Source organism: Pyrgilauda ruficollis, unplaced genomic scaffold, assembly GCF_017590135.1.
Source record: "Pyrgilauda ruficollis isolate IOZ18807 unplaced genomic scaffold, ASM1759013v1 scaffold10, whole genome shotgun sequence".
NCBI classification, from domain to species: domain Eukaryota; kingdom Metazoa; phylum Chordata; class Aves; order Passeriformes; family Passeridae; genus Pyrgilauda; species Pyrgilauda ruficollis.
Window position 1 is genome coordinate 4,637,359 of NW_024508101.1, and position 121,896 is coordinate 4,759,254.

At 47.3% G+C, this 121,896-nt stretch overlaps 1 protein-coding gene across 3 annotated transcripts; it reads left to right on the forward strand.

The window, feature by feature from the left end:
- Positions 1-41,833: 41,833 nt before the first annotated feature.
- Positions 41,834-121,687, forward strand: FRMD4B (FERM domain containing 4B). 3 transcript variants are annotated; one of them, XM_041464166.1, is made up of 23 exons: positions 41,834-42,463; positions 62,412-62,477; positions 63,145-63,239; positions 64,734-64,826; positions 68,034-68,118; positions 80,977-81,033; positions 81,976-81,998; positions 94,747-94,830; positions 96,027-96,092; positions 97,139-97,196; positions 98,091-98,177; positions 107,414-107,490; positions 107,896-108,034; positions 108,533-108,674; positions 108,803-108,936; positions 109,026-109,145; positions 110,383-110,611; positions 113,242-113,298; positions 114,760-114,907; positions 116,051-116,176; positions 116,976-117,781; positions 118,358-118,490; positions 119,997-121,687. In XM_041464166.1, the coding sequence occupies exons 1-23, from the start codon at positions 42,302-42,304 to the stop codon at positions 120,115-120,117; spliced, it is 3,108 nt and encodes a 1,035-aa protein (XP_041320100.1). In that variant the 5' UTR covers positions 41,834-42,301; the 3' UTR covers positions 120,118-121,687. The 3 variants fall into 3 exon arrangements, with proteins under 3 accessions (XP_041320100.1, XP_041320116.1, XP_041320107.1); XM_041464182.1 differs by lacking the exon at positions 41,834-42,463 and adding an exon at positions 42,617-42,641; XM_041464173.1 differs by lacking the exon at positions 41,834-42,463 and adding an exon at positions 51,249-51,353.
- Positions 121,688-121,896: the final 209 nt, after the last annotated feature.

Here is a 121,896-nt window from a genome sequence, read left to right on the forward strand (position 1 = left end):
GCTCTGAATTAGCACCCTGCAGCCCTGTGTCTTCTGGGACTGGGTACCACGGGCTTGGTGATCCCTGAGTCTTGCACAGCAGTGTGCCCTGGCTGCCACGCAGAGCTGCTCACTCCCAGGGGTCAGAGAAAACTTTTATTTCGATGTGGTGTTGCACAGGCCAACCTGGGAAAACCGGTAGAAGAGGAGCTATAATTTGTGTTAAATGATTTCTGGGTCCTGAGGTTGTCAGGTGGCCTCCCCAAGAGGGTGGCACTGTTTTCTATAAGCCTGGCCTGGCTGTAATATCCAGAGGAGCAAAGCTGAAGGGGATGTTGACTTTCATCTGACTGGAAGTGTCTGACTTAACAATGAGATCGTGCTCAGGCCACTAATTTTTGGACTTTTCTGTGTAGATTTTAATTTCTATTGGGAATATTTTTGAGTTTGTGGTTGGAGCCAGTCCAGTTCCATGGGTGAGAGGGGCTGAGATCCTTCCTGCTCGCTTGGCTCCTGGACAGGGCTGGTGCTGCCCAGTGTCCCCTCCAGTCTGTGCTGGTTTCAGGTGACAGGTCCAGCTCAGGAGCAGCTCGGAGCTGGATGGCACAGCCAGCCCAGAGGAGTGGCACACCAGGACAGGAGCCAGCTTTGGTCACCCCTTCCAAGGGTGCCATGGAGAAGGAAAGGCATTGTGTGTTTTGTTGTGTGGCAATAGAAGTTACAGCTCTTCTTGAGTTCCTTTGCTGTGAGAACCGTGTGGTTAAATCACATTTCAGACCTTTCCTCTTGGATTATATACCAAAACATAAAGAATAAAATAGCAAATTCTCTAAGGGGCTAATACTATGTTTTGACTCCTGTTGTGTTTATTTCGAACTGGATTATCACAGTGAAACAGTTTTTGTGCTTAACATGGGAACTGATTGCAGAGTGACTGTGAAGAGTTGCCTGCAGACAACAGCTTTCCTAAAGCAGCTGTATTTTGATTTAAGGGTTTCTGAGCAGCTGAGGACAGCTGCAGAGCACACCCCACTGCAAGGGAGATAAAGAAAGATCAAGGTTTTCAGACCACCATATCATGACAAGGAGGACTGATGGGAGGCTTGGGTTTGGCACCTTGACATTTGTAATCAGGCTTCAGATAAACCAGCACATGCCATATGCTGCAAGATTGGGCAATACTTAAAACTATTTGCTGAGAATGACTCAGTCAAGTGTCCAGGGCAGGAAATAGGTCGCTGGGCATAATTTACATCCTTATCTTGTGTATGTCACCAGTAGTGACAATGTGTGACAGTGTTTAGTTGTAGGAACAATTCCTTGGCCAGTTTGGAGCGTGCATATCTTATTTTTTGAACAGGCTGAGCAATTTGCTTCCAATGTAATGTTGAAAACCCACGGGGCAAAGCTGCTATTGTTTGGTTGCAGCCATTTCAAAGCATTAAGCTTTCCTCTTGCCCCAAGTCATAATGCATCAGTGCTTTCAGCAATGGTTAACAGTTCTGTGCTTAAATGATATAGGTTAGAGAAGGGAGGGAATTTTGTTTTCTTTTGTTATTTAAAGCAACACAACAAACATTTAAACCATAATTCCTTCAGAATTCCAGTAATTTTTGAAAAACATAGAGTGCACATGGAATACATGCAAACTGTAATTTTGGTCCTTTGTTTTCTGTGTAGACTATTTACAGGGCAGTGTCAGGAAAGGAAATTCTTTCATGTGATGGCCTCTTTGTTTAGAGCCTAAACTCTCAGTGGGTCAGCTGTATGTAGAGCTGACAAGAGCTTCAGATTTTCTGCAGTTGTCAAAACTTCAGTGCAGAAGAAGGGGGATGCTGAAGGGGTAGAAGAAAATACAGTTCTACTGGGGTTATCTGTCAGTTTAACCAACTATTACAAAAACTGTTGTCCCAGAGTGTTTGCCAAGATATCCCAGAACTCAAATGTATGGAACCAGCCAGATCCTTCATTCCTCTGCCAGGACAGGATTGGTCACTGCTGCACTCCTCAAGTTCAAAGCTGAACTTTTCAGACCCTTTAGGTGTGTGTTGAGGTGGTGTGGTGGAGTTATTGAGCAAAAAGAGTCGTTTCAGCTGCTGCTTGTTGGCCTTGGAGAATGGAGGTGATCAATTACTGCAGTTATGGATCAGCAGTGATCAGTTCCAGTGGTCACAGCCTGGGCAGGCTCTGCTGTGTGGCCGTGCCTTTGCAGTGGGAGATGGGCATGTAAAACCCTTTAATATATGTAAGAAATGTAGCCCTACAGTTTTTCTCATGCTAATGTCTGAGTTATCTTTAGTTCCTTTGAAAGAGAGTTCCATAGGCTGGTTAATCTCCCTGTATATAAATCTCTTTTATACAATTAATCCTTTATTTTTTTCAGATCCCAGTGTAGGGGAGAGATGGTTTAGAAACAAATCCATTTACCCTGTGTTGCATTGGAAACAAACCCAAGTGTACTTGAAAGCAGAAACTAAGCACATACACAGACACATTTTTCTGCATGGTCTTGGTTATTATTGCTGTGTGGTGTCAAAATAAAAGATCTCATAGAAGGTTTCTGTCTGCAAAGAACTTCCCAGGAAAGAGATTGCTTTCAAGGCTTTCAGTCCTGAAAATTCTTATGGAAAATCAAGCAACAAAGAATGCAAAATTGACAAAATCTTCACCCTCCTGAAGTGAATGGGAATCCTAAGACCAGAATTTGGCCTGGAGTTTTAAAGAAGTACGTCACTGGAATACTATATTTAATGTGCTTTTAGAGATATGAAATTGCAGTTTTACTGAAATACCAGTTGCTAGGTGTTCCAGCTTTATGAATAAATGATCTGGCTGATTTTTTCCCCTCTTTGAAGGATAAGATTAGGAAACAGATGCCTGGAATATTCAATTATTTTTAAATAGTGTGTTAAACAGATCAGCAGAAGTTGGACATCCTTTCCCTTCTTTCTCAGACAGTCCTAGAAGCACTTGGAGAGGCATTAGAAGTATTTGGGGACAGAGACCACTTTGTCTAGTTTAGAAAGAAACCTGAAAGTAATAAAAATAATCAGTGGGTATTTTGGGGGAGCGTTTTCACTGTAGTCAGCCTGCCCTGAGAACACAGCAGAGGCTGTTGCTTTGTAGTCAGAACCTGTGGAATAATTTTGCCTGGTCATGCTCATTGCGCTCTGTGCTTGGGTTTTATGTAAGGATGATAGCTGTAGTGGGAGGAGGCTTTAGAATAGGAGGAAAACTCAGGTTGGAAAGCTGGAGAAGGGTCTAGAAGAACAGGAGGAAAGGAGAGGAGCTAGGCAGAGTAATTGTTATGGACTGGGCATGGCACAGAAGGAGGCTGCCACCTGAAATGCAGCCTTGGGCTGAGACCACAGCACACTGAGGGGTTTTATGTGACAATTCCTCTGGAGGCATTGCAGTGCTAAATGTGTAGGTTATGGGAACACAGGTCCTGCATCCATTGTTATGGACTGGGCATGGCACAGAGGGAGGTTGCCATCTGAAATGCAGCCTTGGGCTGAGACCACAGCACACTGAGGGGTTTTATGTGGCAGAATTCCTCTGGAGGCATTGCAGTGTAGGTTATGGGAACACAGGTCCTGCATCCATCTTTACAGTCCTGCTTGGATGTTATGGAAAGCAGATGTACACATCTGGTAGCTGTTGTGCAAGGGGCTGAGTCCAACCAGGAAAGAAAGCAGTTCTTGTAAAGGTAAAATGTCTTGTATCTCAAAAGACTGGGGGGAAGTAGGGGTGTGCATGTTTAACATGAAACATTGACGTGGTCTATCGTGGTGTTTGTTTCTGAAGGTGATAATGATGGAAAAATCTGTGTCTGGAGCTTAGGAGGATCTCCAGGCTGTCTCTAGTGCATGGAGAGTGCTTCTTACTTTCTTCTCACACTTTATCCCTACTCTGTCTTAGTTTAGACTTCTGTTCTTCGTTTAGAAAACAAACTGCAAACCCCTCTGGATTGCAGATCCAGCAATTTAAGTATATTTAACTCCCCAGACACTGAGTTCCCTCTTGTGCATAATACCAAGGAAGTGTCTTTGTTTGCAGGAATGCTGCCTGACAGCAGGGCCTGGCTAAAAGCAAATTTTAAATGACCAAAATCTTAACAAACTCTCTCAGTAACATGACTGCACCACGTAGGATAGCTGCACGTGGAGCAGAACTGAGAAGCGTGGGAACTGTACAGGGATGTGCAGTAGGAATCCTTCTAATGGGGACCATATTACTCAATTTTATGGTAAAACAGACCAAGTGTTTCAAATCGCTTGTTTCTCCTCCACTGTCAAAAAAGCTTAGCAGAGAGCTCAGAGAATCTCATATTTTAGCAGCTAAAACACAACTGGCATTGATTGTAAGCATCCTTGTTGGTGGGTTGGAGAGATGTGTATGTATTGTGTAGCTAATGCAGATTTTGAATGCCTGGACTTGGTTCATCCTCCTTGCTTCCAAAAAAATTTTTTTTTTAAATCAAAGCAACAGAATTTCTTCTAACTCTGCTGTTGTCTCAAACACCTTGAAAATCAGTTGCATCTTTTTCTGATTTAATGGTCTGTACTGTTGCATAGAAGAGAAAGTTTGGAGAAGTAACCTTTCCTAAACCCTTCTCCAGCCCCACCTGATTTTGCTCACATGGGAGGCAGAAATGGGAAGCTCCAAGGAGGTGTCTGCTTGGCAGCCTTGGGGCTGATGCATTATCTGGCACAGAGTTATGTGCTTATCTGTCAGTGTTTCCTAGTGCTGACCGTGTGAGCCTGCCTCTCTTGGCAGCAGCAGAGCTCCTTTTCTGTGGCTTTGCCTTCACTGCACTTACAAGAAAATCCCTGTCTGCTGGAAACAAGAGAGGAGTCACCTCATGATGGGTTTCCATGAATCAGGAGGTGAAATGAAGGTGAGATGTGATTATGTTTTGTTAGTTTGGGGCATTCAGGAGACACCAGGAAACTTGGCCCGCTGTTTCTGTAGTAGTGGCATGAACCTGATAAACACACCAGAGTCAGGGCTTGCTCAGTTTATCCCTTAGATGATCCCTGATTATCTCTGGGGAAGGAGAGAACACCATGGGCTTCATCAAGTCAGCCTGAAGTGAAGAGAGGGAAGAGAGGAAGGGTGTGTGCATACTGGGGCTTACTGGGATGATACAAGACCTTGCTTCTCCTGTGCAACCCTTGCTCACCTTTAAGGGTTTTAGTGACCACTGCTTTAGTACTACACACAGGAGTGTTGGTTTTGGATGCACTAGGAGTGGTCTTTAGGGATGGAGATTTGTTTGTCCACCCCTAGTCAAGGGAGGATGTGGGTGTGTGGTGGGTTTGGAAGGGAGGAGAAGGGTCTTTGCTCTGTGTGTATAAATCCATCTTCAACCCTGTCTTGGAATACTTTGAAGGTTTCTTGCTGTCTGGAGTTAACTTGGCTGCTGACTTGGTTCTTTCCATTTTAAACACAGGGGAGCTGGTGTTTAGACTAATTTTAACCTCCTCATTCTCAGCCTGAACCTCTTTTTTTAACCCAGTGTGAGTAGCTTTGATGCTTAATGACAGAAAATTCTGTTAGCAGTGCATTAACATCTTGTCTTTCAGTAGTTACACCCTGTCAGAGCATCACATGCTTGCTGGGGCAAGCTACACCTCTTCTTCCTGAGAAATCCCTTTCCCTGCTCCAAACTCCTCCATAATACTTGAATGGAGCCTGGGCTTTGCAGCAGCTGAGACACAAATGTTTATTCAGCTACATTTGAGTGTGTCATCTTTGCTCTCATCTCCAGCATAGCTGCGTGGGATTTCAGTGGCACCAGGAGTCAGACTCCCAGCTTGCTTTAACAGTTGTTGTCTCCAGCTCTGCTGTGGAGTACGGAGTGGCAGGGTGTGCTGTGTGCCAGACTGTGTGTCTGCCACTTCCTCTGCACAGTTGTACTTGTTTGGTTTTGTTTTCGCATACTGGTGGTGCTCTGTAGTCCTGTCCTCCTAAAATAAAGAGTGGTGTAAGGAAGACAAAAAAAAAAAGAACACAACAAAACCCAATCGAGAGAGCAGAGCCATGGGTGGGACTGAGCTGGGGAGAGCAGGCAGAGGAGGGACCAAAGCAGGCAGTGTTCAGTGGGGAGCAGCAGGGTGGAAATGCTCCAGGGAATGAACTGCCTGGCACTGCACCCTTAGAAACTCTCACCCCGGAGTCCAGGTGAGTGAAAAGTAACCTGAGATTGAGTCTGGCCCTTGTTGTGCAGAGAGGGTGCAGTCCTGCTGCAGGCTTGGGGAGAAGAGAGGTGTTTGCTTTTATGGCTCTTTGTGTCAGCAAAGAAAGATGTGTCATTCCTTGTCCTTACTTGTGCAAAAACAGGAGGATGCACACTTGGGAGATGTGTTCTCTCAGCTGTGGAAGCTGCAGGGAGGGATGTGGCTGCCCAGGGTGGGAGGCTGCAGCCTGGGACTGTCTCCTGGAGTTTACCAACACAACTCCTACATGATGAGTCTTTTAGAGATGTGCCTTATGATGGTTGCAGGCTCAAACCTCTGCTTTGAGGTGCATTTAATTTTCTTCTTTTTTTTTTTTTTTTTTTTAATGTGTCAGTAATTTCTAAGTTGCAGTCCAGCCTTTTAAATCTTGAATGCTTGGAGTCTCTGATAAACTGAGGTGTGTTGGCCTAGCCAGGGGTGTTGTAACAGCTAATCTCAAACCACAGTGGGCATGCTGTACTCAGTGGTGGGGCAGGTAAGTGCCTTCAGTGCACAGCAGGGAGGTGGGAGGAAGCAGAGTAGAGGAGGAAGGTCAGAGACTCAGTCTGACCCAGCTGTGTTGTCCTGCACACCTTCCCAGCTGCAGAGCAGTGGAGTCTGGCCCTCACACCCCCACATTTTAGGTATTTAGAGCTTCCCTTTACCCACATGGGTTTGTATCCTCAGGCTGCAAAGTGGGGCTGTGCAGAATTACAAGAAGTCAAGAGGAAATGGCCAATAAGCTATATGCAAAATGTGGATCCTGGTTCCTTTCTCACAGGGCTAGTGTTGAAATCAGGAGGAGGAGATGGAGCCCAAGGTGTGAACTGCAGTCTTTCTGATTTAGAACACTCTGGTGGGTCTAGCACAGCATCTGCTGGAGGTACCACTGCCCGTGCTGCTGGGATGTTCCTGTTCACCCTACTGAAAGAAACAGTCCAGTAGATTGTTTTACACAATTAACTGGAAAGAATAAGGGGGAAATGGGATTTTTGTTTCCTCTAAGCATCCTACAGGACAGCAGGGCATAGGGTGCTTGTGCAGTACTTGGTACTAAAGGGCTGTCAGTGCTGCTTCACCAGGGTGCCAAGATCATACTGTGGTTAAAATGGATTTTCCTGGCTATTTATCACTGTGTCTGTCCCCTCCCTGTGCAAAGCTTGTCAGGTTAAAAACACCACTCTGGGTACCCTGTGAGAGCAGTGCTGAGCCTCTGGAGGTGCTGGTTTGTGCTGCAGGGGGGTGTGTGAGCTCTGCATGGAGGGGAGGGGGATCTCTGCCTGGCATCATCTGCAGCTGGTCCACCCAGCACCTCCCAGTCCTGTGCCCTGGAGCCAGCAAACCACAGGGCCCCTCCCAAGCCTGGGGAGGGGGTTCAGGGCTCCCAGAGCAGCCAGGAGTGGAAATTCCTGTTGTAGAGAAAAAGATGACTGGTAACACTCTAGGTACCGCTCTGCCCAAAGCAGCTGATAATGCTTTTGGAAAAGAATGAAAGGTTTGGGAAGAGGAGGAGGAGGTGGTGTCTGATGAGGAAGTTTGTAGTAGATGAATGATAACAGCGGTGTGTAGTCTGCTTTCTTCCTCTGGGGCTAAAACAGGTGGAAGATTTGCTTTCAGCAGCAGTGCCCATCACCTCAGGCTGGAGAGACTTCTCATGTTGAATTCAGTCCCTGACAGCACAGGCTCTTTGCAGGTTTTGTCTGGGCTCTGGAGCTCTCAGTGTCAGTCCTGATGCTGCTTATCATGTTGCTTTAGCATCATTCACTCCCCAGAAAAAGCAGGAAAGGCCTTTGGAATTAGCTCATCTTAATTCTGGGATTTTTTTTTTTTTTTTTTTTATCCTGGGAAATTCTGCAAGTTTGCAAGCCTTACCTTCGATTGTGGAATGTGAGAGGTGGTCCCCAAGGCTTGTGACTTTAAATTCAGAGGTTAATTCTGCATGGAATATGGAAGATATTTGTGCGTGGGGAGCAAAATCATGGAAAAATCAAAGCAAAATGTGTTTTTCCTGTGTTTTTGTGGAGTTGAAAGTTCTTGTGTAGTAACTCGGAGTGAATCAGTTTAAGGGCTGCAGTTCTGAGTCGAGGGGCTCTTCACAGCACAGGCTGGGGCTGCAAATGAGCATCAAAGAAAGAGGGGGTGTGCACAGGGCAGGGCAGAAAAGCCATGACAAATGTTGGATGGGGCAAACCTGCAGGCAGGAGAGCTCCTTGGTACGGGCTGAGGAGGAGTGGTAGCACAGAGAGCTGAGGAAGCAGGTCCAACCCAGCTGTGGGGATGCTGTGGAGGGGAATTTGTAGATAAAAATCCATGCCAGGTTCCAGGATGGCCTGAAAAAAACTATGGTTTTGGCTTGAAAAACCAGCAGGGTGTTCAGGGCAGAGCAGAGGCTTTGAGGCAGATTAATCTTGGCCCAGCCTCACTGACATCATCCAGGGGCGTGGATTTTTTTGTAGTTTTAATGCATTCCTCAACATTAGCATCTCTGTCCTAATGACTGTCTTGGGCTGTAAGAAATATATTTGTATTGTTACAGTGTCCATGTGTCACTTAGCTTCTGGGCTATGGTGACTTTCTTTTGCTTAAAACTGGGATTTTTTTGTGCCTAAGCAGGATCTTGGGTAAGGCATAGCACCTTATCCTGGTGGAAGGAAGGATTCCAAGGGATTTATTGATGGTGCTTTGTGCCCTTCTCAAGGACAAAAGGTTTTGAAAGTTTTGTGTTTGCCTTTTCACTGGGCAATTATTTCAAGCCAGCAATTTCTCTGCAGCTGTGACACCCATGTCCAAAGGGAGGATGGGGAAAGACGGGAAGAGAAATTTAATTAAATTCAAATTTGCCACTGTCCAGTAAATTCTCAGTTCTAATATGACACTAATATAACATTAGCAATGGCTTCATTACCACAAACCATTGCTTTTTTTCATGCAGGATACTTTTTTTACCTGTAAGAACCTTCTGGCATGGTTACAACTCCCCTTTTGTCTAAATAATGCAGTTTAGAGCAATCATTTACTGGGATAAATGTGTTCACTGGGGGAGATTAATTATATTGATTAACAGAGCACAAAATCAGTTGTGTCTTTGGTTTTGGTGAAAACCAGCAGCAAGGCCACAGCTGTCCTTTCAGACTGCTCCTGCCATTAGAATCCAAACTGTCTGTGTGAGCTGGGCAGGAATGTGCTGGTATTTACCCCAATTTTGAAGAAGACACTTAGCAGAGGAATGTGCTCTGCATGCTCGCCATTCCACTAGGGAACTCTGCATTTAAAGGAAACCTCAAGCAAATATTTGGAAGTCCAGGAGGACTTCAGAGGAACAGTCCTCCAGATTTTAGGGAGGGCAACTCATCCTCACACATTCAGTTGTGTCTTGCAAGCTCTGTCCCAACTAAAGCTGCTACCTGGGTGGTTACAGTAATCCTCTTTATTTCATTTTAATGTCTGTGTGAGTACCTGATACTCAGAATGGGATTAGGAGAGGTGAATTGCTGCTGAAATTGGTAATAACAGAAAGCAAACCTGTCTGACAGCATCTGCCCTGTGATCTTCAGAGAGCAGGTAAAAGGATCCTTAATTAACTTTTTGCCAGGGTGGGGTAGTGTTTTTAAGAAGCATTCATTTCAGAAAGTTACAGCATGAATTGTTGTTGCCGAGTTAGAACAGCCTAATGAATTGCCATAAATTAGCTCCCAGCCTATAGGGAATGCTGTGTTTAAGGAAAAAAAGCTGTGAGGATTGCTCTAGGCTGAAGGGAGGGAGCTGACTCAGAGAAACTTGCTAAAGGTAAAACAAGAGTGTGGTGGTTCTCAACTGTTGTCACAACATTTCCAGAAGCTCTGTGCCCTGCTCCTGTTTGGCTTTTCTCCTCCTGTCTCCAGGAATCCCCTCCAGGCTGGTCAGAGGCTCTGGTGCAGGCAGGATGTGCCTGTAATGGTTGTACAGGTCCCAGGCCAGTTACTCCACAAATATTTTAAATTACTTGTGTCCTGGATTGCTGCCCATCCCTTACTAACAACAGGTTGGGTGATAGAAAATGGGAAGCCGTTACAAAGTAGTGGATAATTCTTTAGTTTGGGACTAAATGGACATTGCTTCCCAAGATAAAGCCTTGACAGAGCATGCTGTTGGTGCTGGAATAACCCAAATGGGGCTTTCCCTCTGTCAGGGCTGTGCTCTGCTTCAGGACTGCTGATGAATGTGTCCCCTCAGCTGCTGCTCAGGAGGGGTGAGCACATTGCCACCACGGGATGTGTGGTGTGTCCTAATGCATATCATCCAACAGCATGCTGGAAACAGGAGTGGGTGGCTGGAGGGCAAGTGTGGAAGAGCAAAGATCCCTTGTTGAGAAGGGATCTGGGTGGCTTTGCCTGTGGGACAGAACCAGTCAGAGACGCTGCTTCCCAAGAAATTGCTGTCCCAGAGCAAGGTACTCGTCTTCCCAGACAATAAAACCACAGGGGTTATTTGAATGAGAGGCCACGAGCACCTTTAACTCGGTGCAATTGCCTGGGAGGGTTAACAAGTGTGTGATGTTTGTGATTTAGTGCCCCTGTGCTGCTGTTCACTACCATGAAATTCTTGTGTTAAACGCCCTTTCAGCTTTGCCCCTGTGAAGGTGATGAAAGCTTTATACAAAATGTAAAGTCTCGAGTGAAGCCTGCAGAAATTACCTGAATAAATTGGGTAGTTTATTACCCATCTCCTGGCAGCACCAGCTCCTTCATGAGCTGATTTTCAAAAGTTCTCTGTGTGTTGGGATGGTTTTTCCCAAGAAGTTTTTTCTCATCTTGGTTAGAAACTGGCTTGTGTCCAGAAGTATCCAAGTGGCTTTGAGTCCTGGTGAAACTCCAGTTTATTCAGACCTTGCTCTGGAAAAGGCCAGATACTGTCATGCCTTTATGCTTTGGAGGTGCAAGAATTTAATTATCTGTGTTTGGCTTGCTGGAGGAACAATCTGAATTGCTGAATTCAGGGAGGGGAAAAAAATAGCTGTAACATAAACCAAACAGTATTTCTAAAGGCATGATGTCTTGACTGAATGGTTTTAATCAGCATAATTTGAATACTCTGTCATTGCTTAGCAAACAAAGCCCTAGTTGGCTCACAGAGCTATTGAATAACGACAGCAGGCAATATCCCTGCCAGGGCATTCTTATCTTCTAGTTTGATTCCTGTCTGTGCACACAAGTAGGATGAAATAGGTGGTGAAGGGAGCTCTTCTGCATGAGTAGGGGGGGCTCATTTGGGATGCCTGCCCAGAAAGCAGCTGCCTGTCTGTGAAAGGGTTTGAGGCTCCACTCCTGGAAAATAGCCTTGGGTACCTTCTCATTTTGGCTGTGCAGGTTATTTGGGTTTTATGTTGTGAGCAGGGAGGGTCTGGTTTAAAACAACAGCTGGGCAGAAAGGTGGATCTTAAAGATCCATGTCAAGAAGAAAAACTGCTGAAGAAGAAAAACCATCAGGGTGGCTGTGTATTAGGTGCATGCAGAGCCCTGCAGTGTACAGGACTTCTGCCCCTTGTTCTGACAAGGGTGTTTCTGGGTGAAAACCTGTTTGTTTTTTTTTGGTGTAAACCTGTTTCTGTGTCTGGATGAAAGCCTGGGCTGCTCAGGCAGTGCTGCACCTGAGCTCACTCTTCCTGCAGCTCTCCCGCTTGCTGAGAATTAGATGGGAGGTGACAAACCCTGCAGGAGTGGTGTTGCCAGGAGTTTGGGCACTTGACCTCCTCCAGTGGCTCTGACCTGGCAAGCCTTGGCTTGCTTCTCCTGGGGGATCCCAGCACTCTTGAGGAGCTGGCAGCTCTCACCTGGCCCTGGGGACAAGGTGGCCATGGGACGGGTGCAGCTCCCAGACCAGAGTGTGGTTAAGCAGGAGGTTTGGGTGAATTGGTGCTGCATGAAATGAATGCAAATAGAGGAGATGGAGGAGGAGGAATCCCCGTGGCTGTGGGGAGCTGACAGGCAGATACTTGTCCAGTGCTGCTCTGTAGCTGCAGACCTACTGATCCCAGTCCTCTCCTTCCAAAAGGGTGTAAATGTAGGCCCTGAGCCAGGATTAAACCTGAACTTCCTAACAATATCTCTCACTGCCTCATTTTAAAAACAATTTCTCTAATAGGCAAAGACCTGCTGTTGGTGTGTCCCAGGTGAAGGTGCACAGCTCACATGGGTGTTCAGGAGCCCCTCTGTGAGCAGGAATAACTGCACAGCTGCTCTCCAAGAATTCCCATAAATCCAGCTACTTTTGCAGTTGGTTGTGCTGGTGGCACAGCCTTGTGTGTAGGGAGACTGTCATCTTCTGATGTCCCTGTATTTCTGAAAACTGACCACTAAATTCCTGGTAGTGTTAAATGGGGTATTAACTCTCGAGGCTTTCCAGGCACATCGATGCTGTTGTGCAGGGATGTGTGCCAAGGTGTTCTCATTCAAGCTGTTACTGAAATCTGACACTGTTTGGAGCTATCTGGCTTTCAGGGTTGCTCTGAACCCATGAACCTGGGCTGCTATTTAAATAAAAAGGTTGCTTAATCCAGAAATCTCTCTTAAAGAAAAAAAAAAAATCCAAACCAGCACCAAAATAAGCCCAGAACAAGTAATGCTGCTGCTTTGAGGGAGGAGAAATACGACAGAGAAGTGTCTGTGCCTTTGCTAAATTACACAGGGAGCAGGAAAACTGCTGTTTGCTGATGCTTCTCTGAGTTACAACCACATTATTCTGGTGCTGCTGGGCATGGCGAGTGCAGCTCTGGGGATACAGATGCCTTAATGGCTCTGCTGTTCTGCAGTGATCCACTCTCTGGAAATCTTCCATGTATTTCACTTGCTGCGTACAATCTTTGCTCTCAAGCCAACTTTTCCCTCCTTGTTTAAGGCTCTCTGTTTTGGAAACTGTCGCAAGGTATTTTCAGATTAATCTTTCTCTCTTCTCCCCCTGCAGACTCCTCATCCTCATCATCCTCTGGCTCTCTTTGTAGCTGTTTTGCTTCCTACATTACTGAAACAAAGGAAAACCCACCTTCTGTAGGCTGGCTTCAGGCCAAGCCTGCCTTATTTAAATTTAATGTAGGCACTTGCCAGAAAGGAATCCCAAGTCAGAGTGTTTGAATTACCATGGTGCTGGCACTGGCTGTAAAGGGAAGAGTGAGAAGACACACAAAATGAGCTGATATTTTCATGTCGAGCTGTGTATTTACAGGATGTGAAACTTTATAGCCATGCAGTGGGAACCAGCACGGGTGTGTAAGATATATTCTGCTGGCAGGCAAGAGCAGCAAGCGCTGATTTTCCCAAAAGGGTTTTGTTTTATGAGGATGTTTGTGGCATGTGCTCTGCCCATGTCAGTGGATATGAAGAGCAGGTCATCCCTCTGCTGACATCTCCTTGGCCCAGGAGCACAGGAGTCTGTGCATATCGCAGTGCATGTCCAGAAAAGCATTTCATAGCCTGTTCCTTCATTTAGGACAGACTAAGGAATATAAGCAGCAGAGAACTGTTGCAGCTGGGTGTTTTGTTGAATGGCTAGGTGTGGTTTTTGGGGCAGAAAGCTCATTACTGCTGTGATTTGTTGGTAATGGGGTCCTTTGCCTGCACAGGTAGGTAGGTCACTGTGGCAGGAAACGAGGACTGTGATGGTGCTGTAGAAAATACACTTCTTGTTTTTACAAGTGTTTGTTTTTGCAGTGTTTTATGATGTCTGTGGTGCTCTGCCCTGGGGATTTAACATTTCACCCCCTTTTTCCTGGGGGTGAGTGCTTGGCCCTGGTGGATGAGCAACTTGCCAGGCATCAGGTGCTGGCCACTCCTGCTCCCACAGGAGCTCCTGGAACAACAGGAATCCCCCCTGCTTTGGACAGTTCGTGACATTCACTTGCTGCTGCACCTGGTCTCCAGCTCCTTGTGGCAGCTGTGCTTTCCTGCCCCTGATTTCAAAGGGGTGGGTTTTTGTTTTCCCCTCCAAAGAGGACTGGTTTGCCTGGGCTGTCCCTTGAACATCCCTTGTTTAAAGACACTGCTGTGGGTGCCACAACAACAGCTCCAGGCTTTGCACCTCTAGTGAAAACAGTGGGGAACAAGTGCCACTGAGGTGACAGCGTGCCACCAAGGCCAGCAAGTTGCATTTCCTGCAGGATCCCTGCTCCTGGACCCCTGCATGCCTGGGCAGGAGCGTGGGGAGCGAGCGCTGCCGCACTTTGTTCCCGGCTTATTGGACCTGTCTGACAGCAGGGCTGGGATTTGCTCTGCCAGGGTTTCTTCTATTTAATAGGTGCTCGTGGGCATCTAATAATCAAACCCAGAATGAAATGCATGAGAAGGTGAGGCTGCGAGCAGGAGCTGCATGAGCTCTCAGCTGTGTCTGCGGGGGATTCGTGTCCCTGGGGATGTGTGTTCATGAATGCTGGGCTTGTTGATGGCACAACAGAGATGTAATTACAGGTCTGTTCCCTGTCACAGCTGTGTTGTCCTCTTGTGCAGACCAGGCATAAATTTGGGGTTCCCAGGGGAAAATCTGAGTAATTATGTGTGTGTGTATTTTAATGTTACCCATGTAAGCTAAAAGGAAGAAATTCCCACTTTTTGCTACCACATGTCAAGCTTGTCTTTTTTCCCCTGCTCCTTTGCCAGTAGATGTGGATTTTTAATATTTTAATTTAAACTATTCTTTCATCTCTACAATTTAATGTTCTCTATTTCTAAACTTTAAGAGGTTGCCTTTTTCTGAGTCAAACCAGCAGGATTTGTACTTTTTGATCATTGCATCTGCATGTCTCAGAAATCAGTAAATCATCGGATACTTTTTTCCCAAAAATATATTTTTCAGAAAAGGTCATGTAACAAAATTTCCTGCAGTAAAGATGGTTTTAAAAAGAAACCCCACTTGGAGCTACTGAACCTCAAAGCATAATGCTGCCAAAGACTGTAAAATAAGGAGGTGGGGTGGGGTGTAAATCTCCATGTTAAATCACATAAAGCCAGAGTCCTTTGAGTATCTCTAATGCTATGTGATGGATGAGAATTTCCCAAAATAGTCATTTGGATTTTTGAAAGGACTTCGTGTCACCATGCAGTTGCTGACAGTGATGCATAAAAGCAATACAGCGAGCGAGCTCTTCTCTTGGTTCTCTTCCTCTGGCAGAGGACTAGAATAAACACTGTGTTGAATCCATATGCCCAAATTTCTCACTGGGGCAAACATTTAAAACGTTTGGGAGGAAGTGTTGAGCCTGCCTGCAGTTATCTGGCTGTGCAGAGTACCTGGTTTGATTTCTCTGAAGCCATTCAGGACAGAAAACGGAGATTGAGCTCAGAGCATCCCCTTCCCAAAGACTGCTCACAGGAGCATTGTACTGCAGTTCTCTTTGTGTTTCCCTAATTGTGGCATACAGTTAAAAACAAGAAATTAAAGCTACATTTAAATTTCTTTCATGTTCTCTCTTTTTCCTGTGCCTTTACTTCACATGTTTTGCAGAGACTTTGAGCTGAGTTGTTGAAGTGTAGCAGCATCAGGTCATGGCATCCCTGGGGAGCAGGGAATTGCTTTTGGTCACCCAGCAAAGAATGTGTTAAAAATATCAGAATGGGCAGTACAACAGCCAAGGCAAAGCACCATGGCTTGGTGCCTGCTAATGGCAAATAAACAGCTTGAACTCTCATGTCAAGTCCTAGAGAGGTTAAAGTGCCCAGTTTTTTAAACTATTCAACAAAGCCCTACTTCAGACAGTCCCTTGTCACAGTGTGTGCCCTGAATTTTTGTCCCTTGACTGTAAACGGTGTGGGAGTGAAAATCTGAGGACGTTGGCCACCACAGTGTGAATAATTGAAGTCATGGTCACTGACTGGGAAGTGGCCAGACTGGGGAGTGTGGGCCACAGAGCCTGGAGAGCTTCAGATGGAGAGAACCAAAGCTGGCTGTCACGCATCAGACTTAGTTCAGAATCCAGACCCTCATTCCATTGAAATTAAAAGGGAGAAGCTTTTGTTCCTTACAAAAAACAGGGAAAACTTCTTACTGTGGCGAGAGGAGCCTCGTGTGTGTAGGTGTTGTTTACATAATGCACCATATCAGGATATCTGCTGAATCCAAAGTGGCATCCTCAGCTGCAGTCAGCCACCTTCTTTTCTGCTATAAATAATGAATCTATTTTTTGCTGCAAAAGTAGTCCCATTGGGGAAAACGGATCAAGGCCATTTGCAGGGTTTTGGAGCTTTTAATGTGTTTTCCAGCTGGGATGCTTTGTCTGCTGTGCTGGTCCTCAAGCTGAGCTGCTCTCAGTTGCTGTGACACAGCTTCAGTGCAGTGTGGTCACCCTGTAAAGGTTGTGGGGGACTTGGTTTGTGGTACATCTTGGGCTAAGGACTGGAGAAATCCATGAGTAACTTCCCACCCATTGCTTCCATGGGACAGCAGTAATGTGATACACCCTCCCTTTGCCTGTGTCAGGTATGTTTTACTCTTTTAGACTTGAATGCATCATTATCTTGTTGTAGCTTGATCTGTGAGGATTCACTGATTGTTTGTAAAGCAGTCTGTGATCCATTGCTAAGATGAATCAATGTTTTCTTATAGCTGTGAAAATGGAACTCGTGTTGAGTTTAAAAGCAATAAGGCTTCTGTCAGGCAAGCTATTCCTGACTCTGTTCTGAGGATAAATTACTTTTTAGGAGCATTCTGTTACACGGGGTCATGTGGGTGGGAAGACTCACAACTCTGGTGCTGCATCAGTCTGAGAAATTCGAGGTGCAGCAATTTTAAACACTTCTTGCAGGGAAGCAGTGGTGTTAGCTGGTAGCTCTTGCTGAAGGGCAGTTTGGGACCCTTTAGATGTCACTTAAGTGTCTGGTTTCATGTGAAAGGGTAGCAGGGGAGTGGAGGAGGTTGGGGCTGCAGGGATAAGTGCTATAACCTGGCAGTAGCTTTGCTGGAGGCAGCAAAGCATGGCTTGAATGGTCAGAAGCTCAATTAGCAAATTCAAATGGAAGGGAACTGTTTCTGTTGTGTGTTGTGAGCAACCTCAGCCAATAAATAGTGGGGTTGTGGTTATAGAATGGTTTGGGTTGGAAGGGACATTAAAGATCATCTGGTTCCAATGGGCAGGGACACCTTCCACTGTCCCAGGCTGCTCCAAGCCCCATCCAGCCTGGCCTTGGGCACTGCCAGGGATCCAGGGCAGCCACAGCTGCTCTGGGCACCTGTGCCAGGGCCTCAGCACCCTCCCAGGGAAGAATTTCTTCTCAATATCCCATCCAGCCCTGCCCTCTGTAAGTTAGAAGCCATTCCCTCATGTCCTTTGCATCCCCTGCCCTGGGAGGCTGCAGAGCAGTGACGTGCTGTGCTGGCTCATGTTGGTGGGTGCCATCACTTCTGCTGCTTTTCTCCTTTTAATTTGCTCTCCCACTCCAGCTCTGGGCTTTAAATACTTGCAACTGGAATGGGATGGGTTCTGATTAAAATAAACATGATACAGCAGTTAAGCATGTGATTATAGAATTTGTGCTCCCACCATAAGTAGGTGGGTTTAAACAAAAATGGGGGTGGGTAAAAGTGGAACCAATTTGTATTTAAAAAAAAAAAAAGTTCTCTTCAGGGCTGTAAATCAGTTTGTCAGATTTTTAAGTGCTTTGATTCAAGCAGAGGTTTCCTTTTGGTGCCCTAAAATCAAAATGAAGCCAAAAATCACAGAACTGAATTAATTAACTTTGAGTTAAATCTTGCAAGTAATACTGTATAAACACCTCAAATCCAAAGGGGATTACAGGCAAATACTGAGCTGATGGAACCGTGTAGGGATGTTCTGAATTGCAAACCAGGCATTTAGAAAGCATTTCTGGAGCTGCACCTCTGGGCTGGGAGAGCATGGAGGGCAGGGTGAGGCAGCTTAGGGCAAACAGCTGAGAAGAAATTGAGAGAGAGAGAGGCTGAATGAGAGGAAAGAGAATGGCTGAATATCTGTCAGTCAGACAGACTTTACCCCCTGCTCCATCCCATCCATTCTCGGGTGCTGCCAGTGGTGTTTGCAGTGCTCCATTTGCTCTGTGGGGTTTGGGGGGTTTCTGTCAGGGGCTGTGGCTCAGGAGGGTGGCTGGAAGCTCTGCCTGCTCCTGGCACCAGTGATCTTGAGCCAACATCTCTGCATGGTCTGTTTGCTCACCTGGGAAATGAGCATCAGCCAGAGCAGGGAACTCAAATCAACTGATCATCGAGTGCTTGGGGTGGAATTTTACTTTGGATCTTTCTTGAAACAGAGTGGGGTGTGAAATTCTGTGTAACTGTGGTGTGGCACAAATCACCTCATTGTGGCAGCAGGGGAGGGAAAGAGAGCACTTAGGTGTTTTTGTGATAAAGGAGAATAATTAGTGTATTGCATAGTTTTTAATGCTATATCAGGACAGGTATCAAGTGCCAGATTCTTTCTTGTTCAAGACAAATGAGTTCTTTATCCTCTGTCTGTAATAAGACTACACATGATTAAATAATGGTTTCATTTCCCAAAGAATAGTAGATGAATCTAAAGTCTCTATCTTCCCTGTACAGGCACCTACACAGATTTTGTATTTGTTATAGAAATAATCTGAAATGTTACTTTGTTTTCCTAGCATTTTCGAGTTTTTCCTCTGTTGGAAATGCTTTGACTTCTCTGTTCTCATTTTTACCTGCGGTAACTAGTGGTGCAAGCTCCCTGCACATTTCATTTTCGTGGATGATTTATTTACCAGTGACACTGCAGAGCCCTTGACATAGTAATTGCAATGATGTGATCATCCAAACATCAAAGGCAGGAGCCCCTGGTTTCTCATCTCCCTCATGCTGCTGCAGTCCTCCCACCTCTCCCTTTGTGCTCCCTCTTTGTTCCTTTAATCCTTTAGGAGAAGGAAAGAATTATGTCATAATTGGATAAGAACTGGGGAGTGCTGGAGTGGGTTTCTGTACCTGCCTGCCTCCCTGGCTGGCTTTGCCCAGAGGTGCCAAAATGCTCTGCTGCATCACTTGGGCTTTGCTGTCCCCTTGTCCCCTGCCTGGCCCAGCTTTAAGTGGCTGTGTCCCAGCCAGGATGGGCTGTGCTCTGGCTGGGCAGAGAGCAGGGCTGGTGCCTGCTCTGCTCTTCCTGGAGAGGGGGTGGCTGAGTGGGGAGAGCCCTGGTTTTCATCTTCTCCATCTCTTTCTGCATCTTCAGGGGTCAGACAAGTCTTGTGCAAGAGGGGAAGGTGCTCACCCCTTCATGGGCTGAGCAGGACCTGGCTGTGCTCCAGTCCTCCCTCCGCTCCCTGACTCTGATCTCAATCACTGGGGCTGGAAAAGCCCTCTAGGACCATTGACTCCCACCTTGGTGCCAGCACTGCCAGCTCCACCGCTGAACCACATCCCTAAGTACCACACCTGCATGTTTCCTGAACACTTCCAGGGATGAGGACTCCACCAGTTTCTTGGATTTTCTCTCTGCCTGCTGCCCACGGGTCCAGCCTGGGCTCAGCCTCTGCAGGAGGGAGATCTCAGCAAAGCCTTCAGCAGAGGCTCCCTGAGACTGGTGCACAGCTCAGACCTCTGTCCTTGTCACCTCTGCTCTGTGGAGCCTGTCCCAGGCAGAGTGATGCTCTCCCTGGCTGTCACTGACCCTGGCTGGTCAGAGCAGTCCCAGTGCACTCCAGTGTGTGCAGCAGGTACAGTGATTGCTGCAAACCAGAACCTGGGTGTGCTGCATAAACACAACTCTGCAGCTCCTAGAAATGCTTTCTGCTTCCCCAGCCCCCTTCTCTTTGCTCTCTTCCATCATAAAAGAAAATACATCTTGCAAGAGAAGGTGCTGGCAGGATGAAGCAGAATCAGAACAGGTTTCATTCAGCAGGAAGGAATTTTAATTTTAAGCCTGCTTCTGTAGGAGCTTTGGTGTCTCAGAAATGAGGCTCTTTGCTGGTCTGATTGGGGTTGAAGGGCTCATCTCGTGCATGCTCTCCTGTCAGCTCCTGAGCTCAGTGGGAACCTGGGATGCTGCTGTCTTGAGAACAAGCTCCCAAAGAGCTGGGTTTTGGAAGAGGCCCCTCAGCAGGGAGCTAAATGTTAATATAGGGGATTAAAGACCGCTTGGAAGGTGAAAGTCTGGCAGTGTTGAAGTGCTAAATCACTGCTCAAGGCATGCTGGTTTCACCAGTTCAGGCTGAGACCGTTAATTAACTTGTTCTGTGAGTGTGCACATCTCATTTAAGCGGCTTTCTATTATTTGGGAGGAGTACAGAAGGGGAGAAAGTACTAGGAAATATACTGATGTTTCTTCATCTTTCTGAAAAGCAGCTGGAAGCTCCAGTTCCTGCTGAGAGCAGAGTGGGGTGAATTCCCACTCCCAAGATAATGTACTCTGGGATTTGGAGGGACCAGCTGACCCAAGGCAATGCACTTAGCCCTTGGCACAAATTCTCTCTCTTCCCAGACAGCAGGAGCCAAGGCTGCTGCTGCTCCATTACATGCTAATAGTCTGAGAAATAAATACAATTATTAGTTGAATTGTTAAATGGACCTAGAGCCTGAATCAAAAATTGCTTTCCAACAGCAACTGGAGCATACAGTAACAAAACAAAACCAAAACACAAAGGGGCAAAAGAAGGATTACTGCAGGCTTTATTTTTTTTATATGCTTAAGGACAGTGCAGTGGACTGTTTGGTAGAGGGGATGCAGCTCTGGATGAGGCTGGGATGTAGCTGTGCTCCAAGCTCTGGAACTGGCTTTTCGTGTGCAGTCAGGTCTGTGCTTCACTCCTTTTATAATAAAGGAGTGGGGTCCACGAGAAGATGGCAAAATCTATCAAGTTTAATGTGGTCTTTTGCATTGAAGCAGTGAATATCACTGTGTTCAGCCCAATCCATGTCAAGTCCACCATTCCAGCACTGCCATCCTGGAGCAGAATGGATTCTCTTCTTCTGAATCTGGCTGTGGAGTGCTTCAAAACACACAGCGAGTCCTGGGGGTGCATTGGGAGTCTTGTGGGCAAAGCTCCCCTCTCCCAGGGGATGACAGGAAGATGGGATGGGATGGAAGCAGGTCCAACATGGAAAAAGCCTGGGGCTTTGCTAGGTGCTGGTAGCTTTGCTGCCAGTTTTGATGTGGGTGATGTGTCCTTTTGTCTCTTAGTGAAGGTGGTAGGACACAGGGAGCAGCCAGCCTCTACTTGTTCCCCTGCAACAAGAAAGATTCTGTTGGGAGACAACTGCCCCCAGTCTCTTCCAAAAGAAGACAGGCCAGGAGTGTTGAAGCTTGCCTGCAGAGCTGCAGGTCAGCATGGAATCTGCTCTTCCCGGAATGGAATGCACGGTGGGGTGTGGAGAGAGAGGATGTTTGGTTGTGAGGGTTTTGTTTATGCCAGAAGCTTGGCTGGGTGAAGGCAGATGGAAGTAATTTCAAGGGACAGGAGCCAGCTGACAGTTGCATCTTGATTCTGAACAACTGTGGGCCAGCCAGTCCTTGGAGGAAGCTTTTACCCTAACCCCTGTCATTTAGTGGTTGTTCTGTGCCCTAAGAATGAGGTTTTATACTCCCTTACTGTCTGCCCATGGTGTTTTTAGATGCTGCTGCAGCTCCAGCCCTTCCTGGTAATCACAGAATGAGAGATCACAGATGATGGGGAATGATGATTTCCATGATGTTTGCAGCTCTTAAAGGGCTGTGGCCCTTTGCTTTTGATTTCTTTTCTTAAATCTTAAAGTTCAGACTCCTGGAGTGTTGATACTGCAGTAGCTGCTCTCCCTTTGGTCGGTTTGTGAATCTCAGGGCAGCTGAGGAGATCCTGGAAACAGGAACCTCAGAAGGCAGATGGAAAGAAGCCCAGATGATGATAACTGTATAATGCATTTCTCACTGCTTTATGCTGTCTTATCCCAGACAAAGCTTTATCTTTCATCCCATAATTATGTGATTCCCTGTAGGCAGCTTAAAGCGAGCTTTGGAGAGGTCGATAATTTTATCTATTAGATGCCTCCTATGATCTCTAAGTGCAGACATGGGTACTTGAAGGAAGGTTTCGAGGGCAAATTCCTGTAGTTTCAGTGAACTTCACTACAAGATTCAATTGCTTTGAGCCTGTTTAGCAGGATTGTCCACATTTGCATTTGTGATATGGTTGAGTAATTCACTGCTGGAGGGGGTTGCTACCTCTGCCACCTTCCCTTTCAGCTTAAGCTTTGAGTGCATTCCTCCAAGATCCTCTTCTTTTACCATGCCTGTCCCAGAAAATGAGCAGAACCAACAGCTGACTTTTTTTGATATCTTAAAAGGCATTTAAAATGTGTCCGATTTTTTTTTTTTTTTTTTTTTTGCTTGTCATCTGCTTCTAGGCTATGTTACATGTGATGGTTCATTCTAAAGGAAAATAAACTTTCCTAGGTGGTGAAGGGAATAGATGTTTTTGCAGGCTGAATTCAGCTGCAGCTGTGTAGGACAACACTTGCAAAGAGTGGCTCAGCAGTGTGATTCAGGGTGCAGAGCTCACCCAGACCAGTGATTACAGAAGCCACATCCATTCATTCCTCAGTGCTGCCTGAACCCACTGCCCATGCTGGTACGTGGCCTTTCCCTAAGGAAAGGGAAAAAGAGCAAACTAGTGAGCTGCAGGCTAAAGCAAACGGATAAGAAGCTTTGAAAACAGATGGGACTGTTTTGAATCAAATCCTGGAAGGGGAGTGGAAGGCACTGGGGGCTCTCATGCAAGGGGAATGACTCACTGCTGTTGTCAGCAAGGATGACATCCTCTTGTAGGATTAGTGATTGTTGCCCCAGAACATCATTTATCAGAACCCAAACTGGAGACAGAAGTCTCTAACTGGAGACCCCTTAGCACAGGGTCATTACTCCAGCGAGATCCCCCTGACTCTTGCTCCAAGGCTCTGGCAGGGGCACCCTCAGTGCTGCAAAGGGAGCAGGCTGTCAGGGTTGGAGACTCGCCAGCCCTGCTCCTTGGAAAATCACAGGCACGAGGAACCCCGTGGGACTGCATCAAGGAACCCCCTGGGATTGCATCAGGGATGCTTTTGGCTGGTGCAGAGATGAAGTGAAATTGTTGGGTTTGTGTTTGGAGGGGAGAGTGTCTCTAGTCCTGAGGTGCCTGATGCTGTGGGAGCCTGGGTGTGGTGCCAGCTGAACCTCTGTGCTCCTCTCAGAATGTTTCTTTTGCCCTAGTAACTGTGAGTTTGGGTGTGGTACCCTGCAAACTGCCCCATCACTGGGTACATATGGATGTGTGCTGGAGAGGGACCCTGCTGCCTTCTTCTCACAATCCTGCTCCTGGGGCAGGACCCAGCTTTGTCTGATGGGCTTTTAGGAACAGCTTCTCTTGCTGAGTCTTTGCTAGATCTAATCTTGGGTATAGCTTTTATTTAACTATAACAGATGCTAACCAATGCTTTGGTTAGAGTGCTTCTGGATGCAAAAATATCAGAAAATTTCTTAACAAATGCCCCTTCCAGAACCCCAAAAGAAATCACCAAACCCCTACCTCTGGAGATGTCACGGAACAAAAGAAATGAAGAGTTGTGAGCCTCACCATTGCTGCACAGGTGCTGGGTTAGGAGGCATCACCTGGAGGATGTAACACCCCCTGGCACACCGAGCAGAGTCACAGCTCTGCAGGAACAGGGATTCTTCCTCTCCTGGGGTGATATGGCACAGGCTGTGTATCAAAAGAGCCTCTTGAGAAATCGTGCTCAGCAGCTCGAGCCAAGCCCCTCATTGCCTTGTGGGGCACTGCAGGTTAGTGCTGGTGCAAGACTGGGCTCTTACCATGATCTCAGCTGTTTAGTTAAACTAACATGGAACAAAACGGGGAGAATTAGTTAAAAATAACAACTCTCAGAAGTACAGCTTGTCTTTTTATTAGGCTTGGCCTCACTTTCTCTGCTGCTCTGATAAGAAGGATGTTCTCCCTCTGGGATGGAGGGAATAAAGTGGGATGAAACTCATTTGTTGGGGCATTATCTGTTAATTAATTTTGAACACTAATCCTGTCCCCATACAGTTTCTCTCTCCTGGTTTTAGAATGTAGAATACAGTTCTGTACAAGGAGAGGATGGGCAGCTTGTGCTGTGTTGCAGGAGGGGGGACCTTGTGCTGTCCCCTTGTCCCCAGGGCTGGGGGAGGTTTTCCCTAGCCCTGTGCTGCAGCTCACTTTTGGGAAGGTGGGAGCTTTCCCAAGAGCCCACCCAGAACATGGAGAACTTAAAATTCACCTCAAAGGATGCCCTGAGCCTGAGCTGCAGCCTCTCCTGGTGTGAGTCCCCCAGGGCAGGGTGAAGGGGCTGATCCTGTGTATCCCAGTGGAGCTGGCACTGCTGGGAGGGAATTTGCCTCCACAAGGAGCCCCCTGTCAGCCCCAGCAGTGTCTGTGCTCCTGCACTGGGCAGGAAAGCACTGCCAGAAAATCATTTTAGTTGATGAAAAAGAAAATTATATATAATCTTTTTTTTTCTATACATTTCTCTTTTTAGAATAAACCAAAAGAATATTTGAGCCTCTGGACAATATGAGCTGGTTTCCTTTTTGTACCCAGACTTCTGATGGAAGACATTCTGGTTTTAAGTGGTCTCTTTAATCTGATGGGAAGTTTGCCATTCAAATGGGGAATATGTGGGCTCTCTTTAATCTTTTTTGATTAAGTGATATTATTTTTTTTCCTATTCTTTTTAGTCCTTTCCCTGGCTCAGCAGTTACTCCTGGCTGCCCCTGCATCCTGCTCATTTAGCTTTGCCTAGTCTTTCAAAATCAATATGTGCTGCTAAATTACTGGAGTTGGAGAATAAAATAAAAAATAAATCCAATATGAGGTTTTGGCATGTAAGTATGGCTTACAAAGTCCTAGGATGGTCTTTAATACAAGCCATCTTGCTTTCTCATTTCTGGTGTATACATAAGTGGCCATAAGTGAAAATCCCTGTTCAAGGAAAGGAGTAATAAGATTCAGCAATGCTGGAACAGGGTTAATTCTTCATTCTGTCCAAGTTTCTGAGCTGCTGCAGGTGTCTCAGGCAGTGACTTCATGTGCTGCCCTGCAGATTCTTTCCCACAGTGGCTCACTTTCTAGTAACAGAGTGAAGGGTGACCTCTGTCCTGTCATCTTGCTTAGGGGTTCAGGTGGATTAAGAGACAGACTGGAAAAAATGTGTATGAAACAAATTCCAGCTTGCCAATGTGCTCTTAGAATACACAGAGCAGGAAAACATTAATTACATGGTGGCTATGGGCAAGACTGATTTCTCACAGGGGAATTCTTGGATATGGTTTGTTTCACTCCTTAAAGCAAGGAGACATTTGGGATCTGGGTATGGAATTGGGACCATGATGGCCTTGGAGAGCTGAGAGCAACTTGCAAGGAGGAAAATTGTCCTCTTGTTAAAAAACAATGATCTTCTTGGAAGTATATCTTAAATTATGTCCCTTTCTAGTCCGAGACCAATTTTCTTCTAAGAGAGATCAATTTGTGAAGACTTTTATCTGTAATAAAACTGAATTTGGTTGGTTAAAACATGGAGCAGAACTGACTGAAGGGCAGTCCTTGCTGAGATGGGGTCATCCACGGGGCTGTGCTGGGTTCAAGCCCCTCCAGAACCCTCTGTTGGCACCGGAGGGGCTGACCCAGCCTGGAAAGGCTCCAGGAAGTTTTGGCTCAGATTGCTGGTCCCTCACATAAATAATAACACACCATCAGAAAAGGGTCCCCTGGGAATATTTGATCTGTTTAGCTATTGTTCTAAGCAAATCAGTCCCAGTGGAGGTTATTAAATACTGGTGAGAATTTACACTGTCTACCTTAAATCCCTGTTCCCATGATATTTCCTAATAGGATGAGGTATTGTTGCCATACAGAGGCAATTACACCATGGTGAGCATTTACTGTAAATACCTAAAATGCAGAGCAGGTCTCCCAGCCCTGGGGTTTGATCTCACTGTTTCTGGCATGAAGGAATTCAGCTGGTGAGGTCCTGGGTATTCCCATGGGAAAGGGGAACTTCCCTGTGCTGCTGTTTGTTCATTGATTTATATTTGTCTGGTATATAAAACAAAATTAGGACTTGGATTATTTTTTGTTGTTAGTTTGGTTTGGGGTTCTTTTTGTGTTGTTTGTTGTTGTTGTTTGGGGTTTTTTTGTTGTTGTTTTGTTTTTGTGTTGTTTGTTGTCGTTGTTTGGGGTTTTTTTTCAGTTTGGTTTTTTTTTTTTTTTTGGGGGGGGGTGTGAATTGCTGGGATTTTTTATGAATTGCTGTTTTTCCCCTCTGTAGCTAGCCAAATAACTCTGCCTCTTTCTCCTGGGGTTGTGGAGACAAATTTAGAGGTTCTGCTGAAAAACCTGCATTGTTCAGTAAATATTAGCTCTTTCATGGGGAAAACCACCAAAAGCTGGGTTTAATATTGGAGCTGGTGAGGGGATTTGAGCAGCCAGGGCACTGGGAGCAAGGGATACCTGTGTGAGCCACACACAGGCACAAAACAACGTTAATAAAGTGTTTTATTCCTCCCTTCTGAAATGGCTCAGTGCCGTTTGTGCTGAGCTCTCCGAGCTGCGGAGGTTTGGTGCTGGCTGCCCTCTAGTGAGGCACTGCCCGGAGTGAATAAACGAATAAATGCAGAAATCCCTGCCCGGCCATTCCCGCTCTCCATCCCCAAGGTTTTGATCGGAGGAATCCCTTGAACCTCAGCCTGGAGCTGCTCTGCCTTCCCGCTGGGAAGTGCTGTTAAATGAGAGGGGGAAATTCAGGGCAAAATTCCCCTTTCCTCAAGAGCATCACTGCCATAGGAGGTGGGAAGGTGTCTGTGGGGATGTGGTACCCCTGTTCCTCTCAGTGTGCTGGCATCCCTCTGTGCCAGCCACACCACTGGGAAAGGTTTTCCTTCGTGTCCATAGGGCTGAAATACTTCAAAGTGGGCTTTTTAATCCTGTATTTCCCTGACTGCTTGTACACTGTAGTAATGGTGAAGTGGGGAGGGTTGAAACCCAGGTGCAGCTCCTGCCACCATCACCACTGTGATCACTGGGATTAAAAATGCAGTTTTAGAGATGAGTTGGCAGCCCTGGAGTCCTTGGGGGCTGGGGCTGCCCAGGCAGTGTGGGCAGCTCCCCATGGCTTGAGTTTTATGTGTGATGGCCCCAAAACTGTAAGCCATGCATGATGTAGCTGCCGAGGAGAAAAGCCAGGGAGAGCAGGAGAATTTGGCAGCGTTGGATGTTTTTAATGCTGGAGCTGCCCTGTCTAAGAGCAGGTGTGTGGATGCAGGAGGGGAGCCCAGCAGAATTCACCCAGGAGGGGAATTGGACAGATTCCTTGCATAAGGGCAGGCTTGAAACAGTCACCAGTGCCCTGGGCCATGGAAAGACCGGTCCTGCAAAAGTGCTGCTGCTTTTTGGGGATACCCAAGGGCTGGAGGAGGGAGATTGGGTAAACAGGGTTAGAAGAGCTTAGTCAGGATGTGTTTGTTTAAAGGATCTGCTTCAGCCTGAATCTTGTAATTTGGTAACAAGTGTGTTTCTGCTCCTTGGAAGCGTTTCATTCATTAGCCTAATGGAGGGAAGGATTATGCAAAGATGAACTTAAAATATGCTAAGCAAGGAGGGGTTTGCATTGGACTGAACCAAGGCATGCAGCAGGAGTGGCTGCTGGGCTGGGGGACACGGGAATGTCAGCATGGAGCTGTGCTGGGGTTCAGTCTGTGCCAGGGTCTTGGCTGTGTCCTGGTGTTTTCTGTAATCCCTGTCTGCTCTCACAGGCTGGGACATGGAGGTTGCTCTGTGTGACTGTGGGTAAAAATGTGGAAAAATGTTTCCATTTAGGATGCCTGAGATTTTTGCAAGGAAAAATAGATATTCTGCCTTGAAATGTCCCATAAAGACACTGCAAAAATAGTGAAATAATGAAAAGGATTAAATTCATACATGGTGCATAAAACTGAGGATGAGCAGAGGCTGGAGAACTGTGAGGATAAATTGATTAGGTTTCTCCTAGCAGAGCAGTCCAGCAACAGGCCCATGCACAGATGTTTTAAACCCTGAATGTCAGAATCTCCAAGTGGAGCATTCTGGGTGCTGTAGGCAAGGCAGTGGCTCCTTTGGAGGTGCTGATTTCACACACACAGCTCTGGGAAGCACAGTGAAGCAGGTGAATCTCTCCCCAAACAGGTCTCTGCTAGAGGGCTGGAATGCAGCAAAGCACAGGCACTACCAGTGCTGCAGTGATGGAGAATGAGATGGCCAATGACTTCTCCCTCAGAAGTTATTTTATTGGGAGAAATGAGAAAAAGCATCCCAAGATCTGAGCTCGTGGGGGCTCTCTTGGAGAACTGAAGTGAGATTGTCTCTGGTGGGATTGAGGGGGAGTCCCACAGCCACAGGTGGGCCAGTGGCTCCTGTGCCAGGCTGGCTTGGAATCAGCCTTTCCCTTGGCTCTGTGCTGGCTCAGAGCTGGTTGCTGTGTGTTTTGGTGCATTTGTGTGGTGCATCCCTTAGGCAACAAAGCAGCTACTGAAACCTGCAACCATGGGAGTTGAGATATTTAAGGTATAAGAGTATAACAGGTTGTACTTCCAGATCAGCTGGACCTTTTTGAAGCATTGATGGATCTTCTCCTTTCCTTCTGTGAGAGATGAGGGCAGGTTGTTTGTAAAGTGATGCTGTTGTCTTGATTTCTTACAGCCTGTGACATTGATGGGGCTGGAGGGAAGAGAAGTGGAAACAAGACTCCCCGTTCCTGACTGAACAATAAAATTAGGGCTGTACAAGAGGAGGTGCTTATATGCAAAAAATAATCTGGGGGGAGGAAGGATTTGTTTTGCTACAGCTTTGGCATTGAAATTCTAGGTCTTGTTTTGCCCTTATTTCAGTCATCAGATAACCTCCTTCAAGGTAATTAGGTGAAAGTCTTAAATCCTACGAAACCACTTGATTTTTTGGGTTTGTTCTTTTTCTTTTCCAAGCTGGGGCAGGAGCAAACACATGACTTGCACACCTCCCGTGCCGGGCTAGCCCTCAGCAGAGGCAGCAACAGGCTGAACCAGTTTGCTCATTGCTTTCGTCTGCTGACAGGCGCTCTCTTGTCCCGGCTGCCCTGGGAGGTGCTTGGCCCCTTCTCCCAGGAATTCCCCTGCCTGCAGCCAGCCCTGGTGTGTGGCCAGCAGCCTTTGGCCAGCGACAGCCACCCCGGCGAGCTGTGCAGAGGAGCCGAGCCGGGCTGGGGGCACTGAGCACAGGATCCAGATCCAGGAGGGTTTTATGGCGTGGGGCAGAGCGTGAGCAGTGCAAGCAGCTTTCCCTTCCAGGAGGTGCCTCTGCTGAGTCTCAGGTGAGAGGAACTTGGAGTGGATGAGTTGATTGAACCTGGGAGATTGTTACCATTGTAGGAGTTGGGGGATGTCCCTGTGGTTGGTGGAGATGCTCCTGGAGCTTGGGTCAGAGGGGACCAAGCATGAAGGGTGTTCAGAGGGCTCTCCCTCTCCCAGGTTTATTTTTTGCATGGGTGTTGCTCATGGCAGAGCTGCTCCTGGCGTGGTATTGAGTTTGCAGCCTGCTCCGTGGAGGGGAGAGAATGATGTGTTTGACTTCATCTTATCAGAAGGTTAATTAATTACTTTATTATACTGTATTATTCTATATTATATTTAAACTGAATTTGCTAAGCACTTAACTCTGCACATCACTGCACAGAATTTTGTGACTGTCAGTCCCGACACACACACACACTTGGCCCTGACAGGCCAAGGAAACAAATACCATCACTCTGGATAGACAATCTCCACATTGCATTCTACTTTGGCACAACACAGGCACAGCAAATAAGAATTGTGGGGTTTTTCTCTGATGTTCAGAGACTGTGAAACCCAGAAATATTCTTGGGAAGAATTGTGCCTTGCTTGTCTCTGTGAAGAGAAACGTGGTGACAGTGTGGCTCCTGATGCTGGGCTGGCTGGGGGTCAGCTGGCCATTTGGACGTGATGGTGACCGCGGGTGTTGAGGGGACGGAGGCTCACAGCCCCAAAATACTTGCTGCAGCCAGAGCTGCTCCAGCTGCCGAGGGCTCAGCTGCCCTTGCTGAGCACAGAGCCCCACCAGCTGCTCTGCAGGGAGAACAGCAGAATTTGGGTCGAGTTGGGGTGTGGGCTTTGCTCTGTTGCCTGCCAGCCTGCCCAGCAGTGGCTCAGGGGAGCTGCAGGTGGGGCAGCCCTGGGAGGGCTCTGCGCCCCCAGCACTGGGGCTTGGCACCCCCTGAGCTACTCTGGGTTCTGTCACTCTCGGGCTGGCTCTGTGCTGAGCCCCCTGGTGCTTTGGTCGCTGTCTGAGATCTGAAACCATGACACACAAGAGGCTGGGAGCTGCCTGACTGACGTCTGAGGCTTTCTCAAGTGCTTGTGTACAAGTCCCTTGAATTTCAATCTAAAGATGTGGAACTCTTGGCTGCTTTTCTCCTTCTACTTAATCACAGTGGAAAATTTGCAGCAGCCCCCGGAATATTTAGAAGAGAAACTGCTGATCTAAACGTGCTCTGGCACAAGGCACAAACAGCTGGAAAATGTGCCTTCCCCTGCAATATTTTAAGGACGTGTAGCATCATCAAGGGCTATTCACTGGAGCTGGCACTGTGAGCCTGTGCAGAAAATCAATGTTCTGTCCCCACCTTTCAGCAGGTTGTGTCCCAAGCAGGCAGTGGGCAGGTGATAGATCCCTTTCTCTTGTGACAGATGCTCTGCCCAGCAGCTCAGCTCTGCCTTGGAAGGGCTGTGGGAGTAAATCCCTGCAATGGAAGCTGGCAGCGAGCATATTGGGAAACAGATGGTGCTGTGCTACAATTTTACCTGCTGTAAGGCCAGTGCACCACTTAGCAATACAGAAGCAGGAGTTGTAGTCCCGTGGCTGCTGTATTCTTGGCGGGGGGAGGCATTATTTGATTCAATATTCAGCAGCAGAGGAAGGGGGAAAGGAAGTTCAATGTAACTATTTTTATATTTTTTTTAACTCCCTGAGGATTTGAAAATGTAGCACCAGCTACAAGGAGGGAATGAAACTGGGTGCAGCAGGGTCCAGTCAGAAGCAGCTGGAAGTTCTCCTTCCTCCTGGTGTGGAACTGTAGGGAGAGGAGCACCAGGTGCTCTGGTGTCCCTGGGCTGGATGTCCCCTGTCCCCTCCCCAGCCAGTGCCCAGGATGGGAGTTGGGTTCTGGGAGCATCCTCCAGGACCAGCTGGGCAGGACAGAGTGACCTGCTCAAACAGGCAGGCAAAGGGCCTTTTGTGGGACAGTTCTTCCCATTAATGTGAATGAGAACAGCAGGCTTTGAAAAAAAAAAAAAGTCAGTTTGATCCTCTGACCTCCGAAAGGGCCTAATATAAGCACCCCAGCTCTACTTCCAAGCATCCTCTTCCTGCTCCAAATGGCTTCCTTTTTCCCTGGCTAAGGTCTCATGTCCTCTCCAAGGAGGAAGGGAAAAATACATTATAATTCTGCAGTTTTGGCAAGTGAGGCATCACACCCATGAAAACAAATACCCGCTAATTAGGACCATGAAAAGCTGATTGAATCACAGCTCTGATAATGGCAAGGGCAGTTTTCAAATCTGCTTTACAGCCCAAGGGGCAGGGAGAGGGAAGCAATGAGATTCTTCTTTTAGGAAGCCATTTTAGCCCCTCTTATCCATCCATTTAAAAATTTCTCTGCCAGCAGGTACTACTCATTCCTCAGTCTGCATTGTTTCCATTGGAAGTGAGGGGGGAACTGCAGTTATTGCCTGCGATAATTGTGAACAAATGCAGAATCCTCATTTGTGCCCATTATAGCAGGAATAACTTTTAAAGTGTATGAGTGGTTTCAGATTGACCCCCACTGGGGAGTTCATGCTCTTGCAGGATGGCCAGAAGAGAGATTAGCAAACTGTGGGGAGCCTGGCTGGGCTAAAGCCCCACTCTGGACATGTCTGCTCTGCTTCCCTTTTTGCCAGGGTGATGAGGGAAAAGCTAAAAGGAGTTAAAAACCAGAAGAAAACACTGGATCAAGTATATTGAGTTTTAACAGCCTGTTTAATCAACAGTGCTTTGGCAGAATGGGGGAATGGGCTTTACCATTGCCTCTCTCCTTCTGTTGTCCCCACTTAGCTACAAAATGAGTGACTGAGCTGTGGGCTGAGGTGGCACCCCTGCCTCTGCACCCTTGTCCTCACCCTCCACAAGTGCTGGGAGAAGGGCTTGCACATTTTATCCTGTGGATCTGCCCATGTCACCAGCTGTGGGGACAGAAGAGCTGGCAAGGGGGGAGTTGCTGTGCCCCTGTGCCTGGTGGGGCTGTGGGAAGGGGGTGAGGTGTGTGTGAAGCTCACCTGGCAGGGACAGGGCTCCGTGCCCAGCTCCTCTCCCTGTTTCCCACAGGGGTGAGGTCCTGCTGACCTCAACAAGCTGATTCAGCCCCCCTGGCCATCCCAGCTGTCCCCTCTGCCTTTCCCTCCCTCTTCCTCTCTCATTGTTTGTGTTTCTGACATTTGCCAACGTCACTGCTCCCACCCTGCAGCATCTGATAGCGCCGCTGGCGTCAGGCCCTTCTCTTGGGGATTTCTTCAGAAAAAAGGAGGGAAAATTGGATCAGGACTCGTGGCTTTCGAAGGAGGTTTGCTCAGCTTGAACGTGCAAAATGTCTTGTCTTAGCTTGACCTGTCTTGGTGAGAAGAACTTGGAATTTCTGGAGTATCAGTGCAGATTTCTTGTCCAGCTCCTGGGCAAACGTGAGGGTGGCAGCTGGGGGAGGACTGAGCTGTGTGGTGGTTCCAGAAGGAACCTTGTGAAGCACTGAAGCAGAGTTGAGATTTTTGGTGCAGATCTTATGGGCCACAGCTACCTCAGCAATGGATTCAAAACCTGTGTGAGTTCCTGGGGCTGCGCAGGAAAAAAACCCCAAAATTATATAAGTGTATTTAATATAATTTGGGCGGCTTGAATAGCTAATGACTGCAGAATGCCTGCTGGGGCTGAGAACAGAGCAGCAGTGTCAGGAGGAGCTGCAGGAGGTGAAGAGGCCCCACTGGGGTCGGTGTGTTGTTGGGGGGCAGCGCGTGGGGCTCCCCAGGCATGCCCGGCCTCCCCGTGAGCCTATTGAGGGCAGCTGGAGGCTTTCCCCTGGTCTCCATGGGCTTTGGATCCAGCCCATGGCATGCTGCTTGTTTGTTTTGGATGCCTTGTGAGGGTGAAAACATCCTTTCAGTGGCTGCTCTTTCTCTTTGTCCTTTGGGTCAGCTGCTCTTTGCACCCCCACAGCCATGGAGTGACCCTTCTTTGGGGAAATGCCATCAGCTGCTCAGCTTGTTTCCTTCTCCACAGCCAAATTCAGCCCCATTGAAGCTAGGCTCACCTTCAAGAGATGCTTTACACCAGAGCTCATCTGGTCTAAAGACATCCCAACCTGCCTCCTTTCAAATTTTAGATGGTTGTTGCCCATTTATTTGTCCATAGCTGGCAAATGAGCGTCATACAGATACTTTGTTAATAAAATGAAGCACTAATTGTAGCAACAGATGAGACATTGTGAAATGTTGTTTTTGTGTTTCCTAGCTCTGGAAGTGCAATTGCAGCAGACCTGTGTTCGCAGAAAACATCACTCCGTAGCACCAAAAGTGCTGGAAATTTATTATATGGATTTACAGTACCAATTAATTTTTGCCTCTTCTATTAACAAGTGCTATCTCTTTCCACTGCTTAGTGATTCTCCCCTGGCTGGGAAAATGCACAGCTCTGCCTCAAAGGATCCAGACTGACCTCACCTACAGCAGGTGCAACAAGATCTGTTGTCTTCAAGTTGTGCAGGATCAAATCCCAGAGGAAAATGTCCACAGGACCATTCTCCTGGGCAGGCTGGAGTGGTGGGGCTGTGCCCTGGGAGAGGTGGAGTGAGTGCTGGTGGCCCTGGGAGAGCATCAGCTGCTCTGCTGTGCTGCTGCCCTCATCCCTGCCAGTCAGCAGCCGTGGGGATGGGCTACTTTAAATAAGGATTTTGATGGAATGCTTGTGTCAGTATTGGTGCTCTGCTGTGCCAAGTGCTGAACGGCCACAGGAGTGAATTCTGCTCTGCTGGGATTGTGGCCTGGAACTGGGGAGGGGGAGAAGAAGCACAAAGGCATCCAAGATGTTGTCTTGGTTCGTGTTTGATGGAGTGCAGTGATCTGAACTGTGTCATCTGCTACATAGGGAAGGGCAAGTCCTTTCCTAGGTACACCTTTCCTGGGCTAGGCATGGCCCATAAAGTCTGATCAAGGGTAGAGCATTGCTCTGAGTCATTATTTTTCTGGAGGCTACAGCATCCTGAGTTACTCATCCTAAGAGAATGAATGCACTGAGGATATAATTGTAAGAGTTAGATATCACTTATTCTCACTCTTAAAAAGATTCTTGTCAGGAAACTGGTAGGTTTGGGCTCTTATTTTTGTCTCTGTGTCCATATATATATCATGAAAAGTGCTGAAACTTTACTATCTCATTTATGCTTCATCTTACAGAGCTGTAGATCTCTGCCCAGTATTTAGGTTATGCACTAATTCTGCCCCATTTGCCACAGATTAATGAGGCTATAAAATAATCATAAAGCTGGGGCAGCCCTGGTTTTCCACGCTCCTCACGTACTTCTATCTACTGCGAAATACTTCATCCAGAAATAATTACCTGGCTTCTCCAAGCTCCCTTTAATACTCCTTGACGACTGAAAATGAAGGAGACGCTGCCCCATGTTTGTCTGGGACATTAGCAGGGCAGTGGCAGCATCCATGCTGGTGCCTGAGGGGAGCTGGGCAGGTGTGGCACTGTCGGTGTCCACCTGAGTGACCAGAGCTGGGGAGGAAACCCTCCTGCTGCCAGGGACAAACCAGTGAGGCTGGATGTGTCACCTGCCTGGAACCCTTTGGTCCTCCAGGCTTTGAACCTGCCATGTCTCTGATAAGACCCTGAAGCACTTCATGGCTCCAGTAAGGTGATGGGCAGGAGGAGTGTCCAGCCACAGAGAGCGATCTGGCACTGCTCCAGCTGCTGGGAAACTGCTGCAAGCAGGGCTGGGTGGGAGCAGAAGGGACTGGACTGACTCACCTGAATAATTGGGCACAGGAGGTAGAAATTCTGTCAGCATGGTATGTGAGTGCACAGAAGATGTTACAGTTTTGCCTCCTAAACTAGGATGCTGGAAGTATTTTGTGCACTTCATTACTCCCCCCTGCCAGTTTGGGGGAGGTAGAGGTACAAGACCACTGAGATTGGAAGTGCAGAGGGTGTTTGTCTCTTTCTATAATTTATTTTCATGGGGTGTGATAGCTGTTTGCCCTTTGCTCTGCAGGGTCTCAGTCCCTCTTTGGAGGCTCCTGTCCCCTCTCAGGCTTGGGGACCATCTCTGAGGGCTGGTATTGGGGTAGGAGGCACGGCACAGCCTGCATGGGAGTGAGAGTGCTCTGCTCCTGGGCTGGGACCTAGTTAGGAAGCAGTGAGGTGAAATCAGCACCTTCAGGTAGGTGAAATCAGCAGCTTGGAGAGAAATTGCTTTTCCTGCCTCAGCTTGCAAAGGCAGCCACAGTCTCTCCCTGCTGTGCTGCCACTTCCCCTGGATGCTTCCCAGAAGGACGGCCCTGAGCTGGGGGTTGGGGTGTCCTCCCTCTCACAGGGGCTGGTGGGGCTGAATCATTTCCTGTGGCAGCTCTGTCTCAGGGAGGCTCTGGGTGCAGCCCTTGCTCTTGGTGGTGCCAGTCTCTGCAGCTCTGAGGATGCTCCACGTTTCCACCCTGTGCCATTTGACCTCTCGTTTCCTCCAGATGTGACCTGGGAGTAGACCCAAGAGCAGGATGGTTTCCCATGTCACTGGTGGTGACTGCCCCCTCCTGAAGGAGCTTTCCTTGAGAAGGAAGCCCTTCCCACAAAGCAGAGAACAAGAGGGTGGTTCTCCAGGGTCCTGCCCCATCCTGGAGCAGGGAAGGCAGTGTCACATCCTGCCTGCTGTGCTGTGTCCATGGGCAGGTCTCTGTGCCCAGAGAGGTGCAGACAGTGGTGCTGGTGGCTGGCTGGGTGTCAGCCTTCCTGCTGGTCCCCATCCTGCTTTGCTGGCCATCACCATGCAGCTGAGAAAGGTCATAAACCTGTATTTAGACAGGATTCTAGGCTCTGTTGTGTGTGATAGAGACAAATCCTTTTTCAGCTGCAGATCAAACTCTTTTCTCCCATTTCCTCATCCTTCTTTCCCCACAGGTCTGGTGTTTCTCCCTGCTAGGTATCTTTTTGTTACAAACTTGACTTTGAGGCCATAAAGTTCTCCTGCCTTAGAAATACACATTTATAAAAAATTTAAATACAATTTGTGGGTAGGTATATGTTAATAGTGACCTGCTTTAGAAGTCCTGCTGCCAGATGTCACGTAGCCTCCTTGAGCATCCCCACCTGATTGTGTGTTTGGACACGTGAAGTTTCACTGGAGCTGTGCTAAATTACAGCCCTGCTGCCCTGGCCACAGGGCACTGGAGGAGCCAGGTTTGTGATCTGAAAACTGGGTGATGTTGTTCTGAGGGTGATAGCATGGTAGTGCGAGATGATAAACCCTGACTCGTGAAACTGGAGCATCTGCTACTTGTTTTGAACCTGACCTGATTTTGTAGTTCTGGGTATGGCAGGTATGAATTCTGCTGTTTGAGGAATCAGACAGCAGCTGCTTAATCATTTATAAAGTTAAAAGACTGTGGCACTTCATTTCTGATGTGAAGTGCTAATTAGTTTACTATGGAATCCAGACTGCAGGAAATTCGTGTTTCTGGCACTGTGGCTGTTCATCTTTAAAAATGTGTTCATCACGGTGTTATGTTTATCTTATTAGTGTAGAGCAATATAGTACAGCCCAGGCTCTGGGAGAGGAGGGAAGACAGCAGCACCTCATTTAGAAATATGTAAGGCAGCTGTTAAATAAGCTTATTAGAGGCTGTGCCTCATCCAGAGAGGGGAGCATTAGGCATCAGCCTCCCTCTGGAGCTGTGGATCATTTTGGGTGTAGTTGTGGCTTTCAGCTACATCAGGCACTTGACACAGGTGCAGTTCAGTGGGCAAAAGCTGGGAATTGAAATTCCTGGTGTAGAACCTGCTAAATAAATAGCTGCGCTGGATGCTGTTGTTAGCCTTAAAGGAGAATGGCCCTTTCATTCTTCCTAAATTAAATTTTGATAATGTGAATGGCAGTAAATAAATCTTTGTGGAAGAGTAGACTTAATTTGTGAGAGGTCCCCAGATTTGTTCTATGTAGAGGATTAAGTAGGTTAGTTAGAGGCACATTATGATTAATTCCTTTTGATAATCTCAGGGAATCAAATTGGTTTGCAAACACTTTTACCAGAAGTTGAATCTGGTGTCAGAAGCTCTTGATCAGGGCAGGTTGGATTACAGATTTATCCTGTGCACTGGTGCTGCTGCTTAAGCATCTTATGTACTGAGAGGTTAGAACATCAAAGAGAGGGTGCCCAGTGTCTGCCTTTCACTTTATATTCAAGTTGGTAGTTAAGGGCCAGAGTGCAGCAAAACCAATTTTTGAAAAGTCACTTCATCTTTATTTGGGGTTAATTGCATTAATGCCCACAGCTTGACAGGCTTGGTTCATGACAGGAATTTAAAAAATAAAGTTGTAGGGGATATGCAGCCTTCAGCATTGTCTGAAAGTCCTAATTCCCAAGTAATCCTGTTGTTCATGCTTGTGAAACCACCTACAAAACAGCACCTTTGAGCAGGTCTTAAGTTTATTTTTAAAGGCAGTGTAATTGTGTGCTGTTGGCTTCTAACTTGAGCAGAATGAGAAGATTTTCATGCAGATCTGCACGGAGATTTGTACAGAAAGGAGAAACACGTCTGGGTGAAGCAGGATGAAGTGGGACTGCAGCTGGTTCCTGGTGGGAATTCAGAGGACAAGGAGGTTTTTGGGTTCCAGCACAGACATCAGTGATGCTTCTGATTGCCCTGAGCCCACCCAGTGCTTCAGGCTTGGAGCCCTTGGAGTGGAGGTAACAGCAGATGTCAATGGTGGCGTGTGCCATGAAATAGAATTGTCTCTTGTAACTTTGTGAGGGCTCTCTGTGAGTTGGGTTTTATTTTGTGTTCCCTGAACTTTACTGCTCGCTCTTTGAAATGTTACAAATATTGGCTGCAATCAGGGGTAATCAATGTGAGTGCAGATTATGGATTCGAGCATGTTTTAAAGCTCTGCTCAGGACAGACATCTGTGAGCTGCAGAATTAGACATTTTATGCATCTGCACAATAACTCACCTTTTTTTGTGGAAGGTTCAGAGACTGAAAATGATCAAAGCTTTAATTTCATTTGCTATCACCAGGGACTTTGTGTGTGTGTGTCCTTTCCTGTATGCCTAATCAAAAGTCCTATCTAGGAGCAATACTGCATTGTAGATTTAAAAGCAGATTGATGCTCTTGTCCTCTGGCCTCACAGGCAAATGAATTCTTCATTCATGTGAACTTCATATGAGCAACTTTGAAAAGAGGAGCAGCAATTCAGCTAAGCCTCGTTCCATTAATTTTGGCATAGAAGATAACATGCAAGGAAGCCTGAGAATCCACTTGGGATCATCTTTTCCTATTATGTTGGTAGCAAACCTTTGTTCTTTTTATTACTCATTATTCTGGATCTGCAGTCAATAATGTGAGGAGAAGCATGAGTCTGCCACACATCAAGTTTTCTATTGCCTTTTAAAGTGACATTCTCCTTAGATCACTGTTGTGTAGGCTTATTCCTTATCAGCAGTGAATGCTGTGTTGTTCATATGACTGCACATCAAACAGATCTGCAGTAGCTGTCTCTTGTGCTCCCCTGACAGTGGTACATATATCTACAAAGACATTTTCTGAGAGCTCTCTCCCCCTCCTTTTCCTCACAGAATAGAAATCTGGATGGTACAGCCTTTGGAAACCACCTGGGTATTTATCCTGCTGGCTTTCCCTTGCTGAATTTTGTTTTCTGTTCTGACTCTAAGGAGCCTGGGTATTATTTAGGTATTTCAAACTAACCCACATGCAGTCAGGCTCTTAGAGTGGAAGTCAATAAAAGACTAAGACTGATGTGAATGGATAATTCATCAGCTGCATATATCTGCACCAGAATTATCCTAAATTGCATTTAGCTGCTCTTTGCACCACAGACTTCCTTTGCTGTTTTTATTTCTGTGTGTGTTTAATACTATTCAGGTTCAAAGGACAGTGCACTCCTGTACTTGGTCAGCTGGGAAGGTGAACTCCAGATGGGACTTAATTCTTGTTCTGTCAGCAAGGGATGAAGAAAATGGGTGAAGTTTCTGTTCATGAGACTGGACTTGAAGTCCACGTGCCCTGAATCGGAGTGGAGAGAACGTTCTTGCCTTGCTTCAGCCTACCCATGGAGCTGTAACTTTGCTGTAGGAGCATAAAGCCTGCACAAGGTGATGGGAATATTGATGGGAAAAGCAGCTGGGAGCACTGAGGAGGGAAGGCCTGAGTACCTCTGGCTCTGCCTTCTGAGATGGAGCATCTGAGGCCATTGCTCAGGCTCACAGGAGCTTGTGAAGCCTAAAGAATAACTATGCAGAACATGTAAATTCACTGTAAAGATGCCATGGATCATAGAGCTATTGAAACAAACCAAACATGCGAACAAACCCAAAACCGAAAAAACCCAGCACAAATCTTCTGTGCTCTGTTAAAAGAGAAAATTATCATCCTTATTTTTCAATCCAGTTAGGCAATGGGGGAAAAAAGGCAAAACAAAAAGGCACTGAGGGCAGCAGGCACAGCACAAAACCACGTAAACTTTTCCTCGTGGGTTGGTTGGATTTTCCTGGCACAGGACAGTTCCCTGCACTGTTTCTTTAGCTACAAGGGTCCTTTTCTTTTCTTTTAGAAATGGCACTTGAAAACTGGATCTTTTTTTTATCTCTGTGTTTAAATTTGGATATGACTTGAACGGATGCTGCTGGAGATTTTCCTGGCTGATTCCTCTCCAAAGCAGTGTTCTGTGAGGGAATGGCAATTCCCTGCCGCCCAGCCTGGCACTGGGACTGGCTCAGGCTATTGGAGTAACCCCATGGATATTTGTCACCGCTCTCCCTCAGTGGAAGAGGGAAACCTTTTCTCTTTAGTACCTGTGGATTGCTGTCAAAGTCCTCCAAACACAGTGGTGGGCAGCACAGGAGGATTTTTTTGTGGCTACAGGCTCTAAGTAATTCCAGGGGATGATAAAACCCTTGCAGTGGGAATATGGATGCTGGATTTCAATGTAGAACCCAAATCTTTGCTTATCTCTTGTTACAAGAAGCCATATCCTCCTCTGCTTGGTCTCACTTTACAGCAGCTTCTTACCCGTTTGAAATGTGGTCGTTGTTTTCCCAGTGTGAAAGCAAGGCTTGGAGTGACCAGAACCCCCTAGCAACAGCACAGCCAAGGGATACCAGCACCAAGAGGACCAGGGCTGCTTTCACTCTGTCATGCATGAAAGGGAAGAGGGAGATCTTGGAGACACAGGTCCAAAGCCTATCTCAAACAGGCAGGCAGGCATCTGTCTGCAGAATTACATCACCCAGCTGCCACAGCGGCGCTCACTGCGCGCGAGCTCCTGCAGTTCGGAGCAGGTTGATGAATAAGGAATGAAGTGGGGTTTGTGAATGCTTCCACTCTGCTGTGGGCACACAGGTGTCTTCCTTCCGTGGGGACGTTTGGGACAGGCAGGCAGTGCCCTTGCGGAAGCTTGGTGGGATTTAGCTTGCCCACCCAGCCTTGTACACAGATTGTTCCTGCTCCTTTCCATTCACTGCACTGCACAAGAGTTTTCTTACAGGTCAGCCTTGCTGATGATTTTAGCCAAAAATCTGCTCCTTGGATAGTTTCTTCAACAAGGTGCTGATGGTAGCACACAGCTTCTGTCCCAAAAAGCTTAGAAAGTGTCAAATCCTCTGAGGGGGATTTTAAAAAGATTAATGATACTTTGTCTTCCACCCTCCCTTAGCTTATAATAGGGAAGAGCGCTCAAATGGAAGGTTCGGCTTGGGAGCTTTAACACTTCAAGCCCCAGAAGGGCAGGGTGCTGTTTAATTTTAAACTGGCTCAAGGCAAGGCTGGAGTCTCTTGTGGGTTATTATGGCAGTGTTTATTTGCTGCGGGCTGTTGTGAAGAGCTCGCCGACAATGCCCAGCTTTGTTTTCCTCATGCAGCAAGTGCTGTGTTAATGGAGTTAGTTTAAGAGCACAGTTTAATAATCTCTTAAGCATGTTTGGGGTTTTTAACCCATATGATGCAACAACCAAGGGGGAAGTGTTGAACGGAGGGATGGCTCTGTGCTGTCAGAGCTGGAAGAGAAGTTAGTGCATCTATTTTAGTGTGAGGCACTGGCACAAGTTGTGTCCAGAGCCAGGTTGGATGGGGCTCTGAGTGACCTGGTCTAGTGCAAGGTGTCCCTGCCCACAGCAGGGGGTTTGGGACAGTATGAACTTTAAGGTCTCTTCCAAGCTATTCTATTTCTGCAGGACTGATTCGCCACCCTCCCCTCCAACCCCCCCCTGCATTCCTCCTCCACTTGCTGGTTCCCAGAATTGCCTTTTTCAAGTAGGATTTCTACTGTATAATTTGAGCACGGGCTCAGCCGCGAGAAAACGATGACAGCTTTGTTCCCCGTATAGCGGATAATGAGGTGTTGGAGGCAGATAGCTCGGGATTCGTGTGTGCAGCGCCTGCCCAGCTCACTGAAGTGCGGCAGCGCCGAGCGCCGGCGAGCGCCTTCCTCCCCTTCTGCAGCATCTCAGTGGGGCTGTTGTCAGGGCGCATATGGCAAAAGGGTTAACGTTTAATTAGAAAACATAGTGGTAGCTAGTGCAGCTTAACAGAGCTTTATATAAGCCGCTAAGGACAAGGCTGCTGTGTGAGCTGCTGGTAGGGCTGAGCTACTGCAGCCGCTGGCTGGGCGTCAGGAGCCGGGGCATGCCTGGGAATCTGCCCAGGAAGCGCCGTGAAAGAGGAGTTTGTTTCAAGGCTTGACCCCGGCTCTGTGCAGCAGAGTGAAGCCGGGCAGCCTCATGCCAGGCGTCTGAGCGAGGCAGCAGCCAGCCGTGCCCGAGGGATTCGTGTGCCCAGCTCATGGCTTCGGTGCTGATGTGCGGGGTGGAGGATCTGCTGCTGGGCGGCAGCCGCCTGCTCTGGACGGTGACGGTGGCAGCGCTGCGGCGGTGCTACGCGGCCCGGCTGCGGGCGTGCCGGCAGGCGCTGCGAGCCTGGTGTGGCCTCCGCGATGTCTACCAGGTAAAATAAAAACCAGCCCGGCTCAGCGTCCCGGCTTTTCCTTGGAACGGCATCCCGGCACCTGTCCCGGTGCGTGCGCTCGCTCCGGGCCGGTTGCTCCGTGCCGTGGGGTGGAGAGCATCGAGGCGGCGCTGGGAAGGTGCTCAGGGGGTTCCGAGCTGGCTCTGAGCTGGTCCCGGTATTGCTTTCAAAGTGCTTGGATTCAGGGTTTGGGGGAGATGTTTTTCTGTGCCAAATATGTTTTGTCAGTCAATCCACAAGTCGGCTGCTCCCCGTGTAGCACCCCCTGGGAGCCCCTCTTGCTGCTGTCACCATCCTTGCCCTCGGGATTTTGGGGCAGAGCTCTGGGAGCTCCTCTCTGCTCCCATGGGAGAGACTGGCTTTGGCTTTTTCTGCTGTGTTTGTGTCACTGAAGAGTGGCAGCTTGTAACGTGATAGTCCTGTGCATGGCAGAGGGATTGCTGCTTGGGGGGATGCAGTGGGTCCTGGAATGGCAGCTGGGGGCTCCCCTTAAACACAGCCCTGTACTTGCAGTCATTGTGGTATCCACTTGCAGTGAGGGTGGTGTCACTCCTTCTCGAGTCTGTTTTTGCTGGCAGTTATTTATTTCTGTGTGCCTGTATTTCTGTCTCACTGTGAACTTGTGCTGCGTGCCTGCTCTCAGCCTCACTGTGTGTGTTTGCTACATCAGGGTGAATGCTTCAAAGCAGCTTCTCCCCTCTCCCTGGTGTGTTGCAATACAGAGAATGGCACAGCTCGTAGCAAACAGCTCTCCAGAGCCACCAGGATGCAACTTCCATGGGAAAGTCATGCTAAGAGGACATCTGTGCCTGTTTAATCCTAAAGCGATCTCTTGGTATTTAGCTTTAGGGAAGGCTCAGGAGTGGGAGAGCAGCTTTGCAGTGGTAAATGTACCAGTGCTTGAATGTGTCTTGGGCAGATCATGTATGGAAACTCTGTGTGATGGGTCTGGCACAGGTGTCACTGTGGATATGGATCATGACTTGTTAGGGAATGCAGGAGTAAAGGTGTCACTGCTCTTCCTTTGCCCACCTTTACTGACCTGTAGGGATGTGGTGGGATGCAGCCCTGACTCTCTTCTTCCTCTCTAAGTAAAATCCAGCTACACCTGCGCTGTGTGGGTGTTGTTTTCAGGTCCATTCACATAAAGAGCATGCAGCTTAGACTGCCTTCCCTCTCCAGTGCATCCCCATGGAGGTAAAACCCCATCTCTCTGGGGCTGGAATAAAGGCTCAGTGAGGACCAGCTCAGACAACAGCTGTATTCAGCCTGTTCAGCTGCCATTCTCTGATGGCTGGCTTGAGGTGAAAAGAGATTTTTCCGAAACAAAGTGTAGCTGTATCTCTGCCCAAGCTTACTGTGTCCCAGTGGTTGCTTTGTCTTGTCTTTTCTTTATGAAAAGCATCACTGAAATGTGCCTGTGTCTGAAAGTGGGGATGCGAAAATGAATGAAAAGAGGAGATTGGTTCTTCTCTCATCCCACCAGGCAGACCTTGAGCCAGGGAAGTGGACAGGGAATGCCCCTTCCCCTCTGCCCACAACTTGTCCTGCTGAGGACATGCTGGGACCTGTTGCTCCTCACCTGCTGCTCTGAGCCTTCCCTGGGAGGTGAAACCTGGCAGGAGCAAAGCAACTCTCACGTTTTAACATCAGGAATTTGCTAGTGGTAATTTGGGGTGTATTAAAGAGATGGCTGAAGGAATGCCCTGCAGCTCTTCCTTGTTGGGTTGTGTAACACTTTGCTTTTTGTCTTGGCTGAAGTCTTGGCTCTCAGCTGCTCAAGCCTCTGGCTGAGTCCAGTGAGTGCAGGACTGAGCACACAGCGTTAAAGGTCAGCCAGCTGCTCAGATACCACAGCCTTGCAGGAATCAAATTTGTTTTCTTAGTTTTTTAAGCACACCAAGCTATGGAAACAGATGGAGACAGTGGCTGTGTGACCCCTGCATACAGGGAGGAACTCTGAGCCACCCTGGGTTGCATTTCTTCACCTCAGGCTCACTGGAGCAACACAGCAGCAACAGAAGCAGTGCAGAGCACTCCATGGGGTTGTTTCTCTGAGGAAGTGGATTTTGCAGTGTCTGTGGGACAGGACTCTAATCTTGGGTGTGAGATTTTATGTCCCATCATTATCACAGATCCTGCATTGTCTTGAGCAAATTGTTTTCCTCTGTTCCCCTGTTCTTTGTAGAAAGGGTATAGCAGCACTTCTGCCTGCCAGGGATGCTATTTGTCCTCTCAGATTTTCCCCCAGAAGTCCTGTAGTTATTGCAGACACATGAAAACACCTTTTTGCCCTGTGTTCTTATTAAAATTAACTCCTGGACAGGTGCTTAACATTTCCCACCTTGGCTTCATGGAGAACACTCACATTTCTGTAGCTCCTTTGCATTGATATTCCAGATGTGAAAATTACCAAGAGTTTCATACAGAGGTTCTTTTGGCTAAATGTGGGCTTTTCCCCTCTCTGAGGTCTCCCTGGACTGTGCATGCTGTGACAGACCTGCACACCAGGCAGAACTTAGTCCACTGAGCTGCATGCAAGGGACGTGCAGGGCAGGGTGAGGTGACAGGCACTTGTGCTGCTGATCAGCCCTGGAAGCCTCAGTTTGCTTTGATCAGTATTTGGGGGTCACATTTTGTGTGCCAGTGGCTATTTTTGTGTGAGCTGGATGCTGCCAGCAAGTCTCCATTTAATCATCAGTACATTTTTGTGGAGAAAGGAAAGCAAGTAGGATTCCTTCTCCTTGGGGTGCTGCGTGTGTTGTTGTGGTGAGGGGGATTTTTAGTCTTTTTAAAATACAAAATGCTTGGTAGCCTGGTGGGAGAGCTGAGCTCGAGTTGCAGCTCAGAGAAGCCACAAACACCTCTGTGTGTCTGAGCAGGGTCCCCAGCTGTGTTTGGGAGCTGGCAGGTGCAGAGGTGGTCACGGGGCAGCGCCGGCTGGCAGGGCAGGCTCAAATCCTCTCTGCCAGCATAAAGCCCTTACCTGCCTTAGCAGCTTTAAGCACAACTAAAACCCACCCCAACAAGCACAAACCAGCCTTTGTCAGTCACCTTCTCCTTAGCCTTTGTGTTTCTGGCATGTGTATGTGGGAAACCTTTCCCAAGGTTTCACCTGTTGTTTCACCTGGGCACTGGCACAGCGACTTCTCCCCTAGCCCAGGCACTTCCCAAGCTGATCCTTGCTCCAGGATGCTTCCCATCATCTGTCCCACCTGCCAGAAGAGAAGGGATGTCCTGCTTGCCCAAAACCCTTTCATCTGGAGCAGGTTGTGAGCCAAGGCGCTGCTGGGGTTTCCCGTTTCGCTCTGAAATAACCCCAAACCCTCAGGAGGGGAGAGGCTGTACAGAGAGCTGATGCTCTGAGCCCTTGGGGTGTGTGCCTGGGAACATTTAAAGCCTGTCCTAGAAATAACAGATTTGCAGAGACAGCTGATAGAAAAACTGGCACAGGTAGTTTTTCTAACAGCAGCAAGTCAGTATGAATTATTGGGGCTGTTAGGGCTTGGGAAAATTCCTGGATGAGAATTTGGCATAGAAACTTTTACTCAAGGGTTCCCATTTCCTACCAGAGAAAGGACTGAGGGCTGTATTTTGTTGTGGAGCTCTGGCACATAGTGCTGTGGCTTTGGGGGGTGCTTCCCAGAGCCCCTCCTGATGCCTGAGATGGGACAACACGGCATTTCTAGGTGTCCTGATGCTATTCCCAAAGAAAACTTTCTCCAGGACCCTCCACATGCTGGGTTTATAGGCCACCTGTCTTAGATATTATAGGGCAGTAAAACCAAGTGAAATTTTTATGTAAATGAGGTTAATAAGCAGCTGCAAAGCCAAAGACTTCTAGAATCAACATTTATCCTGTATTTAGTTACCTGTATTAGCACTGGCCTGGTTTTCATTGGGGTACTGACACAAAGTTTTCCTCTGAGATATGAATGCCAGTTGCCACCAGTACATCCCACAACACAGTGATTCCTCAGTATGGTTAAGCAGGAATGAGACATGGCATCAAAGTCTTATTTAATGATGCAGCTAACTCTTAAAAATTAAAAACTGGTGACATGAATGGTTTAGAGTTAGGGTTAAATGTGTAACTGTCAGTCTGCTCCATGCAAAGTTTTAAAGAAATTGGGAAAACTGTTCCCAAACTCCCTGCAGAATACAATGGCACATTGTGATTGATCTGGTGGATGTACAGCCAGATATGGGAGAATCTCTGTGATTAAGCAGTTTAGGAGTGACTGAAATTACCAATTGCACTGGTAATTAGCTGATAAATTACAGCATAACAATGTAAACTTTTCATATGGGTCTTTTGGACAAAGTGCTTTTTAACCTCTGAAAGGTCATTTCCTCTGCATGAAGTGAAAAATGTTGCTGATGAAGCACAAGAAATCAGCTTTGTCCGTGTGTCTGGCCCATGGTACCTGGGGTGGGAGAGGAAGTGGCTGACTTCTGTTTCCTCCAGTGCTAACGTAGTTGGTTTGGATAGTGAGCACCATGCTTCCTCTGCTGCCACACCTCAACTTTCCATTATGAAAAATGCTGACAACTGATTGAGATGCCTTTTTCCCTTTTCACAATGATGAAAAGCAGTGCTGGGGTGGTGAGGGAGAGCACAAAGCTGGGGCTGCATTGTCAGGGCAGGACTTTGTGTTCCACACCAGACAGACCCCAGGAGTGATACTCAGCAGAAACATCTCAGGTGTTCTTACAGCTCAAGGCTTTTCAAAGGGACCTTGAAAACCTTTTTAGAGGACACTGAATATGTGCCTGTATTCCTTCAAAGGTTTCAACTTGTGCGTTGGGGATTACTGGTTACCCTGGAAAAGCTTTGCTCTGGCTGCCTTCATCCAGCTGGTTTTTTTTTGAAGGGGTCGATCTAATGCAGTGATGTTGCTCACATGTCACCTGCACAGCTTTGGCACTGCTGAGACTCCCGTGATATCCCAAGCTGGCATGGGGAGGTGTCCCCATGGCTGGGACTTCATGGGAGCCTTCAGGAGGGCTGAGAGCAGGTCCAGCTCTGGGCACTGCCTCCTGACAGCCTAGAGTTAAACTTGGCTCTGCACACTTCCAACAGCAGCTTTCCAGAGCTCTCTGCCAGATACATTTCCATCTGAGCTCATGATACAGCGTTTTCTGTTTGAGAGAGCTGATTCAAACAAAAATATGATTTCTTTTTTTATGGCTTCTCCCTCTTCCCTCACTGACAAACTTCACAACCAGACTGTGAACTTCATCTCATTTCCTTCAGGGTGTCACGGTGCCAGTTTCAAACAGTGCCTTCTATTCACAAACCACTTGGGCCTGTATAAATATTTTTCCTCTTCGATGTGACGCAGCTCACAGAGTACGTTAGATTTCGAATGTCGCTGGCGCCGCTTCTCAGAGGCAGCAAGTCCTGCACAAAGGTATCACTGTATGAGCTTGCCAGGGTAAATCTCCATTCTGGCCTTTGCAGAGAGGCTGGCCAGCTTGCTCTGACTGGACACAGACTGTATGGAAAGGAAAACTAAAAGTGTTTCAGGCACATGCTGTTTTTTCCAAGCTTCGTTTTCATCCTCCTCTGTGGTTGTCTCTCTGTCACCCCTTTTGCTGGCAGCACTTTGTGATCTTGGATGGACTGTCCATGTGCTTAAAATAACACTGTGCTATCTTTGTCCCCTCATTTTCTGAAAATCAGGCCACCCCTTGTACAGTCTGCATTGCTCTTAAAACCTCTGAGTCATAATTAGTGATTAGTAATTCTACTAATCTTCTGTACAGATGGAGGCCAGTTCATTCTCAGAGACTGCAAAGAGGATAAAGCTATCAGTGCTGGAATATATTAGCTTAAATACCCTCCCACACACAAATACACATGTACACATTTCTCCACTAATTGATCTGTCATTCATTTAAACATGCAGCAGTGGTGTGTTGGGGAAGGAGATGGGGAGGACAAGTGTCATCAAAAAGCTGAGAAAAGTTTGCATGTACTGGATTTATCCATTAAAAGTCATCTTTGACAGTCCAAGCAGTGCTAGGATTAAGACTGTGATATTTCTGTTGTTTTTCCAGCTGGTGTGGGGTAGGTGCTGCCCTGGGGATGGGTGCCCCATTGTGCATCTCCCTGCTGGCCCCAGGACTGTGGTGCCAGCAGAGCTGGGAATGGGGCTGGAGAAGTCACTGCACTTCCACATGGCACTGCTGGTGATGTGCTGCCTCCTGAGCATCCTGGCTCCACCTTTGGCTGGGCCAGTGGTTTCTGGGCAGGGAGATGTGGGCTGGGCAGAGGGTGTGAGGTTTGGAGCAGGCTGGTGTTTAAGCCACAGTGAAAGTGGCAGTAATTGCTCTCTTGTATCAAGCTGAGTGCATCTGTTCCTTGCTGGGGGACTAGGGGGTTCTGCATTCCCTGTAGGGTCACCCTTCAGTGAAGGGTGGTGGCACTGCTGTCCCCAAACTCAGCTCATTCGTGCCTCAGAGTTGCAGAATTTCCCTGTGCTCAACTCCAACAGCTTCCTACCTCTTACAGGTGTGCTGTATTTCTTTTAAACTCTAATTTTTCTCACTTAAAAAAAGTTTTCTGTACAGCTGAATTATGCAGCCCTGGTCTGTGTTTGTCTGGAAGCCATGGATCCTCTGAGGAGCTGTGCTCTCCCTCCTCCAGCTATTCCTGTCATTGTGGTTATCCCAGCAGGGCAGAAGCTGGCACCACCCAGGTAACCTTCACATCATTTCTCTAAGGAAACATGACTCACTGTCTATTTTCCATCTTATTTTTGGGGCTTTGGAGCCTGTTTTGGAGACAAATGCAAGCTTGTTGGTCTGAAATCCTCTCCTAAAACTGTCTCACTGCCACCTCTTAGCTTGCTGGTGCAGTCTGGACCAGCTGGCTGGACCTGACCTGGCACCCTCCTGCCTGATGTAGGGCCAGCTTATGGTTTTTTCATGAAACCTGTGATATTGAGCTTAGAGTGGAAAGCTTTTGTAGTCTCATGACTATGAGAACGTTGGCTTTTACAAAATAACTTTGGGAAAAAAAGACAACTCTTTTTGTCTGCAGCTATTTAAGGAGTGGTTATTTGATCAAAGCTGGTTATTCTGAATTAAAAAAGGAGGGTGAGACACCTCTGGCACCTCACTGCATCCCTGTGTCTGGGGTAGCTGCTCCCTGGAGGTGTCTGGATTGATGGTTATTTAGGGAGACAAGGGGAGCAGGGCTGGCTCACCCTGTGTGATGGGTGGACCAGGCAGTACTGCTTCTCTCCCAGCATTGCTGGGAAGGTTCTGTCCTTACACAGTGCTCTGCACCTTCATGGAACCTGTTCTTGGCCTCAAACACCTGGCACAGAGCCTCCTGTTTGGGGGACTTCAGCTGGGCCAAGGACCTCTGAGAAGAGGGAGCCAAAGTTTGCTGTCCAAAGTTTGACCCGTTTTCATTCTGGGAAAAACAAAGTAGTTTGTTCCAGGTGTTGAACTTAATTTGTTTTTTTCTATTAAAATAGATCCCTGGATTTTTAAAAATGAGTTGGGAGAGTCTTCATGGTTTGTCCTCTGTGTGCATAGTGACTGCTCAGTTGAGAGCATAAATAACTGAATAAGAGCATTCAGATTTTTGGGGTAACTGCATGTGTAAATTTGAGACTTTGTGCCTCTTGTGTACCTGCCTGAAGGTCGGGTTGGAACTCTGGAAGTTGCAGCTTCCTGGATTTGGGTGCACAGTTCTTTGTTGTTCTGTTTTTTTTTTCATTTTCAGTGAAAGCAGTGTCAGTTGTTTGAGTTTTCTTTGAGGAGAGCTGTTTCAGTGCCTGTGTGACACCTGTGCTCTGCCTGACACAGTTACACAGTTTGTAAAGGCGTGTGAAGCCTTGTGGGTTGATGTGCCAGTGGGGAAGGAATCAGGGAATCCAAGTAGAACTCCGTCTTTGGCACACAGAGAGCAGCCTGCAAAGGAGCAGCAGAACAGCAGGTAGATGATTTGCTCCTCTGCCAGCAGCAAAGTGCACTCCTGTGGAGCAGGAGCAAGTTCACACTGGTGGCCAAGGCTGTGAACTGTGTCCACGCTCTCAGTTCCCTCGCCAGAGTGCAGCACCCACGTCAGAGCAGCAGACCTGTGCTTTGGGGAGCAGTTTGGGAAGTCCAGTGGAATGCTGTACCTGGGGTGTCTGCTGCAGGGAGGGACAGTGGAGGTGCCAGTTTATGGGGTGAGAAAGCTCTGCTTATCTCTGACCCTGCATCCCTTCAGATGGGTTGGTCCCTGCTGCCACAGGGCTCAGCCTTGCTCCAGCGGGTTCACACTGGGGGTGGCTTGAAGTTTTAGTGCTGTGCCAAGTTTTTACACAAAGGATAGGAGTGTGTGGGGTGGAGGAGCTGGGAGGGGTGATGGCAGCTCCCAGCCAGCACAGAGCTGCCAGCATCGGGGGCTCCAGCCACTGCTGTGACACAGGGATCATGATCCCACACCAAGGTGTCTCCCTGCCCCAGGGCTGGCACCTGTGCTACGCCTTTGGTCAGTAACTCCTGCTTGTTCATTCAGTTTTGTTTTATAATAAAGGGGTTAATATCACAGACAGGAAAATTAAAAAAAAAAAAAAAACAACAAAAACCACAGTTGTAGTGCTTTCCCATTTTTAACAATCCCATTTCAACTCTTTGTGTCCCCTGACTCACTCTGGAAGGGCTTTTGTTTCTGAATCTGTATTCAAAGCAACAAACACGAAGGTCACTTCCTTCAGATTATATGGCAACGGAAGAAGTCGGGATCGTGTCTCCCTTCTTCCCCAGCTCAGATGTACAGAAAACATGAAGGCTTAGTGCATGCACACTGGGAGCACTTCTTGGGTTTCTCAAGTCCATTTAAACCAGCAGGCTGTGTAATGTGGAGGTAAGAGGCTGTATTTTAATTTCTGATGTTTAGCAGTGACAGATAACGTTATTTAGTGCCCTTGCAGTGTGTCCTGAGTTAAACATCGTGCAGAGCTCGGAGCTGTGAGCCCCGGAGAGCCAGGAAGCAGCACAGAGCAGAGAAAGTTTGGGGTGGGGTAGGTTGAAACCTTTTTGCTTGCTCTTCTCTTTGCCTTGAAGGATCAGTCCATAAAAATTTCTTTGCGTCTTTTGCACTCCATTGAGGAGATAAGGGGCTGTTTGTTTATCCCAGCATTTACAGCTGCTTTTTCCTGCCTTTGTTGTAAATGCTGCCTTGGCTACTTCAGCAAAGGGCTAAATCCAAGCTGGATTCTGGTAACTTTGCTGCAGCTGGAGCAGAGATCTCTAACTTCTGGTTAGAGAGAGAAACCTCTTTTCAGAGGTTACCCTTATGGGCTGCTCTGAGATATGATTTAACCCAAACAAAGCACAGATTCAGTCCCGAGAAAAGGCGGTCGGCGCCTGGTACAGAAACTCCTTTCAGCGTGCAACTATTAAATATCTCCTCATAAGGTTCCCTCCTCTCTCACCCCCTAAAAGACCCTTGGGAAGGGGCGGCCTGGAGATGCAGCAGTGCACACAGAGCTGGGGGTAACGGCTGCTGAGAAAGAGCCTTTGATCCAAGGCACTTGTTTTGCTTTAAAAGTGAAATGTGGAACCATCTGGATCAGCCCCCTGAGTGCCTGGCAAGCTGCTGGCACTGGGAATGTTGGCTCCTCGCCTCCACAGAAACGCTGCTCGCTGCCTGCTCCAGCCCATACCCACTGTTGTGGCTTCTCTTGCTTTATTTATTTGCTCTCTGTAATTTTTTTTAAAGAGTTGCAGATTTAAAGGACTTGTGCTTTAGCCTTCTTTTAAAATTATTTTTCATCTCCTCCTTACCTGATGTCAGTCCAAGGCTGGCATCTGGATTCCTGAGGGGCTGTTGCCAAGCAGGAGTGGCTGGCAAAGTCCAAGGGGGGGATGCTGGGTGCAGGGACCTGGATGGGGCAGGAGAAGAAGAGATTCCAGATGACTTCAGAGGATGAGATACTGCCTGGAGGGAATGGCAATTATTTGGTCAGGGCTTGCTCTGCGTGTCTCCTGCTTTGAGAGCCTTCCCTCAAAAAGCCAGCTCACGGTTGAGCAGGGAGGTGGTGGAGGGGACAGAGGAGCATCCTGTGAAAATCCATCAGAAATGGGGGAGAGCTTCAGGGCTGGGGAGAGACAAAAAGGCCTCAAGGGCAGGGTGTGAGTTTTCAGGGTTGTGAAACTACTCGTCTATAAGAGTATTTTTTCATCTTCTGTAACTATTCCTGTAACAGGGAAAGCTGAGTCTGTACAGGTGTGTCAGGGATGGCTTCTGGGGTGAGGTAAAACTCAGGAGTTACCAGAAGCTCTGCACAGAATAAACCCTGAGATTCGTGTTGTGGAGACTTAAGCAAAGAAGCTGGAGCTTAGCTGCTTTGCCTCCTGGCTGGGGAGCAGAGGTCAGGACAGGTCACAGGAGGGCAGGTGGCCAGTCCTGCCCCACTGTGGGCACTGCTCATTCAGGGACACAGGATGCTGCTGCCTCCAGCCAGGGCTCCTTCGTGGGCAGCCCCTGCATTTGTTGTGTCAGGTAGCATCAGGAAAGCACTCTGATCCCACAGGAGACCTTTTCCCCCTGAATTCCCCGGAGATTGCACTGGAACAAGCCACCCCCGTGGGCTGTGTGCAGTAATGACCTGCCTGCAGTGTCTCAGCACTACTGGTGATAAGCATGTCTCCAGCAGACACGAATTTACTGGCTGTGTGCTGCCAAGGAAAGCAGATGTTGGATTTCATTGACTTGATATTTGTGGCAGATTTCTACTGATTGTTTCCTATTAATTTTCCAGATAGTTTTTTTTAATAGCATTAGTGTAGAGTTGCCTGCCTGTTCTTTTCTCGCTGTTGTTTTAAATACACTGCGAAGTGGCAGGAATGGAATGTCAGCACCCCTGGAATGACATGACTTGTTCAAGAAACACTTCAGTTTTCAGCTTGGGACACCTTTAAGGAGAATACTCCTGCAATAAAGGTGCTGATCCTTCCAGAGAATAGCCAACCCCTTCTCTCGTGTCAGAGGGATTCAGCACTGTTATAACACTGCCAGAGAGATCCTGTGGCCTTTGGCAGTGCCAGGAGAGGTGAAATGCTGCCTTGGCAGCTGGCAAGTCCGGGGCCAGCAGAGCCAGACTTCAGCAGGAGCTCTTCCCTGTGCCTCCTGCAGTGGGGCTGATGCTGCCTGTGCTCTTGAGTGCTTTCATCCTGTGCACACTGAACAGCCCCTGCACCCCCATGTGGGATGGAGCAAAGGCAAGAACAGGAAAAAGCCATCAGGAAAGGCAGCCACACTGCAAGATTTCCTCATGGGGAGGAGAGGGGTGAGTTTTTTACGCTACACACTCCTGGCTGGGAGCAAGAAGCTGCAATTCTGCTGCTTATATTTTGCTCTTGAGCAAAGGGCAAAACTCCTGGATGGGTTACTGGATTTATCCTTTTGAGGAAGATTGAATTAATTTGTTTCTTGGATTTTAATTTATCGCTGTTCTTTGGTTTTGTTCAGTTTTTGGGGGTCTTATTACAGCATGCTCATCATTATTTCTGAGGATTTTGGGAAAGGAGGATGAGATTTAGAGCCCCACAATCTGATCTGGTGAGTGGGATTTTTCTAATGACCCCGAGAGACTGTGCCTGTCATGCTGTACCAGCCATCAATGGAGTGAATGAAAGAGTCCCTTAGATCTGCCATCCCCTGCAATGAGGAATAATAGAATAAATGGGGAAAAGGAGGCTTGCATGGGAAGTCTGTTGGCACGTGGCCCTGCAAAGCCCCAGTGCCTGCAGTGAGGGAGAGCACTTGGGCTGTTCCTGTGCCAGACTTTTTCACTGGCTCAGCTGGTGGGGCTTACATGAAAGTCAGTTGATGCTCTGCAGGAGCCAGTTTTTTCATCCTATCTCCAGCTCTCATGGCTATTTTAGGAAGGTGCCATGCAACCCAGGCAGCCTCTCAGCCCCCTGTTCCAGGCACTGTGTTTCATCTCCAGCTCATTGCCAAACTTCAGCAGAGCCAACATTTCCATGTAGAGCATCATCAAAGGGGCATCAAAGTGCAAAGCCTGCACTTTTCTCCAGCCTGTCTCATCTTAAAACATTGCTGTGCATGTCATTCAGTTATGGCTTTAAGTGTCTGTCCCTGCCTGGCTGGTCCTGAGAAGGAGAATATCCTGAGGCCTGGGAATTCTGCTGCACAGTCCCTGCAGTTGCTGTGCGTAAACATCTGAGAAGTGTGCAGAGCCCAGGTGGCCTCTGCAGCCCTTGGGAGGGATGGGGGTGGCACCTGGAGTCACCTGGTTGGTCCTGCAGGGTGGTTTGCCAGAGCACAGAGGATGAAAGATGGAGCCAGCCACTGTGGAGCACCACTGGCTATTTAACATTAAGCAGATATTGGCTTATGTTAAAGGTTAATAGTGAGATAACAAATGATTTAAGGCAAAACCCTGACCCTACTAAAATTAATGGCAAAATTAATTGACTACTCTGGAGACAGGACTTCAGCCAAAGGCTTCTTTATGACTTGAAGATTAGGAAGGAGAGGCAGTATGTCTGGAGACGTGGTCTGCCCCCATAAAGCTGGTGGGAGCTCTGCCACTGCCCTGCAAGGGATCACTGCAGGTTTATTGTGTCTGTGTGAGCCAGACTGTGGTGTTGTGGCAGGAGCCCACTGGCTGGTGTGAGCAGAGACTGGAGAAACTTGAATTTTTGGACCCAGAGCTGATTCACTGGGCACTGCAGGAGGTATCAGTGAGTCCAGAGGGGAGGGCACTGCACTGCTCTGAGGCAGAGGAGCGGGTGGAGAGGCACGCAGTGGGCTGGGATGTGGCAGGGGGTTGGAGCAATGCTCCTCTTCCTCAGATCTGCACTCGTGGGAGAGTGGAGCATTTCCCATCCTCATCCATCAGTTTCACCCTGAGCACCTCCCACCATGGGGCACTGAGTGATGCCACCCACACTGGTCAGGGCAGACCTGTGGGCTGCAGACAGGCTCCCCAGAATGTGCATCATGGTGTTTTTGGAGATTTGTGCAGATTGTTTAAAAAGCTTCCACAGCAATGCTGGTATAGCCCCAAACTTCTGTCTGCTCTTTTCCTGCTTATTCCTTCAAGTTCTGAGTGACTCCAAAGTGCTGGAACATGATGAAGCTTTGCTCTCCCAACAGACACACCAGGAAACTCTGAGGTCATTTCAACCATTATAACTTTTTCCCTCTTCCCCCCAGCTGCATGCAGGCCCCTTCCTTCCAGGAGGACAGGCAAAGGCTTTTATTTTCCTGAGATGTGCCTGGCTAGGGCAGCTCCTTATGGCAAGACATTCTTGCCTGTGATTTCACATTTTGATCAGGCTGTGCACGTTCAGGGCCAGACATAAGCTGGCTGGTTGTACCAAAGTCAATGAAGCAGTGCTGATCTGAGGCAGCTGAGGAGCTGATCCTAAATGCCTTCAGAATCAAAGGAAAAAATACACCTAAATGCCAATGAAAACCTGAAGTGTGGGGGCTTCAGTACTGAGCTTTGGAATCTCTTACAGGCTTATGAGTTACAGAAGAGAAGTTTGCATTAAAAAGCCAGAAACTTTACAAGAAATTACTGGTGATGCTTTAATGGGTGGTAAAGGGCAGCTCAGGTAGGGATTTGGACGTGAAATCCTTTAAAGATCCAGGCTGGTGCTGTAGGGTTGTGCACCTGGAAGGCAGAGCTGCTGCCTCTGTGCCACTGCCAAAAGCAGGATGGAAGCATTTTGGGATGTACTCATGGCACAGGCTTTGTGAAGTCAGTGTGCAAAGGGACAGCCCTGCCTTCTGGGAGAGGGAATTTTGCTTTTTGTTATCTGTATTATTTTCTCCTGACTGCCTGAGCTGCTGTGGTGTGCCTGTTCCAGGAATAAATTAGCCATTTTTTATAATCTATGTACTAATGATGTGCCACAGTCCAATTTCTCACTTTTCAAACTGCAGGTTTAAGGCTGTGTGTTTATGTAGTGAAAATGGTTCCCCTTTCTCTCTCATCACTGGATGCATCAGTACAGGTGATTTTTTTCCTGCCTATCAAATATCTTTTCATCTGCCAGTGAAGTTTAATTTCACGCAGTTACCCTGCCAGGAGCTCATGCAAATAACATGCACAGTTCAGTGCACCTGGGACCAAATCCCTGGTGTCACACTGGGATGTTCCCAGGAGCACCCAGCCCTGAACGAAGGGGTTTGTCTTGGGAGGAAGGAAAGAGGAGAACTGGGGGGAGAGGTTTGCTCCTTCCAAAAGACTTCTCATGGAATTCAGAGCATTGGAGGTGTGAAACCTTGCTGGATGTGGGTGGTTTTAAAGCTCTGCTGATGAGTATTTAGGTGGCTGCAGGAGCCTGGCTCAGCCACCCTGTCCCTGGGCAGTTGCACTTAGTGGTGCAGAGTGTGTGTGTGAGCCCAAACCGTGGCACATCCCCAGGGAGAGACCCTGTCCCTGGGCAGTTGCACTTACTCAGTGGTGCAGAGTGTGTGTGTGAGCCCAAACCGTGGCACATCCCCAGGGAGAGCAGCTGGGATGCAGGACAGGGCTCTGAGCCTGCCCCTGGCAGACAGTTTTGTCTTAATTATGTGCAGCTTACGTGTAATCCTCTCTTCTTTGGCCAGAGAGTTTGTAGGGTTTGGGTTTTGTTGGCTCTTTTTTTTGGTTTATTTTCTTTCTCTAGACCTTAAAACAAAGAAGGCTTAAAAATAGAAGTCAGTGACAGATAGGCCAAGTGACTTCTTTGGAACTTGCCCAGTTCTGAGAGGGGGAAATCTGACCTGGAGGGAGTACAGCACATTGGGGTTTGCTCCTGACCCAGAGCCTTCATGATTCTCATTCCTAAGCTTCCCTTCCCTTATTCTGACAGCTTTTTTTTCTTTTTGGCTTAAGGGTGTTTTTGGGGTTATTTTTTTGAGATTTCCTGTTTACACCCTGTCTAATTACTCTTTTTCTTATTTTTTCCCTAACGGGATGACACACATGGGTGTCTAAAAATATTGCATGTAACAACCAGCTTTGCAAAAGGAGGATGTTTCTGTCCAAGAGAAACAGCATAAATATCCTGCATGTGCTTTTTTCCCAAATAAACATTCAGGCTCAGGATATTGTGGGGAATTTGTCTAAGTAGCCAAGGAGTAGGGTTTTTTTTCATTGCCTTGCTGATTTTCTTTTTAAAGGATGGATGTTCTGGAAAATCTGCTTTGATGATTTTAGGTGGAGAATTTGTCTTTTTTTTGTGACAAAAGGGGAGGACAACATGTTGTTTCCTCCCAGCTAATGAAACCTTTATGATAATGCTAATTTTCTATGTAGAGCTACAATCTCACCATATGCTTTAATTTCCACACATGAATATTCTGAGAATTGTTTGTTTCCCTTCATTATCTGCCTTTTTTTACTGAAGATTTGGGTGAATCAGATTCTTGCTGACAGCCTGTAAATTAGGAGAGCTGCAGTATTTTGATGTAACTGTATTTCTACAGTGGAAAGTGTTTGTCTCCTTTCAGTCCTCACTTTTTGAGGTTTTGCTGCTTACTTGTGTACAGACAATACAAGTGAATTTGGGATGCTGGATTTTTTATTGTTTCCCAGTCTCTCAGTATGGTTTTGCCAAAAACAGAGCTGTGTAATGTCTCTCTCCTAATTTCCTGTTGGGAATGAGATGAGACACAGAGATTCTTTATGAATTTTATGCTGCTACTTCTTTTACTGGATAATAGCTCAAATATTAGCAGTTTTAAAAAAAACTGCTAAGATGACCAATTGGGGGGCATGTTGCAAATATTGTTCATTTGTACAGACGATGCCACATCAGTGAGAATAAGCTGAAAACAGACGTGTTTGTATAAATATCTCAAGACTGTTCACACCAGCTCTTGACTGAGGCAGACAGCTGTGCTCATCTCGTGATGGATTGGTCCAACACATAGAAAATCAATTATATTGTTCAGATTAGCAGGGTGTCCTGAATTAAAGATGAAAGAAAATGTATTAGTGAGGGCTCCAGTGCTTTGGTTTTTTGAGGAGCCTGGTGCCCTGGGAGCATGGACACAGCACAAGTCCCTTCCCACAGCCTGAGGAAACAGACCTGCAAGCGGATGTGCTGTGGGGAATAAATCAAATCACACCAGTGTCACTGGGAGAGGTAAAAAGAAGTCCTTTGCTGCTCTGGCTCCAGGAGCACAGAGTCTCCAGCTGCTGAGCTAGAGGCACCTTTTCCCTGGCCAAAATCCATGGATGAAAGTGATGGAAGCCTCTTTATGAAGCTGTCCAGGTTTTCTCCAGGCAAGAGGATGGGACCAGGTTGTTGGTACCTGTGACTGTGCTGGAGCATTGCTGTGGCACTGCTGTGCCCTGTCACTCCTGGGGACTGACACTCCAAAGCCTGGGAGGTGAGCTTGCAGCTGCCACAGCTTCCAAAGCTTTTGGTTCTACCTCCTGTACAGAACAGGGTTGTGAAATGTGAGTGCTGCCCTGTACCTCAGAGCCCTTTCTGCACAGGGAGCAGCTGGATGTGAGGAGAGAGCTGTCTCCTGGACATGACCTCTCTGGTGGGCGACATTCCTGATGTAGGATGGGCTTTGTGCTTCCCTGTGGTAGCAATCTGGAGTGATTTTATTCTGATTGTAGGAACGGGGTGAGCCAAGTGATGTGCTCTCTGCCCCATCAGGAATGGGGTGGGGATACTTGGAGTGAGCTCCTGCACAGCTGCAGGAACCAGGGTGCTGGGGCTGAAGCTTTGGGTGTGCAGGAGGAGAAGGGCTCTGACTGTCCAGGCTTTGTTTGGGGATTGAAGCCTGCAGATGCAAAGCTGATGGTCACAGCAGCAGATCTGTGTTCCTTTGGCAGACTGTGGTGGCACACAGTGAGTATCCCTGTGTCTCATCCTGGCTGCAGGAGGTGTCTTTGCAGGAATGTGGCCCTCAGGTGTTCAGGAATGGGCTGGTGGGGGGCAGAGGGGTGCAAGCAGCTCTTCTTGGAGCTACAGCCACAGGCATTTCATGGCTCTGGACATCACTGTCCTGTGGCTTTGTGACTGTGTCCCCAAATGTTCCTGGGGTGACACGAGCTCGTGGCCACAGAGCTCTGGGGATGCAGGTGGGGGCTGCCAGGTTTGTCACAGCAAAGGCATTTCACAGTGCTTTGTCACTGGGCACCTTGGCATCTTCTGCAACTTCTTGAGTGAGGTTTGCAACACTCTGGGAAGTGGATGTGTGGTTTCTGAGGAAGGATTCCTGGTGTCTCAGGTTTTAAATGTTGTCTGTGTGTATATTTGTAAATGAGACTTCTAAACTGTTTCCTTATGTTATCTCATCAATAAAATCAGGGTTAATTATATCTTGCCTATCTTCAGGGCTGTTAGGAGTTTCATTGACTTTTAAGGTGCTTTGCAGTTACCTTGGATAGCTAAATTGAAGCACAGATGATGCTTGGTATTTCTTTTATCTTTTAATCCTTCTGGATACCTTTCTTTCTCCTGAGCATGAGGCTTTGTGGATGTGTTTGCTCTAACAGAAACCTTTTTTACTTAACAACAGACAACCGAGGCAATTAAAACAGTCAGAAGTGATTGATGTGATTTCACTGGGTGAAAGCTAAAGTAGCTCACAATTAAATAATGGCAACCCTCGTGCTATCTCAGAGCAACAGATGGGGAATGATTTAAAAACACTATTGGATCCGACACTTCGCAACAGGGGCAGATTGGTAACTGTGTGTCAGAGCCAGAAATCTGCTCCACCTTGAAGGGAGCGCTGATGAAATGATTAATTGATGGTAATGGGCAACTTAGTTATGAGCCTGCCATGGCAGCCCTTCAGCTCTGGGGAACAAATGGAGCTGGGAGTGGATCATAATGGGTTTAAGGGCTCTGGGTGCTGTGTTTGGACAGCAGAGAAATCTCGGGGAGCATGCTGCAAGCTGGAGTTGGGGTGGTGCAGCTCTGCTTCCAGAACCCCAGGGGTGAATTGCTGGAGGTGGTACCCTGCTGGGAGTGCAGGGCCTGGGGATGATGCTCTGCAGAGTGTAGCACTGGGGGTGATGCTGTACAGGGTGCAGCACCAGGGGATGATGCTCTGCAGAGTGTAGCACTGGGGGTGGTGCTGTGCAGGGTGCAGCACCAAGGGATGATGCTGTGCAGGGTGCAGCACCAGGGGATGGGGCTGTGCAGGGTGCAGCACCAGGGGATGGGGCTGTGCAGGGTGCAGCACCAGGGGATGATGCTGTGCAGGGTGCAGCACCAGGGGATGATGTTGTGCAGGGTGTAGCACCAGGGGATGATGCTCTGCAAGGTGCAGCACAGGGGAATGATGTTGTGCAGGGTGCAGCACCAAGGGATGCAGCTGTGAGATCACTGCTGGCCCCGGGGTGGAACAGCCCTGTGCTCTGAGCTGCTGCGTGCCCCGAGTGTCACTGCTCATCTGGCACTTCTGTACAAATTCATGTTCATAGCAATAAGGAGAAGGAAGGGATTTCTTTCCTCTAGACTGGCTCTGCCAGCGGTCCTTGGGCCAGCACTGCTGTTTTGGTGGGTGGTGTGGTGCTCAGCAGTGCCGAAAGTTGCCGAAGCTGCTGCCCAGTTTTCCAGGACACTTCAGGGAGTTGTGCCTGCAGACGCTCATCTCTGACCTGCTTGCAGAGCTCCTCGGGAGGACAGTCCCTCTCGGCTTTTGGCCCAAATGAGCTCAGTGAGTTGGGACAATGGAGCTTTGTTGCTGTGGGTGCTGGGGGCAGAGGGGCTGCCTGGTGACAGAGGTGGCTGTGTCTCGGCACCCTGGCTGTGCAAACGGGGGCAGAGCTGCGAGCTCTCTGCGGCTGTGCTATAATCCCGTAGAAATTGTGTTTATTTTTAAGTCTCTGCAAGGCTTGGGTGTGCAGCGTGCACAGGGGCAGGAGGTGATGAGAGGGGCTGATGGCACTGCTGCTCAGCCCTGTCCTTGTCCCTGTCCCTGCGGAGCCAGAGGGGTGTGAAAGGAGAAACCATTGCATGTTACTGTTTAATCCCTTTGGGAGCCGCTGTCTAAGCAAACACCCCCGGCCACTGCTCACAGCTCACAATCTATGGTCAGCTGGAAGCTTGTGCTGTCAGGGAAATGAGTTACTTTGAGGCTGGGAGAACAAATATGAAAGCCAGGTTTCCTTCACCAGCTCTCACCCGGAGAGCGTTGCAAAGCTGGTCCTCACTGGAGCTGCTGAAAGGCCCAGAATTAGAACAGATATTAAATAATGTAAAAGCTTTCATTGAAATGTATTAGATTTCAAAGGGCAGACACTAAAAGGGCATAATGGGCAGCTATTTCTGAATTGCTCGCCTGCTAAAGAGAGGAAGAGACTTGGTTTGCAGGAGATAAATGTGACATGAAAGAGGTGGTTCAGACAGAGCATCAGAGGTTGCAAAGCTCATCCCATTCTTAGCAATGCAGTTCAAGCACCTTCTTGATGTGTGCAGCTCCTATGTAAGAATCCCATGGAAGTGATGATTTTCAATAGCTGCCCAAGTGAAAATGTTACTGTGCTGGTGCAGACTCCATCTGCTCTAGGCACAGGGGAATGGACCAGATCTGGGCTGGCCCATCTGCAGGGAGGGTTGGATGGATCTGGGTTTCCTGGGTCCCTGATCATCTCCTCCTCTCCAGAGCAAAAGCCCAAGGCTGTGGCACTGGTCAGGCTGGTTCATCCTCACGTTTAATTCTCACAGCATTTATGGGTTTTTTATCTGATCCTGAGTGCTGCTAAGCACCCTCAATTCCAGCATGAAGTTGACAGGAACTGTGAGTGCTGAGGCAGCTCCGCAGATGGAGTCCTTGGAGAAGGTGCTCGGGTACAGAGTCAATTCCCTTATCCATCAAAATCAGACACTTGCTTCACACTGCCCTTGTCCCCAGGCCTCACATGCTCTGGTGCAAGCCAGGAATGCTGCCCTTCCTGACAGGGCTGTGCTGCTGTCTTTGCAGATGACCGAGGGCCGGCACTGCCAGGTGCATCTCCTCGATGACAGGAACTTGGAGCTGCTGGTTCAGGTACACACCTCGCTCTTTTGGGGACTGGCAGCCAGTGCCAGGTTCCTCTGCTGGTTTTCTTTTGGGGGCTGAAGTGAGGGTTGAAGACAAGTTACACTAGAAAAACTCAGAGTGGAATAAGTGTGCTTCTCCTGACACCTGGGTTAGCTGAAGGATTTCCCCGTGCATCGTGGGCAAAATATCTGCCATCAGTTCTGCATTCAGTTTTTGCTTTCACCAAAATTCATACAGGATGTTAAACACACCCCTGGTGTTTTTTGTCATTTAGATGGGAAGAGAACTCTGTGGTTTTGAGGATGTTTTTTCCCCATAACAGAACTCAAAGCACAATATTCTCCACTATACAATATTTTCTTAATTGAAAAATCCTTCCTCCTATAAATGCAGGAAAGCTGGATGCTGCCTTCTTCCCCAGAAAGAGGAAAGCAGCACTCAGTCTGTGCCCTTCAGCTTAATGTCATGGATTAAGCACAGAATTGCCTCTCCATGCTCCACACATCCCACACAGCTCCACTGGGACACCCTGAGTCTGATATATCACTTCTGTATTCAGTTGTACAACAGGGTTTTAGCGTGGCCATGTGTGCTTAAATGTCAGTATTTACACAGAAAAAAATTATTTTTTACTAAAAAATAATGAATAAAATTATTTTTATTCTTTCAATAGCCCAAACTTTTGTCTCGGGAGTTACTGGATCTGGTGGCCTCACACTTCAACCTGAAAGAAAAGGAGTATTTTGGGATAACATTTATCGATGACACGTGAGTGTGTTTATTGAGTTTAAACAGCTGTGTCACTATTGCAATGTAAAACCTTATCTCTGATACCGTGGCAGCTTGGCATGATGGAAACAATTTCTTTTTCTTTCAAAGAAGAAAGAGTTTCCTACCTTGTGTTTGTGCTGCTTGGCTGGGGAGAGGAGAAGGCACAAAATAGAAAATATTAGAAAATATCTTCTGGGCACAAACCAGAGAAACCTTGTAAAATATTTTCCTGATGATTTCACATTTCATATTTGTCTCATGCAGTGAAAAAACTGATTCAGTGATAATTTCCCATGTGAGCACCCTCAGCTTTCCTCCTCTGCACTTTTAGTAACAACAAAAAGGTTTTGCATTTATTTCCAAAGTGAGTTGCTCCCACTGCTTTGCACCTGAATCTCAAATGTGTTATTGAGCCTTTTAACCCCAAATTTCCCGAGCAGAGTGAGCTGTGAGGTTAGTCCTGCCCAGGAGCCACTTTCCCCTCTCTGAGCCTGGGTGTGATGCTCTGTGGGAGATCTGTTCCATGGCATTAACCCAGAGTCAGCTGGGTTAATTAACTGCACTCTCACCTGGTGCTTAGGCTCATCTCTCAGCAGGGCACTGAAATGCTTCCCCACATCTGCTGCCTGCAGGGCCAGCCTCTCCAGAGGAGCTGCAGCTCCCCCAAAAAGCTGGAGCAGAGGTGCTTAGGGCAGTGGGGACGTGGAGCTGTGCACTAAAACAGCCCCTAAATAAACCCCTTGTCTAATGGGAATAACATTGCTTCCTGCTGCTCTCCATTGCCACTTTTTATGCAGTCCTGGATGGAAGCCTTCACCTCCAAATCCCATCAGAGCCGTGTTTGGGGCCACCCTGCTGAGGCACATCCCACATGCAGGAGCAGGAGTGGCCCTGGGGACATCCTGGAGCTGATGGGAGCTGCTCCCTCTGGGGCCCTGACCCCAGCACTGTGTTATTTTTACCAACCACTCACATCTTGGGCTATCCCTGGGATATTTTTGCCACATCCTTGTCCTTTCACTTGCTGGAAAATACTTTCCCCCAGCTCTTCTGTAAATCCCTTGAGGATACTGTTTGTACTTGGCTTGTTTTTTCCCCCCAGAAGAGCTGCCATGAAATTCTTCTGGATGTTTTTGGTTGCTGGCACTGAGTCACGGTGAGGTTTAAAGTGCTGCCAGGGGATTATCTGAAAGCTGTTGGCTTCCCCAGAAACTCCAGTGGGATTCCAGGGCCTGCCTGGGTGTATGCACAGGGCTGGGTGCTTGTAGGGAGTGTGTGGCCTCTGGAGGGCACCCATGGCTCAGCCTTGCAGGGTTAAGGGTTGGGTAAAAAAAAAAAAGGGAGATAATTTGATGAGATGTTTGCCTGCCTCGGAGCTGAGGCTTGACCTTTATAAAGTAACACTTGGAGTAATTGGGGGCACTGAAAAGAACCAATTTCTGTATTTTCCATTTTCCAGTTTTTAACCTTCTCCCCAACCTGTTTCCACAGAGGTCAGAGTGTCTGGCTGCAGCTGGATCACCGTGTCCTGGACCATGACTTGCCCAAGAAACCAGGGCCAGCAACTTTGTACTTTGCCGTTAGGTGAGTAATTGTTTCCACCAAGCAAACATTACCACTTGGGTTTATTTGTCACCAGGGGGTTTTGTTTAAAGGAACTGATTAGAGATTTGATAAAGGAAATAAATGTCAAAGCAATGTGTTATTTTTAGAAGTAGATTAGGCCCTGGCTAAGTGCTGCTCTCTTTTGTGTGTAACTATGAAATAAAGTAGGTTGGAACCTGCTACTTTCTAAACTCTTATTAGGACATGATTCCTAGGGTGGGTTTGGGTTTTGTTTTTTGTTTAAAACCTCATATTTTAAATATCTTCTTTGCCTGACTTGTCTTTGAGTGTGCTAAATTGCAATACAGTTTATTCAAACAATTTAACTTACTTTTTTCCTTCTGTTTACTTAAGGGCTGTCTGTACTTTAAAGGGATTGCTGATGGCTGTTTTGCTCACGGCTTAACCAGTCCCCAGGAAAGAATAAAATCCCTGGCAAAATGATGATTTTGGCCAATGTAATTGCATTACTTTAGGGCTGCTGCTGGCAAAGCTTTGCTGGTTAAGAGCCTGAAAAAACCTACATCCTACGAAACAGAGCTGTGCTGGCAGAAGAGATCAAGCATCATATTCTTAATATTGTTGGAGTCTTTGTTTTCCTTGCAGTCTGTGAGGGAACGTGAGAGCAGACTGACCTCATTTGCTTTTCAGATCTGGGTAAATTTATGCCTGGTGTGCTTAATTATTTGAAGCACTTCCAAAGCAGAGCCTCTTGTGTAGCTGGGTCAGTTGGCACTGGAGCCTCCCCATGTCCCCCGCTGGTCACCAGGGGAATGGGACAAACAAGTGGCACTTTGTTCTGCCTGAATACGTGCTGGTGTGTGATGGTGTCCAGAGCTTCTCTTCCACACTCAGCAGAAAGAAAAAGCTCCATTTATAAAGGGGTGATGGGCTCTTCACTGTGTTCACAATGTTTGATCAGGATCTGGGAGGCCAAAACCTGTGGCTGCCCAAGAAAGCTGTGAAGGCAATCCTATAACTTGAGCATTCTTTTGGTTGGAATTTATGCTGTTTGCTCATGGTGTTCATTTTGGCCCTCTCTGTTGCAAGGTGGTTCTCACAGGACAGGGGTGCAGAGACTTGGGCAGGAGTTAATGTGTGAGGAGTGGGCTTGGAAAGATCAACTTTCAGAAGGGAATTTTAAGCCTGACTACTCTGGGGTCTTTACATCCAAAACCAAGGAGGTAACCAAGGAGGTGGGCAGTGAGATGGAGAGCAGAGGAGGAAGATACAGAAATAATTAGCACTACAGAAACTGCCTGATCCATAGAAAATAGGTATTCCAGCAGAAAAGCCACTTCAAAACCTGCAGTTTCCAGGTGCATTGCTGGAAGTGGAGGAATCTCCAGATTGCTGGTTTTCCTTCATCTCATCCCTGAGCTTTTGCTGTTCAGTAAGGAAACATGTGATAATCCTTTGAGATTTTAATTATTGCCAGCTGGCATAAACTCAATCCAGTCAGGGGTTTTTGGATGGTACACTCAGCTGAAGGGCTCTGTGATGCAGATTGAGGACTTTCAGAAATGTCATTTTAGTTTCAAGAATGCTGACAGCACTGGAAGTAGAAGCAGAATGTGCACTTTATGGTGCTCCCAAATGTGCCTGCCATGCCCTGAACATCGTTATCTCTGTGGTCCAGTGTTCCCCATCTGTACTGGGGTGATAAGAAGGTACAGCTTGTACCGTGGAGGAAATGGAGCACAGAGACACAGCTGGGATTGGGGCAGTGCCCCTCTGTGCCCTCACCCTAAATCCATAGATCCCACAGCTTCCTGATTGTACCAGGAGAGTCTGGAAGCTGCCTCTCTTCAGAACCAGAGCTGTCCTGCTTCTGAGGGTAACTCAGCCACACCTGACCCTGGCTGGAAGAAACTGGAAGTGCAAATGAGGTGATTAGCTGAGGAAAATCACTTCAGGGTGCAGTGAAGGCTTTAGCAGGCTGAGGAAGGTCCACTCTGTGAAGGGCTGGTCTGGCAGCAGGTTGGGAATGGATGAAGAGGTGGGTCCGGCCCTCTGCTCTGCATTTCTGAAGAGAAAGACTCAAGGGTATTTAAAGTAAAATTTAGCAAAGCTGTTGGGGAAAAAATATATCAGGTGAGATCAAGAGAGGGTGGAAATACCTGTGGGTCGTAGAGTTCATGGAGAAAGGTGAGTCATGGAAATGTATAACAGCTTTTCAAATGTCTGGGGCAGGCTGCTGGGCTGCCCCTTGGACAGGCTGCATGCCTGTGAAATGGGTAAATTATCTGCAGAGGCGTTCTGGAGAGTGCTTTAAAATTAATTCAATGGAACATGCTGTAGGAATGTGACATATTAAAGCAATTACTATTTAATGTATCACTTTTCTGAAGTCACAGCATAAACACTGCACACATTCCTGACACGTGTGGCAGGTCCCAGCTTTGCTGCTCCCTAGCACGTGCTCTGTGCTGCTGCTGGGGGCTTGTTCAAATGTCCTACAAATCATCCATGCCAAGATGATCATCAGTGCAAAAGTCAGAGGAGGGAGCTTGAGGCTGTCAGGAGCCTCACGAGCAGCATGGGGCTGTGGGAGAGATTGGTGTGGCTCTGATTGCCCCGTGTGGATCATCCAGCCCTCCTGCTCTCCAGGACAGGACAGATCCCTGGGGGGATCTGCATTGCTGGGGCACTGCTGCTCCAGGTCTTTGCTTGGCTGGAAAAAAGTTGTGTCTCCTGCCTAGCGTTTAGTGGGAGCATCTGGACCTGGAGTGAAGTTAGGGGTTCTTACTAACATCTCTGCTCTCCTGGAAGGAAGGTTAGGGTTAGGTTGCAGGGCTGCCAGCAACCCCTGTCCTCCAGCAGAGTGTTGGACTGGCTTCCCCACCTGCAACGTGTTTGGAGTGGCTTTTTCCACTGCTGTGACTTTGCCTGCAGAGGAGAGATTGGCTTTGCTCCTGTAGCATTCAGGATTTTCATCTCATTTGAAAAGTCATCAGATATCCAGGATCTATTGAACCAGGAGTCCCTGTTCCCTGTGTGCTCTCAGGCTGTGATTTCTGCTTGTTCCCTCCTTAAAGGCAGGAAATTAAGTGCAGTAGCTCATAGTTCCTCTGTGCTATTTTATTGCTGGAGAACAAAACACTGAGGAAATAAAATGACTTGGGAGGAAGATGAAACCTATTCAAGAGAGTAACTCATGTTTTTGGTTCTTTTTTTAATTTTCAGGTTCTACATTGAAAGCATTTCCTTTCTCAAGGACAAAACTACAGTGGAGCTGTTTTTTCTGAATGCCAAGTCCTGTGTACACCAGGTAAGACTTGGAGCTTCTTGTGCATCTCTCTTCTGTTGCTCCTTTGCCACATACTCAGTCCTGAGAACTTGGCAGGAGCTGTGTTTGATTTCCAGAACTAATTGAAGTATTAAGATCTCAGCATGCTGACTCCCTCCTTGCCTTGAATGCTGATGCTTCATGCACATGAATGAGGCTGATGATGGTTTCCCAGTCCTGCTTTCACAGCCCTGCTGTGTGCTCAGTGCTCTACAGTGAGTCTGAAATACTCAAAAACTTTTAAGTTATTTGAAATCTGGGCTGTAACTTCCCACGTTACTTCCCACTTCTGCTCAGTGGCACATTCTCCTACAGACTGCATTGCAAACACTCAGTGCAAGTGTCTTTACTGACTTTGAATCAAATTTGTCTTAGGAAGAAAAGGCCTGTGAGGAAGGTCCTGTGCTGTGGATTTGGTCCCTAATTCCTTTATTTCCTGCCTTAATTCAGGGAGATAGTAAAGTAATAGTAATAGCAAATGCTATGCTTCTACATCAAGCCTATATGGGACTCATATACTATCAATGATCGCCCCCCTTGGGAAATAAACTGTTCCCCTCTGGAGATGATTGACCCAGGGAGCTCAGAAAAATATCTCGGCACATGGGTTGACCCTCGGACTGGCTTTGCAGACTCGGGTTTGTCAGAGAAACTGGCTCCATCGGACTGGGAGTTCTCCCCTTAAACCTCTTCAGAAAGTTGATACACTCAGGACGTAGACCATCCAGAGACTGGTATACATGGCTGACCATACCTTCTCAAGTCCCTTGACCTGCTGATCCGTAAGGCAGTTAAGGAATGGCTTCATCTCCTACCGAAGCATGTGATGCCATCTTGTATTTGAGTTTTAAGGATTGTGGTCTAGGTATTATCAAGCTGGCGGTGCTTATTCCAAGTATACAGGCAAGAAGACTCCATAGATTGGCGCGGTCTTCGGATGAGGCTCTGGTGGGTTTTTTAAGAGAGGAACGTCTGGAATTGTTGTTTGAAAAGTTGTGGGTAAGAGCTGGTGGAAGAAAAGAGTCCATCCCGCCAATTTGGGAACCTATACCAAGGATAAAAGGTGGTGGTGAAAGCCAGTCAGAATGGGAGGTATCTACTCCGAAGGTCCGCTACCCAAAACCGTGTAATTGGCAGAAAACAGTTTCAGAAATGGATACATCTGGTTGCCCAGGGCCATGGTATTGAGAATTTTGAGAATGATGACATCAGTAATGCCTGGATTAGGCAGTATAAGGGCATACCTCACTGGAAACTTATAACAGCCCCACAACTAAAAGCAAGTGTCTACCCGACAAGAGAGTTCCTGGCTAGGGGTAGGCATGAGGATTTTGTTCAATCATCCCAACATTGTGGTGCTAGATTGGAAACTGTAGCTCACATTGTCAGGAATGTCCAATCACTCAAGATGCCAGGATCAAAAGACACAATGCCATCTGTGAGACGCTTAGCTGTGAAGCTAAGAAAGAGGATTGGACGGTTTTTCAAGAGCCACACCTGCGAGATGAGGTTAATGAACTGTTTAAGCCAGATTTAATCTTTGTGAAGGATTCCAAGGCATTAGTGGTCGACGTTACGGTCGGATATGAGCACAGTAATTCCTCATTGAGGGAGGCTGCTGCTGAGAAGGCCAAAAAATATCAGCGCCTTCACCCGCAAATACAACAGCTGACTAATGCGGTGGACATTGAATATATAGGCTTCCCCATGGGGGCTCGTAGAAAGTGGTACTGCAAGAACTCTGACCTGCTTTCGGCCCTCGGTCTCTCAAAAACGAGGCTAGAGAAGACCGCCCTGGCATCCAAAGTCCTTGTTGCCTCTGTAGATATAGTACACGTATTTGCTAGCAAAGCCAGATCAATTGTACCTGTGTAGTATTACTGTAGAAATAAACTAGGCCCCTTCCCTTGGCCGGTTTAGCTGGACAGTGGAATCAGTTTTGGGTGGGAGGGATTCATCCATCATAACCGTGTCTTTTTAGCCCATATTTTGGGCTTTAAATTCTAATGTGGACCTTCAGGTGGACGGGCCACCTTACTTAACCCGGAAAAGAGACGTATATTATTTATATGTTTATTCCATAGCAATCACAACCACTTGTTGGAATGTTTTCTGTATTTACTTTCTGGTTGAAAAGCTTCCAGTGTTTTCCTAAAATACTCAGATTGGTAGAATACATGTTTTTAAAAGGCACATCAGGAAGTGGTAATGAAAATCTTAAAGAATAAGGTTGATTTGCTGCAGGTACATATTGGTCTGGAATACGAGTGGTGTGGCAGCCAACTTTGCCATGCCCCTACACGCAGCTGCACTTCAGTGAACTTTACTCTGATGATTCTGGGATTTTCCAGTTAATGTCAAACTCTGGTGCCTTTTATTTTCACTCATGGTTCAATCAGTCTGTGGGGGTCACTTGGTCACAACTTTTTGTTGGGAAACAATCCTTGGTGGTGGAGCTCAGGGTAGCCAGCCAAAGCTTTCACCATCAATATGCTTCAGATTTTGGAGGGTTCTTAATCAGGATCCAGTGTTCATTGTTTTATGAAAGCATATAGAAACCTGGAAGTGGTTGATGGCAGAGCTGTGACTGTGCTTTGTACAGAAATTTCTTTCTGGAAGAGTGAAGGAAATTGGTGCATTTTTACAACATGATGAAGTTTGAAAGATAATCGAAGAACTTGGGGCCTCACTGGTTATGGTTATTAAAAAGCAAATCTGCATATTTGACATATCTGCCACTTAAAATGCAGGGTCTTGGCAGCTTGTAGCCATCCTTAAATTGCTCCTTAACTGGAGTAGTTTAAAAAGACAACACAAATAATTTTGGAATTGGAAAATGGGTCTGGTTTTGGGATGGAATGTGGAAAATGCCACTGCTGTTGAAACAAACCCTACCCAATATTAACACATTTGAGTGCCAGTATATGTGTTTATGTGTACGTACAAAGCATATCAGAAAGCAAAAGAGAAGCATAAAAAAAGAAGTTTGAAGGCAGGCTGGCTCTTTTATTTTTCCCTATGATTTGTAAGGTGTATGCTCTAATTGTAGCAACCCAGAGTGTGGCATCCTTGTTCCTGCAAGCAAAACTGCCAGAAGCAGGGGGTTTCTGTTGTGTCCAGTTTCTGTGGGCAGCAGAGGGATGAGGATGAGGAGCATCACTTCCTCCTGAGAGGAGGATCTCTGGGCAGCACCAGGTGATTCAGCATGCAGGGAAAGCTGGGGAGGCCTGGCTCTGCCTGCAGCTCTCTCTGTGCTGGCAGTTTCACAGCCCAGCTCCAGCCTGTGGCTCCTTCAGCAGGAGCCAGTTCATCTACTCTCAAGTAGCTTTTAACCTTGCAATTAACTCCTGTAAAAATATTCTCTTCTACGTGGCAAACTTCAGGTCAGTCTCCAAGTTTCAGGGAGTCGTGAAGGGCACATAGGGCCAGCCTTCATCCTAAGCCCCTGGGATGGGGACAGGAGGATGCACAAAGGCCCCTCAGATGTGCTCCCACAGCCTGTCTTCTCCCCTGGTGCTGCTGGCTCCTTTGTGGGGCAGGGAAGGAGCCAGGGCATGTCTGAATAGGAGCATCCCCAGCTCCATGAGGCTGGTGCTCGCTGATGACAGCCAGGAATGTTCCCTGGCTTTTCTCAGTCCTTAATCCAGCTCCAGGAGGTTGGACCTACCTCAGCTTGGCTTTTTGTTTTTGCTTTTTTTCCCCTTCCTTTCCTTTCTTTGCTGTATTCTTGGAGAGAGGAAACCCCAGTGTGTCAAAAAGCAGGAGCCCACAGCCAGCCCCTGTGCTCAGAGCTCCGCAGTGCACAGGCAGTGCCAGAGGATGCCCTGCCAGGGCAATATCCTCACCTGGATCTCTGCATGAAGCCTGTGCTCTGTGTGGGCCAGGAATGTGGTTTGGGATAGATGCTGCAATACCTGGGGTGTGCTAAGGCCTGTGTGGATAAGATTGCTTCAAAGCCAGCCGTGTTTTTTTGCTTTCACAAAGGTGTTTCCAAAGTTTTCACTGCATCTTTTCCCTATAGGGAAAATGCAAATCCAGGGTGGTGCAAATGCCTGATGCTTGAGTGCTCTTGTGACATTCCTGAGCACTGGCATGTGTTGACAGCACAGCAGTGTGGGTACCTGTGCTCCCTTGCCTTTGGAGGACAGTGATGTTTTTCTGAGCAGGGAGGGGGTGATGCTGTCCTGCATGTGCCATGGGCATGCCAGTGCTCCTGCTGGCACGGGGGACACACCAGGAGAGCCAGACAAAGGCTTGAGCCAGCCCAGCCAGCACAATGTGCCAGCCCTTCCTGTGGAGGGGATTTACCCTTGGCTTACAAGGGCTGCATCAGAAATGCATCAGAAATGTATTTACAGTATTCTTTGAGATGTCTTTGTGTGAAATCCTGTAAGTGGCTGTATCTAATCAAAGAGAATGGAATCCCCTACGGAAGTTCAGCACCTCTGGGGTCAGGTTGGAGCTGCTGGGTAATGTGTGCTGGCTGTCTTGTACAAGAATAATAAAAATTTAGGGTAAATACTATAGCATGGTATATTCTTAGTTACATAATATATTACAAAATATGATTATGAGTAATAAATAATGAAATCAAAACCTGCATGACAGCTCTGAAAAGGATGAAGGCTTGCTTGGTGTTCTGCAGTGCACAGCCATGATTCTCCTCCTCACCTTTCAACCCCACATTCCTTCTTGCAAATCTCTCTGCTCCTTTCTGCAAATCAGGTACTGCTTTACCCTGCCAGGACTTGGAGGAATCTGGGCCTCGTGCATTTTGCAACCTCTGTAGACATTTTGGCAAGGAAGGGACAAGATAGAAATAAAACCTCAGCTGCCAAAAACGTGTTTCTTTCTACTCCCCACCCACTCCCCACCTCTGTGCTCTTCTGTACAGTCTAAGCTCCTTTGTGCCTCTGGGACCTTTGCTGGCACGTGCCAGGTTCGTGCATCCTCTGGGACCTGTGTTGTTCCTGTGCAGTCTCCTCTGCCTGTGAGCAGCTGGGGAGCTGGGGGAGACCCCTTTGCCTGAGGCACAAGAGGGCTGAAACCTCATTTTTACTTTGGTGAAGCCTCCTTTGCATGTGAACAGAACACAACATGTGCTGTTGCACTTGGTGCCCCCTTCAGTGCACAAACCTTGGCATCCAGCTGAGACAGCAAATGCTGCCAGAGCTCTCACCCTGCCCTCCTGTCATGTCAAGCTGCCCATTTTCCCCCTGGGCTGGTGCTGCACTCCCCAGGACCTCAGTGCTGTGTGGTCCCAGCAGCTGCCTGGCTCCTGCTCTCCAGCATCCACGCTCTTGGAGCTTGGAGAAGTCACATCCATTGCCAGGAGCAGCTTGGACCACCGAGCAGGAGGTGGGAGCTGGTGATAATTATATATCCAGGTCTGTGGAAGTGCTATCCGGTGACTTGGTTAAAAACTCGTTTATCCACATGTATTTTGGGAGAATGCAAAGGCTGGAGTTGCTTTGTGTACATCTGGGCTCTCATTTCTTACGTGCCTCTCTTTTCCAAGCCTTTGAGTATCGCTGCCTGAGAACCTCCAGTGGTGACAGCTTCAGTTTAAAAACCTTCTCTCCCATCATTGACTTCAAGAAGCTGGGTTAAGATTTGTAGCTGTCTGAAACCTCGTGTACAGCTGGAATTTAGGAGAGTGGCAGCCTGGTGCAGTGGGGTGTCTGAAATGGATGTGTTTGCACAGGGAGCTCTGTAGAGTGTTCAGTGTGTTATTGCACAGCCCATGACCATAGCTGGGATGCTTGCAGGGAGGTGGGTCAGAACTGGTCACGCACATGCTGATGATAAATTTGGAAAGATAAATTAGTCTTTTCTTCTTTTGAAACAGGCAGGTCTGGAAAAATAACACCCTACTTGGCTAGCAAAGCACTGTCAAGTTTATTATGCATTAGGGCTAACCTCCATATAGCTCTGCAGCCATACAGTTGAGTCTTTGCCAGGCCTTAAAATATGTTCTGTAAACGAAGATCTTGGTCAAGTTGGCTGTGTTCCCCATTTCCTCTGTATCTCTGGGTGTTGGGGGGTTTATTTAAGTTCCCATTTGTTTCAAGGACTTGTAAGAATTGCTTTAAAAAAGGGAAAAGTTAAAGGAAATGTAAGTTTTCAGAGGAGTCTGTGATAGCTCCAGGAACAGCAATGCTTGTGAGCACTTGGCAGCCTGAAGACCAGTGCTTACCAAGAAGAGCTGTTGAAACAGACCCCTGGTGTGAGCATGAAGTCTGGCTGGTTCCCAGCTCACGGGGAGCAAAGTGGTCATATATCAGAGAGCTCTCGAAAGTTTTATAATGGATATTTCCTAATTCACCCCCACCTCCAGGGAGAGGGGAACGTTCCCATGTAGCCTTGTAACACAGTGTAGTCTGATGCTAGCCAAGGCTATTAAATACCCCCTGTCCATTGCCTGAGTTGGCTGTTCTGCTCCCAAAGCCCAGGCTGAGGTTCAGCAGGACCAGTTGGCTTTTTGCTCCTTCAGGGCTCTTCTCTCCTGTGGATTCTGCAATGGCAGCCACCTCCATGGCCCAGCCTTCGTGTCAGCAGATGCAGAGGATGGAGTCTGTGAATAAAATGTGACAGGAGGGGGAGGCAGGACCCCACACTGGTCTAGTTTGGCAGATCTCCATGGGGACCCCACTTGTTACCCCCAGAGACCTCACATGGGGCTGTGCTGGTGCCTTTGGGGGGGGCTTGGCCATGGTGTGGGGACAGTCCAGGGCCTCCTCTGAGAGTGCTGAGGTCGATCCAAGTCCTGCTGTAAAGGGTGATGGTGCCCCAGGGACCTGTGAGGCTCCTGGGGAGGTGCAGGTTGTGTCCCAGCTGGGCTGGCACATTGATTCAGTTGATTTGCAGCCAGAGTTCTGTTCCTCACATCTCTGGATGTAGTCACCTCCTCCTGGGACAAACAACTGGGTTAATTGCCATGAAAAGTCCTGCACCTTTGATGTCCTGGCCACAGAGCAAAGATGCTGTGACAGCTCAGCCAGTTCTGTTGTGTGTGTTGATATCTCACCGTGATGGTGGGGTAGGAAAGCAAAAGGCTGTGATTATATGTTAAGGCTAATGACACTTGCTATGTACCCTGGCTTGCAAACCAGGGAAGTGTTCCTGCCTTTCCCCATTCTCTGCTTTTACTCTTGTATTAATGAGAGGAAAGCAGCAGTAAACATGTTCCTGTTGCACTGTGCAGGTGAGTCCTGGAGTAGCTGCTCCTGTCCCTGCAGTTTCATCTAAGTGTTGGCTGAGGCACAAAAAGCAAAGGGAAATGGATGAGAGTGGCTGGGAGACAGCAAAATAAGGGGTATAACAGGGAAACCTGAAGCTGTCCCTTACCACGAGGCACTAACAGCTTTTATTTTTGAGTTGGGTTGGCCTCAGCCCCTGAGGTGGAAGCAGCAGGTCTGGCCAGGGAAGAGCTGCATCAGCTTCTGCACATGCACTGAGCTGTGTTTGGTCTCAGGCTGTGCTCCCTTGGTATGAGGCTCTTCTGCATGAAACAGAAGACATCATGGACCATCTAAATGCTGTGGAGCAGCTGTGAGGCTTTCTGAGCCACCCAGGCTGCAGGGCCCCGTGGGGGAAATGCAGCACAAGTGGAAATCTGAAGTGCTTTTCTGAGGAAGGTCAGGAGGAGCAGACTGCCATTTGCTCCTATAGCAGCTCGTATTCTGCTGCTTTTGTGCTTTGCCTTACCTCCCTGAGGTGCTGGAGGCAGACACTTGCTTTGCTGTGCTTTTCTAAGCTTGAAGTGTCTGTCCTTGGGAATTGAGTCCCAGTTCAGATGCTCAGCAAAGCCTGGTGCAGAGGGGAGTGGGATGGTGCCTCCAGTGCCTTGCAGGGCAGTGTGAACAGCAAGTGACACCACCAGGGCTCAGACCTAGGTGTGAATGCTGGTAATTGGGACAGGCAGTTGAGAGCTGGAGGTTTTCCATGTGCTGCCAGTGTTTGTGTCTGTGCAGTAATTAATTCCCCAGCACAGCCACCCCGACAGGGCGAGTGACAGGATCCGCCTGACCTAGTTCCTCCTGCGCAGCTTGTGTGGTGTAACAGGTTGTGGCCAACACCCACTGCCCTCCCCAGCCTGTCAAAAAAAAGCCTTAAACACTGAAAAGCTGCTCAGCTTTCTGCGCTGCTGGGATGTGCCAGCCCATCTCCCTGGCTGCCAGGACACACAGCAGGGACGCTGCATTCCTGGTGGGAATCACCTCGGTGCTGGATAAGGGCACAGGGGTGCTGGCACTGCTTTGTTCACTTGTGCTGGGTCCACACCCAGCTAATTGCCTGCCTTGGTTTGAACGTCTTGGAGACGTTTGAGTCCTTTCTTTCCCTCTGACTAATTGCACCCTTCTTTCAGCTTTTTTAAAATCACCTTTCGGTAATCACTGGTAATTATATTCAGTCTTGTGGCTGTCTCGAGGCTATTCAATCATAGTGTGTGCATTTTTGGGGGTGTCTTTGGCTAACACAGATTTTTAAGGAATTAGTCTGAGGGAACAAGCATGTCGGTATCTCAGTTCTCAAATCTGCAGGTGAAATGATTTTGTTGTCAGCCTTTAACCTCTGGAGGTTATATGTGGTTTGAACAAACCATGTCCATTTCTACTTCTTTCTTTGGCTCTAAAGAGTTAAACATGACAGTTCCTATGTGTGCTTATATTGTAGATCTGCTTTAATCTGAGTTTACAGCCTAAAGATTTGCTTAACACAGTTAATGCTCATCTGACTATCATCACTCTTGATCTGAGTTTTCATCAGGATTTCACACTTGTATCTCTATGGCAGTAAATTCTGGTGTTGTTGCTGTGTCTAATGAGGGTTCACTGCCCTATTCATGACCAAGCTTGTGATTTTTATCACATTCTATGTCTGTGCAGCAAGACTTGAGCTCCTATCTGAACTGGGGGCTAAATTCTGCCCATGGGCACTGAAGGTTGAGTTGGTTTTAACCAGATGCTGAGGTAGTGATGTACTCCTGCTCTACAGTAATTTCCAGCCAGTTTGGACACCTGCTGCAGCCTTTTATTACTCTGATGTTTATCAGGATGACAAAAGCCACCACCTGAATCCGCTGGACCAAGTTCAGTGTTCAGATAAGCCAGTGGTCTTCTGGCTGAATCTATCTCACTGGTTAAAATGATCAGCCCCTGTGCAGACTCTAATTGAAAAATATCAGTTTCATCCCCTCCCTGGAGCTGCAGTCACCAGTCTGCTTAAACTCATTTACATCCCAAATGTAGAAGACTTAGATTCCATTATCTGAATGACATACATCTACTTAACCTTGTGCTGGTGACCTTGTTCCCACTTGGGATAAATCTAGGAAAACCTTCCACCTTCAACATGTGGCTGTGGGAACACTGGCTGCCCTGGCTCTCAGGGCCCCCCACTTGCTCACTGAAGTCTCTGCTGGAATTACCCTGGCAATGACAGGCAATGCAAATTAATCTTCTTACAGTCATTTTCCTCATCTATTTTTGAAATCTGACCTTGCTGATAAAGCAATACTAAGACAGAAACCCCCATCTGCCAACCTCCAGGCTGAAGGATGATTATAAAATCAAAATATTGCCTGAGTGAGTGGGAAGAGTCATGGTCCTGCACTTCAGAGCAACACATATCACTGTCTGGATTTGTGTCAAGCCAAACTCCATGACAGCCCAGGGCAGAGCTGGATTACATTACAGCAATGGCCAATTGGTGAGCCAGATGGCAAATAATGTTACATTATGATGAAAAAGTACTTCCAGGCTCAGAGGGAATTGTCCAAGACACTGTCACTTGGAGAGCATTAGCCTGTCAAACACAGGCTGAGCTGGGCTTTGGCATCCTTTGCTTCAAATCCTTGCTCTGCTACTTAGCTACTGCAGGACTTCAGGGCAGTCCCTTCACTTCCCTGCACCTTCTCTTCTGTGGTTTTTTAGTCCCTTTAAAGGGTGGGCTGTTCTTTGGGTTGGCTGTTTTTTCTGGTTTTCTCTCCTGCACCTTTCTTAGAGTGTCCCCAGTCTCCTGCCACTGTTACTGGGTGGTGACACAGGACAACAACTAGGGCTGGTGCACCCCGTTCTGAGGTTTGCAGCAGCTGGACAGATGTGATGGCAGCCCTGCTCCTGGGGTGATATATTAGTCCCCTTTGCTTGGTCAAGACACCTGCAACATCTTCAGGAGGTCAGGTTAGGGAGGACCCTCTTACCTCTTGACTCCTTTACAGCTTCTAAGCAAATTCGAAACTGAGGGCACTGGCACAGCAAATCCCTCATTCTGAAGGCAAAGGCTGAAACTTCCTCACCTGGAGAAGCCAGTCCCACTTCGTGCTCTCTTTGGTCTCCTAAAATCTGAAATGAAGTGGTTTGTGGGATCACTGTTAACACTTGTGGCTGTGCCACAGCAGCCAGTAAAGTGACCAGAGTTTCTTAAGGCCACTGTCTAGGAAAAAGCAAATAAACACAGAAGAGCAGCCTCGTAATTATTCTTGCTAATTAGTTAATGGCTGTGAGGTGCTTTGAAGATGAAAAGTGAGGAGGTGCTTGGTTATTAAGTCCCAAACACCCCTGTAAGGCCAGCAGCAGCTCTTGCTGTGGGTCAGCAGAGACTCTGCTGCAGCAGCTCATCAAGTGCTGCTCTGCTTATCTGGGAGCCAGCAATAAATCAAGAGGGCTTTGGAGAGTTAAATCTTGAGTTTCTTGTAGGCTTAAAAGGCAATGAGCCCCATGTAGCTGACTCTGCCTTGGGGCAGGGCAAGGGTCTTGGTGAGCTTTTAAAGCCCCCTTCTGTCCCTATTTTCCCTGATTTTGTGATCCAGGGGCGGCTTTGCTGAGGCAGATCTCACCTTTCCTGCTGAGCTGAGGTTCCCTGTGATGGCATTTTCTCATATCTGAGTTCTTTGTCTGCTGGTGAAGGACACCATGGTGCTGGGGTGACCTGATCTCCTGTAATCCTCTCACCACCACAGCTGGCATCAGAGGTTGCTTGGGCAGATGCAATTTAAGCTTTCAAAAAGCCAGCTCAGATGTGCATGACAAAGACTAACCTGATACAGTCCTGGAAGTAACAAAGTGCCTTAAAATTGCACCTATGTGAAGAGCTTCTGGGCTGCAATCTTGCCTCTTTTCTTAAGCACCAACATGAAAGGGATCTGAAGGAAGGATGCACTTAAAGCCATTTTTTTTCCCTTAACTTGTGATGTGCCCCTCCTCTTTTAATAAAATATGTCTGGGAATGCTTTGGGGGCTACTCCTGCATAGCTGGTGCCACACCTGTTGGGAAGGGAAAATTCCTCTTGGTCTGCATGTCAGAGAAGCCTGGGGGAGTGCTGCTGCTGGAATGTTTTATTGACAAAGCTGGCAAAAACACTTCCTTTCCATGAAAATTGAATTATTTGTTTGTTCAACTTTTGAATTTAGTCTCTGTGGGCCAGACCTGCAGCTGTGGTAAATTAGCTCAGCTCCAGATGTGCCCTAATATATTTTGAGATGTCATTTCCCTGTATCTGTATGTAATTCTGTAGATCTTGCTGCTGCCTTGGTTTTGGCATTATTTCAGCTTTCAGTCTGCTTTGTCTCCTCATTCAGCCAAGAGATCCTGGGGGCTAAGGATGTTTTGGGATCTCAGTGACATGAGGCAGGCATCATGTCCACTATCTGCATTTGCAGAAGGTCAACAAGAAAAATCTGTGTTCCTGGGCTGCTCCATAGGCTCAGTTTTGTGCTTTGCCCACTGTTTTCAGGATGCAGGAGGAGTAAAATAGTGCAACTGTCAGTGCATCTCCTTTATTCTTTCAGTGTCACTGCTGGTCCCAGAGTAGAACCAAGGGCAGGGGTTTTCCTGGTAAGAAACTAACCTGAAAATTTTGTACTTAAGCTTGTAAGCAGGAGAAAAAAACCCCAGGATCCTCATGTAGCTTTGATGCTTTGGCACTTGTGCAGTTTCTGAGTACTTAGTACTGTTAGGACAGGGCTGGTTTTGGGGTGGGCTCAAGGCACAGGAGATTTCCAGCATGGGGTCCATGCAGTTCTTCTGATTGCTCTAGAGCTCCAGTGGAGTTAGAAGAAATGAAAGCTGTAGGATGCAGGCTGAGCAGAACAAAGGACTCAGTTATGCTGTCCTTGTGATTAATCAGTATGGCTGGTTTAGCAGCAGGGGGCTGTGTACCACAATCACAACAAACAAGGAATGGCCCTAAAACTGTAAGCAGTAAAACTCTTTATGGAGAGATGGATGTAGTTCCTTGGTTTTCTCTTGGCTGGGCCAGGGCTATCCCAGTGGATACATGCACCCAAACTCAGCTTCTGTGCTCTGGAGAGCACAGGAATGATCTGGGAAATAAATAGATTGTTTGCAGATGGTGTCAGGGGTTTAGGTCTTGTCTAATACTGCTACCTGTCGAGCTGATACGTGCTCATAGGTGCCATCCAACCATGCATCTGCCATGCCCCATCCCTGCAAGTGTTGAATGCCAGGGCATGGAGTAACCTGGTCTGGTGGAAGGTGTCCCTGCCGGGGGCAAGGGGCTCGGGGGACGCTTGTTAAGGTCCCAAATATGATTCCAACCCAAAGCAGTCTCTCCTTCCGTGACCTGCGCCCCTCACCCCGGGGAGGGGGTGTGCATTAAAACCCCCCGGTCCCGGTGGGCTCGGCCGCAGTGGCACGGAGCAGCATCCCTTGAATCGCGGCAACAGGCGCGTTTGTGCGGGCGGCAGGCGGAGGGCAGGGCTCGGGCCGGGGAGGACGGGCGGTGCGGCGGTGGCAGCGGGGGACGCGGGGCGGGAGCGGCGCCGCCTCTGCCCCCTCCCCTCCCGCCCGGCTCACGCTCTGCTCTCTCCGGCACAGGGGCAGATCGAGGTGGACAGCGAGACCGTCTTCAAGTTGGCCGCCCTGGTGCTCCAGGTGAGTGTCTGCCCCCGGGTTTGGCTCAGAGCGTTCCCCTTCCCGGCGTTTTTCCCCCGCTCCCTAGGGACGAGCCCCGCAGGGTTGTTTGTGGTCTCCGCGGCTGGGGAGCTCAGAGGAAGCTGGAACGAATAGGAGTTTGTTTTCTCATAGGCGAGTAAGAGAAATATTTGTTTGAGGAGTTTTAAATTGAAAGAGTGAGAGCTAATCAAGGGAAGTCATTTATCTGGGCAGGTTTCCATTCAATTTATCACTTAGCCTAATTTAAATACATTCCAGAGATGTGGGAAGAAAAGTGTAAATATTGTAGCGAAACCGGCTATATTATGCCTGTGAATCTTCTTTTCTGAGCATATGGTTTTGATACCTTTGTTATGTTAAGATACACAGTGTCAGTTTTCCCTTTCATTAATCTAGTTTTGTTTTACTGAGACTTAAACTCCAGTTATTTACCACTTTCTATGAATTCTACCTTTAAAAAATTGGGGCTTTTCCCCCATTGCATTGTCATTGACAAAGTGCCACTGCAAAGCTGCAGCAGCAGCTTGATCTGCCTGAACAGTTGTTTTCATCTCGAGTGAGCACAATTCTTCCCAACTGCTGACCTGACTGTACAGCCAACCTTTGCCTGAATGGGAGAGGAGGGAGAATTGTATTTCACTTCTTGTGCAGTAAAAGCGACATTTGATTTGCAATGTGAAACTCATCCCCGTTTTGGAAGCAGTTTTATTTGTGCTGTGAGTGGATTGTCTACAGCTGGGAGCATGAGGGGCCAAGTCCAGCTCTTGAGCACATGCAGGCAGGATTGGTGTTTTGCAGGGAGTGTGGTGGGGGTCAGGATCTGCCTGCAGAGCTGTGGGAGTGGGGAAGTGAACAATGCTGGGAAAATCGAGGGTTTTGAAGAGATCATGTTTTAATTCTGTCACTGTTTTTCAATTGTAGGAAGCTAAAGGGGACTATTCCAGGTAATAACATTTTCCTTTCTAATACTGGTGTGCTTGATGGATGTGTTTTTCTGTGTTGGCATTGTATTGCAAACAATCACAAATGGGGGTAAAGTCCAGCTGCGAACAGTGCCCGAAGAAAGTGAAATGTGCTGCTGGGCTGGATAAAATCTGAGTCTGCAGGGTGAGTAATGCCTTTTGTGAGCAAGCTCTGAGTCAAAACAGTGTTTCAGGCCACCACGCTCTGCTCCCCTCCCAAGTGTGGGTGCCGCAGTGGGAGAAGGGGAAAGCTCCCACACTCCCCTGCCAGGAAAACCTGTGCTTTGCCAAACTTTTGCCAAGCAAACCATTGCCTGTGCTTCTGCTGACCTGTGTTTGGGTCTGTGTGGGTGACCTTGCCCACAGCCCTGCCCGTGCAGTGGCAGCACGTGCAGGGACACAGCCGTCAGCTGCCCCTGGGATCAGTGAGCCATGTTCTCCTGCAGCTGCCCCGGGGCCTCTCCCTCCCCACACTTGACCCAACAGTTGTGTTCTGGCTGATGTGCAACCCCCTTGAGCTGGTTAAAGCTGCATCATCAGGTCTGGCTTCCCCTTGGAGGTGCTGCTTACCCAGCTCTGATTGTGATAAGGGGCTGTGGGGGAGCAGGTGGGGTCACCTGGAGCTGCTGGAGCCACGGGGAAAGACCTTCCATTAGAAACAGCTCACTAAGCAAATAGAGATTCAGAAGATTGGCTTTGGTCACATTAATATTTTACTGCTTGCTGAGTTTCCATATGGGGGGAGAGGTGTGTTTTACACTTTAGCTACAGCAGCTTTGGAGAGTGTTCAGTACAGACCTGTGTGCCCAAATGCAGGGAGCAAGTCACATTTGACTGCCAGAGTGGCTCTGCTTTCCCTTGAGGGGGCAATTGTCAGGTAAATGCCAGTGCCAATCCCTAGACCCCTTCCCTTCAAAGGCTTGTCCATTCTCTGCCAAAGGACACGCTCTGTGAAGTCCATCAAACCTCCTCCTCCTGTTTGTTGGCATCCTATCACAGATGACTTTGATCAGCTGGGTGGGCTGGCTGTGCAGACCATTTCTGCTCCTGTTCATGCTGTGACCCCCAGTATACTGCTTATACCTGCAGTATGCTGCATTTGTCTCTAGTAAGACCCCTTATCTTGCCTGATCTCTACAGGGACGCCCTAAGCTTAGCTCAGTTAGGCACAGATAACCAGAAAATCACTGCTGACTCCACAATAAGTAACTTGTTAAGCTGTAGCAACTGGTGGCACAATTTTCTTGATTCTCAAGAACAGGGGTTAATGTTAAAAACCACCTTAGTGGTGAAAAGCTCCCTTATGTGGTTTAAACTTAACACAGCCTCCTTATCATCTGCCATAAATAGGTTTGTAAGTATGGCTTCACGAGCCCAGGAACTGTGTCTGTGGCTGTTTTCCATGCTTCCCTGGACACGTTGCAAGGGGTGGATTGCCCATGGTTACCTTCAGAAGTATTTAAAGAAAATTGTAGGGAAGAGCACTCTGCTACAAGAGTGATTTCTAAACGCAGTTCTTCCCCTAAGAATTGCATGGAAATAGCTGCAGCAATTGTTTCCTCTGTTAAACTGAACATATGTTATGTCCCCGTGGCAAATGAACACAGCCAGCTGTCCCAGGCCCAGTGAGCACACCAGGAGTGAAGGAATTTCATGTCACATATCACAAGTGGTCCTTTGGGCCAGTGCTGATAAAGCACTAGCTTAATTACCAGCATATCTTAACGAGGATACCAAAGGAGTGGCCTCCACTGCACAGCTTGCTGTGCTGCCCAGACTGTGTCCCTGAGCAGGGCTCTTGTGCAGTGGGATTTGCCTCCCTTTGCACTGTCTTGAGTTTAGAGTGTTCTCTGCTCACTGTCATTTGGACATTCTGCTTTGAATCACCTTCTGGAATGTGGCTCTTGCACCACCTCAGCTTCCGTGAGAATGTGCAGGTTGATTTTTTGATACTGGATTAGTGCTGAATGAGCGCAGGAATCGCCTGAAGTCCTGGAGATTAGCTCTGTGGAAGTGAGGATTGGGCCAGTCCAGGCAACGGTGGGGATCTCTTCCTGTCTGATTTTTCCCACACATCCCATAGGCAGCTTTTCCATGGGGACACATCCTGTGGTGGTGTCACCGTGTGGCATTCCCACTGACGTCAGCTCCGTACCAGGGCCCGAACACGGCAGACTCCTGTGGTTCTACAGGAACCTCTTTCCCAATCCACTGCTCAAATTCCCAGATAACACCCTGATGGCAGGGAGCAGCAGCCTGCTGAGAAACACCCTCCCCTGGCCCATGCTGAGTGGGTGAGCACATTCCTTGGAAATCTGTTTCTTTTCAGTGAGCAAACCTGACACGTGGGCTCTTGGAGAAAGTAAAAAACTTTCGATTTCTACACCACCAAGGTCACTCTGGAGGGGCTTTGCAGTCTGGTAGCACTGGCAGCCTGGGAATAGCAGGGACTGTGGGGTTTGGTCCTTGCAGGTGCTTTGCAGGACCCCAAGGTCCTGAGCTGGGCTCTTACTGGACAGGGGTTTCACAGAACCATGGAATGGTTTGGGTTGGAAGGGTCCTTAAAAATAATTTTGTTTGTGCCTTCTTATTTGGGGAGAGGCTTTATGTAAGATGAACCACAGATATCCCACTTTGGGAGTATCCTAGTTTTGAAGACATGCTTATAATTTGGGAAGAGGCTTTATATAAGAAGAACCACTCAAATCCCATTTTGAGAGAACCCTGGTTTTGAAGATGTTTATAAAACTTAAGTGCATGCTTCAAAATTGCATCCCCAGCATGTCCTGATTGGACAACTCTAAGATTCTCAAAGGCAGCCATGACTGGCTTTGGGACACAGGAGGAATGAGGAGCAGAGGTGGCAGCAGGCCACCATGTACCCATTTCCTTTTCCTGTTTACCCAACTGGTGATCCCAGCCAAGATAATTCCCTGCTGTGTGTGATGAAGAGGATGTCACAGGGATGCCCAGTGGGCTATCCCTCTCCCCATTACCTGGGATGGTGTCAGGGTTGCCCTGAGCAGAGCAGGACAGTCCTGCAGCCCTGCTTTCCCCAGGAGGGCTGGGATGCTGCAGATTCCTGCCCCTCTGCCTTCCTGTGCAGCTCTGGGCACACTTTGCTCAAGAGGAAGGATGTAACACTGGCTCATGTTTGCTTTTCACGACTCATGCATGGCTTCCAGTTGACTGCTCCTGTGTTTAAGCTGAGTTCCCAGCACTTTTTACCCAGCTCCTGCAATAGGAACCCCAAGCAAGCGTTAGTCATTGATTGTAGTTTTGAAACTCTGCGTGAGTTAATTGCGTTTCTCCACTCTCCTATTTGCAAATGAAACAAAAATCTGCAAGCCTGGTTTTATGAAATGTTGTTTTTTAAACTCTATGCAAAGGTTTTAGAAAGATAATGTGATTCAAATTGCAGCTTCTGGCATGGCTCAGTTTTGGGGGGAAAACGTACATATTCTGTTTATTTTAGGAATTCTATTTGAATTTTAAAGAGACAACGTTTTGGCAGTCTGTTAATTATTCATCTTGTAGATATGCGACATATAAAGCCTGGCCTCCTTGGGAAATAAATGATTTAGCTGTATTTAGTTTACAAATTAAGCATCTGCCCGCAAAAATGCTGTGAAATACTATATACTTTTTTTTTCCTGTGTAGCTTGACGAGAGAGACAGTTTATAACTTAGAAGTCCTCAATGCTGTCCTAGCACTGGAAAAATGTTTATCAAAATCAGATTAGCTACAGGGACTATATAAGGAAAGCAACTTTGAAGAAAAAAAAAAGTTTATTTTCTGACTGGAAATCTTGGACCGTATTTTCCCCAGTACCATTTCCAGGACTGAAACCCAGCCATGCTCCCTGGAAGTTAATTAAATTGCTGGAGGAGGGCTTCTATTTTCTTTAAATAGCTGACACATTCGTTTTTGATTCTGGCCTGTGGGCTGCAAAGATAACTCCCGACTGGTATAACATAACACAGACAAAATAATGAATTCCTGATAGCTGACATGTGCAAGGCACCGGGGTTTATCGTTATGGGGGTGATAAAGACAGTTTGTAAAAGGGAAAGGTTTGGATGAGAGATAGCCCTGCAACTGAGGCTATGGAGTAATTGGTTCAGAAACTCCTGAATTTTAAAATCCTACTTAGAAAAAAGCGAAGTTCTTGATCTAGGTGCAGAAAGTAGTATTAACAATTTGCTCTTAATTAAGAGTGCTCAGAGTGAGATTTTTGGGTACTCTTTCGTTGGGAAGCTGAATATTTTGCCAAATATTGAAGATCTCTTGGTAGAAAAGAATGTGGGACAGATAACATGGGCAGTGCAAGAAAATAGCTGTTGGAAAGAAGTTAATAATTGTCTGATAGCAAAGCACCTGCTCACTCTACCGCTAACCCCAAGATTAAGGTACCCTTAGGAGCAGGACACACCTGAGGTCTGTTGGAGGTGGCTTGTCCAGCCTGTTTCTGGGAATTTTGCCAGTTTCATGTGACCAGAATTCCAGGTGTGGCCACGCCCAGGACTGGGGTTGGAGCAGGAGGACAAGTTTGGGGATGAATTAGAAGGGGACATCTCATCTGGCAGCCAAAGACCAGAGCCCAGTCTGGATCCTGTTTCAGCCCCAACTATTTCCTCACACCTGTGTCAGTGGGTGACACAAAAGAGCTGGTGGGTCTCCAGAGGATTCACTCTCAGAACATCCATCTGGTGCCTGTAGCAGCGCTGTAGTTTAGTTTCTGATGTTCTTTTCCATGCAAATGCACTCTTCAAATGCACTGATATCCTGAGCCTTTTTGCAGGCTGCCCCCAGCTCCCCGTGGGCTGTGTCTGCCTGGCTGTAAATCAGTGCTCAGCCCTGGCGCTGCCTGGTGCCCCTTGTGCTCCTGGCCCTTGTTTGCCAAGTGACTCATTGTGTGCTTTGCCTTTCAGCTGTGACTCCCAGCGCCTTTTCTTTAAATACCTGGTGAGGCGCTGGCTCTGAACCATTAACTCTGTCTTGGTCAAACCCAGCTGTGTGCTTTCCTCAGCTCCCTCTTTTTCAATAAACAGCTGATTTAGGACAGCATGAGCAAAGATCTGCTTATTCAGAACCTGTTAGTTATGGGGCTTGATTATTTATTTTGCTTTATTTGGGAGCATCTGATGAACCAAGGTAATAAATAAGCAAGTTTAGGGAAAGTCATGTTTCATACCTATTTCATGCGAAGATGATGATCACCCTACTGACAGGTATCAGATACCCACTTTCCCAAGAGCTTAATTGAATTTTATACCCTCTTAAAATAAAGCTGGTTGAAGACTGCAGTAATTTTTCTCTAGCAGGGTGAAAAATTTTGCTGTCCTTGATGAACTCAGAGAAAAGAGCTAAAGTGGGTACAGTCCAGCCACCTAGAGAGGTCTTTTGTGTGTGCCCTGCATGCAAAACAGATGAGCGACAAGGCAAGCAAGGTGCAAGGAAATTCAACATCCCCCAACTTGTCCCCCATGCAGGGGAGAAGCTGTCACATGGGGTAGCATCGTCACATCCATAGCCATAGGTAAAAGATGCTTTTCCCTTGTCCTAGAAATTCCTTTAAGTACGGGTTCAGTATTAAAACACATGGCCTTTTCTATTGTAAAAATCACATTTCATGGTGAAAAATCACATTTCACCTTCATTTTGTCTAATATCTGAAAAACTCTGTCAGGTCTACAGGGATTTTTTTCCAGTCTTGCACCCTCAGCTGTGAGCAGTAGTTTGGGCTCTGGTCTGAGTCCTAACAATATCCTCACTCTAGGAAAGCAGAAAGCAGAAGTAAATCTTTTGCTTTTCCTTCCCATGGTGGCTGAGATCTATCACATGAGGTGTATTTTGTGCTTTGAGGAAATGGAGCGACAGCTTTTCAACGTCAGCTTTTTTGCTTTTGCAGATTTGTCAGGTCTTTATCATTATTTGGACACTTTATTTTTCTTGTGGTTCCATGTATCTCCATGTATCAGCTGGGCTGTGATAACAAGCTTTAAACTTTGCTACTGTACTCAGACATGCTAAAAACCCACAACTAATATGGCTAAGCTGACCTTTGTGTGAACAGGAAGAAAGTGTGAATGTTAGAAATAACAGTCTGCTGTTGCGAGGAAGGGCTTGGGATCCTTCAAGCGTTGTATCAACTGTGAATATCCATCTTTTGCTTGGCAGCAAATCCCCAGGTAAAGCTGAGCCATTCTGCTTTTGTCTGGTCTGGTAGGGGAGCACTGCTAACATGTGCTGTGGGTGTGAGCAAGCAGCTCTTTAAACATGGATGTGTCATAGCAGGTCTGTGGGGTGGAATCCACCACCCGTTGTTAGGTCCAAGGACTAAATGGGTTTGTCTCCAGAATATTCATGTTTCACATCAGGATCTGTAAAAGAAAACCTGAGGATTTAGGGCGGCTCCAGGTCACAGATTTTCTCTAGCCATGAAGAGCTGCTTCCTTGGCACCCTGTTCCTTGTCTGCAAAGTGGAAGTTGTAGCATTGTCTCATCTGCCAGGGTGGCTCTGGGAGCAGCTCATGTTCCCGTTTGTCTGCTCACCCTGTCCTCATGTGGAGAGGTGTGTGCATGCAACTGATGGGAGAAATGTTGCTTTTTCCTTGGTGCTCCTGGCCCATCTTCCAAAAGCCAGTGTATGGGGTCACCAAACCCCAGCAGATCAGCTGGTGCTGCTGCTCTGCCCAAGAGTTGGGCAGCGCTTGGGAAGCAGAGAAATTTGGCTCAGGGAACAGGGCTGAAGCTCAAGGTCAGGCCTGAGAGTCCAAAGCTCTGGTCCAAGCACGGGGAATGGTCGTCCAGTCGCAGCCACACTTTGGTGCAGCTCCTCCTTGAGCTGTGAAACCAAAGCTGCACAAGGTGGGAACTCGCAGCACAACCACAGCCTAAATGTCCCAACAAGCTGGGGTTGAAAAAGCCATCTGCACTGCTTATCAGGCTCCTTCTCACAGATGGGGTTGGAAGGCTCTTAAATGCCCCTTCAAATACCTCTCTGAGCAGGCGGCTGCTATCTGCTGTTCAAGTGGCAGCCTCTGCAGCCCTGCCCCCAGCAAAGCTCCTGCTGGCTGCGGGGAAGGTCGGGCTCTGGCAGTCCTGTACCAACGGGAGCCCCTTGTTCATGGCCTTTCCACATCCTGGGCTCCCCTCAATAGAAAAATAACTTCCTTGAGTGTGCCAGCAGACCATAAACTGAAAGGTTGGGAAATGATGGGAAACGTCTGGCATTTGTCACAAAAGAGGATTTGTCGGAGAGCACATTTCAAAATCCTGCTGCCAAGATCCTGCTGCTCTGGCATACTCAAAAGCTGCTAAATCCATCTCCTTCTCTCCCTGTACCTCCCCTGCTCTCTCTTCCTTCCCCGCCTTTTTTCTCCTGCACTTTTAACCCTGCTCATTTTTTTCCCCTCCACTGCCTCACTGCTTGCTCCTCACACCTGTTTCTCGTGGTCCCTTGAAGGGCAGAGCAGCCTCCAGCGGGGCCTGAGGTTGCCTTGCTCTTTGTTTTACAGCAAACCCAAAGCCTACAGAGCAGGCACCTGTTGCTGAAGCAGCCCAGCTCCAATGGGGTGGTCCATGTTGCTGGCTCTCATCTCTGAGTGTGAGGAATGGGAGCACCTTGGAGACCTTGGTGATGTTTCCCTGAGTCTGGTCACTTGAGAAAATCACTTCAGGACCAGGCTGGGGTGTGGGCAGCAGCACAGGATGTTCTTGTACAATTTGGTGCAAAGGAGTTTGGTGGTCATTCTCAAGAAATAGGGCTGTTACTGTCATCAGCTGAATAATCTGACCCTCTGAAACCCTTGATTGTCAAGCTTTCAAGCATCTGCTCCAATTTTGTGCTGTTTTGGAGGGGTTTTTTTTGCTAGCTCTAAGTATCGTGAAGAGAGTGAGGTGACAAATCCTAATGGAAATGCTTTGAATCATCTGCATGATGTAGGGTAATAGTGTATCATACTTTTGCTGTACAGCTGCACACTTCCCTGAATCTCGTATGTAATTCTCAAATTTGCTGATATTTAGGTGTCCATGAAATAACTTCAAAGTTAATTTTGAGAGACTGATTGACATTTTCTAAAGGCAAGGCCACTCTAAAGTCTACCTTGCTATGCCTAAAATTCATTTCAAGAATTAACAGAACTTAGGATAATGACATTTAGGAGAACCTGGGAGTGACTTTTTCCAGTGATCTGTAGCAACACGATAAAGTATTTGTGTGAGGTCAAGGAGCTCCAAGAATAAAGTTGCTATACGATGCACTTTCCCTAGTGATAAATTTGTACCTTATAACGTGTTATAAACACAATTCAGCAGAGGCAGACACACCTGCCCTTGCTTTAGTGAGTTAAGAGTTGTCTGAAGTCCTGTCCTCATCTAGTTGTTAATATTTACAAAGAATCTGTGGGCTGATAAGCTTCTATGCTGTAGTCCAATGTATGGCTTTTGCTGCTGGGTGTGTTGCTCGCTCTTCATGTTTTGTTACTCTCATTAACCACATCTTACTCCATCTTACCTGCTTTAGCATAAGCTGGTTTTTGACAGTAGGTGCAGGGAAACCTATTGACAAATGGTCCCAATTAGCACAGTTCTGTAAATCTTTGCCTGGCAGGGAGTGTTGTATCATTCCATTACAAGCTGTCAAGATGCACTTTCTGGTGGCATAAATATGTAACTCTTCTTTAATTTTCAGTAATGTGCTCTAGGAAGAGCATGCCATGATAGCCTGGCTTGGTTCCTTCATGGATTTCTGGTGGGGGTTTTAGCAGGATGCCTGAAATCTCACTGTAACATCAGCAGGTTGTAGGAAGCTCATGAGATTGGTCCTGATTTGCTGCTGGAGTTTCAAAGTGGGAAGTCCTATTGATAGTATGGTACATGATTAAATAATGTTAGTGGATATTTTAGAGTCAAGCTCCCTCTCCATAGAGCTAGCACTGATGAGCATGGCATGCTGGGGACAGCATCTTACGCAACATTTAATCATGTTGGGACAGAGAATTAATGATGGGCAGTACCAGGAGTGCAAGTTGAGGTTTGGTGTGAGGAGGTTCTGATGCAGGCTTTCATTATTTCCATTTGCATTGCCCAGATTGATTCAAGTTCTGCTTTCTATCTGCCAGAGAGAAAACTCCTGTTCAGAGGGTGGAATAGGAAGGAAAGGGTCTGTCTGCTGCTTTTGTTTAATTCTTCTCCATAGTGGAAAAATACTTGATTTGAGAGTTTCCTATATTCTCCTCCTGGGGAATAAACAAACCTTTTGCCAAAAAATGTTCAGTCCCATTGACTCTGGGCAGTTTATGTATTGAAATGATGCCAAAAACCACCAGTCCAGAAACCCCCCTCTGTAGCAGGGGTCAGATTAAATGCAAGTTGGGCCTCCCCGTCCCAACAGCCACGTTCCTCCTCCTGGTGGGAACCCACCATGGACGTGCCAGATACAGCACTGGGTGTTTGGCTGGCATATAATGGGGATGGTGGGACATCTGGGGCCAGGGCTGTCTGCCCTGGGATTGCTGTATCACCTCGTGGTCCTTGTGAAACCAAACAGGAACAGGTCATAATTCAAACCGCCGCTCCTGCTATCGGGAGTTGTCACCTCTGGGGAACAGCTGGGTCTCAGAGGGCTTGGGAAAGTGATCCTGAAGGTCAAGGGGAGACTTGCTTGGTGCAGATGAAGTGATAATGGACTCTGTGGAAGAGGGGGAGGACCATTTGAGGCTTTTATTATCCCTGAAGCCGTGAATCATCCCAAACGCTAATCCTGGGGCGTGCAGTCAGCAGATCCAGGCTGCTGCGTGCCAGCCTGCACTGTCTGAAGGCATCCAGCATGCAAGGAGCTGTGCCCTGTCTCTCCCAGGTCTTCTACATTTTTCTAGGATTGTTTCATGCTTGATCTTACAATTATGCAGGGAAAAAAAAATCCTCATGTTGCTTCCCAGAGAGTTTCAGGCCTTATAAGTCCATTTGGATGGACTTCTCCCAGTGCTTGTGGATGGGATGGTGTCTGAACCTCAGGGTGTGAGGTTGGGTCCTGCGAGGAAGACAAGTCCCAGGAGCCAATTTTGCCTCATAAAATCAGTGTTACTGCGAGAAATTGGATGGATTTGTAGGTTGGCAGAAGAAGAGAGAAGGCCCAGCTCTGCTGTAAGCTGTCACGGCTCCATGGCCTCTGCCTGCTGACAGTCTGCAGAGGTTGTGGGTCACTGCTGACAGTCTGGCTGTGGTTCTGGGTCACTGCTGCAGGGACGTGCCCCCTGTCATGGCACAGACGTGGTGACAGCCCTTTGATCACTGCGTGTCCCAGCTCAGAGCCCACAGGCCCTGCTTGGAGGCGGCTTTGCTGGCTGGGCCTCAAAATTTAAATTCAGTGGTAGACGTTTTCATATTGATGAGCTGCAACTCATCACTCAAGCTTAACTAGCACCCTCTTTTTGGCATTGGTGAGGATAAAGTTGTTACTTAGCCACGTCTAGAGAGGCAAGGGGCCCAAAAACCAAACAGAGGAGTGAGGGGCCCAAACAGGAAGGCGAGTAGCGCGGCTGGAGGCCACAAATGTTGCAGAAGGTGGCATTTCAGAGCATGGGAGATGCAGCTGCCAGGATTTGTGTGCAGACTGTCAGTGATGGGGAGGCTCCTGGCCCTGTAGTGGTTGGGGGAGGAGAGTTTGGGACCTCTCCACCCGTGTGTAGTGGTGACAGCTGGGTGTCAGCTGTCTCCTGCTCTGCCAGAGCTCAGCCCTGGCCTCCCAGCATCAGCCTCCTTGCTGCCTCAGCCCTTAAAACCAGGTTACTAAATAGGGGTTTAATGACCACCCATTAAACCTCTGATAATGAATATGGTGGGGCTGAGAATCTACATTTACAGAAACAGCCCTTTTGTTTGGTAAAAATGAGCTATTTTGTTAGTACTTCTTTCCAAAACCTCTCCTACTTCACTGTAGTTCCTTGCCAACTCTGCCTGCTAGAGCAGCCATTGCAGTGATAAATCAGGTTTAAAAATAGGAGGAGAATTATGATTTAATTATCAATTATCCTGTGAGTCCATGATTGAAGTTGGACAGGACCTTGGAGGGCCAAGCCGTCCAGCTTTAAGAAAGAGTTCAGGCCACGTTGTATTTTGTTGGTGGTGGTGGTTGTTGTTTTGGTCTTTGGCGGGGGGGAGTTTTGTGTGGGGTTTTTGGGGTTTTTTTTTTTTTGGGGGGGTTTTTTTTTTTTTTTTTTTTTTTTTTTGTTTGTTTTTTGGGGTTTTTTTTTATTCTTTGCTCTGGTTTCAGAGGCCTCAGAGGAGCGTGCTCTGTGTCTGCATTTTCATGTGACCCTACAAACCCCTGGTAATCTACCTTCTCTCTGCAAGCCGAGATGTCCTGCAGCCTTTTGATCCCATCAAAATGGGCTTGCAAGGGGTAAATAAAACTCAGCTTTTGTGAGCATTGGCTGTATTTGAGTGCTGGAAGGAGAGATCCTGATTTTCTACCCAGCTGTCCCCGTTTGTGGCACTTGGGTGCTGGCCAGCTTGCAAAGAAAAATGGATATTCCTGGCAGAAGAGTGCAGCAGCCAGCACTCCTCGGTGCTAATTGACCCCTTCTTGGCAGCTTCATCAAAGACGTTGAAGAATAAATAGGCTGTTGATGGAACTGTTTCCTTGTCCCCAGAGGTGGTCCCCCTTACTCAGGGCTGAGGCTCATTGTCAAGGCTGGGGAAGAGCCTTGCAGAGCGATTAGCCTGTGCTCCCCAGGAACAAAAAAACCTTTCATCTCCTGCGTTTTCCATGTGGCATCTGGAAGATGGAATCGTGTGTGGGGGGGTTGCTGTGTCCTCCGTGTGCGGAGCTCCATCCTCAGTGCCCATGGCAAAGGGGGACATCGCTCTGATGAAAACTCTTAACAGTTCAATCTGACGAGAAAAGAGGTTGGGAGCAGGAAAACACCTTCAAGGAAAGCCTGGACAAAGTTGAGGCAGATGCTGATGGACGTGACTGGTGCATTCTTTGCATAGAAAAATCATGTTGGTGCTTGCTGGTGCTGCTGCAAAGGCACGCAGAAATCGTGCTGAAATGGGGCGTGCAGGTTTCAGCTGATTAATTAATGGACCATGTGAGGAGAAAATATGAACCATTTTACTAATGCCTGTAAATAGGTTTTAAAATATTCTGCCGGGGTTTTGTCATGACAAATTGCATTCACATACTTCATTCTCCCTGTATTTCATTTCGGGTTGGGCCTAGAGTCCAGAATATTTGAACTTTCTGTACAATGGGCACTCCAGGAGAACTGTTTTCACTGAAAATGTTTTAAAGCCTATGAACTGAAACCCTTTGTTTTGAATCAGATCACTGTTAAACTTCTGTGATTTAACAAATACCACACTGCTTCATGAAATGTATTGTTAAAGACAGAGCAAAACTTAGCACTACAAGCCTTACTTTTGGGCTTTCCTGCAGCTGTTTCAGGGCTCACTCTGCACTCAGCAAATAGAGTAAGGGTGTGCAGAATAAATATTGATACGGTAGTGGCCTGAGCATCACATGTGTGTATAATGAGCATGACACCATATCCATCACTGTCATGTGAGAGGGCATCTAGAGTTACGTTGCTATGACAGCCTGACATGGGGCAGCACTCCACGTTTGGGAGCAGCAAATACAGCCCTTCCTTCTGCCCAAACTAATGAGTGCATCTCTGATTCACCAGCACTGACTCTGGGCCATTTTTGTTTTTTCAGTGATGAGAACACTAGAAAAGACTTGAAGACACTGCCTGTCTTTCCTACCAAGACACTGCAGGAGCATCCATCACTTGCTTACTGGTGAGCTGTTTAATTTAAAATTTAAATCTTTCCTATGAATGATAACAACAATATCACTTTTAAGCAGTTTGCAAACTCCTCTAAAAGTTTTCAGCCCAGGACATGGAGCTAATTGCTCATGTTCAAGCATTTCCAGTTTTTAGAAGATTATAAATTATGCAAGATCTGATGCAAATTCCTCCTTGAAAGTTTGCTCAAATTAAATTGCTGTGTCAGGAACTGCTGGATCAGTGTATGTGGGGACCCTGCAATAGAAGGAGCTGAAATCTGAACTCCAGCCAAGGCTGGGTTTGCAGAGAGCACCTCAGTCTTCATCTGTCACACAGTGGAGCCTTTGTGGTGGGCTGACCTTTGCTGGCTGCCAGCTGCCCACCCAGCTCCTCTCGACAGGACAGGGGAAGAAAATAATCTAGAAAGGCTGGAAAGAGTAAGACAGTTCCAATTCTGGGGCTTGAATTTGCTGTAAAGGAACACAGCGTTTAGGATGAATCAGTGATATTGTTTCCCTGGAATTTATGCCCTTTGTGCAAATTCAACCTCCTCATTTGTTTTGGTTTTTTAGGCTTGATGTGTACGTGATGGATTTTCAAGTGTACCATGCTTGCTTATTATTTGTTTGTCTCTGAATGAATACTGCTGGGGTTTTCTTTGCTTTCAAGTGTCTGACACAGAAATGCATATTTTATTTCACATTCCTCCGAAACGAAATGTTGAAATATGTAAGAGGAAAAATGCAAAAAGGTCATTGCTGACAAATGTGTGGTTTTTTTCACCTATGAAATGTCAGGGGGAGAAAAGAAATGGGAATGAAAACAGCTCTGGTTGAACTTCTTCTGTCTTACATATGGAGCATTAACCAGCCTTTGAAGTTTGGGTCTTTTAGAACATTAAGATGAATTTACACAATTAGCACCATTCTTCTGCAGCAGCATCTGCAGCAGAACAGGCTGATCCGAAATGGTTCATTAATTGGTCTGGAAGGCAGGATGTGATGGTGGGGATCAGCCAGGCAGCTCCACTCTGCCTAATGAAGGGTGGGAAAAGAAATCAGCAAGAACCAGAATTTAAACTAGAGCAAGAAACATGCAGGGGGACCTTTCTCTGCATGCTGAGCAGGTGGCTGAGCTTCGACAGATGCCGTCACACATGAACAAAGTCACTGAGCCTCTAAATTGGGTTTTGTGCTTGGTTTGCAGTGAGGACAGAGTAATTGAGCATTATACACAAATCAAAGGTCTGACCCGAGGACAAGCCATTGTTCAGTGAGTATGACACTTGTTAATTTGTGAAGATGGTATTTTTACTTTTCTCCTGTTCTTTTTGGTTGAGAAGTGGCAAGGCAGACTGTTTGGGTCATTACTGCCTGCAAACGATGTGGTTTGTATCTGTCAGATTCTCTTTTTATTGAGTTACATTGCAAAGTGGAATTATTTGAAATCTCTCATTTCACAGGCTTGCAGTTCAGCATTTGTGTAGTCATTTGGGTACCTCAAAGACAAAAGAAATTGTTTGGATCTTACTTCATGGGAAGACTCCTTCCATACCTTGCTTGCCATCAATTAATTTTCACTCCAAACCCTTAAGGGTGCATATTACCCTAAGTCCTGTAAGAAATTCTGAAGTGTTCAGAATTTGGCTTTCAAAACATCAAGGTCTTCCAAGCTGCTCACTGAGCCTGTGGAATTGTATTTTTCATTTTCCATTAATATTTACTGTTCTTCCTACAAGCAGGCGCAGTAGGATGTGTTATGAGATGTTTGAGATGATGGCCATGACTGCACAGTGCAGACTCCTTGCAGTTTTTCTCATGTATCTCAATGCCTGTAAATCTGTCTCAGTAATTTGTGGTCTTTTTTCAGTAGAAACAAGGGAAAAATGGTCTGTTCAGTGGTTTTCTGAATTGCCTCATGAAACAGTTGTACAATGGCATAAACATATTCATTTGGAGCCTATCATTTGTAACCATAGCTTCATAATGGAATAATTATAGGCAGGTCTTTACTGCCAACATTCCCCAAAAGGCTCACATGTTCAGTTCAGAATTTTTGCTTTCAGTTCTATGATCTTCAGATTGAATTTTCTGTTGTATGAGAGATTTTCCTTTTGCTTTAGCTGGGCCAAAATACCCCATTTTTCCCCAAGCCAAGATGCTAAGTTTTTTCTGAAAATATGGGCCTTCAGCTATTAAAGCCTTCAAAATATGCAGATGATAAATGACGTGTCCTGGATGTATGTGTGAAAAAAATATGTTAATAGATATTACTTCCTCCAGAGAAAATAATCTGATATGCTATAAATCTGTCTGCAGGTACATGAAAGTGGTAGAAGCTTTGCCAACATATGGAGTTCATTACTATGGAGTAAAGGTCAGTAACTGACTATAGATAATGTGATTGCTGAGCTTATTATGAGGGATTGCATTCCTAAAGGAGCAGTTGGATGATTCAGTGCCCTTCTATCAGTATGGAACCCCACATTTTTCAACCTCTGTAATTTTTCCCAATTCAATGTGCTTTAAAAATTGTTTCCAGAAAGCAGAAAGGATTCTTTGTAAAACCTTATGTAATCCTATCAGGAGCTAAATTCCTATCATCTTAATTAAAGTGGATATCACTTCTAGACTTGAAACAGTTAATAGTTTCCCCAGAGACATTAATCAAGATTAGAAAAATAGAATGTGGAAAAGACTCCTCCTAAGTGGCAGGTGATTAGTGGTGTGTGCTTGGAGTGGGGAAATGCTGAGAAATACTTTTGGAGAGTGATGGAAATACACCATTTATTCCCATTTGTAGAGCAGAGCCGGGGCCAAAGTGTTTTGTGCCGAAGAGCTCAGCAGAGATGATGTCTCCTTGTTTTTGAGTCATGGCCATGACTGTGGTACCTGAGAAGCTGATGTTTTGTGCTGGTGTCTCCTCCTGTGGCTGTCCGTGCCTGAACTTAGTGGATGCAGTCATTGGCCACAGTTGTTTTCTGTCCCCTGTCCTTCCCCTTCACCCCGTTGTGACACCCCGTTGTTTCAGCAGCACTGTCGCTTTTCTGCCCACGTTGCACAGCCACCACCTGGGTTTGTGCCTCTGCCTCGGAAGGCAGGGGGAGAAAGTTTCCACCTTCACCCCAGCAATCCACTTCACCTCAATTTGTTTGCCAGAAAATCCTTGTTCCGTACCTACTTGTACTCGTCACAGAGTGAAAAGGGCTGTAGTCTTGGAATTGCCTAATTCTTAAGTAGCTCTTGGTTGACGTAGACATCCATTTTTCAGGATAAACAAGGAATCCCGTGGTGGCTTGGAATAAGTTACAAAGGAATTGGCCAGTACGACTTACAAGACAAAGTTAAGCCCAGAAAAGTAAGTTTTTTTGGGGGAACATGGTGTGGTGTTGCATGTCAGAATATACTCTTTCAAGCTGTTGCTTATTAGACTGGTGGGCAAAAGACAAAGGCTGGAGGCAGAAGGAGATTTCTGCTGGCACTGAGGCAGTAAATCCTTCCCTCTCCTAGATAGTGGAAACTCCCGTTGGGAGCTTTGGCTCGTGTGTCTTGAGTTTGGTGGTCTCAGGATGGGGATTTTGGCAGCCCCCAGGGATAACTACAGAAATATGAAGCGGTTGTGTTTCTGCAAGGCCTTGTACTCAGGCAGTGTTTTCACTTCACTTTTGTAGGTGTGGTTTTTTTTGTGCCTGAAGCATAAAAGGCTCCACTGACACAGGCAGAATACAAGGGAAGCTGCGTGAAATTGAAGGCTTGTTGAAGTGTGTGTTTCCATGAATTCTGAGGGGGAATTGAGAATAAATGCCAAGTACTGGAGGTCATTCTCCTTCTCCAACCCACTGCTTCCCAGTGTGTCTTCATTGAAACATCTAAGCCATGAGGGGATGGAGACCTGGGAGTTTGCTGTTCTTCTTTCCCCAGGAGTGATCTGGGCAGGAGTTCACATAAAGTTGTGCTCCCCGCCAGGGAATTTTTACATTTATAAAATGATATTGTTTAATGTATTGGTGCCAAAAAGCACAGCTTAACAAAACTTCCTTGTTAAAGAGTAATCCCCCTATTCAAGCTTCCAACTTGATCTTCTCTTTTTCCAGAGCAGGCTATGACTTGGTTTCTTTTGGTGTATTTTTGTACCTGTGTGTCCATGGGTGAGCTCTCATGTCCTTCCTTTGCTTTGTTTAGTAAAATCAGAGTTTTATCCCAGGTGTCTCTTCCCATGCCTGCACTAAAAGACACAGGAGGAACCCTTTGTAAATCAAGTCAACTTGATGAAGCTATTAAATGTCAAAGGAGAGCATCAAGGAGGTCCTCTTGCCCTTATAAGCACTTCCCTGATTTTAGGCAACCTCTATAAGATTTTTCCAGCCAGGAAAAGATCATTCTGCAGCCAAGATGTCCAGCTGTGACCAGCAATGCTGTCCAAGAAAATGGAGCCTGCCTGGCTGAAAGCATTGCTTCGCCAAGCATTTTTTATGCTTGTGGGATTTCAGTTTACAACATCAACCAGGCAGATTAAGAAAATGTTTTAAGGTCAACAGGGCCCAGATACCAAGTCACACCCTGCTACAGTTAGTTACGAGGCGTTGTCTTTGAATGCAGCAGGAGTTGTGTTTAAGAAAAATAAAATAAAAACCAGAGGTCATCTCTGCAGTGGAAGCACTACAATGGAAATGAGAATAGTTGTTGGCTTCACTGAAATTATAATTATACAACAGAGGATAGAGATTTAAAGGGAAGAGTGAGAGAGAGGAGCCTAAATGCAGGTGGAAGGTTTAATTACAGTAAGCTCATTGAAACTGTGGGGATGGATATGGTTGTAGTATCCTTAAGGGTTTTCCTGGAGTCAGTGAAAAGGGACAAAAATTCTGTAAGCCACAGCTTGACCTGAGCCATGATTGCCTTTAACAATCATGGTAATACACAAACAGTTTCTTTGTATGAAAAATGTTTCATGGTTTGAAATACAAGGTGCACTTTGGGTAAGTGATTGGAATCAGATCACTTTTGTGAGGAAAAGCAGACATCAGGTCTAGAGGGGCACCCACACCCAGACTTGGGTTTGGAGTTAAAATGCTGAGACACTGCTGCTTATTTCAGTGTATCTACAGCCCTCCTGCCTGTGGTGCAGCAGGCAGAAGTTCCTTTTAATCAGTGTTGTTGTTTCTTCATATTTATGAATGTATCAGAATTTATTTCAGAGAGAGAAGAGTATGGACAGCTTGCCTGAATCTCCCAGGAGTCTCTCTGGAGCAGCAGGCAGGAGGGGAGTAGGCATGTAAACTATTCCTGTCTTTTGGAGCAGCAGTACTAGTTTTGCTGGCTTTAACAGAATTTTCTTGCTTTGCGGGAATGGAGCCAAACTCACAACTGCCATGTGCTGGTGTTATCCAGCTGTTTATTCCATGGATCAAAACTGCTGTTGTGTTTATCCCCAGCCATCTGGGAAAGAGCATCCTCATTGTGCTCCACTTCTCCAGTTAGTGATGTTTAAATATACATGCAGCTGATAGATAAATAGAGAATAATAAGATGGAAAGGCTGAGTCCAAGTCTAATGAAAACTGAGTTGGCCTTCCTGAATTTTAAAGCTGCAAGGGATCTCTGAGTGTGCAAACCTCTCTGACGCTGGTTGTGGTGGGAAAGCTGCAGCAGTTTGGATGGGAAGCTTTTAATAGGAATTGCTGCCTGTGCCACAGTGAATTCACACCAGGGGGATTTATTCTGCTCCCCTTGTCTTTTCTGCAGTGCTGTCAGATGTGTTTGCTTCACCATAGAATCACAGGCATCTTGCAAGAGCCAAGTCCATATTTAGAATAAAATTTTACTGTTAATAATAGAAATAAAATACATGTTAGCTGCACCCATTAATGGAGGATCAGTTAAATCCAAAGAAATATAACCACCCTCTTAAAAAAGTGAAACCTTTTGGCTTTATCCAAGTAGGTCTTCAGGCAAAGACACCTAAATACAAGCCTTGGAGCGCAGTGGTTATCCCAAGATTTTGTTATTGGATCAACACCAGTGCATGGAGTCCAAGGCTGAGAGCTCCTCACAGGAAGGAACTTGCAGCAGAGGCCTGGGTGAAGCAATCCCCTGATCCCTATCACCCAGCCCTGCCAGGGCTGCAGCGTCACCGTCCGTGAGGGCAGCCCAGTGTGTGACTCGGGGCTGGACCTGGGGAACCTGCCCTGGCTGGCTGGCTGGGGAGGTTTGGCTCCAGCTATTAATATTTTGCTGGTTGACCTGACATGGTTTGGACAAGGGAGTTTTGTCGCTCCAAGTCACTCCTGGGAGCTTGTATTGCTTTGGGAGCAGTTTCTAGCAAAGCCCAAATGTTCCCTGTCACCCAGGACTGCCAGCTGAGGCACTGAGGGAAGCACTGTGCCCCACCTCCGTAACACACTGAAAAGGGAGAATTATTTTGTGTGTCATTTATGAAAATTGTCTTTGTAGATAAAAGCAGTGGCTCCACACTGGCTGGAGGTTATACTGAGCTCACTTGATTATCATCCTGAAGTCTCACAGGGCATTAAAACAGACTTTGGCAACCCTTGTTCAGATTTGAGCTCAGACCTGGGATTAGCTCTGCAGTCCTGCTGCTTTGCAAACATATTCTCTTTCAGTTGCAGTTAATATTGAGAGTCACCTCCTGCTTGGAGGAGTGTCTCCTGCTTGGTGTGAGGTGGCATGCCAAGATCCTGTCCCCAGTATCCTCTGAATCAATTAGGAAAAGTATAAAACAGGTCCCAGGACTGTATTTGTCATTTCAAGCCAGAATAGATCTCCCTTTATCTCTACCCCATTCTTCTCACTGGTGAGGTAAACAATGTAAGTCTTGTTAATGGAGGGTGTATTAAGGCATGAGTTGAGTTTATTCTGCGTTCAGCCAATATGTGAGGATCCTCTGAGGGCTGGAGAAGGCAGCTTGCTGGCTCTTTGACTTGTTCTCCCACTTCATTGTGTTTCTGTGGGCGACTCCCTCGTGATAAATTAACTGTGTTATCTGAAGAGAAGAACTAATCTTGCTGTGGTATTGTTTCAAATGTCCAAGAATATAATTTCTAGTGTTTGGTGTCTTGACTGCATTGTGTTCTCAGAAGTGTTTTTGTTAGCATATACTCGTTTTGAAATAGGGAACATTGAACTCAGGATGGTGTGGGCTGGAAGGAACCTGAAAGATCATCTCATTTCAACCCTCCTACTGTGCCAGGGACACCTTCCACTGTCCCAGGCTGCTCCAAGCCCTGTCCAGCCTGGCCTTGGGCACTCCCAGGGATCCAGGGGCAGCCACAGCTGCTCTGGGTACCCCAGGGCCTCATCACCTTCACAATATCTCTGGCTGGATTTAATATTTTCAGGGCTTTAGCCTTCCAAACCTCACCCCTGGCTGCTCAGACAATTTCTCTGTATTTCTCCCACCCTCTGTAGGGGTCTTTTTGTGACTGAGTTTGTCCAGGAGCTCTTTGTTCATCCTTGCAAGCACCTGAAACTTTTGCATGACTTTCTCTTTGTTGGGATGCATTGCTCTTGAGCTGTGAGGAGGAGGTATTATGATATTTTCTTAATTCAGCATATGCTAAGAGTTGATGCTGAAAGTTTTCCCTTGCAGAACATTTACTTCATGTAAATTTGCTGTCCTGCTTTGCTGAATATTCAGAACACAGCAGCATTGGAACAGCCTTCTCAGCAGGCAGCTCTAATTAGGCAGAGATTTCTTTTATGGTGTTTATTTCTCACCAAGCCATTGATTTAGATAGAAGATACTAAGCTCACATAATTACTTTAAAAAAAAAAACACAGAGTTTTTATGAGGCTGCTCTGAAATTCAGATCTTTCCAGATGTGCAAAAAGTTGCTTGAATGTCACCTGCTGCAAAACACAAATGTTTTGGGGCAGTTTGATGTGAGACATCTCTCAGTCTCATAATGCCAGTGCTAGTGAGGACCAGGTATAAAAGCATCAATAAGGTATTAGAAAAATAGATCATTGAAGAGGTTTTTAAAGGACTGGTTTAATATTTAAGGGATGAAGGATGCCTGCAGGTGAGCTCTGCCGAGTTACGCTGGCACAGGTGGGAGCTGTCTGTCTCCTTCCCTCAGAAGTTGCTGCAGGTGGGGCAGTTTGGCTCTGCTGCCATCTCCTCAGGTGCCTCTCTCCATGAGCAGCAGTGAAACACAGGATTCCAGCTGAAGGCAGGGTGCCAGACAGCTGAGTGCAGCAGAGGGGCTGAAACACAGCCTGCTCCCAGCACTGCTGCCAGGGTGGTAATTTCCCTCATGGGGTGGGGTACATTCCTGTGGGCAGAAATCTTTTATGTTTCCTTGCTGTGAATTGCCAGATTTGTCTGCAGATTGCTGTTCCCAGCCAGTTCCTGAGGTGCTGGTTGCTGAGCCTCCTTGCAGGCACTGCACGTACCACGAGGTGCTTTGGAATTGCTTCCCGAGGGAAAGGCTGCTGCAAACACTGTGGCATGGCTTGCACTTCCATGCTGACCTTACCCAAAGACCCTTTGGGTGGAAAGCCAGGGATTTGGGTTATTTAGCTCTTGGTCAGAATATGTCACTAACCTTGGGAACATCCCAGGTGCGTTTCTGGCCCGTGGGCTGGTGCGGCAGCATGTGGCCACACTGCCCCTGCACTCAGCTGCCCTCCACATTTACACCTCGTTGCAAAACAAAATTTTGTAAAAAAAATACTAAAATATTATTTTTTAAACAAAATCCATCAGGCTCACAGCAATACTGACTCAGGAGCCTGAGCAGCTCTCCTGCAGGTCTCTTTGGGCAGGGTCTCTGCCAGCTCCTGCCTGCCATCTTGACAGGGCCGTTCCTCTGAGCCAGCTTGCTCCTGCTGTCAGACTGGGACAAACTTGCATTTTATTCAAAACTGGATGCAAGATCAGCCGGGTAAAAAACCAGCTGCTGCTTTGAAGGTGTTTGAACATTTAGGCATGCCATGTCTCTTTGGGCCACCTTAGATTATTACTGTTCTTTTTGTGCAGCAATGACGGCGATTCCTTTTTGTTCAGTGCTCCCTGGTATCTGGAATTGAATCACAGCAGAAATACAGGGAAGCCTAAACTCGTGGGCTGGAAAAGCAGCAGCTGGGTGGTAGGAGTCTGGCTGGTGCTCAGAGGTGCCTGGGTAATGAGATGTGATCAGAGCTGCACCCCCGCCTTCTACAAAAAAAAAAAAAAAAAAAATCAGAAAAACAACCCTGACCAGGCCAAGTTCTACTCAGAGTCAGACAGGCCGCCCCTGGGATGCTCAGTAGTTTTCAGGAGCATTTAAGGATCTGACAACCTACATGGATGGGAAGGCTATTAAGAAAACATTAATTAGCTCAGGTGGACTTAATCATCTGGTTAAAGGGAACATACATTGCAAAACTTCCACAAAAACATTTTAATTATTCCTAATTGTTCTTCCAGCCCTCAAAAACCAGTTCCAGATTTCCAGATTTTTTTTTACCACTCTTTTGTCTTTAAATATGCATGTAGTTTAGGTAAGATTGAAATTAGGAATTATTTAGGAACATGTCTGTACAGGGTAGGGAGTATTTGAAGGGAGCAGGATATCTCTAGAGCAGTGACGGTTTCCTGAGTGTTGCCTTTTGACCACGAGTTAGAAAAATTTCAGTTGAAGAAAGTTATTACTTTATGGCTTTATTCTTGTTTGTACTGAGTCCATTTTTTCACTCTTGTCTTCATGAATCCAAGTGTGTTAGGCAGGAAAGTGTAATACTTTCATTCAGGATTATATTTCTGTGCATCTGTATAAATATTACTGGCTCACAGCTTACTCTGAAGCTGTTCATTTAACCACCAGCCATTTTTTTACAAGGACCTGAGTTAGGAGGGTTTGTCAGGTAAGGTGATAGCTAAGGAGCTTATATTGTTCTTAAGTGAGATAGTTTGAGGACAGGGCACTTTTTAGTCCTCAAGAGCAAAGATGTGTCTTGGATACACTGCCAATTCCCATCTCTGCTGCTGTGGAACAGCAGAGGGGGGAGCTGTAGTTATCCCAGACTTTGGACAAGGAGGCAGAGATGTCTTGGTGCTGAATGTACCCAGCTGCGAATGCTTGGGGCGCCCGTCAGCCCCTTTTGGGCTGGGATGGATCTCACAGGGTGGAGAGGAAATGGAGCAAAGCTCTACCCACATCCTGAGGCAGTTCCATGCAGGTTTTCTTAAAAATGCAAACGCCTCCCTTTTTTAAAGTTTTCTCGGCACTGGAAGTGATCCTGGTGTCGGATTTGCACAGACCCTTGTGCGTCCCTCTGCCGGGGCAGGAGGCTGCTCCAGGTGCTGGGGCTGCTGCGTTTTGTCCTCCTGCCAAACGCGACCCTCCTCACCTTGGGCCAGATGCTCCGTTTTCCCGCAACCCTTAGGAACGTCGAGCGCATCCGGAGGGGAAGAACCCAAAGGAAGTGATAAAGGGGACGGGGAATCATCCCCCGCCACGATAAGAAGCGCAGCAAGGCAGTTTTTTTTCCAGAGGTCATGTTTGAAGCACGCCCATGGTTTTTACGAGCGTGGGAGCGGGCGGCCGGGATGATGCTTCTGGTTGAACCTGCTGCCTCTGGGTGTGAGTCAGGGCTGGCGGGGCCGGGACTCGGCACCGCGGGGACCCCGGGCAGCCCCCACGCCCCTGCCTCCCCACAGACACCCGGGGGGCTCCAAGGGGTGCAGCCCCTCGGTGGAATCCTCCTTGTTGCCTCCGCTGCTGGGTTTTCCCTTTATCTGGGGGAAGAGGGGTGTGGGAGGCGGCGCGGCGGAGCGGGTGGGTGGTGATGTCAGGCGTGTGTCAGCGCTGGGAGGCGAAGCTGCCGAAGCAGAGCGGCAAGACGGAGGGACGGCACGGCCGCCTGGGCTGTGCCCTGCCCGTGCCAGCCCTGACACTGCCCGGCGGGGCCGGGAAGCCGGGATCGGGATCGGGATCGCGGCGGGGTGAGTGCGGGGCGCGGGGAAGCAGCCGGGGCTGTGCCCGGATCCCGGCTGGGATCGCTGCCGGAGCACCCACGGGCGCCTGTTGCTCAATGTCCTGGCAGACTGCTTGGGTTGTTTCCTTTATTTCCTTTATAAAACGTATTTATTTTCAAAATCAGTGCAGGGTTGTAAAGAGGCGTTTCTGACAGCGGCGTGGCTGGGCAGGAGGGCTGTGAGACAAACAGAAACTTACTGAAGCAGCAGAGGGAAACTTCCACAATCGTCTAGAAAATAACTTATTAATTCTAGTAAATTAATTTTCACTTGGCTTCTCTTTTTCTGCGGCAGGTTCTAATAGTCAGTTGTACTCCTAGGAAAGTTTTAATTAAACAGAGGGAAAGGCTGCTGAAAGAGCCACTTTTCCCCTGAAACACAAATGTGCTGGGCTATGTTTCATTGTATTATGAATGTTTCAGATGCATCACAGCCTCATACGTCATTTTTTACAAAACCTGAAGTGCTTCTGTACTGGGAGGTAGCATGGCATGTCAGGATTTGGCAAAGGCCAGCAGGAATGTTGTGTGTCCCGGGGGTTTCTGGTGTGGTGGCTGCACCCGTGGAGGCTTTGGAAGAACTCCAGTGGGGAAAGGAGGGAGTTGTTGTGAGGCTCTGGGTGCCTCGCCTGGATCCCTGGTGTCCAGGGCTGATCTCTCACTGAACCCTGTCCCTGCCTGCCCAGCTGGATGGAAGCAGCTCCGGTACCTCCGTGTGGGCTGCAGCTCTGGCAAGCAGCTGATGTAAACTGCAGCCTGCTGCTGCACCTGTGCGGCCCAGCAGGGTCAGGGGAACATCCCTGGGGACACCATCTGGGTCCCCGTGTACGTCCAGGCATCCTGGCACTGCTGGAGGAGGGGGCAGGAGGTGGTGCTGCCGAAACCTGGGAGGCTGGGCTGGGCAGAGGCAGCCCCCCATGGCTCATCCCCAGGGGATGGCTGATGCTGCTGCGAAAGGAGAGCGAATTCAGATGAAATTCTGATCCCACGGGTTCAGCTGCCAAGCCCCAACTGACTTTGATCTCTTCTCCCAGCTGGCACTTTACAGGAAATATGTGGGTTTCTAGCAGGAGGATGTGCTGGGGGTGGCTTCCTCCTGTAGCTGCTGTTGTTCTGTACATGCTGTACCTCTGCTCCAAAATGTCACGCTGGATGTCTCACACAGTGTCTTCACAAGAGAAAGGTCTTGGTTTTTCCAAGATGCTGCCATTCCCTGGGGATGCTCTGACTCAGGGAAGTAGACCATAGTTGTCTATACAATTACTTTGTAAAGAGATTTTTGTGTTTAATCAGAGAGAAAATTACTTTAGCTGCCCTGCCAAGATCTCTGGGAACTTCTAGCAGTGAAATTAGATGTGCTATTGATGGAGGCAGATGTTGTCACTGGCAAAATCCTCAATGTGCAACACATTGTCTGTAAGAGTGTGAAATTACTGAGGGGGCATCCTATACTTATGTGCTTCTTTTAATTGGTGTTATGAATGTAGTTATTGCTCAGTCCATGCCTTAGCTGAGGATACACAGGAATTGTAATTTGCTGAAATTATATCACCTTGGGGTGAGAGGTCTGGTGATTTAGTGACCTTGTTCTGCTTCTCTCTCCCAATTCTCCTAGCTATTTCAATGGAAACAGCTGGAAAATCTCTATTTCCGTGAGAAGAAGTTTGCTGTGGAAGTGCACGATCCCCGCAGGTGAGGCTGGAGGAGGCAGTTCTGTCATGGGGGTTAATCTTTACCCACAGTGGGAGCTCATCACCAGTGTTGGTGGAAGGGGTGGGAAGTGCCTCAGAGCTAACCTGAGTTTACTCTGGGCTTCGGGACTGATCCTGATCCAGAGTTTGGCAGGGCAGAGTGGGGCTGTCACAGCTCTGGGTGTCCTCTCAAATTCCCTGTGTGTCCGTTCAGGGAGTTCTTGGAGCAGGGGGAGGAGTATTTGTCATGGCCAAGTCTGCAGCAGCACTGGGTGATGGGATGAAGGAAATCTGAGTTTTTGCATCCCTAAAATAAAGGCTGAGCCTCACCTGGTTAAGAGAGAGGATTATGGACTTTAAACCTCAAAGACCTGCCTTGAAATTGCATTTCTTTTCACCTCCTCAGAATTTCAGTGTCAAGAAGGACCTTTGGTCAGAGTGGGCTGGTGGTGCAGACCTGGTATGCAAACACTTCCCTGATCAAGTCCATCTGGGTGATGGCAATCAGTCAGCACCAGTTTTACTTGGACAGGAAGCAAAGCAAAGTAAGTTATGAGGAATTTTACTGCAAGCACGGATTTCAACACCTTTCCTGTATATCCTTCAGCACGTGTTTTTCCACGGATGAACTGCTCTCCAGAGAAAAACTACAAATTGTTTTTGTCAGCTTTTTGAGCAGTCTCTTAGTGGTGGTACTGGTATTCAATCCATTTTAGCCTGCCTGCAGTTAAGGCCTATGGAAGTGTAATCATGGAAGAGGGAAGTCCCATGTCTGGGTGTCTAATCTGCCTTTTCTTTTGTCTCCTTTCCTGTGTTTGTTTTGAAAGCTGTAAAGATTTTGAGCTGGGAGATGGTTCAGGTTTTGGGGGAGAGGGGAAAGGAATGCCAAACGGCCCTTGTATACCACAAGCACCTGTGTGATGCTGTTGCTTTAGCCCTTAATTTTGTGGGAGATGGTGTGTGAAATGTCATCTTCTGTGATGTGTTCTGAAGTTAATTAGAGGTAACTCAATGAGGCTGTTGTGTTTTTTTAACTCCTTCAGGCAAAAATTCCATCAGCCAGAAGTTTGGATGATATCGCCATGGATCTGACAGAGATGGGAACTCCAAAAGTGTCAAAGCTGGTGACTTTGGAGGCCAAGAACCAGCTTATTATGGCCAGCAATGGCAGTTTGATCTCATCAGGTAATACTGCATGTAAATGTGAAATAGCCAAGTTTAAAGAGGCTTGTTTGTTAAAAGGCAAATGAGACTACCAGACAATTAAAACGGCCTTTACCTGGAAATCCTCTAATACAGAGTGTGTTTCCCAGGTTCACAGGATTCAGAGGTCAGTGAAGAACAAAAGAAGGAGAAAATTATGGAACTAAAGAAAAAAGAGAAACTCCTTCAGGAAAAACTGCTTCAGAAAGTTGAGGAGCTGAAGAAAATCTGCCTGCGAGAGGCGGTGAGAACTGCACCTCACAGTGGGCTCGGGCAGGTGGGAGCCCTCTTCTCCCCCTGGGCTTACCTGGAGTCCTCTCTGTTGTTCCCCAGGAGCTGACAGGGAAGATGCCCAAGGAGTATCCCCTGGGTGCTGGAGAGGAGCCTCCCCAGGTGAGGCGGCGCGTTGGCACGGCGTTCAAGCTGGATGACAACCTGCTCCCCAGTGAGGAGGTGAGCCTGGCAACTTGTTTGCACAGGGGGCAGGGGTGGCCAGACCAGTGGCCAAAGACACTTGTAGATAATCCAGCTCTCCCCTGGGGGTTTTAAGAGGAGGTGGCTGGAGCAGTTGCTTATGTGGAATGGGAAATTTTGGTGGATTCTGCCCTTGTTTCAGCCACGCTTTGAACTCACCAGAAAAACTGGCTGTATCTAAAGGCCTTGAGTTCACCCTGCATGAACCCCTGCATGAATTTTAATGAATATTTTGCTGCTAATTAGAGAAAATCAGGTGCAAAATGCCATTTGGGCAGCCCATGGCTTTCCTGAAGCATTCACTTGTGTCATGTTGGGATGGTGCTTGAACACAGAACGTGGCAGGGGTGTGCTCTGTCTCCCTTGCAAAATCATCTGTCTGTGAGCATAGTTTTGTGACAGGTGACAGGAGGAGGAGTTTTATCTGTGGCTTAATGAAGATTCCACCTGAGTAAAACCTCCCTGCATTGCTCAAGAGGCTAAAATGAACTTTGCTGGCAGGGACTGACTCGAGTGATAGGGTAATTCAGATGTTTGCAGTTTCTGGACACACTCCATTCCCCCTCATTCCGTGTGAGATTTGTTAACAAGCTGTATCATCCAACTAAGTAGGTGTTGGGCACTTGGCATCTGTCTTTTACCAGAAACTCACTGCCCTGCCTCCCAGGGCTGGTGTGCTCCTTGGCTGCAGCAAAGTGATTTTGTGGACTGCTTAAATGCTATTAAACCAAAATCCTGCTGACCAGATTTAATAACGTGTTGCTTAGCACTTCTGCATTCCCTTTCATGTGAGCTTCTCAAAGTAGTTTACAAACAATTAATTAAAGCCTGAAACTCCCTCTTACGTAGGTATGGGGATACCAATTTCCATTTTTATATTCTCTGAAGTAGGGAGAGATGTTGAACGATGTTTTCAGGATTGGACTCATACCAGGAGGTTTAGCAGCCTAAACCTGAATTTAAGAGCCTGTGTTATGTCACCTGGGCTTCAGAACTTTGGACCTTGCCCAAGAGATCTCAAAATTGTACTCTAGTCAGAAATAAGATCTAAGAATTTCATATGCTGAGATTGTCTTGTGTATAAACTTTGGTATTTCTGTATTTTGTGCTCAAGATTTCACTTCATCACCACAAAACTAGGATCTTTTTATTAATGACTTTGATTGATAATTTCTCTCTGGAGTATAAGCAAATAACTTCTCTCATGAATTTGCAGGATCCTACTTTGCAGGACTTGGAGAGCAATTTTATCATACACCAAAAGCTGGTGGAAGCTGCAAAGAAACTTGCCAGCGAGCCAGACCTCTGCAAAAACGTGAAGAAGAAAAGAAAGCAAGAGTATGCTGATGCTGTAAAAAAGCTTCAAGAGATAGAAAACTCCATCAATGAATATAGAATCAAGTGTGGCAAAAAACCAACCCAGAAATCAACCCTGGCTCTACCAGGTGAGAGAATTCCCCGTGTTCTGATGCAAACAGGAGGGGAAAAGAGCAATTTGGCTTACTTAGAAACTTTGTGTACATCTTTTCTCTATGGTTTTTATCTTCTCCAAGGCAGTTAAATAAGAAAAAGATGAAACTGCTGCATCTGATACATTCAGTGCACTGGTGTAGGCTGGTGGCAGAGTAGGCCACAGTTTTAGGAACAAGCACATACGACACGTTCCAGCACCAGGTATGGGCTGAAGGTGCTGTGCACAGAAAGACTGGCAGCAACACCTTGGGTGAAGCTTTTCTGATGCCTGAATTCCTGGTGGGATGAGTGCAGTTGTACATCTGAGCTGTCACATGCAACATCTCTCCCCATCCCTCCCGTGCTGCTTCTGTTCCAGCAGAAATAGAGCAGGCAGGGTTTTCTGCAGGATGGAGGACATTGCTTCTTGATTCAAAATTCCTGATTTCCCAGAAGTCATAAGTGATCTTCAGGAGTTGATGAATGCAGTTAGTAGCCGACAGATTTTTGAGTAAATCCATTTGTCACTGATGAGCACAGTAAAAGCAGATACTCTTGGCCCCTCCATTCTTAGTGTGTTTCTCCTAAGAGAAGTGAGATTCTTGCTGCTTTGTAGGGTAAGTGTGAAAACCTGTTAGTACCCAAGCCAACTGAAGGAGTTTTGGATCCTTACCCCGACACACCACGGCATCACTGGGCTATCCATCATCGCAGAGTGATTATTCTGAAAGGCTGATGATCGGCATTTAATGTGGCCCAGCTTGTTCCTGATTGACAGAGGGGAGGGAAACATCTGTCTTTCCAGTCTCTTGCTCACCAGTCTGGATACTGATTGTGGAAGGTCCTGTATTACCTGGAGCACCTGCTGTGTGGTAATGACCAGGAAGGCTGGTGAACAGAGATCATCCATCCGTCTATGGGCGCTATTGTTTGTTGCTGGCAGTTTCTTTCTCTGTTGTCCAAGCCAGCAATAAGCAGCTGCATTCCTTTCCATTGCCAGGCTCTCACCCTGCAGTGTGTATTTGTTTACCTGAAGCAGAGCTGTGCCCTGCTTCAGTAATTGATTTTATGTGTAGCCTTGTCACCGTCACCAGCAGTGCTCTCGAGCTCCAGGTGTGGGTTTCAGAAGGCTGAGCAGTGATGAGTCACTTGAGTCTGTGAATTCAGGGAATGACTTGTTGGAAGTAATATGTTAAATAGTCTCATTGATTTATTGAATCAAACCATAGCTGTTTCCATCCCAGCCCCAAGGGTAGGAGGTGAAGGACATATTTGACTGCTTTCTGTGTTCCACTTTCTCTTCTCTTTCCTCCCTCTCTAGCCCAGAGTTTCTTCCTCCTTTGCAGGGAGTTGCACAGACCTGGGATTTAAATTCAGATATGTCACCATATCTGAATATGTCAGCATTGCACACCCCCCCTGAATCCAGCTCTGTAGCTTTAGGCTGGCTTTTTTCTTTTCCTCGGCAGTCTTTGTTCCTCCCCACGCTGGGCCCAGTTCCATGTTTTACCACCCTGTGGTCAAATCCACAATTATCAGCTCCCCTGGAGCTTTTTCCCAGTGTCAGGTTGCAAGCAGAGCTGCAGCCCATCCTCGGTGGTCTGACAAGTCCCCCCAGGGCAGGGGCCAGTCCTGATTTTTGCTGTTTTTGAACAGCTGCTCTATTTACTGCATTCTTGTAACCAGAGCTTTCCTGGCAGCAAATAGTGACAGCAGGAGCAATGTCCATTGCACGTGCTGAGGCACAAGCAGGTGTCATACCCAGAGTGGCTGCCACTCTCATTTTTTGTTGCTTCCTTTCTCTCATGCTTGAAGATTCATGGAGGTTTTTTACCCCACCGGTGCCGTATCTTGCCAGAAACAGCCTAGGCATTGAGCTGTTTGTGGGTTGATTATCTCTAGTTCAGCCTCATTTCTCTGCTGCTGGTGGTCTGCTCCAAACCTGAATGAGGACAGGCTGTTTCTCATTGTGTAGCATCAAGGTGAGACAGGTACAGTGAAGTGCTGTGAATAAAAAACAAAATGTAAAAGAAACAAAAAATTAGTATGCCCATGCAGCAGTTCCTGTTTTCTGTGTTGCTGGAATTTGCAATACCTTGATGGAAATCAGTGGAATTACTCTGGATTGATCTTAGTTTAATTGAAACAGGATCTGTATACTGATGAAACATTCAAAAGTGAGTGCCAAATTTTAAAAGGCTTTTTGTACCTACCTGGTGGGGTTTCAGGTGTACCTAGAGGAGATTAGCTGCTAACAGCCAAGATCTACATGTCTGTGTAGGCTCCTGACTCCTACTGAAGCTCCAAAACACCCTGTGAGATCTGTTGGAAGTGGGGTGGAAAACACCTTTGTAAATCTTGGCCTGATTCCTGCTGCAGATTAAAATTTAAGAAAAAAAAAAAAAATCTCCTTTGATAATTGCCTGGGTCGCTTGCTGAACTGCAGTGAACACACAGAGTGATGATTCACCAGGACTGTCTTTGGGCTGTGGGAGCTAAAGAATAAGGATTGCAGTGTTACAAGTAACAGCTGGCTCTGAAACTCTAGAAAATAAACTGTATTAAGATATTTGTAAGTTGATGTTGGCTCTTTTATGCTTCAAGTGTTTGTTTTTATTCACAGATGATATCATTCCATCCGAGAGCAGCTCCCTGTCAGACACAACCACCTATGATGATGGTATGATGCTTACCCTTTTTTTCCCCAGGAAGTTTGTCCCTTCAGAGATATTTCTTTGACTTAATGTCCTTTAGCATGTCCCATCCCTGGAAGTGTTCAAGGCCAGGCTGGACAGGGCTTTGAGCAAATCCTTTTAGAGGAAAGTGTTCCTGCCCATGGCAGGGAGTTGGAATGAGATTTAGGTCTCTTTAAGGTCTCTTCCAGTACAAGTCATTATATGATTCTGTAATTTTGGTGGCTTTTGATGATAAATTACTTTATAGAAGAGGAAAAAATAGCTACTCAGGAATGTCCTTCCTCTTAATGGGTTGATTTCTGAAAGGTTCTGCTGTGTGAGCTCACCTGAGTCATCTTTAGAGAAGGAAGTTGGTTTTAACATGACCAACCTGCAAGCTGAGGACACTGTGAGTGTCAAATACGTTCTCCGTAGGGCCTGGCCTAGAACTGAAGGACTTACAAATTGGGAGAATTAGCCCAGCCCTTCTGCCCTCATAGCTAACCATAAAACATAGAGAAAGGTGGAATAGTCACAGATACTAACGCTCTATTTACGTTTATCTGTTCCCTAGTGAGCTTGCATCTTGCATGGGTTGGTGTTTGCTCAGCTTACTCATTTCACACACACACCCACAGACACACTCACACCCTGTTCCACAAGGTGGAAAGGACTTGGCCTGCCTCTCCCTTAAACTGGATGATCGTCATTTGGGGACAAACATTATCTAAATAATTACTCACTTTTCAGTTCGGGCCTGATTTGGATCTCCCTTTGTCCCAGTTTTAGACTTGTACAAACCAGGTGTTGCTATAAAATGGATTTACACCTGATTCCTGCTTGTACAAGTAGAAGTGGAGCCAGGCTTGTGAACATATTCTCTGTGATGCTCGTCCTGCATTTATATGTATTAGTTGGAGTTTCCTGTTGGCTCTGTTGGGACCTGGTTGTGCCCTAAGCAAAGTGAGAACAAGGATCAAACCAGCATCTTTCCAATTGCCTTCAGCCAAATGTGTCTGTCAGTTGTCTTTGCTCATTCAGTCGCTTTTGAAGTCAGTCTCTTTTAGGTTGTGTTTCAAAATTAATTCTTAAAATGTCATTTTCAAGAGCTGGAAGGTGAGGGAGAGGAACTGGCCTTTGCAGAGGCTGAGCTTGTCTGCTTGGCTCTGGAAAGGATTGCTCTGCAAACAGATGTTTTCCCAGGAAGTTCCATTCTGTGATCTGGCACAGCCCCAGGCTGGGTGTAGTCTCCATAGGAGTTGGTGCTGCTGGGATCTGTAGGAGCCTCCACGATGTCCTGTCTGTGTGGAGAGAGCTCAGTGCAGGCAGGAAATCTTTTCTAGATCTAAAGCTCCTGTCATTGTCTCTGTACTGCAAAGTGCTTCTCCTTAAGGGCCACAGATTTGCACACAGGGCAGAAATATCAGGGATTTTGCTCTAACAAAGTGCATATTCCTTTCCAACAGTCAGTGAATCCCTTCCTGCAGCAGCACAGAGACCCAGCTCTGCACAGCTTTCTCCAAGACTTCCCCCACCAAAGTCCCTTGGCGTGGAGAGAATTCATCTCAGGAAGTCATCCGTAAACGAGCAGCTCTTGGAAAGCAGACACTCCAGGTAGGCACACCTCAGTGCTGCTGCACTCTGCACGGCTGGCATGAGCTGCATCCTGTCCCTGCTGAGCATTCCAGCAGAGCCCCCTGCCTCTGTGCTGTTCTGGGCTTACAGGGTTTGGGGATGGGAGCTGGATTTCCTGGCTAGGAACAAAAGTGTGTATAAGCAGTTGACACAGTATCTCAAACCAAAGAGTAGTGTAGTTTTTGTGAAGAGGTTTGAGATGGGTGAGAAGTATAATAGCGAGGGCTGCATTTAAGGAGTTGCTTGTGCTGTCATTTTTATGTCAGTTTCTGGGCTTTTTCAGTGTTCATTTAACAACTTGTCATTTTCCTGATGACTGTGCTTAGTAAATTCAGGCAGCACCAAACCCTTCCATCCCTCCTGATGGTATCAATATTTCAGCAGGTACATTATCAAAGCAGACATAATTCATGTGAGGCCTGATAGAGAATTCTCTGTTTACAAGCAGAGTTACTGGGATTCAGACAGCTTCCATCATTTGTGTCAGCTGTGTATCCATCCCAAATCTATGGGATTTGAGCACTTTGTGAGCTAGGACAGCTCCCTGGAGCACTTCAATAGCAGTAGGTTTGCAGGTGATTTTGTGATCATGTCAGATCCGGTGCTAGCTAGCAGCTGTACCCAGCGTAGGGATTCCCACTGATCCTGTGATTTCTTGGACTGTCTTGTATGAGCAGGCTGTTAAAGACACACTTATGAACGTTTTAGAGTTTTGAGCAATGCCATGTCCTGCTTTTTTTCTCATCTGTCCCTCAAGACTAGTGGAACACTCCTCCCCATGAAGTTCAGAAGTCAAATTACAGCCATAGGTACCCATTCAACTGTGATGTGCTTCATTTGAAAACCTAATTCATTTGCTTCTCTGTTACCTGCTCTGTCTCTTCTCGATGGTTCTGTCCTTTGGCAGCAGCTTGTCCTGCTGCTCATCCTGTGAAGAGCTCCCTTCAGCCACAGGAAGGGGTTGAATTTTCCTTCCTGTTTAACAACTCTCTTTCTCACACATCCAGTTACGTTTGTTCCACCCTTTCTTCTGTTTCTCCAAGACTTCAGATGCCCATGCTGGGTGTGCTGTGACTTGTGGTGGAATATTTAACCTCACTGGCTTTGTCTCCTCTGCTGCAGGGACGTGCTCTCGACGCACAGCAGCCCTTTCCGCACGCTGGAGCGGCCGGCGCAGCCCCAGGGCGGGAGGAGCATGCCCACCACCCCCGTGCTCACCCGCAACGCCTACAGCAGCAGCCACCTGCAGTAAGGGACCTGGGCTCTGTGTGCCACGCCTGCCTGGGGAAGCACAGGAGTCAGAGCAAATGGTGTTGAGAGGGAAGAGGGTTGTTGGCTGGGCGGTTTTCCCACAGCAGGGTCAGGCTTTCAGAATGTTGGGTAGAGATATTACTATGGGAAGCCAGTCCGTGGTGGAGAGGAAGAGATGCTAAGAATTTTAGAATGTTATCAAGAGCTCAGGGTTTGTTTGTAATGCAGCCTTGAGAGACAGATCCAAAGGAAGCTCATCTTCCCATGTTCTGCTCCAAGCTCATTACTTTTGTAGTATTCACAGATTATATAATTCCATCATAAATTTCCTTTTTTCTAAAAGGAAAAGCCTGATGGAGAGTTCTCTGTTTACAAGCAGAGTTACTGGGATTCAGACAGCTTCCATCATTAGTGTTGTATCTGTGGCGTTTGGACACTTTATGTGCCAGAACAGCTCCATGGAGCACATCAGTAGGTTTGCAGGTGATTGAGGGAGCCCTCCCATAAATCATTACCGAATGTGTGTTTGTGACCTTAGCTCAGTGTGTCCCTGTCACAGATAAACCTTGCTCAGCCTGACATATTATTATAAGGCAGGTCTCCTACCATTGCAGCCAATAAATTCAGCCAAACTGATTTCTGTGCATTGCAAATACTCTGTGTGGAAACATAAGGCAGGATTTGTGTTGTGCTTGGATTGGGGAGGCAGCTGACCTGTCCCTGCATGCTCTCCCCAGCTCTTTGTGTATATTTGTGTGCGACTTGCTTTAAGCAGCCAACATCTGTGTTGTTCTAGGCCAGATGTTTCCCCACACCACTGCCGGCAGCGCAGCGGAAGTCTGGAATCCCAGACCCACCTGCTGTCCGAGACTCCTGCAGAAAAGCCAGCCTTCTCCCTCTCCAAGTCCCAGCGGAGCAGCAGCACAGAGATCCTGGACGATGGATCATCCTACACCAGCCAATCAAGTGCAGAGTATTACTGCGTGACACCCACTCCCAATCCCTATTACACCACTCAGACTCTCGACAACAGGACCAGGGGTCGAAGACGGTCAAAGAAACACAACATTTCTGCTGCAAGTTCAGGAAGCATGCCAAACCTGGCCCATAAGGACGTCCGCAGTGGTGTCTTCCACAAAAACCAGGAGCAGCCTTCCTCCAGTTACTATATTTCTGGATACTCCCCGTACACTGAGCCTGACGTTTATTACAACGGGGGCTACGTTTACGAGAGTGACACGGAGGGGCAGTACAGTGTCAACCCCTCCTACCGCTCATCGGCACATTACGGATACGAGCGGTACAGGGAATTCCGCTCCTACCACGAGGACGAGGTGGACAGAGTTCCACACAACCCCTACGCCACCCTCAGGCTCCCCAGGAAGCAAGTTGCTAAAACGGAGCACATAACCAAAAACATTCACAAGGCCTTAGTAGCAGAGCATCTCCGGGGCTGGTACCAGCGTGCCTCCGGCCAGAAGGAGCAGGGTCACAGCCTGCAGGCAGGCTTTGAGTCTGACAGAGGGTCTCAGAGGAGTTTGGGCTTTGCTGGTCTGCAGACGCCGTGCTCGCCGAGCAGTCGGGTGTCGTCTTTCTCTTCGGGTAATGTCTGATTTCATCTGTGCTGAGTGTTTTTCCAAGTCCCTGCTGTGCTGTCGGTTCTGCCCCCTGTCACTGCTTCAGTGAAGTCAGCAGCGTGGAAGCCAGGCCAGGGCTCTGTCCTGAAAGGCAGATGAGGAGCCAAGTAGGATCTTGTTCTGTTCTTGGAAGGAAAGTCTTGCTTGTTATCTTCTCCTAAGGGTAAATCAGCCTTTTGCTCTTTGTGTAAGCACAGTAACCCAGAGAAGGACAAAGAGCATTTGAGTTTGACAGGTGTATTTAGCAACGAGAAGCAGTATACAAAGCTTCATGCCATGTAAATGCAGTGGCTGTGATGGCTTCCAAGATAGTCTATTGAGCATCACTGACTGTGTCAGAAGGGACTTTAAGAGCTCCAGAATGCCACCTGTACAGTGCTTGCCTCCCTACAGGGCTTGTAAATCATATTTTGTGTTTGCATTGTCTGCCTGTGTCCTGCAAAACCCCATAGAGATCGCTGATGGCAATTGTCTTGTTTGGCTCAGCTGATTTAGCTGAAGAAAGGTGTAATTTGTTGTAATCCTTTTTTTTTAATTCCAGCATCTTCTACAAACACTGCTGGGAACTGGAGAACCCCCCTTGCACTGGGACTTTCAGACTACGATACGTTGTCTCATTCCTCCTACGCCAGCTGTTATGGGAATGTTTATGGCAACCTTCCTTTGCAGAGCAGGTGAGTAGAATATATGAACATTTTCTGCCCTTCCTCCTGCATGTCACAGGCTCTTAAGTCTTCTGAGCAGATCAGCTTGATTTCAAAGAGCCAGGATGAAGAGTATTTATAAAATTGGTGTCGTGAGGGCAGTTTTCCGTGTGGAGCAGATGAACTGCACCACTACTAACTGTACCCCAGCACTGAGGAAGTGGGGAGCAGTCACAGTGAAGGATGAGCTCATTGGTTGCACAACTTTTTCCTGTGGCTGGTGCAGGACAGTCAAACATCCTGCACTCCCTGGTAGCTGTGATGCTCTGGGCAGTGTTGCAGGCAGAGCTCACACTGAGTGAGCCCAGTCCCTCTGATGGGGAGGACTCTCCTGAACCCCATCAGCAGTTTCCCAGGACACAGTCCTGTTGGGTTCCTGACGCTTTAGTGCTTGTGCAGCTAAACTTTTGGAAAAACAAGGAAAGGAAACGCCTCTCCAGCCTCATGTCTGAGGTGGTGCCACCTCTGGCGAGTGCATCCCCCTTGGCAGAGCTGAACCTGGGAGCCATGGGGGATGTGCTGCTGTTTGCAGACACCTCCTGCTTGTGGGGGCTCTCCCAAGGGCTGCAGAGAGCCCAGGCTCTGCTTGGTCCTTGCAGGAAATCCTGCAGCTCTCGTTGCTTCTGCGTGGCATTTTGGATGTGTCCCCCCCACCGTAGAACACTTGGCTGTGAGGACAGAAAGCTCCTGCCCTGGGGAATGACTCTGCCCCCACAAATGCCATCACATTTAAATACACTTATGCTCAGTGTAATGAGTACCCCACGTGTGCCTCCTGCTTTGTGGGTTGCAGTTTATGCTTGCTGCCAGACCGACTTGTGTGAAAATACTGAATTTTTAATTCTGTTTGTTTTAAAATAAGTGAAAGTGTAAGGGAATACATAAAAGCTGCTGCTAGATCCTTTTTTTTCCTAAGCTAAATGCTATGGGCTGTTTTACTGAAGTGATTTAAAATATCTATGGCAACAGTGTTTAAAAATACTGTTTCTACTAATTTTTTAATTTCTTGTAATTGAGCTTTGAAAATTCTGCTTGTATTAGCAGGTTTATCTAAATTAGGTTCATTCATTAATTTTCCACATTCTGAATCACTTGTCTGATTGTTCATCTGCTTTATTTTCTGCTTTAATGTGATCATGGCAAACAAGCAATCAGTACACCCAACAGTCTTGACGGAGCCCAAGGCCAGGTTGGATGGGGCTTGGAGCAGCCTGGTGTAGTGGAAGGCGTCCCTGCCCAGGGAGCAAGATGGGCTTTAAGGTCCCTCCAACCCAAACCAGTCTGTGATAATGTGACAGTTTTGAGCAGCTAAGAGTGCTCTTGCCCACAATTTCACTGATAACAGCACAAAAAATGGGTTTGTGCTTGGAGGCAAACTCAAAATAACCAGCATAACTCTGAGCCCAAGGGAGGTGCATGAATTTAACAGCCTGGGGAGGACCCTCAGCTGATCCTGGTGCCGTGTCTGTGTTGCAGGACCTACGTGGAGCCGAGCCAGCTGGGAGGGGAGGAGGAGGATGGCTTGGAGGCAGAGCTGCCCAGCAGTGAGCAGAGGCTGTTCTGGCACGAGGACTCCAAGCCTGGGACGCTGGTGTAGCCCCCGAGCAGCCCCTCGTTCCTACCCCTGCGTGCCTTGCACAAAACGCCGAGGAGGACCTCGGGTGGAACTTGCAAAAGGAACAAAAGAAGGAAGCAGACTGTTCTGCTGGGAAAGGTGGAATTCAGCATTAAGAGGGACTGTAGCAAACTGACAAAGTCTTACCACGAATGGAGTTTCTTTGTGAATCCGTACAGCCCAGGGCAAGCCACAGTTCATCTACGACCAGATGCAGCACTTGGTTGAAGTATTTATATTGAGCAAGCACTTTTTGGGAAGGTTGGAAGGTCTTGAAGGCAAACCTCAGAGATAAAAAAAAAATGTGAAAAGGAGACTCTTATGGAACAACCAGGAATTCTAGGAGCACAAGTTTGATGTCTGAAAGAAGAAGAAAAAATGAAAATTTATTCTGCCATGGCTTATGGGGACCTGGAAGAGGTTTCATAGGCTTATGAAGGATAGATCTGTGTGTGTGAGTGAGGCAAGGGGTGACTGAGTCAGTATTGGAACATTACTTGAAGGAAGGCTGGAGTTTTTTTGTTATGGAGGTTTGAATGAGTCTGTCCAGTTTTTGGGGTGTTGTTAAGAGTGTTTGTTAGCACCACGAGCAAGTTCTGGAAAGAAAAAAAAATTTGCTGATGCATACACCATATAAAACTAATAGCTCGTTGTCAGTTTGAAAACAGAAGCAGTGAACTTCGAATTCTCTTTTCCGTGATAAAACATAATTAATAACGGCCCATTTAATGACCTTTCCATGGTACAACTTCACTGTGTGGAGGAGTAGGCAAATTGTCACCGTGGCTGCACGGTGACCCCTGTTCAGCGGGCGACAGTGACACATTGCTGTGCCACAGTGGGTCAAGGACCCACAGTGGGGAGCCCCAGGGAGCAATTTGGTAGCAGTGGCCAGTATTTTAAGGTGATGCAAACACAAACAGCCAAGTGGGTGCCTTAAAATGAGGGGCATTAGACAAGCGAGTCACCTGAACTGCCAGGTGTGTTGCAAAGTCACTGAGTGACAGAACAGCGTTTTCACAGAACCATTTGTGTAGGAAAAAAACACGTGACTGCAGTCTTGGTTTAAGAGGGATAAACCTACCTCAGGTCATCCATCTGTAGGAACAAACTGGCACAGGGTTATCCTGCCTGATTCCTGATGACTCGTCTGCATATGGTAAAATCTCTCTCGTTTCTCAGCTGTACTGTGCTTCAGGATTCCAGAAATGGTGCTCTTTTGTTCTTTTATACAGAAGTTTAGTTACTCCTTGTTCATATTGTGAATAGAAAGGTTTCTGATAAACTTTTTTGACGTTTTTTACCAGTATTCCAGAGCATGTAATATATACAGAAGGACACACTTGTTAAGCTGGTACTTAGTTGTTTGTATTATTAGAGTCGCAATTTGGAATTAAACGAACAAAAACAAAATAAAAAATAACTTATTTCCTTGGTTTTGCATATTTGTATAGCCTTCTAGAAATGCGAAAGCTCTTTTTGCTTATTCTTTTACTACTCCTGAATTTTTTAGACCTATTATTTTGTATAGGTCAATAAACTAAAAAGTGTGCTACCAAAACCACTTCAGCATTCCTCCTGTTTCTCCTTGAGTGCTTGGGAAAGTGCAGTGTGTGTTATTTCAGGGCTTTGAAGTAAATCACTGTGGTCTGATTTCTTTTGGCCTGTGGTGTTGGGTGGGGTGCAGAGGGTCAGTGGTCTCATCTGAAGGGAGGCTGGCCCCAGGCAGGTCAGAGATTCCAAAATATCAGGTCAGAATTT

Excerpts from the sequence above, each read along its gene's own strand:
- FRMD4B (XM_041464166.1), top strand. The coding sequence starts at position 42,302 with ATGGCTTCGGTGCTGATGTGCGGGGTGGAGGATCTGCTGCTGGGCGGC. Across the intron at positions 63,240-64,733 it reads ATAACATTTATCGATGACAC|AGGTCAGAGTGTCTGGCTGC; the intron begins GTGAGTGTGTTT and ends CTGTTTCCACAG. Across the intron at positions 96,093-97,138 it reads CGAGGACAAGCCATTGTTCA|GTACATGAAAGTGGTAGAAG; the intron begins GTGAGTATGACA and ends ATCTGTCTGCAG.